The sequence below is a fragment of the Anabrus simplex genome, chromosome 2 (genome assembly GCF_040414725.1).
Source record: "Anabrus simplex isolate iqAnaSimp1 chromosome 2, ASM4041472v1, whole genome shotgun sequence".
Classification (NCBI taxonomy): Eukaryota; Metazoa; Arthropoda; class Insecta; order Orthoptera; family Tettigoniidae; genus Anabrus; species Anabrus simplex.
The window spans coordinates 640,938,213-641,082,391 of NC_090266.1; the positions used below are offsets into that span (position 1 = coordinate 640,938,213).

The 144,179-nt window shown below is 39.4% G+C and overlaps 1 protein-coding gene across 1 annotated transcript; it reads right to left on the bottom strand.

Annotated features, from left to right (window-relative positions):
- Window positions 1-24,494: 24,494 nt before the first annotated feature.
- Window positions 24,495-71,274, bottom strand: LOC136862984 (DNA polymerase epsilon subunit 3). Its single transcript, XM_067139289.2, has 2 exons — window positions 70,922-71,274; window positions 24,495-24,779 (listed from the first exon to the last, which is right to left on the bottom strand). The coding sequence occupies exons 1-2, from the start codon at window positions 71,181-71,183 to the stop codon at window positions 24,631-24,633; spliced, it is 411 nt and encodes a 136-aa protein (XP_066995390.1). The 5' UTR covers window positions 71,184-71,274; the 3' UTR covers window positions 24,495-24,630.
- Between the last annotated feature and the right edge of the window lie 72,905 nt (window positions 71,275-144,179).

Genomic DNA, 144,179 nt, shown 5'->3' on the forward strand with positions numbered 1-144,179 from the left:
CACTCCACCGGACACATAATAGAGCGCTGATTTACCGGCAAATTTACACGGGTTATCCAAGAGGTTTCGTCTGTGAAAGAATCCACGACGGCCCCCTGTCCTCGGGGTTCCGGTACGTCACACCACATGTCCAGCGATCCCAAAGCGAAAACAAATATCATAACCAAGGCTAGCGGAAATGTTCGCATGAGTTGCCACGCGAGGCGGCCGCGCGACAGCGGTTTCGTAAATAATCAGTGGACCCACAGATATAACATTCACTAGAAGGAACTGGCTTTCGTAACATAGGGGTACTAGCAACATGGGCTGGCAGAGTCCCTCTCTCCATACGTAAAGCGTCCGCATGGCGAACCCCTTCAGATGAGACGACAAATTCGACGAAGGTGTGAGGGTGAGCCACGAAACACAAACAAGAACGATAGATGGGTGAAATCCCCTCGACAATCGTAGCAACGATCTGCTCCTCCGAATAATCCAGAGCTAACACCGCATAAAATCTGAGATAAATGCAGACGATTCCTCCGTACGTTGTACCCTAAGATGAAATGGCGTATGGTTTTTAGTGCCGGGAGTGTCCGAGGACATGTTCGGCTTGCCAGGTGCAGGCCTTTCAATTTGACTCCCATAGGCGATCTGCACGTTGTGATGAAGATGAAATGGTTATGAAGACGATGGCCGTAGGGACGGCTGTTCTTTTGCCAGCGAAATTAACCAATGATGGCTAAAATTCCCGACTCCACCGGGAATCGAACCCGGGACATCTGTGGCCAAAGGCCAGCACGCTAACCATTTAGACATGGAGCCGGACAAAACTTCTGAACAAAAGAATTGAGAGCCCTAGCTGGAATATAATTGGTCATTAGGTATGCGTGAAACTGCTGAAGGGACATTTGTTCGGCAATAGCGCTGACAATTTGAGAAAGAACCCCATCCGTATACGGGTATATAATATGTAAAACGTTTTCATGCGGTAACCAGAAGACTGATGCATGATCTTGAAATTCAACGAAAAATCGAAGGACACCGCGTCACTAGCCGAATGGAGAGAATACCGGGGAGCTCCCTTTTACATAAAGGTCAGAGGATGCGGAATGCTAGAAAAGGCAGACACATAACACGGTAAAATGGGCCGTAGAGATGGCTGTTCTTTAAGCGCAACATTTTCCATAGGTTTACTTAACTCCTCTCCACGTTAAATTTTTTTGTTATTTGCTTTACGTAGCACCGACACAGATACGTCTTATGTCGACGATGGGATAGGAAAGGTCTAGGAATGGGAAGGAAGTGGCCGTAGCCTTAATTAAGGTACAGCCCCAGCATTTGCCTGGTGTGAAAATGGGAAACCACGGAAAACCATCTTCAGGGCTGCGGACAGTGGGGTTCGAACCCACTATCTCCCGATTACTGGAAAGTGGACGCACTTAAATGACTGTAGCTATCGAGTTCGGTACACGTTAAATAGAACTGGAAGGAAACGACATAGGTTTAATCACCAAATTAGAAAGCCATATGTCAATTTTCTCTAAGAGATTAAGCGCTTTAATCTCCAATCCCTTAACCTGGCTTGTTAATTTCTCGCCTAACTTTAAAGACAAAAGGTCTCCAATACGATGCACATAGTGGGTCAAGCGACCTTGAACTCTTCGAAGCTGATGTGAGGCCACATCACTCTCTAAAAATCAATTACCGAAGAAATATTAGAAAGATTCGTATCAATCAGGGCAGCAGTACTCCCGATTTCGTCGCCAGAACATTGAAGGACAGACATAGCCCTATCTAACCTTGACCTTAATAACGCTTCATCACCCTTCACAGTACCTCTGGATTCCACACTGCGAATATTTAGCTCGTATAGTAACTCCTCCTTTCGGAGCGCCATCGGGTAGCAAACGTCACGAGTAGACATTTTAAGGAATTCCAAAACTCAAGAAATTCCCCAACAAAGAAACTTCCGGACTCCACCCGTATAGAAGGTTACTGACACAAGTATAAGCAAGACCAGCCCCATTTAACCTCTTATTTTTCAGCATTTAAGGACACTTTTATTCTCCGTCCCGCGTAGTAGGGAAAATAATAGTAATCCACCAGCGGTAAAAACTTATATAACCACATTTCAGCAGAGCAGTAGTGTACATACAGTGTATTTAGTTAGTACTGTATCTTGCCTGATATATTCGTGTGTATCTATTAGAGCATAGTACTAATAATAATCTAAGCATTTAGCATTGTTGGTATCTTTGAGTACAGTAGTTCTTGCAAATTTCGAAGTAACAATTTTCATTTCTGTTTAGTAGTGGCATACGTTAGGCTACCGGTATTGTAATTAGGATACGTCTAAACGTAGTTTAAAATTATTGTAGTGGACTGTACAGTAGTATATAAGTAATATCTTATTAGAATTTAGCGTGCTTAATTTATTGTAAAATATTTGTGTAGTACCGGTATAGAAGAGGTATCCGTAGAAACTCTCTTACTAATATACTGTTATTGCAATTACGATAGGCTTAATTGCAATTTAGAATTGGGTAATTCTTGTGAATTGCTTACGGTATTCAGTAATTAACAGCAGTTTTATTCCTGTTAGGGTATTGTAGGATAAAAATAGAGTAAGACTAAGTAGTATTGTAGTGTAGTCGTTTATTACGATATTATCGTGTGATCTTTGAGTACTATCCCAGACAATATATCCCTCCGTTCATTTTTTTGCACATAAGTTATTTCATTTTCCCCTTAAAGAATGGCTAAGGAGTGCAAGTGCAGGAACTGCGGGTGTGGCGAGGCATTGAGGGAGTTGTTGGAGAGTTTGAGGGAGATAATTAGGATTCTCACAGAAGACAGGAAGGAAGATAGGCCTCCCTCAAACAATGTATAGGTTACAGTAGATGTACAAAAAGGAGATGGAAAGGGGGGAGTGTTAGAAGACAGGTGGTCTACTGTTCTAAGGGGAAGGAGATTGCAGGCTAATGGCCCTATACAGGATCAGAATTCAGGACAGGTGTCTGTGCGAAATCGGTACGAGTCACTCCAGGTAGAACAACAGGGAACTGTTGCTGAGATGTGTGGAAGTAGGAGGAAGGGAAATGTAGAGTAGAGGACAGGAAAAGACAGGTGCAACAGGGTAATGGGTTGGAGAAAAGGGAGGACGAAGTAGCTTGTGCAGCTGTCAGGAAAGATAGGGCTGACCAGGAGGAGATGGGATCAAATGAGGTGGGTAGGATTGAGGCTCTGGTCATGGGGGATTCCATCGTTAGACATGTGGGGAAAGTGTGTGGAGGAAAGGGAACCAGGGTAGTGTTATCCAGGAATTAGGTTGAGGCAAATGTTGAGGAAAGTAGGAGAGGGAGGAGGGGAAAGTTGTAGTGATTCACTTTGGTACCAACAACGTAAGGCAAGCTGATATAAGTACCAACATAGTTGGAGATGTGTGGGATCTGGTAATTGCAGCACGGGTTAAGTTTAAGGAAGCGGAGATTGTTATCAGTGGTATACTATGTAGGAGGGATACTGACTGGAGGGTGATTGGGGATTTAAATGGGTCTACGGAGTGGGTCTGTGGGAAACTGGGAGTGAAAATTCTAGATCCTAATGGGTGGGTACGAGATAGGGTACATATAAGTCAGGAAATTTGTTTGGAAGGGTTATAGGGGAAACGGGGTGGCCAAGGGAGCGGAGATAAGGGAACAGGGAACTGGAAATCAAGTAGGGATGACATGAAAATGTTAATGCTCAACTGTAGAAGTATTGTAAAGAAAGGAATATAATTAAGTAATTTAATAGATATACACTTACCAGATAGGGCAATAGGAGTTGAATCATGGCTGAGAAATGATGTAATGGATGCATACATTTTCTCACGGAACTGCAGGGTGGGAATATTCATTCTGGTAAAAGAAGAATGTGTAAGCTACGAAAAAGTTACATATAAAAACATGAAATTTTAGGGGTATGGCTCATTTCTAAAGATAACAGGCAACTTGATATCTTTGTAGTGTAGACCGGGAAAGGGAAGCGCTGACACGGATTCAGAATTATTTGATAAGATAATCAGCTATGTGAGAAACGACATGGAAAGGAATGTGATTGTAGCGGGAGATCTGAATTTACCAGGTGTCAATTGGGAAGGAAATGCGAACGAAAGGAAGCATGACTAATACGGGAAAACAGCTGATTCAGAAAGTGATGGAACCAACTAGAGGGAAAATATCCTGGATGTGGTGCTGGTAAAACCAGATGAGCTCTATAGAGAAACCGAAGTAATAGATGGTATTAGTGATCACGAAGCTGTTTTGTAGTAATTAAAATAAATGTGAAACATAAGGAAGATATTACAATTAGGACTATTAGGCAGTACCATATGGCTGATAAAACAGGCATGAGAACTAAGATCGGTGGAGAGCGGTACATAAAAATGTAAACACTCTGGGATGGTTTTAAAGCAATTGTTGAGGAGTATGAAAATAGGTTTGTACTTTTCAAGGTGGTAAGGAATGTTAAAGATCCACTATATTATAACAGAAGTAGAGACTAAGGAGGAGGTGCAGGTTGGAAAGAAATAAGAGTTAAAAATGGCTGTGGAAGGAGAAATTGAAGGAAATTACTAGGAAATGAATCTAGCAAAGAAGTCAGCTAAGGATAACATAATGGCAAGCATAATTGGCAGTCATACAAATTTTAGTGAAAAATGGAAGGGCATGTATAAATATTATAAGACAAACAGGTTCCAAAGCCATTCCAGGAATAATTAACGAACAAGGGAAGCGTGGCAGTATGTAGAGATTGTTGGTTACAAGGATAATGTCCAGATAGAGGAGACTAATGCTAAAGAAGTATTAAAATTTACATATGAAGACAATGCCATTTACAACAAGATACAAACGCTGAAAAGGAGCAAAGCAGTTGGAACTGATAATATTTCAGGGATACTCAAGACAATGGATTGGGATATAGTACCATAACTTAAGTACTTATTTTATTATTGTTTCCTTGAAGGAGCTATACCAAATGAATGGAGAGTTGCTATAGTACCCCTATGTATAAAGGAAAGGGTAATAGACATAAAGCTGAAAATTACTGTTTGACATGCGTTGCATGTAATCTTTGGGAAGGCATTCTTTCTGACTGTATTAGACATGTTTGGAAAATTAATAACTTGTTCGATAGAAGACACTCCGGTTTTAGGAAAGGTTATTCCATTTCAGCTCAACTTGTAGGATTCCAGCAATATATAGCAGATATCTTGGATTCAGGTCAAATGGACTGTATCGCGATTAACAAGTCTAAAGCATAGGGTGGATCATGGGATACTGGCAAAAATGAGCGCAATTGGACTAGACAAATTAGTGACTGAATGGGTTGCTATATTTCTAGAAAACAGATCTCAGAAAATTAGAGTAGGCGAAGCTTTATCTGACCCCGTAATAATTAAGAAGGGGATTCCTCAAGGCAGTATTACTGGACCTTTATGTTTTCTTATATATGTACCGGGCGGTACACCCCCGCGCCGTTAATTCAAACTTTGCGCCAGTTGGAACTCTCCTACTGGAGGAAGCCGGAACTTTAACTACAGTGCTTATTTTCAAGTTTCTCAGAAGATGTCCCTACTTGTAAATTTCGAAGTTTCTGAACTGGGTCGTTTTCGATGTATTTTTGTTTTGCCTGTAGTAAGAAGTGTGAACATTCTCTTCTTGAGGACACTACTGAAGAACTACAATGGTGCACCCTAGTGCGAAATGAAATAACTGTGTTTTTGGAGAAATTTTGAATTCATAAGTTTGTTCTTTGTTAAATTTCTTTCAGTCATTGTTTAAGTTGGCAATATTAACCCTTTCTTTCTGCCAGTTTTGAAACTGGCCAATCATAATTTTCTGTAATTAATTTTCCACCAATAAGGTGTTTCTTCCTCATCTAGTGTAGGGGTTTTCGTCGTTAACCAATAACATTTTTGTGGGAGGGTGTTCTCATTCCTGAAACGCCTCGAACTTTGCACGAGGGTATATAAACTGCTGATTTTTGGGTCTCCGGGCCACTTCAGTAACAGCTATCAGTGTGTAAATTACGTAGCAGGGGGCGGGAAGCGCCTCTTTCTTCGGGCAGCAGTTCAACCACAAGGTAATGGCCTTTTAATAACTTCTTTTCTTGCTAGCTCAGCAGTTTAACTCTCGGGGCAGGTCCGAAGCCTTTTCCATGTAACTTTCCTTTAAAATGTAAAGACACTCCGTATCAATTCTTTCTGTTTTAACTACAAATTGGGATAGAGAGTGCTTAACCCTCTCGAGCTCCCACTCATATTGCTTCGAGGTGAACTTATGTTCTCAACCGTTTCTTCTAGCGTAATGTAAATTGTCTTCTCATATAAGTCACCTCTTTAGTATGGGATTAGCCCTTGCATTAACGGCCTAGTGCCAAGTAGGTTTTAAACAAAATGTATTAGGAGTGCAGCTTCGCATCCTCTCTAATTGGTATTGTCGAGGCCATGTAATATTTCTGTTTCTTCACTTAATAGGCCTCAGTAGGTTGGGTATCTTTTTACCCCTGTGTCTGTCCGTGGAGGACAGCTGGAAAGTCGAGTTTGGTGTGGCCTTTGATAGGCTTAAATTTTAGGAGCGGATTGCTCTTTTGAAATTGATTTTGGGTGCCTCGAGGAGACTTTATTTTGTAATGGGGAGCAAGTGCTCCTGAACCTGATTGGGGTCTTCTGCCCCTTTGTCGAATCTTGTTTTTGGGTAGTTGGGCTAATTGCTCAAGAATTGTGAGTCCGGGGCTCGAAGCTCAAATCCTGTGAATACTGTAATTGTACATTTGTTGCCTTGCTACTCTGCACCTGTCATTCTTGTTATTTCTTGATTTTGCTAAGAAAATATAACCTTGTTAAATTTTATCTTAACTTTAATTTCGTATTTTGAGACCTGTTCACCCCCGCACCTTCTTTCACCTCTGCAAATCCACGATACTCCGTAACAAGTGGTAGCAGAGCGTGGTTGAATGGGTCTCAATTTAGCCCCTTTTGACGGCTAAACATTGCTTTGATTCGAACTCTAACAATTTTCTCAGTTGCTGGAATTTTTTGATTTTCCCTTTTTCAAAATTGTTCTGTCATCATGTCCGGCCCACGCAAGGTTCTTCATGCTTTCTATTTGCGTAAAGAGGAATTAATTTATGAATTATCTCTCAGAAACGTTCAATCTGGAGGCACGGTTGCAGTCGACTCCAATAAGCTAAAAGATTCCCTTGATTTGCCTATTACCATCCCGATTTTGGGAGAAAAAGAGATTGACGACGCTCTCTCCACGATCAATAACAATACTACTGAGCTAGCATCTGTAGTTAGCTTTTTTGAAGTAAGTGATCCATCTCCTAATCAACTCAAGAGTACAGGCTATGTTGTACCACTTTTATAATAGGGTGTGTGATCTATTGTCTCTGAAGTTAAATGACCTTCAGGGTAAGGAAGCTAGTGCCCTTGCTGAAAACTTGTCCGAAATGTCTATTAAAGTTAGTCAGTTGTTATCTGGACCTGCCATCCCTAAAGTCGACCAACCTATGGTAGTAAATACTGTTAGTGGGGAGGACTCCTCGAAAGAGGAAGGAAGTAGTACTGAGGCGACTACACAACGTACATCTGCCCTAGTAGAAACTATGTCAGATCGTCGCAAGTCCATTCCTCCCTTTGTGTTAAATAATGCTCCTTCCGAATCTGCTTCTCCGCCACTTAGGCCCCTTCCTACTACGTCTCCGGGTTTCAGCAGTTTACCCCATCCATTAGCAATGTTGCTCAGAGGTATCTCTAAGTTTTCTGGTAACACTGCCAGTGAAGTTATTTCATTCTTAAGGTTTTTAGTTGAATTTCAGGATCATGCCCTTGTTTTTTCTTTCTCCATGTCAAATTTTGCAAATCATCTATCCCTATGCAATTGGTATTCTCTCAGACAAAATAGTAAGAGCCATTGCCGAGCAATCATCTATTGAAGACTTCCACGCCCACTTGCTAGCTAACTTCATCCCGGCTAGGGCAAGGTCCTCACTTATTCAGAAGTACTATTATCGTGTACAGCGGTTGGATGAAAACTTGGCAGATTTCATCCAAGATATTAAGTTCTATACTAGGGTGTTTGCTCTTCACTTCCCTGAAGATCAGATTGTACAGGCTATTGTGGAAGGGATTTCACCATCCTATAGGTCATATTTGTTTCGCGGCGTGCTCGCAAACCTTCTCTGAACTTGAAGCATTGGCCATCTCAGCGGAAGGAATTAGATACGCCGATTCCTTGCGTGTCGCGAAAGAACCCCCTCCTTCTTTTAGTAATCCTCGGCTTCCACCTCGCCGACCAGTCACACCCCGTAAATGTTATGCTTGTGGGTCGCCTGACCATCTTCGCAATAAGTGTCCATTGATCAAATCTAGTAGGGCAAATAATGGAGCTGGTTCATCACAAGGCTGTTTTAAATGTGGGGCTTTCTCACATATCGCCAAGAATTGCCCAAATTTGAATAGCACCCCCTCCTGCTCAACTTCTGGTGCAACTTCCACCAATGTCACTAATAGTAAGTGACTAGCGGCTTCGGCTGAGTCGACTAATCCATCTTCCCGAGGCTCAGCCCCTGGTAAGCAGGTCGAAAATTCAGGGAAAATTCAGTCTTCTAATTTATCTTTTGAATGCCCCAAAGAATGTCGTAGGATTGCGGCGGATACCCCCGCACCTGTGCCTTTTCTCAAAATTGAGTTAAATAATGAGTCTATAACAGCTCTATTAGATTCAGGCAGTGTTTGTTCTATTATTTCGGCTGAATGGTATTCAAAATTGAAATCTGTTTGTAAACTTCCTGACTATTGTTTGTCTGCGGTCCAATATGTTTCGGCTAATTCATCTCCATTAGAAATTCTAGGTTCTTTAAATGTCAAAATTCGTATTTTTAAATTTACGTGGAAAGTTAAATTGTTTGTGGCCAAGCACTTGTCTTGCCCCATAATATTGGGAGCTGACTTCATTTCTCACACTGGCCTTGTGCTCGATCTTCAGAGTAGGTCGTGCACTTTCAAATTTGCGTCTAATTGTAAAATCCCATTATTGAAATGTAATTCTGCATTATGTTCATCTATTTCGCCTACCCAGGATGAGATGTTATTAGACCTTAGACATCTACCTGAGGAGCTTGCTTGTTGTATTAAGGGGCCTAACATCGAAGGTCATCGGCCCAACCTGAGGAGCGGGCTGATAGTATTCGCAAGTTGTGTCAGTCGTTTCCAGAGGTGTTCTCTGATACTCTTGGCGTTACTGACCTGATCGAATACAAAATTGAGGTCACGGATTCGATTCCTGTCCGTTTTCCACCTTATAGGCTATCTCCACCTAAAATGAAGGCATTGAAAGAAATCATTGATCAAATGTTAAAGGATGGTATTATTAGGCCCTCTAAGTCGGCGTTTTCTTCACCTATCTTTCTAGTCGCGAAACCCCAAGGCGGCTTCAGGCCTGTCATTGATTATATGGCTCTCAATCGGAAGGTGGTGTTACAATCTGTGCCCCTTCCTGACCTTCATTCTTGTTTTTCATGGTTTCGTAAAGCTAAATTCTTTACCATCTTGGACCTGAATCAGGCCTATAATCAAATTCCCCTAGCCGAAGAGTCTAAACACCTTACAGCGGTTGCCACGGATTGGAATTTGTATGAATACAACCGCGTGCCTTTCGGGCTCCCCACGGGAGCAGCTGACTGCTAGATAGGGTCTTCTCCGACATGAAATTTGAGTACTTGTATCACTATCTTGATGATGTATTTTCCGTGACTTCCGAAGAACATCTAGATCATCTGCGAGAAGTTCTCAATCGCCTTCGTAAGGCTGGGTTAACTGTGAAGTTGTCCAAGGTTGCCTTCCATGTCATTCCTAGGGCGTATTGTGTCGCCCGATGGTGTTGCAGTCGATCATTCTAGAACACAGGCCATCCGTGATTTTAAACCTCCCAAGGACATCAAAGGGATCGCCAGGGACATTGGTATGGTGAATTTCTTCAGGAAATTTATTCCAAATTTCGCTAATAGAGCGGCGCCCTTGAACTTACTCCGTAGGAAAGGCGTCAAATTCGAGTGGGGGCCTTCGCAACAAGCCACTTTTGAAGACCAGAAATTAGGTCTCTGTAATGCCCCTGTCTTTGCTATGCCAAATTTCTCGAAGAAATTCATCGTCCAAACCGACGCATCGTCGTCGGCGGTAGGTACAGTCCTTCTTCAGGAGACTGAACTAGGGAGGCGACCCATCGCCTATGCATCTAGGACTCTATCGGCTCAAGAAGCCAAGTATTCCATCTATGAGCTCGAAGGTTTGGCAGTCTTATTTGCCTTAGAAAAGTCCCGTCTCTATCTGGAACATGTCAAATTCGACCTGGAGACGGATAATCAAGCTTTAAGCTGGGTCTTAGGTAGGCCGCGTCGTACTGGTCGTATAGCCCGCTGGGCCATCCGAATTTCTGCCTTCCAATTTGACGTTAGGCATATCAGAGGTACTGAAAATGTTGTCGCAGACGGATTCAGCCGTATGTTTTCCAATGACATCGCGACCCATGAATCGCTCGATAGTTCATCACCTCCCGAGTCCATACTATCTGAGGTTAATGCCATCTTAACAGATGCTCCCATGCCCTTTAGGGATATCGAGGAATACCAACGTGAAGATCCGACGCTGGCTCCGATAATCGAAACCCTTTCTTCTGGGGAACACATCGTCCCTCATGTACTGAGGAATGGTGTTTTATGTTGCCCTTCGAGGCATGATAAGATGATGAAAGTTGTCGTTCCAGCTGTTCTCGTACCTATGACCTTTAAGTACTATCATGAGACCCCATTAGGGGGGCATCTAGGCATCTTTAAAACTCGTGAAAAGTTCATCTGGAAAGGTATGGACGGTGAAATCCGTGAACTAGTAAAGGCTTGTAAATCCTGTTTGCTTAGTAAACCCACCATGTCCACCAAGGTAGGCCTTTTGTCTTCTCATCAGGCCTCGCGCCCAATGGAACGCCTGTATATTGATTATGTAGGACCCTTCCCCCAGTCAAAGGGAAATGCTAACAAGTTCATCTTTGTATGTGTAGATGGTTTTACAAGATTTTCTTGGTTATTTCCGAATAAGCTGGCTACCGCTCAGTCCACCATTACTTGTCTAAATTCAATCTCTGCTTCGTTTGGTCCGTGTCGATATACTGTGTCTGATAATGCTAAGGCTTTCACATCTAATCTATTTCGTAAATTCTGTTTCGACCTGTCCATCTCTCATGTGACAACTTCAGCTTATTACCCTCAACCATCTCTGGCTGAACGGGTTAATCCTAATCTCAGGTCGGCACTTATTGCCTATCATCATAAAGATCATTCTAGGTGGGACACGTCCCTGCATTGGTTAGCCTTTGCTTCGAACTCGGCGGTTCATGAATCTCATAAGTTTACTCCAGCTTCTTTAATGTTCAAGTTTGTTCCCAACACGCCGCTCTCTAACCTCTGGTCTCTGAGTGACATTCTACCCGAGACAATAGATCCCGATAACATTAAAGATCTTTGGAAGAAGGCTAAAGCTAATCTGAAAGTGTCTCATGAAAAGGTTAGGGAAAGATATGATCGTGGACGGAGACCCACCAATTTGAAGGTAGGTGACCAGGTGATGGTCAAGAATTTTGTTCCCGTGGGCAAGCTTCCCCCAGATTTCATGGACCGTGTACTATTCTAGATTTCCTTACGCCGGTTACGTTCTTATTAAGTAATCCAACCACCGAGAGGATATTTAGGGTTCACCTGTCACAGGTGAAACCGGTGTAATTTCTGTGCTAACTTGCTTCATATAATCTTGAAAGAAATATGAAGGTTATTTTTTTTAGGGCTTTCACTTTTAAGGCCTTCTGCCCTTTCAATAATATTTTTTATATTTAGGCATTTATTGTAAACCATCCCCGATCAGTTAAACTGCTATCCTGTCCTTACCATGGCCATTACCACGCTCCCGTCTCCTGCTAACATAACACACAGTGGCTTGTATATGAAATGAATATCTCCACGCCGCTGGCCCCTCAACCTCTCCACAAAGTCTGTGCCCTAAAAAGAAAGATGATGGTCCAACAAAATTCTTCCGCCGAGCTTTAAAGTTTCAGTGCCCCCGCAGCAGCGCGGCGCCGTACCGCCACTGAGGTGGGGTATGGGCCCGCTCCTCTTCAGTGAGGCCAACTTGTGTACGGCGAGCCAGAGCCCTCCTCTCAGCCAAGGCTGATGTGCGGCGCACAACCTGCAACTTGCCCGCGACCTGCATGTTCGCCGCGGGCGCGGCGTGCTTCAACTCCACGGCTCCTCTCATAGTGCGGGCGAGCGGTATCTCAGGGTACTTGAGGGGTCCGAGCGGCCTCCTCTGAACTCAAGCAGCGGCGGCTGGTCTGGCCGTCAAACTTATCAACGTTTAAAGTACTTATTCAGCTATATGGACATTCCTGTTCAACAATTACTACCTTTTTTAATCTTACTGCAATATCTGGTGGACTTACAAAATTTTTCTTCACTTTCAAGTATTAAACGTTTTTCCTTCTGAATTCAACTTCTACAAGCATAAAGACATTACTTCAAAAGTTACTACAAGAATTTTGAAACTGGATCCAATCGTTTTAAGAAAATTTGTTGGTAAATACTTCTGCAATTAATTTTTAATTCAACAGTATAACTTGGACCTTGTTTTAAAACAAAGTATGTTCTTCGGTGTTACCCCTTGGAGGGACTTTTTTTTTGGGGGGGGGGAGGTCTGTACCGGGCGGTACACCCCCGCGCCGTTAATTCAAACTTTGCGCCAGTTGGAACTCTCCTACTGGAGGAAGCCGGTACTTTAACTACAGTGCTTATTTTCAAGTTTCTCAGAAGAGAAAATTGTAAATTTCGAAGTTTCTGAACTGGGTCGTTTTCGATGTATTTTTGTTTTGCCTGTAGTAAGAAGTGTGAACATTCTCTTCTAGAGGACACTACTGAAGAACTACAATGGTGCACCCTAGTGCGAAGTGAAATAACTGTTCTTGGAGAAATTTTGAATTCATAAGTTTGTTCTTTGTTAAATTTCTTTCAGTCATTGTTTAAGTTGGCAATATTAACCCTTTCTTTCTGCCAGTTTTGAAACTGGCCTATCATAATTTTCTGTAATTAATTTTCCACCAATAAGGTGTTTCTTCCTCATCTAGTGTAGGGGTTTTCGTCGTTAACCAATAACATTTTTGTGGGAGGGTGTTCTCATTCCTGAAACGCCTCGAACTTTGCACGAGGGTATATAAACTGCTGATTTTTGGGTCTCCGGGCCACTTCAGTAACAGCTATCAGTGTGTAAATTACGTAGCAGGGGGCGGGAAGCGCCTCTTTCTTCGGGCAGCAGTTCAACCACAAGGTAATGGCCTTTTAATAACTTCTTTTCTTGCTAGCTCAGCAGTTTAACTCTCGGGGCAGGTCCGAAGCCTTTTCCATGTAACTTTCCTTTAAAATGTAAAGACACTCGGTATCAATTCTTTCTGTTTTAACTACAAATTGGGATAGAGAGTGCTTAAGCCTCTCGAGCTCCCACTCATATTGCTTCGAGGTGAATTTATGTTCTCAACCGTTTCTTCTAGCGTAATGTAAATTGTCTTCTCATATAAGTCACCTCTTTAGTATGGGATTAGCCCTTGCATTAACGGCCTAGTGCCAAGTAGGTTTTAAACAAAATGTATTAGGAGTGCAGCTTCGCCTCCTCTCTAATTGGTATTGTCGAGGCATGTAATATTTCTGTTTCTTCACTTAATAGGCCTCAGTAGGTTGTGTATCTTTTACCCCTGCGTCTATGTCCCTGGAGGACAGCTGGAAAGTCGAGTTTGGTGTGGCCTTTGATAGGCTTAAACTTTGAGACCGGATTGCTCTTTTGAAATTGATTTTGGGTGCCTCGAGGAGGCTTTATTTTGTAATGGGGAGCAAGTGCTCCTGAACCTGATTGGGGTCTTCTGCCCCTTTGTCGAATCTTGTTTTTGGGTAAAGTTGCTCAAGAATTGTGAGTCCGGGGCTCGAAGCCTGTGAATACTGTAATTGTACATTTGTTGCCTTGCTACTCTGTACCTGTCATTCTTGTTATTTCTTGATTTTGCTAAGAAAATATAACCTTGTTAAATTTTATCTTAAATTTAATTTCATATTTTGAGACCTGTTCACCCCCGCACCTTCTTTCACCTCTGCAAATCCACGATACTCCGTAACAATATATATGTGATATAAGTAAACAAGAGGAATCAGAGGCGAGGCTTTTTGCGGATGACATTCCGTATAGAGTGATAAATAAGTTACAAAATTGTGAGCAACTACAACGTGACATCGATAATGTGAGATGGACAGCAGGCAATGGTATGTTTTAAACGGGGTTAAAAGTCAGGTTGTGAGTTTCATTAATAGGAAAAGTACTCTGTTTAAATTACTGCGTTGACGGGGTAAGTTCCTTTTGGGTATCACTGTATCTAGGTGTTAATATAAGGAAAGATCTTCACTGGGGTAATCACATAAATGGGATTTTAAATAAAAGATAGAGATCCCTGCACATGGATATGTGGGTGTTTAGGGGTTGTAGAAAGGATGTAAAAGAGATGGCATATATGTCTCTGGTAAGACCCCAACTAGAGTATGGTTCCAATGTATGGGACCCTCACTAGGATTACCTGATTCAAGAACTGGAAAAAATCCAATGAAAAGCAGCTCGATTTGTTCTGGACGATTTCCGGCAAAAGAGTAGTGTTACAAAAATATTGCAAAGTTTGGGCTGGGAAGAATTGAGAGAAAGGCGACCTGGTCGACTAAGTGGTATGTTCCGAGCTGTCAGCGGAGGGATGGCGTGGAATGACATTAGTAGATGAATAAGTTTGAGTATCGTCCTTAAAAGTAGCAAAGATCACAATACGAAGAAGTTGGAATTCGAGAGGACAAATTGGGTCAAATATTCATTCATACGGATGGGAGTTAGGGACTGGAATAACTTACCAAGGGAGATGTTCAAAAAATTTCAAATGTCTTTGCAGTCATTTAAGAAAACGCTAGGAAAACAACAGATAGGGAATCTGCCACCTGGGCGACTGCCCTAAATGCAGATCAGTATTGACTGATTGATTTAACCACGCTCTGCTACCAGATTTTGTACTGGGTTTATACCCAGTAGCTTTTATGGGAAGAAGCGGTGGGCCGAGGGAACATTTAAGTTTGCCAGATCACAATTTATTACATAGAAGGAAACCATTGCATTACTTCAATACACAATTTTTCAAACAGCACAGAAACATCCCATTTAAAACGAAAAAACAATTCACTAAAATAGTATAAACACGTGTACCTAGCCCAATTTACTATTTAACATGTTATACACTGGTCACGAGGCCTAGCCCTAAAAGCATGACATCGCGTTCTCACAAACACCAAACTGTAGGGTCTCTTGGTATCCCAGATTTCCGGGATAGTACCAGATATTTCTGGGTCACGCCAGAATAAGCTTAAACACATTAATGCGGTGCAAATGCTTATGCCTCCAAAGAAATTCATTACAACTAGAAATATGAATACCGCACTATTCGTCCGATTTACTAAAACATTCTGGTATTCACATACTCAGTAACTATACTTATTTACACGGATCCTTAAATCGTTTTCGTATATTAAGAAAAGTGATAGACCGATTATACTACCCTGTGCAATTCCCTTTCAAAATTTCTCTTCCTGTGATACATTATTTACTACTATAACTTCTGAAACCTTGAATTTAGAAATGCTTTTATTCAACATATAACCCTTATATCCGATCCTATTCCCCTCCACTTTCTTTAAAAAATTTCTATATTCCACTCTGTCAAAGGCTATGGAAAGGTCTTATCGCTATGCAATCTAACTGGCCTCCTGAATCTAACTGATCTGATAAGTCCAGCTGAAATCCCACCAGTTGTGCCTCACAAGAAAATTTCTAATTCCATACTGGCCCCTCATGAACCAATTTTTATCACATACCCCTCTGATGTACTTTGCTATTAAACTCTCCAGTATTTTACAAACTACACTGGTCAGGCTGATTCGTCTGTAGTTCTCAGGTTTCCTTTCCTTTATAAATTGGTATTATTTTAGATTCCTTCCATTCCTTTGGTATTAAACTATATTTATGACAGTCAAAAAGAAAATTTTAAATAAGTTACTATATACCACACCATAATCATTAATACGTTCGCAGTAATTTGATCTCTCCCTGCTGCAGCAGTTGGACTTCTCTGAAAATATCCTCATTTGTGGATGAGAAGCTTCGTGTTTCCTTATGTCTCTCTCCCTCTCTATCTTCTGGTTTTGGTTTCCTGCTCGTGACAATCTTCTACTGAATCTCTGAAGCGGTGGGCCGAGGGAACATTTGGTGCATACTAAATAGATTTGCTTTCTCAATATCTGTTAAAGAGTTTACTCGCTTCTCCCACCACTGTGAGAATTTGGATTCCTAATATATGAATACAGCTTTTTCCATTTCCCTTTACGGTCATTAGCGTCTTGAAGTATGCCGTTCATATAATTCTCTTTAGCTTTATTTTTCACTACATTAATTTCTCTCATTAGCTGTTTTCTAGTTTCTCTACTCTCCCTACCCTTTTATTTTCCTGTTTGCTATTCTACATTTTCTCATTTCCCTCGTATATTAAGCAGGGTCTGAGGTCATTTTACCCTTCCTTAACAAGTACAAATCTCTTGTCTCCTTTCCAAATAATTCTGTTAAATTTTGCCCAACGAGTATCCCTCACTTATCCAACAAATGAGTTGTGATTTAAGGTAAGTCCCAAATTCATCAACTTTAGTTCATCTGCACAATTTCTTGTCTTCTTGTGACACTCTTATCAAGCCTTTTTGGTACCAGTCCTAAAACCATTATTACAGCCTTATGGTCACCTATTCTGTCAATTACCTCAGTTTTATCAACAATTTCCTATGGTTTAACCAGGAATACATCTAGCAAGTTATTGAGACAAGTTGGTTCTCGTAGTACTTGTGTAAATCTTCCCTCCCAAATTAACTTATTTGCCAGTTTCTGTTCATGGGCTTCACTTGCAGCTCCATTCCATTCAAATTCAGGCAAGTTTAGATCTCCCCCAATTATTACCATATCATTATTGTTTTTATGAGTATAATCTATTATTTTCTCAAATATTTCCATGTCTCTTTCCTCCTTCATATTGTCACAAAGTAATTTTACCCCTAAAATTCCATCCCTTTCATCAGTAAACCATTCATGTGAGTAATAAGTTCCTTCACCAGAATAAACACCCCCCTCCCATTTTACCTCCTCGGTCTCTACGATAGTCTGTATACCCTTCTGGAAATACTTCTCTATTACCTACCCCTCCTCTCAACCACGATTCCACCCCTATCACCACATCAGTCCCGTAAGATTCCCTCAATGTACCAAATTTTAATTGTTAATTTACTACACTCCGACAGCTTACCAAGAGAAATCTCTGACCCCCTTCCTCTCTAAAACTAAACTGTTGCAATTGGGTAACTTGAAATTCCTTACTTTACTGAGTTTCATTTTCTAGTTGAATGGAAGGTAAAAAGGAAAGCCACCTTGTTCCACTGAAACCAAGTGGAAAACTCATTCTCAACAAAATTACAAAATTCAATCAAGGAGACCTCACGTAACAAATAGGAAAAGTCTTCTCAGTTCTAATTACTGCATTGGTGGTGTGAAAGTTCCTTTTGGGGATCATTGTATGTACCTAGGTGTTAATATAAGGGAAGATCTACATTGAGGTAATCACATAAATATGATTGTAAATAAAGGGTACAGATTTCTGTACATGGTTAAGAGGATATTTAGGGGCTGTATTAAGGATGTAAAAGAGAGGGCATATAAGTCTCTGGTAAGACCCCAACTAGAGTATGGTTCCAGTGTACGGGAACATCACCATGATTACTTGATTCAAGAACTGGAAAAAATCCAAAGAAAAGCAGCTCGATTTGTTCTGGGTGATTTCCGTCAAAAGAGCAGTGTTACAAGGGCTGGGAATACTTGGGAGAATGGAGACAATGCGCTCGACCCCACGGTATGCACTAGCCATGTGTCTTGATGGGTGTGCTATTTACCAACTGATGAGCCCAACTTGCACACTGGGGCGAAACGCTGGCAACCAGGAGCGAGTTAGCTGGAAAATTTATAATGTCCAATAACGGACCAACACGATTAGTATTACAAGTGGTATGTTCCGAGCTGTCAGTGGAGTGATGGCGTGGAGTGACATCAGTAGGCGAATAAGTTTGAGCGGTGTCTTTAAAAGTAGGAAAGATCACAACATGAAGATAATGTTGGAATTCAAGAGGACAAATTGGGGCAAATATTCGTTTACAAGAAGGGGAGTTAGGGATTGGAACAACTTACCACGGGAGATGTTCAATAAATTTCCAGTTTCTTTGCAATCATTTAAGAAAATGCTAGGAAAACAACAGATAGGGAATCTGCCACCTGGGCGATTTCCCTAAATGCAGATCAATAGTGATTGATTGATTAATGTGAAAATACGAGTGGATTATCTGCACTACACTTTCAACACAAACTGGAAGACAGTCCACAGCAGTTTGTACAGCAGTGTTGACAATGTGAGTACTGCAACTTACACCAACAATCGATTTCTCAAGAGACTTCTGCATGATAGAATGAACACTTTTAGAACCTTTCCGCGATGAGCCATCACAGTTAGTATTAGTGATGTCTGCACTTAAGTCCAACTACATTACTTTCAGGATGAAAATCTTTTAGAGTTTTCAGGAAAAACGAGGAAATAGTGTCAGTAGTTTCCACTACCTGTTCTTCAAAATCAATTTTAAAAAATCATATTCCCCTCATAAATAAATAGTGAACAAGGGGAAAATTTGGTGGATTTGTGATTTGAGGAGTCTGTGTGCACCGAGACATGGTTCACATTTTCCAAGTCTTTTTCCACTTCAGATATGGCAAATAGACTTATCACATTAGTAACAATAGCTTCACACATTGTCTTAGCACACGAATATTTTGGTTCGAAACACTTCTGAAGCAGTTTAGATGTGCAGTCGTCAAGCGAAATTGTTGGTTATACTCCAATATACGAGTAATACTGCCAATTTCTGTTCAGTTGACCCCAGTTCAGCTCCTCGAAAGAAAGTAGTGAGAAATGCGGCTGGACACAGCAGCATCGTCAGCAAGATTGTGCTTCTGTCAATACTTCCTCCCTCACTACCAAACTCTCACACCACATACATACTGAATGACTGTCGTTTGCTGCTGCTTATATGGATTGGGGCGTTTAGGACACTTTACCAATGATGTAGCATTCCTTACATACTGCTAGATGGATGACTCCAGTGAATAGACTCAAGTGAATACCTGACATTCCGTACGGCAAGGAGCCCGCACATTAGATATCGTAATTAAGTTTGCCTTGTTTATATCTGTTATGTACCTTGATTTACTTTTAAAGGATGGTTATATGGAAAGGACAGCCGATTCAAAAAATGACAGAACCAACTAAGGGGAAGAATATATTGGACGTGGTGCTGGTAAAACCAGATGAGCTCTATAGAGAAACTGAAGTAATAGATGGTATTAGTGATCACAAGCAGTTTTTGTTGTAGTTAGAAATAAATGTGATAGAAAGGAAGGTCTTAAAAGTAGGTCTGTTAGGCAGTACCATATGGCTGATAAAGCCGGCATGAGGGAGTTTTTAAAAACTATGATCGGTGGAAAACTACAAATAAAAATGTAAACAGACTCTGGGATGAGTTTAGAGCAATTGTTGAGGAATGTGAAAACAGGTTTGCAATTTTAACACGTTGGGTGCCACGTGCCGCCATATGGCGTCACGGTGGTCTTCAAATTTGAGATGGCGTGACGCCATATGGCGGCACACCGTTCTTGAAATCAGAGTTGGCGTGACGCCACATGGCGGCACAGTTGAGTTTCAGGCGATCCACCATAGATAATCACCTGTGACATCAATGAGCGTAAAATTGGTGCTACGTGAAAGGGCGAACTTCAGGTTCTATTCCACCTATGTATTTTTACTCTATGCTACCATGTGGCGCCACAGTATTCTTCCGAAGCCACTGACTGGCCAGTGGTCATTGTCACAGGTGAAAGCGCGCCAGGCATTGTTTATTCCTCGTTTACGTACGTATTATCACTCACTTTATATAGATTGTGCAAAAATATAAAAAATGGAAGATATTGGTAATAATCTTACGAGGGAACACATACATGTGTTACACTCGGATTCGGTTGAAATTAGGTAAGAATGTTCGTGGGAGGCAGTAGAATGCTAAGGTGAAAACTGCATGTACCCAGTGCAAGTTTAAACGACAAAATTGAACAAATAAAGTCATAAAATTAGAAGTGCCGCGGGAGTATCGGGGTATGGCGGAGAGGTAGGGAGGAACGTAGCAGCGGACATGAACCAACCGGGCTGCATCAAGCTGCGCTAGCAGCCAGGTAGCGTATAGTTAGCGCGTTCCCCTTAACTTCCCGATCAGATGTGCAAAACGTAAATATGAAAATAGCACATGAAACAAGTGTACAATGGACGATGTTAGAACAACGATGCCAGTAAGGTTTGAAAAATTACAACGAGTAACAAGAACTCGGGCGTGCCGAGACGCATATTTTCATTGTTTAGAGTTATCAGAAAACTGTTCACAACAATATGTAATGTAATATAAGTACTTGTTTTGCATTTTACTAGGTTTTAATAAATATTGAGTTAATTTGAATTAGCAAATAAATATCCCGTATTTGAAATTCGTATTGCACATTCCATGACCAAAAATTCTGTGACGCCATATGGCGTCACGCTATATTTTATCTTTCCTAAAAATTGATGTGACACCATATGGCGTCACACATGACCATGGTACGGTGAGATAAAATTAACTTAGTACATCATATAAATACATCCCAAGATTATATAAACAGACTACAACGCGTACAATTGCTTTGGCACCAGCGGAATGCAATTCAAAAACATGCCTGGCACCAGTGGAATAGTGTGCTACAATTGGCTCGGCACTCAACGTGTTAAAGGTGGTAAGGAATGCTGAAGAGCCACTTTATTATAACAAAGAAATAAAGAGACTAACGTGGTGGTACAGATTGTAAAGAAACAGAGTTAGAAATAGCTGTGGAAGTAAGGAGAAATTGGATGGTGTTATGCATCACTTGACCAAGCGCCAAAAGTAGATTTTGAGATATTGACACAAACGCAAAATCCTTTGTATTAATTCATATTTCCTTTTAAATATGAGGTATTATATACCAAAATGAAGATAAGAACATAAATTTTCTTCATGTATTCAATTGAGGGATATTTGAAGAATATCGTCGTAATCTGAGAAAATGGTGCTTGGTCACTTGATGCTTTATTGCGCTTATATTAATTTTTGTTTTGCATCACTTGACCAACATATAATATTGTCATTTAGCATTAGATTTGACTTTTAAAAATTCAGTGCAGTGTAAAATATGGTACCTGTTAACTGATTGTATTGCTTATTTAATTACAGGATTGAATTATACATATTAGCATACAACATGACATAGAAAAATCATGAATTTTAGAATATACAGTAATACAGATATTACACTGCTACCGAGCTCGATAGCTGCAGTCGCTTAAGTGCGGCCAGTATCCAGTATTCGGGAGATAGTAGGTTCGAACCCTACTGTCAGCAGCCCTGAAAATGGTTCTCCGTGGTTTCCCATTTTCACACCAGGCAAATACTGGGGCTGTACCTTAATTAAGGCCACGGCCGCTTCCTTCCCACTCCTGCCCTTTCCTGTCTCATCGTCGCCATAAGACGTATCTCTGTCTGTGCGACGTCAAGCACTAGCAAAAAAAAAAAAAATACACTGCCAGATCATAATATTAAGGCATCATAAACACACAGTTTCTCGAAGTGTAATATAATGAAGGATTTTAAGAATTTTCAAGTTCAAAATCCATATTTCCACAATCAAACCCATCTATATCATCGTCTATTCTAGGATCACAAAACAAGACCTTATAGAAAGGCTTAGCATCATTGGAAATTAGCTCCATGAGAGTGTGCAGGTCGTTCAGTTTTGCTTTTGAAACTGTTTTTGCATTGGGCCATAACAGAGTGAGCAGACAATGTAGAGCTGATCCATTTTCATTCTGAAGCCACGACCAACAGTAGATTTCTTCAACTTCAACAGTACGTTCTGCATCAAAGTGCATTTTGAAGAAAATGCTAAAAGGTTTACCTTTCTTCAACTGTATTTCTCTCACATGCAGCCAGTTTACCTTCTCACTGTGTGCCTGCTTCCTGTTTAAAATGTGCTTCTCCAGATGAAGTGTACTATGAAACTGTACTATGAAAATCCGGTCCGGTCATTCTGTCCACAACAAGCAGGTTCTTCTTTCGGCACACCTTCATTACATTTATGTAGGCAGTGCTGAAATTTGAAAGCACGTTCTACATCTCCAAAGTCGCTGTCATTAGAGAGGAAGCTATGGCCTGGAAATAAAAATATTTGTGTAATCTTTTCAATGGTAGGACGTTGTTCCAAAACTGTTTTCAGAAGTAGAACAATCTTAATATTACGATTCTGGCCTCCGCAAAATTCTGACCACAATATGACTTCTTTGGCATTGTGCATGTTTTCCATGAGATGCTTGTACAAGCAGGATCCAATCTCCTGAGCCCCTCGTCCTGCTTTTCCTTCCAACAAGACATAACAATGATCTTTATTATCTTTCCCACTATGAATCCTTAACCACAACTGGGCTTGTAGAAAACCACATCTGTGGGAATACGGGACAATGGCAGTGTTTTTTCAAGGCCAAAACGAAACCTTTCCATTTTTTCATCCAACTTTGATTTTTCCATATCGGAGGATTTTAGGTTCCGGGCGTATGCTGCAGGGAAGAAAACCTGTGTGGGAATCTTCTACGTGGGAACTGACATTTAGCATCACACGACGAAGCGACTGCATTTGATGCGTAATTCAGACTCAGAAATGGTGGTTGGTCACTTGATGCAAAACTTCAATTTAATGATTGAGAGGTTGGCGTTTGGTCAAAATTCATTTTCCGCGAAACCATATTGAGAATTAAAGTCTGAAAAATAATCTATGTAAAGTTTACACCTTTAGCTACCAGATGGTGCAATAATCTAAAAAATCCAATTTGGTGCTTGGTCAATTGATGCGTAACACCATCCAATTGAAGGAACTTACTAGGAAATTGAATCTAGCAAAGAAGTCAGCTAAGGATAACAAAATGGCAAGCATAATTGGCAGTCAAACAAATTTTAGTGAAAAATGGAAGGGTATGTATAGGTGCTTTAAAGGCAGAAACAGATTCCAAGAAGGACATTCCAGGAATTGTTAATGAACAAGGGGAGTGTGTATGTGAGGATCTTCAAAAGACAGAAGTACTCAGTCAGCAGTATGTAAAGATTGTTGGTTACAAGGATAATGTCCAGGTAGAGGAAGAGACTAAGGCCAAAGAAGTAATAAAATTTACGTATGATAACAATGACATTTACAATATACAAAAGTTGAAAACTAGAAAAGCGGCTCGAATTGATAACATTTCTGGGGATATACTAATGACAATGGGTTGGGATATAGTACAATATCTGAAGTACTTATTTGATTATTGTTTGCATGAAGAACCTATACCAAATGAATGGAGATTCTATAATTGCCCCTGTGCACAAAGTAAAGGTTGATGGACATAAAGCTGAAAATTACAGGCCAGTCAGTTTGACATGCATTGCATGTAAGCTCTGGGAAAGCATTATTTCTGATTATATTAGACATGTTTGCAAAATTAATTACTGGTTTGATAGAAGGCAGTTTGTGTTTAGGAAAGGTTTTTTCACTGAAGCTCTACTTGTAGGATTCCAGCAAGGTATAGCAGATATCGTAGATTCAGGAGGTCAATTGGACTGTATCGCCTAAATGCAGATCAGTAGCGAATGATTGATTGAGGTTGGACTCAGATCCATCTGTGTCGGTGCAACATAAAGCAAATTGTAAAACAAGTCATTTTGAGGCTGTTCCAGATTAAGTTTTAAGGTATAGCATAGTACTTGCATACTTATAACACTCTAAGAGAACCTCATCGGGATCTACTTGCACGATTAAGCAATTACAAAAAAAACAAACAAATACAGACCTTGTCAGTTATATCACTAAGCCAGCAAATTCCTCTTACCCTCAGAATTTACAGAATATATTCCACAAGATTCCTTTTGATTACACATCTTTTACGTTTAAAGTGAAACATGATAGTAATTAGGTCAATGAATAAAAGTAGGAAAATATGTACAACGAAATAAATTAAACTTACCACCAACAGCAAGCAAGTTGTTCACCTCGTCTTAACCAAAAGACGAGCTTCTAGAGCTGGCAAAAGATTGAAAAGGTAGTATTCTATTGGCATTATATTACAAAATGCAACAGATTAGTAGTTAATAACTTACTTCAAATAAAGACAATCTTTTATAATATGCAAACAGCCAGTGTCCACACTCATTATCATTTGAAAATTATGTACAATAATTCATTTTTACTTCATTTCTTACTAAACAATAGAAAGTTTACACATTCTCTCTTTCAATATCTTCACCACTGCTATCTTCATCAGAAGTTTCCATATCTTCACAGCTGACACCACTACGGCCAGTTTCATCTAGAAGCATCTTTTCCTTCCTCAATGGAGATTCTTCTTTAAGGAATGTCTTGTATCCTATGAGAGGAAAATGAAAATTATGAAGATATTGTGTTACTGCACCACACAAACACACTAAATATAAACATTTGTATCTTAAGTGTACCTGGACAGAGTAACATGGTATCGGTAATCAAATAGCAAAATTTTCCTCAGTCAAATGAAACATGTTAACCGTGAAGTCTGCAATGGTGTGTGATTCAGATCAATTGGGTCCAGAATTAGGAAGAAACTGGCCATGGCCTGAGAATTAGATACCATCCTCACAACCAACATTTACTGGAAGTTGAAGTGAGAAACCATGGAGAACCACTTCTGGGATGTCAGAGAATGGGAACTTACCATTCATATCTCACATGTAATGAATACATCATTCATACAGAAATTGTCCCCACAAAATGGAAAGTTGCCATAACATGACCTATAGAAAAGAATAATAATACAACCAATCCTCAAGACTTTCACCCAAAGTGCATACTTCCTTTTATTAGAAAAATATTAGGAAAAGTTTTACATAGCCAGATCAGAGAATACTTCAAGAGAAACAAAAGTACCCAGTAAATATCAATAAAGATTTACAGTAGATCTAACCACACCACCACCATAGCATTACTAAAAGCTACAAAATGATACTTAAATAGAAATGGGCAATGGAGAGATGACCATCCTTCAGTAAACCGTTGACTGTGAATAGGGATATGCTATTAGCTAAGCTTGAAGTACTCAGATTTTCCTCACACACATAGACGTGGCTTCACTTATGTCTAGTAAGGCAGCAGCAGTATGTATCAGTAGACATGGATATATCACTCTGGCAATAGACTGAAGTAGGTACTCTTTTCACTGTATCTAAATAACTTACCTGAACACATACAATGTTATGAACACAATTTCCACTCAAACATACAGCTACTGTACATATACAAACATCAGAGATATTAAACTAGGCACTACAAATGTAAATGAAGGTGTGAAAAAAATATGAGACTGGACTATGAAAATTCCCCAACAAGTCAAGCCGTTCTAATAACAAGCAATTAAATATAATTCAAAAGTAATCCATTCCAAATCGAAAAGTGTTAAAATTCCTCCGGTCATCTACCACAAAACATCAACAGCATTAAAGAAAACTGTAAGAAACATTGGCCTTATTATTGATAAGCATCTAATCTATGCAGAGCTCACTGTATTGTTATATGCAGTAGCTTCTAAGTGTATATCAATAGAGTAACATGGCAATCAAATAGCAAAAATTTCCTCAGCCAAATGAAACATGTTAGTTGTGGAGTCTGTAATAATGATAATGCTATTTGCTTTACGTCCCACTAACTACTCTTTTACGGTTTTCAGAGACACCGAGGTGCCGAAATTTAGTCCCGCAGGAGATCTTTTACGTGCCAGTAAATCTACAGACATGAGGCTGGCGTATTTGAGCACCTTCAAATACCACCGGACTGAGCCAGGAGCGAACCTGCCACGTTGGGGTCAGAAGGCCAGCACCTCAACCGTCTGAGCCACTCAGCCCGACTGTGGAGTCTGTACCGGTGTGTGATTCATATCAATTGGGTCTAGATTAGGAAGACACTGGCCATGGCCTGGAAATTAGATACCATCCTCACAACAAACATTCATTGGAATTTGAAGTGAGAAAACGAAATGAAGGCCCAAAACAACATGAAAAACTGGACTACAAAAATGTTCAGCAGCAAGAGAAGTGGTGTTGATTATTATTATTATTATCATCAAATATATGAGATACATTTAAAACACAACCACAAAAACATACAATGTAAACACACATACAAGGGCGAATCAAAAAGTAAGTTACACTAGCTCGCCGCAAGAGCACGCTGTGTGTCGTGACCATGGCCAAAGCAGAGCACGCTACAGTAACTGCTGATACGTCCGCTAGGACTGTTGGTGTGGTATCCAGTCGTGTTGTGCGTACAGAGCGGGATAGGCTCATTGGCGCGTCAACTAGATATTCACTCTAAATTGGAGGTGTGTGCAACGATCAGATTTCTATGGGCTAAATGGCTTAATTGCATGGACATTAATCGTGAAATCACTGCTGTATATGGTGAGCATGCAATTTCTCGCCTAGGTATTGTAAAGTGGTGTAAACAATTTGATGCCGGACGAATATCGCGAAGGCAGGCCCACAACGTCCAGTACTGTTGCAAATGTTGACCGTGTGGATGGGATCATTAGAGAGAATCGGTGCGTAACACTGAAGGAAATTACCAGCAAGCATGCTAAACATTTCATATGGCAGTGTGCTCTCCATTGCTCACCAGCTGCTTGGATTTCGTAAACTGTGTCAAAGAAGGGTCCCATGTCCGCTCACCAATGTTCACAAGGGACAACGTCACTGGCATTTTTGCAACGGTAAATGGTGACAGTATTTTTTGACATGGAGGGTGTGGTGCAAGTGGAATTTATGCTGAAAGGCATGACAATCAACTCTGCTTCATATTGTCAAACGCTGAACCAGTTGCGTAAGGCAATTAAAGAAAAACTATGGGAAAATTGAGCGCCGGTGTGATTTTGTTACACGATAATGTAACACCTCTCACGGCCTGCCAAACATCTGAACTGCTGCAGTGATTCAAGTGGGAGGTATGGCAACATCCTCTATACAGTCCAGGCTTAGAGCCATATGATTATCGTGTGTTTGGTAAGCTGAAAAAGGATCAAAATCTAAAGAATTACCATAGCACTATGAGAGCAAATCATCCTCCAATCCCTTCATACAAGATTCCTTTACTTCTGCCCATACAAATCCAATGTTTTCAATTGCGTTCTTTATGGTAAAGTTCTTCCAAAATTGTGTGACACTAGTTTCATCTCCAGCTGTTTCTTCAACTAGTTGCATGAATGTTCTGCAGAGAGAGCTCTTGAAGGTTGCAATAACACCTTGATCCATGGGTTGAATCAGGGATGTTGTGTTCAGTGGCAGAAACAAAACACTCATGTTCTCATCAGCATCTGCAATACTTGGCAGATGCCCATGTGCATTATCCAAAAGAAGCAGGATTTTGAAGGGCACATTTATTTTCTTACTATAAGCTAGTAGCTCATGACAGTTCATTGGAGAAGTAGGACTCAAACACAGCTCCTGTTATCCAAGCTTTCTTGTCTGAGCACCGAACAACTGGCAATTCTTGCTTAGAGTAGCCCATGAGTGCTCATGGGTTCTTGGAGTGATAAACCAGATGCATTTTCTCCTAACAACAAAGTTGGAGGCTTTAAAGCTGGGGGCCCTCTTTTCTCGTATTGACAGAAATGTTCTGCTTGGCATATGTTTCCAAAGCAAGCCCAGCTCATCCAGACTGAAAACTTGCTGCGGCAAATATCCATGCTCCACAATCATTGATTGTAATTGTGTAAGAAAATTTTCAGCAGCAACACCACCTGCTCTTGCAGCCTCCCCTGTTAAGTTAAGGTTATGGAATCCATGTCGTCCCTTGAAATGTTCAAACCAACCAGCACTTGCAGCAAAACACTGCAATTCAGGGTCTGGATAGGATGCTTTCAGTTCTTTAAAGAGAGTTCTTGCTTTAGCCTGAATAACCATGGTGGATATCAGAGAGAGTTTAGTTTGATGTTCTATCCATTGGGCCAACATTCGTTCCATTTTCTCCACAATTGGTGCCCTTATTTGTCATCTTGGATGACATTATGGTTGCACTTTTTCAGCTTTAATATTTTCTGCTTGACTTCTTATGGTTCTCAGGGTTGATCCTGAGATTCCTGTAGATCTGACAATGTCTACAGTGTGCCCATTGCGTTCATATTGGTTTATAACTTCCAGCTCTTCGTCAAGTGTTACAGATTTCCTTTGCTTTTGAAAGCATTTTGACCACCTTTTCTTTTCTCCATAATGGTTTTAGAAACAACAGAACACAGCTTGATAACTCAATGCTCTCCTTGATACTGACCACATGCCGCCAGTCAACATTGAGAGAACACAACACTGCAACTCAGTGCTCTTTTTGAGATCGACTACATGCTGTCTTGCAGCGCCGCAAACTCGGTCATGAAATCATCCACAGGGTGATTGTGAATCTACAACCTAACTTGTTTATTTTATATAATTAAGGATATTTTTAAAATCACATTATAGTGAAAACACAAAGTGAGAACGCGTATAACTAGGGATGACTGTAAAAGTGTTGGGAGTATGTATGGGAAGAATATGAGAATGTCAATCAATCAATCAATCAATCAATCAATCAATCAATCAATCAATCAATCAATCAATCAATCAAATGCATATAGGGTCATCGCCCAGGTGGCATATTCCCTACCAATTGCTTTTTTTACAAAGCTATTTGTTCAGGGCATCGACCTATGAAGATCTTTCGCCTCTACTTGCACCATTCGTGACGAACCTGCATGTGTTATGTAAATGGCGGAATTGTAAAGTACTGAATGTGAGGAAAGGAACGTTAAGGATGACACAAACACCCAGTCCCCAGGCCAGGGATATTAATCATTTATAATTAAAAAACCCTGACCCAGCAGGGAATCAAACCCAGGACCACCAGGTGACAGGCGGACACATTCCCCCCTACACCGCGGGGCCGGACTACCAATTGCTTACCTAGCCTTTTCTTAAATGGTTCTAAAGAACTTGGAAATTTATTGAACATTTCCCCTGCTAAATTATTCCAATCCCTTACTCCACATCCTATAAATGAATATTTGTCCCAGTTTTTCCTCTTGAATTCCAACTTTATCTTCATATCATGATCTTTCCTACTCATAGAAGCTCCACTCAAGCTTAATTGTCTGCTGTCATTCCATGCCATCTCTCCACTAACAGCTCAGAACAAACTACAGTACTTGAAACTAAGAAACAATGTTAGAGTTTGGTCCACCCAATCAATACACGCCACCTTAAAAGTGAGCTATTTAATTAAAAACATATACAAAATATTTAGGGACATGTTTTGTCTCTGAGACTTCATCAGCCATAAAATCACGTGGTAGATTACAAAACTCAAATAAGAAACTGAAAAAAATGTAAAAAATAGAAGAACCCAATGTCTTTTTAAGGTCTGTTTGGTAAACTATTGAGAAAACATAGAACAAATATACATATATTTAAAGAGGTAACTTAAAACTTCTTGCAAACAATCTTTCAGCCAAGTTAAATATGAATGATTTTACTTAAATGTTGCAAGCATTGTTAGAATCTGGTAGTTTCAGTGTGTTGACTGGGGGTATCAAAATTCTGGCCTCTGAAATGGATTGGTACTAAATCCATGTCAGAACAATTAAAAGCTTTGACTTGAATATTCTTTCAAAATTTAGCTAATTTGGTAGAAGAAATCTGAAGCCTTATGAGACCGCCTGTCGTATGGCAAAGACCAGTCGCTGCATGACCACCATATTCGGGGCTTAAATTCTATGAATAATCCTTTTTGAAAAAGACGAGGCCTGGAAAGAAAGAAATATAAAAATTAATGGGTTTAAAACCCTTAGATAACTAAGAAAAGAGATTCCGTCACAAATGTATGGCGTAAAAGCTTACCGTAAATGACACTCCCTATAGCTGCTTTAGAATGAGCCTCGCTTTGACTTGCTTCTTGCCACGCTACTGCATGTGTTGTAATTGTGTTTTCTTTTACCCGGCGGAACAAGGCTAGTAGAGGTAGGGGGGTGGGGGATCAGTGCTATTGGTAGGGGAAGGGGAAATAGCTCGGCCTGTAGTAGGAGCGGGAGGGCGGGAAGTTTGAATTAGAGGAGGTGACTTCCAATTATTAACTCTTCGTGAGGATAGAAGCGATGGTATTTGTTCATATAATAGATTTTTGTTCTCTTGTACCTCATTTAAATGTTTGTTTGCGTTAATACTCTGGTCCAAACTTATATAAATATTTTTGTAATTGCTCATCAGATTCCCTTTGCTTACTTTCTTTAAAATGGTTAAGTCTTTATTTATGTTAGTATATTGGTGACCAGTGGCCTCCACGGTATGCACTAGCCAGCGTATTGGTAGGTGTGCTAGGTACCAACTGATGAGCCCACCCTAGCACACGAGGGCGAAACGCTGGCAACCAAGAATGAGCTAGCTGGAAAATTTATAATGTCCAATAATGGACCATTTAAATTGGTATTATAAATTTGCTCATTCAGGACAAATATTTCAGATTCCCTATGGGAATCAACATCTATATCATCTGATGGCCAAGCAGGCATCAATTTTTAGTTATGAGACAAAGTCTCTTAGTGCATTGGCACTGCCGGTGGCTCCAGTTAGCCTACGCAGTGGCCTCCACGGTATGCACTAGCCAGCGTATTGGTAGGTGTGCTAGGTACCAACTGATGAGCCCACCCTAGCACACGAGGGCGAAACGCTGGCAACCAAGAATGAGCTAGCTGGAAAATTTATAATGTCCAATAACGGACCATTTAAATTGGTATTATAAATTTGCTCATTCAGGACAAATATTTCAGATTCCCTATGGGAATCAACATCTATATCATCTGATGGCCAAGCAGGCATCAATTTTTAGTGATGAGACAAAGTCTCTTAGTGCATTGGCACTGCCGGTGGCTCCAGTTAGCCTACGCAGTGGCCTCCACGGTATGCACTAGCCAGCGTATTGGTAGGTGTGCTAGGTACCAACTGATGAGCCCACCCTAGCACACGAGGGCGAAACGCTGGCAACCAAGAATGAGCTAGCTGGAAAATTTATAATGTCCAATAACGGACCATTTAAATTGGTATTATAAATTTGCTCATTCAGGACAAATATTTCAGATTCCCTATGGGAATCAACATCTATATCATCTGATGGCCAAGCAGGCATCAATTTTTAGTGATGAGACAAAGTCTCTTAGTGCATTGGCACTGCCGGTGGCTCCAGTTAGCCTACGCAGTGGCCTCCACGGTATGCACTAGCCAGCGTATTGGTAGGTGTGCTAGGTACCAACTGATGAGCCCACCCTAGCACACGAGGGCGAAACGCTGGCAACCAAGAATGAGCTAGCTGGAAAATTTATAATGTCCAATAACGGACCATTTAAATTGGTATTATAAATTTGCTCATTCAGGACAAATATTTCAGATTCCCTATGGGAATCAACATCTATATCACATGGTGTTCTTCAGCCAACTGTTCAATGTGTCTACAACCAGTGGTGTAGTACATGTGGCCACAACACGACGTGAGAATAGTGTAATTAATCTCATTTAAGACACCTCATGATTATTTTATAACTCAATGAGTAATGTATTGTATTGAGTAGGGGGTTGTTAATAAAAGTGAGAATAGTGGTCGGAAAAAGATTCCGAGTGAGAAGGACCGGAGATGCTTTTCACGGCTTGTGAATCAAAATCGCTTCCAAACCTGACAGAAATTGCTGCAGTCAGTGAATGAAGGTCCATCCCAACCTGCTAGCGAGAGAACAGCATGCAATGAACATTTGGAGTCTTATCTCGCAAAAGGCCACTGCTCACACAGGCACATATAGCTGCACGTCTTCAATGGGACAGAAATCATCGAACGTGGACAATAACTGACTGGCAGAACGTAATGTGGTCTGACAAATCACGGTTTTGCCTGTATTCCAATGACGCACATCGAGTGCACCAAAGGCCAAATAAGCACCATTGTCCTGGATGTGTGCAAGGTCAGGTTTAAGCCGGAGGTGGGTCTGTGATGTTTTAAGGCCACGGCCGCTTCCTTCCCATTCCTAGGCGTTTCCTGTCCCATCGTCGCCATAAGACCTATCTGTGTCGGTGTGACGTAAACCAAGTAACAAAAAGTATGCTAGTGATACCGGTACTCTGATTTTTCAAGATGACAACAGCAAAGTTCATCGGGCTGGACGCATATGTGACTGGTTTCATGAACACTCCCCCACCATACTACATCTTGATTGGTCTACAAAATCACTTGACTTGAACCCCATTGAAAATCTGTGGGACATGTTGGAACAGGGGGTAAAATGCTGACATCAGCATCCTTGCAATTTCGTGGAATTGCGCGATCAAATCCTCAGCGAGTGACTTAAGCTGGACGCAGAGTACCTGCACAACTTTGTGGACTCGCTTCCTAACTGAATCCAGGCGGTTATTAAGTCCAGAGGCGGAGTTACACTGTATTAAATGATGCTCTTAATGATTTCTAGAAAGGTGACTAATTTTTTGTCCCGTGATGCTTACTTTTTGAATGGCTTGTCAATGGAACAACCCATTTGGATGTTTCATGACTGGTGAATACCCTCACTAATTGTTTGATTATGGATTAAATAGGCCTATAATTTTAGCAGTAGGGTGTGCCTGCCCTTCTTTTGGTACGTGTTTGTTTTTTCCTACACAACAAGCTCCTAAAAAGTGGATCAGCCGTATATCTCAAGATCATAGGCAGCATTGTTATAGGATGCAGAAAGTTCTCACATGAAAACACCAGTCGATGGCTTTTGGGGATATAAAATAGAAAATGGCTGCAGGTCGCAACTAAACTAACAACAAACCAAGAGCTGCTGTGAAAGCTGTGCAAATTACAGAATTACAAACTAAAGGCAAGAAAGGAGAGGTAATGTAAATTCATGCCATTGTTCTGAGGGGGGTGCAGCTCCTTTCAGGCACACTCCAAATGGAGGTGAACTGCATGTGCCTCTAATCCCGGGTTGCTTGCTTGCTTCTGAGAATGGCAGGTAATAGTGATCCACTGCACAGGTGGATTATGTGGTGAGGTAGAAAGACACTAGTAAAATGAAGAGGACCAAATTGGTTCCAACACTGCTTAATCTGCAAACAGGGAAATGATGGTGAATATGAATGAGATTTATCAAATATTGAAGCATGATTTATGAAAGACCTGTCTTCCTTTTTAATCACTGAGGAAAGTACTGCAATGTATAACTACCAACCATGAGGTTTTGAAAGTTGGCAACAGTGTTTGGCTGTATGGAACGTAAACACTGTTAGGCCATGTGCTAACGTTTTAGGTATTAATGTAGTTGATTCCAATGAGTAATAAAATCAAATTGTATCTCTTTCTTCATCTTTTACAAAATTAATAAGACCTGCTTAAAGCTGGTAGAGGTAAGTACTTATCTGTTGTTGCTTATATAACCTTTGCCTGGAAGTTACTTTTGCCATATAGGTATCAAATACAACTTATTTAAAATATTTCAGATGCCTAGAAAGTGTTGTGTGCTTGGATGCAAGCCAAGTTATGACAGCACTGTAAAATTAAATGGCATTTTGTCCACATTTTCCTTCCCTAAAGAAGAGATAAGAAAGCAGGCATGGATTCGTGCCATTTCACAAAATGACTGGCATCCCACCACTTTGCTGAAAAGAACATAATAGCTTATGAAAACTGAAAAGAACCTGATGGAATTCACAAAACTTGCTGTAAGTTTTCTCCAAGATGAGGGAAGAAGCTGTGCCACATTAATTTGCCAAATTTGCCTTCCTATCCAACCTGCAATACACCAGCTGAGAGAAAAGATCGCGATTCATGAAGAGAAGGTATCCATAGAAGAGAGCAACAACACATCCTGGATAATCAAAAACAAAATTTAATGAGTGATTCTGACGACCTTCTGAATCTGGCAGTGTAAGATAGAAAGTGAATGTTTGTGGTTTTTATCTTCTAAATGTTGATTTACTTGAACAGCATGTTACACCCAGGCTCAGTGTTGTTTGCAATATTTTGATTAATAGAAATATGGATGTGAAACTCTTGTTGAAAAATAATGAAATCTTGGAGAATGGTTTAAGGAATATATCTTTAGGAGATCTGAAAGTAAGAAAATATTCTCAGTGTGAAAAGTTATTTCATAAGTACCATAACAAAAGCACCCAGTTAGTTGAAGTACCTACATTAAGTAACTGCTAGGAAACTGCTCTGGAAAAAGCAGTTCAATTAGCTGAATATGATAACTTTTCAAGCATAAAAACACTGAAACTTGCATGTGATCAGGTGAAATTAATGAGGAGTCCCAAGAAACAATGCTCCTCTATTACTTGGATTTTTTCCTTTTTAAGGTTTTCATTTTCATTGTCCTGCTATAATATGTTAAGGGATTATCTGGTACTACGACGCAAATGGTATGTGCAAATTTCATCCCATTTAAGTGTTGCGTGCCACTCAATCATTATTTACTGCATGCCATTGGAGACCTCCCCGTGAAAGACAAATGTGTGTGCTTACTGATACCACACAGCCAGTAGCTCGGTTTTCCATAATCTTGATTGACAGTCTCACCTTCACTGGGCATCACAGGCACCAATCGCTTCACACTGCAGCTCCAATTCAAACAAGTCTGAATATATGAACTTTGACTATAACAACGCACGACTGCCGTCCACTTGGCTCGACTTCTTGCAAGTCCGATAACTCACACAATAAAAAACATGACTGCTTACCAGAGAGGTTCGGGGGTGGGCGCTTCCAGAGGGTTGGTAGTCCCATGAGCGCTTAAAAATACCATGCCCTCATTCCTTTCTTTAGAGCAATTATGTAATTAGAAGCAGGCTCAACAGCAAAAAACAATCACAATAACAGATTTCATCTTTGGGGCCAAGTGGATGTTATTTACTTTAAATCTGTTCCCTACAGCAAATACAGATAACTGAGGTGCCTAGAAGCAGAGTCAGCAATCTCCACTTTGGAAAATTTTACAGCAGAAGCAAAAAAACTTTCAGAGGTGTTCATGGAATGAAAATTAGATCAATAACTACTTGGTTACGTGAATTGACATCAGAAAAGCAATTGTACATAATATTTTTATTGTAAAGCAACTGTGAGGCAAGATAATAAAGCTTTCAATTTGGAGATTGCTGTTTTTGCTTCTCATATGTGGTTTTTGCTGACTTTGCACCTGAGATGGGGAAGAAAGTCAGGTTTCTAGTAGAGCTCTGAATTTATTTGAAGGCTTAAATATAAATGTGGATTACAACAGATTATTACAGCTGCAATGAAGTGTATTCTGGAATAGTATTTCACAAAATCAACACTCCCAGTTTTTGAGTCTGTTTTTTGGAACTACATGAAAATAAAAAAGTTATCTTCTATACACATAATTCTGGAGACTCTTCCATTAGTTCACATGCACAGTTATTATATTCTGCCTCGTTAGGCAAATCAGATGGATTGCCATTGTCAATTAGAGGCTTGTAAAAATCCAATTTTTCATTCTGATGCCAGTTCTCACTAAAGTGAATTTCAAGGAGACGTTTGACATCAGCTATTTTCTTAGGATTGATAAGGTTTTGTTGCTGTGGTTGGAAGAGTTTCAGAACCATTTGAGCAATATGGGTGCCCTTTCTTGTTATATATTTAAAGGAGCCTATGTCCAGCATGTACAAGTTCTCACTTCTCACAAGTATATTACGTTTGCTGTTGGTAGGTCTCTTCAGTATGTATCTCTTGCAGCGAGAAAATTTGAAATGCCAAGCATTTAGAGGCTTCAGTATCTTCTCTGCTTCAGATTTCCAATAAAATATTTCGCAGTCGTGTGTGCCAACTTCACTATTTTTTTAATGTTTTGAAATTATTTCAATGTACTCCTCAGGGTTTTCTATTACCTTTTTTTTTTTTTTAAATATCTTCTGAACACATCCCAAAGAGTCTGTCAGGTGGGATAAAAGAGTGGCCTCGAATTAGAAAATACACCTCAACCCCGTGGACATTTGAGGGTGTTTGGAGTAGCCAATTTACAACCATAGCGAGCCGAGTTGTGTTTTTATTCTGCCCTCCACAGCCGTCAGCAAATAAACCGATCTTCTTAATTCCTTCCAGGTTCAGGTTCTTCAGAGAATGGAATGGACAGGAAGCAATTTCATTAGATCCCTTTTTATGAACATTCTCTGTCTATACATAACGACTGCAGCTGCGAGGGTTGAGTTTGTCATCAGAGGAACCAACAACAACTAAGAAGTTTTAGAGATAGATCTGCCAGCGGTAGTATGTTTCTTGGCGAGGAATTTGAGGGAAAGGTAGGATCTTCTGGCAGTCAAATGATAGGGTTAGGTTAGAGTATCTTCAGGTTTCTCTTTTAAGAGAGAATAAAAGGCCTTTGCTTGCTTTCTATGAATCTGTCTCTGTGCTTCAGTCTGAAGTTTTATGTCTGGGTCTTTCTCTAGCTTAATCTTTTTCCTGAATTCGATGCATGCAGAGCACATATCAACTCTGGGACTTCCAAACCCAATAATTAATCGAGTATTAAATATGTACCGAAAATAACTCTTTCACCTGTAACTCCAAATTAGTCTGTCCATTGTACATCCGGTGAAGTAAAGTAATATTCAACTGAGATGGCAAATATTTTTCTCCCTCTAGGTGAATGATTATAGTGAGGTTCACTGCAGGTCAGGGATGATACAAATTCATCACAGCCTCTTTTTTTTGCTGGAAATTTCTGAGAGCAGTGATCTCCTCCCCGTTTTTCAGTTGGAACATTTCTGGTGTGAAAAAACTGTTTGGTTACAAATTCGACTCTAGCTCGCGTTACCTGGATAATTCCCAGAAAGGCCTTCTGGCATACAGGTACTACATCATTAGAGTCATTTTTCCTCACAAAGTACTTTGTTTGGAAAGATTTTCCTCTGTAAGTACCTGTTACTGACCTCTTTCTGGCTATGGATGCCACTTTACAATACTGTAACAGAAAGGTATCTTTATTTACGTAGAACAGCTTATGGAAGTCTAAGCACTGCTTCAGGGACAAGGTTGAATATCAAAAGCTTTTTGTAGCATGTCCACATTTAGGAGGTAGGTAGTAACTTCGTAGAAGTGTTTTGTTTCAAGATGTCAGTTTATTAGTGCGTGTGTGTAGGATATGTGTAAATAAAACAGTGTACACAATTGACAGCATTTTGTGTGCATCTTCGTGGCTACATCACAGTCAATCACAGTTGGATTCGGGATCAGAGCTTGGGTCCGTGGTGGTGTCAGTGTGACACTCAGTGAGTTGGGGTTCGGTGGTTGGGCTGAGGGTGACAGAGGTATTTGCTGTCGCTAGTGTCTCAGCAAGTTCTGAATGGGGAGCTGTTGTTGTGGTGTTGGAGTGTCAAGCGAGTAGCTGGACTGAAGACTGCATACGGAACGGAAGACGCATACTACCTGAGAGTACTGTGTGCTCGTGTATTTCTGCGAGTCAGCAAGGAAACCCGCTATCATGATTGTGAGGATAAATGAGTATTGTTTTGCTGTTTAATACTATTGAACTGTTTAGTTGTTCGCTGCATGTGACTCTGAATTACTGGACTGTCTGTGGAGTCGAATCAACAAACAGTCTTGTGTCGAGTGGCCCGTAGCCCCGTGTTCAGATCCAGCTGTCTACACAGAGCTGCTGTATGAGGTGACAGGACTTGGGGAAGTGAAAGTAAGGATTGAGCGTCCACAGGTAGAGCAACGGGCTGGACCCCTGCTGCTCCATAAGGAAGAGCACTTTGTAAATAGACAGCAATTAGTAAGTGTAGCCATTCATAGCTGATTACAACTGTGTGTGTATGTGTATGTGCGTATTTATTGGATCTTCCTGAAATAAATTAGATGAATGAAACAGATGAAGTTTTATTGGTAACAGCAGGGGAGATTTCTCCGAGCATGCTACGCTTGCTGCGCAAGCGCAATATTTTTCTAAAGCAGGCGAGTTAAAAAAATTACAATATGTACCGTATCTGTAATAGATCTGCATTATACAAATCGCATGTTGCATATATCTTGGCGAGTCCAGCGAGGCTTGCTCGTGTCTTAGGAGCTTCAGCGGAGCTGTCGACACAGCGAGAAATTTATGCGCGCGCAGGTTTTTTCATTCCAAGGCCGGTTGCAAGCCGTCACGTTTGTAATGTGTAGTTGGAAGCTCTGGTCTGAGAGCTACAGATCTAGTGTGTTCTGTCAGTGAGTAGTGTACTGTAAGTTCCTGATCATCTATTCTGAATGATTTGACGTGCTGCAATGGGTTCCGAACCATGCATTATTGACAGCTTGTTATCAAATCCATTTTATCGAAGGACTATCGAAGAGAAAACAGACGATATTAAGAATGGCAGGCCCTGTCCGGCACTGCCAGATTTAAAGTCACAGAACAGGGAGAAAAATAGAGAATATGTACGTTCGTTCTCTGTATCTCAATATAATAATACGCACTGGTTGACAGGGTCCAAGAAAGTGAATAGACTGTTTTGCTGGCCGTGTTTACTATTTTCTGCTGATAACGGTGTATTTTGTAAAAGTGGCTTTGACAATTTGAACACCTTGACACTGTCCATTACAAGACAGAGAAATCTGCAAACCATATGAAGTGTTTTTTGCAGTTAAATAGCTTTGGGCGTACAAGGATCGACCACCAGCTGGATGAACAGAAACGCATCAGTGACCAACTTCGTAATAAAAAGGTAAAGAAAAGTCGTGAGATAGGTACTTAAACGACTGATCGATGCAGTGTGTTTTTTTAGCAAAACAGGAACTACCATTTCGCGGACATGACGAGTCTGCAACTTCCGTAAACAGAGGGAATTACATCGAACTTCTACAAATTATAAGTGAATAAGATCCTCTTCTGGCAGCTCATCTGAAAGACTCCACCATTTTTAGAGGGACGTCGTCTACAATCCAAAATGATTTAATAGCAGAAATAAGTTCAGTAATTGTGAGAAGAATAAGGGAGGAGCTTAAACAAGCAACTTTTGTGGCAATAATATTGGACGAAACGTCCGACATTATTAATAAGTCACAACTCTCTACTTTACTCCATTTTGTAGATGGAAGTGGTGAAATTCAAGAGAGGTTTCTTGGTTTAGTAAATATCGCACTGCTGGTGTCCTCTTAAATCATGTTCGTGCTATTTTACAAGAGTTCAGTTGTGAGGAAAAGATTGTGGCTCAAACATATCGTCGCTCGACTGGTAAAAGGTTGTATCCCACAATACTCTTCCTATCCATTATTCTCCTTAAGACTGGTCACGCCTCCCAGCCACACAGGGATACGCAGTCCATCAGAACAATGTCTGTTGTGTTCGTTTTCCTATGTCGATGATTAAACGAAAATGAACCTTACATGCATTGTACACTAGGAGTGCGTAAATACGTAATGCAAACGTTCATTTGTACAGTACGGTACTATAAGGTTCATTTTCCTTTACACATGGGCATAGGAAAATGAACACAACAAAATTTGTTCTGATGGACTGCATATCCATACGTGGCTGGGAGGCGTGACCAGTCTTAAGGAGAATAATTGATAGGAAGTGCTTTGTGGAATACAACCTTTTACCGGTCGAGCGACGATATGACGGTGCTGCTGTCTTAGCCGGTCATGTGAATGGGCTTAATAAACTAACTTCAAGACCAGTATCCATATGCGACATTTGTGCATTGTTATAGCCACCTATTGAATTTAACACTACAGCAGTCTGCTTCAAAGTTCAAAGAATGTACAATTTTCTTCCAAACAATGTCAGGACTTGCTGCTTTTTTTTTTTTTTCAAAGTCTACAAAGAGAACAGCTGCTCTTCGAGATTTTGTTCAGAAGAAGTTGCCAACAGTAGAACCAACGAGATGGAATTTTGCTTCACATCTTATTAATACTGTGAAGGAATATTATGACACGCTGGTGAAATTTTTTCAACATGTACAGGATACTTCAGATGACTGGGATGAAGACACTACATTGAAAGCACAAGGATTTTCGTTCTTCTTACTTAAGTTCAACACTAGATCTCTGCTGGCAGTGTTCTCCAAGATTTTTTCATTCTCCGATTCTGTGTTCAATATTTTACAAACAAAAAGTCTGGATATTCAGTACTGTGGCAAGAAGGTTGAGGAGCTATTTTTAAATATCGAGTCTATGAGAGATGAAGATTTTGATAGTTTGTATGGACATGTCGATACTGAAATTGATGTTTATCGAGGGCAGCCGTGCTCTAAAAATCGAAGAATTAGTGATGAACTAGAAAAATCAAAATACAAACGTCTATTCAAAGAAATTATTGACAATGTATTTGTTCAAATAGGAGAGCGTTTTAAATGCATAAAGAAATTTGTGTTCTTCTCACTGTTGGATTGTGATTTGTTTGAGAAGCACAGAAATAGGTTTCCAGACAGTGATGTTACTGCCCTAGAAAATACCTATGGGTCATTTTTCGACATTGTTCGCTTAAAAACCGAATAAAGTGTGATCTATTCATCTTCTGACTTTAAAGAGAAAAGTGTTTCAGACTTAATGCACTTTATGCATACTAATAAATTGTACATGGGTATGCCAGAAATGTTCAAGCTCATCAAACTTGTATCAACAATTCCTGCTACTACATCCTCTGCAGAACGTTCTTTTTTCAACACTGAGACGCATTAATACATATTGCAGATCGACTCAAGGTCAGGAGAGGCTATCATCATTAGCTATGTTGTCGATTGAAAAAGGATTGCTTGCAAAAATTAGATTACAGCCCTCTTTCTATGATGAAGTTATTGATGGTTTTGTAAAGAGAAGCCGCAGAGTAAAGTTTGTTCTCAAGTAGGAAGATCTAATAAATAGTTGCAATTTTTCTGTGTACATAGTTTGATGTTTACTTGTTTAAGTTATATAATCACCGGCTTGTCATGATTTGTTATTAATTATAAAATGTGTCTGATTGTTATTCTTTTGGCCATTCTTGAAGGTGTGACGTAACCAGTTTGAATGCATGTTCATGTAACCGATGATTAAAATGTTCATGTGAGTTAGCGATTATTGGGTTTATAAATGTTATTCATTCATAAATATGCATGTTCCACCCCACCAACTTTCACAAATGGAAGAGCAAGCCTGACTTTCATGACCAGAATTCGCCCCTGGGTAACAGTGTTTACAGTGCTTGAAATTTTAGCCTTGCTACTTGTATCAACATGTATTCATGAAATATTGTATTCTATGCATACTGACACTACATTATTCACAGCCTTCGTGTATATTTATACTAGCTGATGTACCCGTGCTTTGCTATGGAATTCTACATTGTATACAGCATTCTAGGTTAGGTAGTGTACACGTTGTGAGCAAGATAGTATTAAATTGCATAGCTCTTAACGTTACCCTAGAAACGCGATGGGTAAGTCACCAAATGTCTTTTCTCATATGAAGACGGGGTTAGGGAATTGCCATTGTAATACTTCGCCAATTTGTCTACCGCAAGTCACAATCAGGTTGGAGAGTTTTCATTACAATTGCAGACACACTCTCCACCTGCCTTTTTAGATCCTCAGAAACTCTCGTAATGATTTTCTCAACTGAAATGAACATAGGTCATTACAATGACGTCAGTAGGAATGGCATGATTAAAAGCAATGCTTTCATATGAAATAATCAAATGAAAAATCACACCACTTTTAACGAACAGTACTATGCTGCCAATCTAACAGACCAAAGTTCCAGAGCTGGAATGACCAGGTTGGCGACAGGAATGATCCGTGAACACTCTTCATTTTTTATCGGTGGGGGGTGTGAATAGTGGAAAGTCCCACGGAAAAAAAATGTCCGTTAATTTATCTGTTTTGTAGGAGTATCCAATGAGTAGGAAAATCTCAATTCACTACAATGGCGGGGGAAAAAAACTATCTGACTTTGAGGCAAATTTTTCCTCCAAGCCAGAGGAGAAACCCCATCTTCGCTGCTAATTTGGAATAAAATGAATGTAGATTTAATAAAAGTGACGAGAAAGAAGCTTTTCAGGGTTGAATTTTGAGTTATTTAGTGAATTGTGGTGCTATAATTTGGAATAGCCCTAAATTGTAATTCTAGACCAGTTCAAACTACTACTACTACTACTAAGAGAGTATCTGCCTGAAGTGTGCACACTGTTCATTCAAAACAGCGCATCAGAGTAGGGATGGAATAGCTGGAATACTATGATGAACTAGTGTGTTACGTACCAACCGATTCAGAAAATGTATGAACCTGAGGAATGGCATGCTAAAGAAGAAAGTTATCCAACTCCCCAGCTATTTTCCGCCAATATTCAGTCAGGCTGTTATACTTGGTACGCAGCAGTATTCCCATCTATCGGGGTTGAATGTCAGCATAAGAGACAAAGAACATCACAACAAACAATGGTCAATGTAATGTTATTGTTGATCAATGTTATGCGCTTTCGATATTGTAGGCCTTCACGTTTAATTTTCTTGCAACTCTGAAATACAACTCTTATCGTATTCGGCACGATAAAATTGAATAAAACATAAGTGATCGTAAATTGTATTCTCTATAACTTTTGTTATGTACTTCTTTTCGATAGGACAAATAACACACGTATTTAAAAATTAAATTTTAAATGCCTTCCCTTAAGCTATACCATTTCATCCAAGGTGAATAAAACTGTTTACAGGTTAAACTGTAGTTTCTTATTTCCTGACTCTATATGCCGATTTTCATTAAATTCTGTTTACCCATTTTCTCGCGGCTCGGCATTGATATGGACTTAGCAACAAAAATACAAATTCATGAATATCTGTGTTATCATAGCCAGTACAGTAAAAATGTACAAGACATAAATGATTGAAAGTTTAATTCTATATAACTTTAGTTGTTTAGTATTTATCGATACGACCACTAATAAAATAAATATTTGAGAATTAAATATTAGGCCTTCCCCTAAACTACCATTTCACTAAGCACGAATAAAATGATTTATAGCCTACATTGTAGGGGCTCATCCCCCGACTTTACATACCGATTTTCATTAAATGCTCTTCAGCCATTTTCTCGTGATTCGTGTACATACAGACAGAAATTACGGAAAAGTGAAAAGTATATTTCCTTGTTACTGTGGACATGACAGATACAGAAATACCATTCTTTTCAATTTCGGGACAATGTAAAGACAAAACTCTCATTTTATATACATAGATTGCTAGAAATTTTGGCCATGCTACATGTATCAAACTGTAGAAATAATCAATCTTCTTCAACAAACACTGTCTAAGAACATATTTGCATAATTCCACTAGAAATACAAGGGATGAATATCTGCAGTACGTAAAATATGATTTTTTTAAAAAGTTTACAGAATGGTTTGTCTGCGGGAGGAGCTTGAATTAGAGTACAATGTTTGTGAGGTATGTAGTAACTTTGTTTGCCTGTCTGCTTATACCACATCCACTGCAGAATGCTTCAGAATTCCTTCCCCCCCCCCAGCTCCTGCCAGATCGGGGTGTTGGTGGCACTTCCTCACTCCTCTTCAATAACTGTATTCCAGTCCAGTCTTCTTTTTCTTGCACTGTTCTTGACAGAGTCCATCCATCCTGCTCTGGGCTTCCCTCTTGCCCCTTTTCCTTCTATCTTGTTCTGGTATCCTTCCCTCCTCCATCCTCATAACATGTCCAGACCACCTCAATTTATTCTTCTCCATCCTATCACTCAGTTTTTCTACTCCTATCTCTTTTCTGACCAACATTTCTTACTCTGTCTCTACCATTCTCCTCACTGGCCAGAATTTCACTCTCATTTCTTGCTGTCAAAGTCCAAGCATCTGATGCATACATTCATATAGGGGTGTAGTGCATCTTGTACATTATCTCTTTACATTTTGTAGGTATCTCTCTGTTCCACACCAGGTTCCTTACATTCTGGCTGAACGTACTTCCTGCTTGTACCCTTCTGCTGATCTCCTTATCCAACCCTGCATCTTGCATTATTTCACTTCCCAAATATTTGAAGTATTATTTTGTCGCCTGATACTAATGATTCCTTTTCCTTCTCTTTCTCCTCCTGTCATCACCATTATTTTGCTCTTCTCCACACTGATTTTCACATCATACTTCTCAACATTGTCATTTAAAGCCTCTAGTTGGATTTGCACTTCTGCATTGTTCACTCCCCAGATCACTATGTCATCTGCAAACAACAATATTTTCATATCCCCTTCATATCTTGCCTTTGTTTCCTTTAGAATTTCATCCATAACCATTATAAACATAAGACAATACACTTCACTCTCTTAGTCCAGTTTGGTTTCTAAACCAATCTGTTCACCCTAATAGAGTCAGGACACAACTGAAACAATTCTTATACATTGCTTTCAATAGTGTCCTTGATTGCTTTCCACATCCTTTCCTTTCCAGAGTTTCCTGGACATTTTCTCTATGGACACTATTGTATGCCTTCCCTATATCAGGAATACCATCACTAGATCTTTTTCAATATTCCCACGGTTTTATCATCAGTAATCTCATGGTAAATACAGGGTCTATCATAGACTTGCCCTGTCGAAATCCATATGGATCTTCTCAATTTCTTTCCACCCTTCAGGATTATGCATGCGTAATGTGTAAGAAGCCATTTAAAGTACATCACTGCACTGGAGTTGTACATGTCACATCACTTAACCTTCACAACGCATTCTGCATGCGTAATGTGTAAAAATCAATTCTATGAACACTCCACTGCAACTGTACACATCAGTATTCTGCAGCCGCAGGACATATGCATGTGTAACGTGTAAGAAACAATTGTATCACTGCACAGCAACTTCAGATAGTACGCAAGCGTAAGTTGTAGGAAAACTATTCTACGAACAAGAAGCAAACATTTTCACACTAGAAAACATAGTAATGTACATCAGCAAAGTTATTCATGATTAAATACTACCTGAGCTACAAACATTGTATTTTCAACTTCATTTTTTTTTCATTTTTGAAATAGGACCTACCAAGAACCAGCAGAAAAAAATATGTGTACTTATATCTCAAACTTCCTGTATAATATGGTGATTATCAAATACCAGAACTTGTAAATAAATATACCGTATTCAACACAATGATAATCACCACTAATCTATATTTTGGGCAGTCGCCAGGTGGCAGATTCCCCATCTGTTGTTAACCTAGTCTTTCCTGAAATAATTGCAAAGAATTTGGAAATTTATTGATCATCTCCCGTGGTAAATTATTCCAATCCCTAACTCCCCTTCTTATAAAGAAATATTTGCCCCAGTTTGTCCTCTTGATTTCCAAGTCTATCTTTATATTGAGATCTTTCCTACTTCTAGAAACACCACTCAAAATTATCTGTCTACTAATGCCATGCCATGCCATCTCTCCCCTTGACAGCAAGGAACATACTATGTAGTCGAGCAGCTCGTCTCCTTTCTCCCAATTTTGCAACATTTCTGTAACATTTTTGTCAGAAATCACCCAGAACAAATTGAGTTGCTTTTCTTTGGATTTTTTCCAGTTCTTAAATCAAGTAATCCTGGTGCGGGTCCCATAAATTGGAACCATACTCTAATTGGGGTCATACCAGAGACTTACATGTACTCTCTTTTACATCCTTACTACAACCCCTAGGTACCCTCATAACTGTGTGCAGAAATATGTACCCTTTATTTAAAATCCTGTTTATGATTACTTACAGTGATCGCCATAAGGAACTTTCACACCATCAATGCAGTACTAAAAACTTAGAGGAAGTTTTCCTATTAGTGAAACTCTCAACCTGACTTTTCACCCCTAATCTCCGGTTCCAGTCTTTTTACTCATATTTATATATATAAGAAAACAAAGTTCCAGTAATACTGCCTTGACGAATCTTAATGATTACAGGATTGAATAATGCTTCACCTATTCTAATTCTCTGAGTTCTATTTTCTAGAAATACAGCCACCCATTGAGCCACTCTTTATCTGGTCCAATTGCACTCATTTTTGCCAGTAGTCTCCCATGACCTACCCTATCAAATGCCTTAGATGGGTCAATCGTGATTCAGTCCATTTGACCTGAATCCAGGATATCTGCTATTTCACGATTCAAGTGGAAAAAAAGCAATATGGTATGTAAGTAATCTTAATAGTGTGAATTCAATATCAATGCTGTCTTCATCACCTTGGGTGTAGTTCATTCTTCCATTAATTAAAACAATGTATTTTTTATTATGTTAATTGGTGTGTTTCAGACATAGCAGTAGTAGTAAACATAATTTAAGTATAGCTAAATTGCATTTGTATAACCAGTCTCCCCTTGACAAATTTCTGCATATGCCACTGCGCTCATGCCATGAATATAATTAAGTTCAATAGAAGTGACTTCTTGATAGAAAGGAAGGAGAATATCAAAATGTAAACCAACTATAAGTATCAGGACAATATAGCAGTTCATTATATACATGGTTATTTAAAATGATTGTTGGGATTTCGTGATTTTGTTTTGCTATTTTGCTTTACGTCGCACTGACACAGATATGTCTTACGGCGATGATGGGAGAGGAAAGGCCTAGGAATTGGAAGGAAGCGGCCGTGGCCTTAATTAAGGTACAGCCCCGGCATTTGCCTGGTGTGAAAATGGGAAACCATGGAAAACCATCTTCAGGGCCACCGATAGCGGGGCTCGAACCCACTATCTGCCGATTACTGGATACTGCAAGTAACCAGCTTCATTTTCCGTATCAAAATCTAATCACAGAGAGTCACAATAATTAAAAATCTTCCACCTTTTTTATACTTTTTATTTGCCTTTTAGCAAATTTTTATTTGTAAACAGTACATGTTTCGTTCTCACTTGGGAACATCTTCAGCTGTTGTTAAAGCTTAGGTGAATAGCTAAGTTTTTAAACACGTTATTTGAAAGTACATTGATTCTCTTAAAAACTACTAAAATACCAATAAATTAAATGATATTAAAACAATGTGGGGGTTAATGGGTTAATGAAATGAGACTGGATGATTACATAGTTGGTCAGCTTAAAAACTATATCTATTCATGGGAATAGTTGTTAAAAGTTTCACTTTGTTACATTAAAAATGTCTGTCTTCCGGTTAAAAGGTTTTAAAAATGATTGGCTTCATGACACTGTTCAAATTGTTGAATGTTTTTTCTCTTTCACTCCTTTACTAGACGTAAAGCAGCATCAAACGTCCCTCCAGGGTCACAGTAGAATTGGAGTCTAACAACAGCAAGAAATTGAGACGAAGCTCCCTTCCCAAAAATTGACCAGCAATCAGCTTCAAAGTTCCGCATTAGACTCAATTTAGGGCACTTTAAGCAAGCTCATAATAAATAACAGCTTACCTGGAAGGAGTGAAAGAGAAAAAACATTCAACAACAATTTGAACAGTGTCATGAAGTCAATCATTTTTAAAACCTTTTAACCAGAGACAAACAAGACATTTTTAATGTAACAAAGTGAAACTTTTAACAACTATTCCAATGAATAGATATAGTTTTTAAGCTGACCAACTATGTAATCATCCAGTCTCATTTCATTAACCCATTAACCCCCACATTGTTTTAATATCATTGAATTTATTGGTATTCTAGTAGTTTTTAAGAGAATCAATGTACTTGCAAATAACGTGTTTAAAAACTTAGCGATTCACCTAAGCTTTAACAACAGCTGAAGATGTTCCCAAGAGAGAATGAAACATGTACTGTTTACAAATAAAAATTTGCTAAAAGGCAAATAAAAAGTATAAAAAAGGTGGAAGATTTTTAATTATTGTAACTCTCTGTACTGGATACTGGCCGCACTTAAGCGACTGCAGCTATCGAGCTCGGTGATTTTGTTTTAGAAACAATGGAAAACATACTATTATCGTTGCTGCAATGGTTAAACAAACTTAAGTTTTGTTCTACATCAACTATAGTGAGATCAGTTCCCATCAATGGCAGCTACAGCAGTTTATGATTACTTACAGTGATCCCCATAAGGAACTTTCACAGCATCAATGCAGTAATTAAAACTGAGAGGAAGTCATAGATTACAAAGCTACAGCAGTGTTCACAAAATGGTAGTCAGTGGTAAGGAGAAAGAGCTTTGTACTATTGAATATCATCAATATCGGTCCATTACCATAGTCCAGCGCCATTTTCGAACAAAATACAGGAAGGACCCTACCTCTGGCAACTGTATTCGCTCATGGTACACTCAATTTGTGGACAAAGGTTGTCTGTATAAATGGAAAAGGAGTGGGCGTCCCGCTGTGTCAGAAGCGGGAGTGAATCAGATCAGAAGCGTTTATCTCCGTAGCCCTAAGAAATAGACTACAAGAGGTAGCAGGGAACTGAATGTACCTCAAACCACATTATGACATGTTACGAAGGTGCGTGAAGATAAAGCCATATCACTTACAGTTGCGTCAAGCTTTAACAGGTAATGACAAAGTCCTACGTTCGAATGTTTGCATCGCAACTGCAAGAATACACAAAATGTTCAAATTTGGAGAGCAACAAACTCCCATTGTTATGTGGAACATGTACATAACTCCACAAAGGTGAATGTATTCTATGCTACTTCAAAGAAAAAGGTCTATGGCCCATTCTTCAATGAACAGACAGTGTCACAGCTGACTTACCTGGAAATGCTTACAGAATGGCTGTTACCCCAGCTGAGTGACGACAGGGTCGATTACATGCTGCAACAGGATGGTTCAACACCTCATTTCCACACTGTCAGACAATTTTTAAACAAATAATTATCACAACGATGGATTGGGTGCGGAACGGATCGTGATCAATGTTCTTACTCTAGCCACCACATTCACAAGATTTAACACCATGTGATTTCTTCCTGTGAGGATATGTTAAAGATCAAGCGTTTGTCCCTCCTCTACCAGTGAATATTCTGGAAATGAAGCAGCGCATCTGAGCCGCCTTCTTAAACATCACCGCTGACATTTTGGGGCGTCTGTGGGAAGAGATGGACTATTGAGTAGATGCGTGTAGTGAGAAAAGGCGCACATATTGAGCATTTTTAATGTATGTAAAAAAAAAAACATTAAAAAACCCTTTATGATTTACAGTACACAATAAGCAAGATTCGTATTCCTATGTCAATTGCACTGTGTATTATAATTTTTGAAACTCCGACAATCATCTGGAATAACCCTGTATAAGAAGAATATTCATGCTTGTACGAGGACGGTTTGAAAAGTTCTCGGAATCACCGCTAGATGTCAGTGCTAGAGCAACGAGGTTCCAGCGCAATAATCACACATCCTTTGTGAGTGAACACGTGGCGCATCAGTGCTCTAGCTGCAGGAGTGTGGTAGTGACGACTCTTTGTTGTTCCCGCGTAGTGATTTGTGACAATGGAAAAAACTGAGGTTCGAGCAGTGATTAAATACTTTGTAAAGAAAGGTATGAAAGCAAAGGAAATTCATGCCGACTTTCAACTGTTGCCAAGCGGACCTGCGAGTTTAAATTTGGTCAGGAGAGCTTGGATGATGATCCGCGTAGTGGACGGCCAAAAAGTGTTACGACCCCAGAATTTATTGCAAAACTGCATAAAATGTTCATGGAGGATCGTCGACTGAAAGTGCGGGAGTTTGCTGAAGCTGTAGAGATGTCTTCTGAACGGGTGTATTATATTTTAACCGAAGAATTGGGTATGAAAAAATTATCTGCAAGATGGGTGCCGCAGCTCTTGACATTGGACAATAAACACACCAGATTGGAAATGTCCGAACAAAGTCTGGCCCGTTTTCAGTGCAACCAACAAGATTTTTTGCGCCGGTTTGTGACTACAGATGAAACTTGGGTCCACTACTATATCCCAGAGACAAAACAGCAGTCAAAGCAGTGGAAACATGCTGATTCACCACCACCAAAGAAAGCAAATGCAGTGCGTTCGGCCAGAAAGGTCATGGCCCCAGTTTTCTGGGATGCAAAAGGCATTCTGCTGATAGATTATCTTCCTACTGGTCAAACAATTATGGGGCAATACTATGAAAACCTCCTAGACCAACTACAGGAAAAGATACGCGAAACAAGGCCTGGTTTGGCAAGGAAAACGGTCATCTTTCATCAGGACAACGCTCCGCCGCACACAAGTGTTATTGCCATGGCAAAACTTCATGAACTGGGGTACGAATTGTTGCCACATCCACCTTATTCACCTGATTTGGCACCCTCAGACTTTCATCTATTCCCCAAGCTGAATATGTTCCTCGGTGGATGGAGATTTTCTACTAGGGAAGAACTGACCGCCGAATTGGAGAGATATTTTGCAGGCCTGGAAGAATCTCATTTTCGAGATGGGATCAAGGCATTGGAACATCGCTGGACCAAATGCATTAGTCTACAGGGAGACTGTGTTGAAAAATAAAAGCAGTTCCACCGAGGTAAGATACTTAATTCTAGTACATTCCGAGAACTTTTCAAACCACCTACATATTTACCTTTTCCAGTCCTATAGCACATCGCCTCTCTACCTGAAAGGAGAGTATGGAGTTCAAGAGTACCTGCCTCTCACTTGCATGTTCTGCAAATTAACTCTCTCCTTTTCAACCCCTGCCATGTTGCCTATTTATAAACAGAATAAAATAATTGCGCGGTCTTACACAGAATTTTCCGCTCTTTCTGATTGTCAAGTCATAAATACATGATGATGCTTGTTGTTTAAAGGGGCCTAACATCTAGGTCATCAGCCCCTAATGGAATGAAATGAGACGAAAAGTAATGCCAATTTAAAAGTCCACAACCATCCAGACCAAAATTCAAAACATGATAATGAAGAAGACATGGATGAATATGAATTTAAGACAATCAGTGGATCTGACCCGCAATGCCCCACCTTCCACGAAACTATCTCAAAACAATAGTATTAGTGACCAAGGGACTGCTTCTAAAGCACATTCTTTAAACGATGATACTTGATGTCTAAAGGGAGTCCAAAATCCAGGTCAACGATCCCTCATAATGCTACTTATCACTAGTAAAGTAGAACCATGGTATTTGTCATGTTGCGGTACTAATCAAAAGTAGCATAGATTCGCGGTGTTCCACACATTATGGTACTACTCACAAGTATCGTACGTCGCACAGGTAACTCAGACCTATGGTGTTTCTGACATAATGGTGCCACTCATAGGCAATGCAAACCAATGGTGTTCCTCACACAGGTGTACTAATCATGGGCGCCGGTATTCCCGTGGTGTTCCCCACATAGTGGGTACTAATCACAGACAACGCAGACCCACAGTGTCGCTCAGGTACTATAAACCCACAGTGAACCCACACTCTGCTGCTACTAATCACAAACCGGTTGTACCTAACATAGTGGTACTACTCGCAAGTAAAGGCGACCCATGGTATTCGCCACGTCATGGTACTAATCACAAGTAGTTTCATGGTTCTAATACAATCATCCCTTGGTGGCCCCTTTTAGTTGCCTCTTACGACAGGCAGGGGGCAGTGTGGGTGTATTCTTCATCTGCGTCCCCACCCAAAGGGGGAAATCATAAATAATTAATACAAGACCTAATTTTCATAATTACATAAGGGGAGACTGCAAATTTGGCAGTACCTTTAATTTGCACTATTTTATGTTTTAATTAATTCCAACTAATCCAAGTCAGTTTTGTAAAGTTCAAGTGTGCACCAACAAAGTGCAGCATCTCTGAAATATTGCGGATTTTTGCTGAGCGTACCGAGCGCTATCAGCGGCTGTATGGGGAAGCATTAGTTGTTCGCAGTTGAATGTTCACTGAAAGCAAGTGGTGGTTGTAATACTGGGGTTGATTTTTAAAATTTAGATTTACTAGCAACCTATTGAAAGTTATTTATACACCATTTTGAAGATTAATTATCTGTATACAAGGTAAGATCAAAATGTTCTGCATAAATTATGTTTAAAAGGAATAAGTGCTTAATGTAAGTGTGATTTTTTTTAAAGGCATGATGCACTTTTTGCTGGTGTGTTCATTCGCCATGATTCCAAATTGTCATTTCCTGCCACTTATGGGCCACAATGCGTACTATAAGGGTATGTTACATTGGCTGTTGTAATCGCAGCCAAGGTAAAAGGCTTCCTCAAAGGAAATTGAAGAAAACCAACGAGGGAAGACTTCTTCCCAATATTTGAGGTGTGCTACATGGAGACTATGTCCATGGGGAACATCTGCAATGGCCTCCGAACCACAAGGATTCATCCTTTCAACAGGGATGCCCTTTCAGAGGACATTTACCATTCTGGAGCAGTGTATGGCACGGACGGTACGCAACAGTCAGGAGACAAAATGAAATTGCCACCGCGGTTTCCAAGTGAACGCCGAAGACGTAATGCACGGAGGGAGAGCTCGGATGGTTAACAGTTTTGCTTCTTCAACTTCAAGTATAGGCCTAAATGATGATGTGGAAATAACTGAGAATCAGAAGAAGACCAGCCCAAGTGGCAGATGCAACGCTGACACAACATGAAGCACATTGCCAAATAAAGATGTCTGCAAAACATGTGATCAGTCAGTCGAGGAGGATTGTGATGGTGAATCCTGGATTCATATTACAAGATGTCTGGATTGGTATCATGAGTTTTGCCAAGGACTGGATCAGTACTGACAGAATATCAAATGCAATGAGTGCAGGGAGAAATGACTAAACATAAATTACAGAATATCTGAATAACAACACTATTGCCAAATTTAACAAGTACTATTGCCAAATTATCCTAGAGACTTGCCAATTTACACAAGTGTGTTATAATTAATTGCAATTCATCTATGAGACATTTCTTAATTTTAGCTGTTGTTTTAAAATGTAGATTCTTAAGAGAAAATGTCCTGAGTGTAAATACCCAATGTATAAGATTACGGAAATATAATTTGTTGTTATTAAGCCAGCCCAATTGTTAAAAATATTGCCAAATTTGCCGAGTCTACCCTATTTTGGTGTGAATCTATATTTCTACAGATAAATACCTTAACATGGGATAGACAAAGACACCAATGATCCAAACAGATAAAGATTTTTTTTAAATTGCCAGATGTTGATAGAAAATACTTTCTTACCCCAGACAATAATTGACGTAAGAAGGAAGCTATAATTTTAAAAATTAAATACTTAAAAATCCTCAAATGGTAACACAGGAAAGTTAGGCAGGAGTAATCTATTTTGTTAACTGTACGCTGATGACCAAGTGAGAAGAAATGTTTCAAGTTTATAAATGCCCGAAATAGTTTTCAACTAAACCAGAGCTCACTATCAGATAACATTCATAAGTTATTGCACTTCTGCCCAGCACAGCATTTCGATGCACCAGCAACAGGTTCAGATTCGGTTGACCGTGGACCATCCATGGACAGAGATGAATTTACAAATAAGGAATAACACCACTACCTGCAGATAGTGGACAGGCCTAACAGTATATAAAGTATTTTAACCATTACTTTCCTATATTATTTTACAGAAAATCTTTTTTATTATAACATATTATTAAAAGAAAAATTTAAAATTTATTACAATGTGTGCATTTAAATCATCCTTTGAACTTTGCCGTATCATACCTAAATAATTGTACTGTTGTTTGATCTGTAGGGCATGAGGTACAATTGTACGCAACAAACAAATATATTGCCGGGCTGAGTGGCTCAGATGGTGGAGGCCCTGACTCTTTGACCACAACTTGGCAGGTTCGATCCTGGCTCAGTCCAGTGGTATTTGAATGAGCTCAAATACGTCAGCCTCGTGTCGGGAGATTTACTGGCATGTAAAAGAACTCCTGTGAGACTAAATTCCGGCACCTCAGCATCTCCGAAAACCGTAAAAATTTAGTTAGTGGGACGTTAAGCCAATAACATTATTATTATTATTATTATTATTATTATTATTAAACAAATATATTGGGAAATTTGAGGTTTTTTACTAAAAACATGCCTCTTGCATCATGTGCCTGGCCTTGCACAACTTGGTATGTGCAGTAGACGTGGCATCAGCATGGCCAGTTTAACGTGTACTGTCTTTTAAGGGCGAGACACACCATAGAAAAATATGTACTCAAGCTGTACGCACTCATTGTTGACATGTTGGTAATAGAGTACAGATGTGCTACCTTGTACAGCAGCACAGCTGACAGAATTGAGTCACATAATTAAGAATAATAATTATTATGTTATTGGTTTTACATCCCAGTAACTTCTTTTTATGGTTTTCAGAGATCCCGAGGGGCCGGAATTTTGTTCTGCAGCTTTCGTATGTGCCAGTAAATCTTATCTACCAACACGAGGCTGTTGTATATCAGCACCTCTGAATACCTAAGGACTGAGACAGAATCAAACGCACCGTGTAGGTGTAAGAAAGGTAGTCCTCAACCGTCTGAGCCACTCAGCCCAGAGCACATAATCATAGTCATGCAAATAATTCAATGCTTCCTGATACAAATGTCTCTTTATTCTACACTGATTTGCACAAAGAAGAAGAGCAACTACTAGCATAGGACCAGGCAGCATCTAGCTGTGCGAGAAGCACCTCAAACTGAAGTCTACACCTGCAACATCTCCCTTGTGACTTATCACTACGAAGCATACACATACCAGGAAATGCAAGTGTTTAAATTTGAACTGGTTGTCAGTGAAATCTGAAGAATAAACAACAGACTTGCACTCAAAAGGTGCTCATATAACAAGAGGCACTAAACGTGTATAAATTAAGCTAAACAATAAAATTCAGGAAATGGCCACAAAAAGTTAAAATAGATTAGTTACACAACTTTGCAACGGAACGTTATACCGTATTTACGTGAATAATCCCTGCATGTTTCTAAAAAAAAATCTGAGGCACAAAATTGGGGTGCATGTTTTATTTGCATCAATGTTGGCAACACTCTCCTGGCTCACCTAGTTTTCGATACTGGGTGCACAGTTACGCTTTTTGTATCTGCAGATGGAGGAAAACCACCCCCATATGTCATATTTAAACGGAAAACAATTCAGACTCTTCATTTAAAACTGCCTTTATATTTTTTTTAAAAAATAGCATTTTACACAGAAAATTAAATTCAAAATTTCTCCGTGTCACGATAGAATGTGTCTTCATAACGTGCAGGGGTAGTAGTCCAATGGTTTGGTCACTAACCGGACTTAACGATTCAGACCAATCTATCCAACATAGAATACTCTGCTATTGCCATACTAAATGCTTTATTGTAGTCCAGTGGTTTTGTCACTAACCACACCTAACCGATCCAGACCAATGGCTTGGTCCGTAGCCAGACCAAGTTTGAAATCCACGTATATTTTTAACAGTTTTCCATTGAACTTGTTGAATATATTTTTAATATTGAAGCTATGTACATTTTAACGTTAATTTCCATTGAATTTGTTGAGTGTTTATCTCGGATTTTTATGTATCACTGTTAATAAAAGATTTGGTTATGTTCTCTGAATAGAAAAGTAATGAAGCACAACATTGGCATATAATCCACTCCTCTTAATTATCACTGGGGGGCCATGTTAGGTTTTATCTCCCCGTCTGATAAACATACCATAGTCTTCACTCCATGTCTACTCTGGAAAAATGCAGAAATTGAACCCAGGCCTTAGGCTCATAATCTGGGATAATGCAGGGTGTATCATCACATTTCCAGTCCAATTAACAAATATTCCATCTGTGCTTTTGTCTGTTCATTGGTCAAATTTTTTAAAAAGTTGCTATTTTTGTGACAGTCATGACCATTTAAGATCGTACTTTAGGGGAAGGTCCAAGATATCTCCATTGATACTGGTCCTATCGACGGCAAAAGTTCAGCTACTGCAACAATTTTTCAGCGCATATATCTAGGCATGATTGCACTGGCATTTGTTTACTCTAGCTGACTTCTCGCGATGATTGTCGACCGTGTTTTATCTCGGATTTTTATGTATCACTGTTTTTGTCGTATGCCTTTCTTCTTTGATATTTTGCTGATGATGACCTCTAAGCCAGGTCAAAACATGTCCAAGGTATTTTAAACAACTATGTAACTCTTAAACAAACCATTTAATAAATGGCAGAAATGTAATGAATAGGTGGACCTAATATAATTGAATTCTTTTAAAATTACGTCTCAGATATTCAAAGTCAATACAGATCCAGAATGAAGTTCATTACTTGTAATCAACTGTCTGAGCCACTCAGCCCAGCATTTGCCAATTATTCAACCAGTCATACTAGTAGCAGCGCTACTTTTAAATTTACGAAGTAGCAGATTGGTTTGGACTGTGATGGAGGAAAAATTATTGGACTATGATGAAGCAAACGGGGTTTGGGGGCATAAGGTTAGGGCCGTGAAGCAGCCGTTAGGCCTCTAGCATTTCATACGGTGATAGTAGGTATTGACAAAGCCATTGGTCTGGATTGGTTAGGTCCGGCTAGGGACCAAGCCATTGGTCTGGATCGGTTAGGTGTGGTTAGTGACAAAACCACTGGACTACAATAAAGCATTTAGTATGGCAATAGCAGAGTATTCTATGTTGGATAGATTGGTCTGGATCGGTTAGGTCGAGTTAGTGACAAAACCATTGGACTATGATCAAACAAAGGGGCTCTGGGGGCGTAAGCCCCCAGGTCAGGGCCATGAAGCGGCTGTTAGGCCTCCAGCATTTCATATGGAGATAACAGCTAGAAACAAAGCCAATTGGTTTGGATTGTTAGGTCCGACTAGTGACAAAACCATTGAACTACAATAAAGCATTTAGTACGGCGATAGCAGAGTATTCTATGTTGGCTGGATTGCATTTAGTTGTGTTGTTATTGTGTGTGGGTTGGTAACGGAATTCATTTTACTTGATTGCTGGGAGTAACATCCTATCTGTCTCAGCCAATGGAAATGCTGCTGTGTAGTTAAGTGATGAACAATGGTGCGGGATAAATTGTATTAGTTTATAAAAGTAAAATGTACTTCTGGGGAATGGTGGATGGGTCCCCTAATGTCGCAGTGAACACATCTCTCCTCTTCAAGGTATTTTTCATAAGATTTTAAATCCCTTATGATGCTATAAAACTTATGTTGCACATACTGTATTTCTACCCTATCAATAAATGATATTTAACACAAGTTGTAAAAAATACCATTTGAAATGTATCATATGTTCTCACCATATAAGAAATAATAACAGAGATACTCACAATTATTACCCTTTTCACAAATTCACAAGTATCTCCAGATGCACTAGTTCTATCCAGGTAACGTGCATAACAATTGCCAATCTGTTATAACAGATACACTTTTTTTTTCTTTGCCAGAGGTTTAATGTTGCACTAACAAATGTAAGGTTTTTTGTAACAGAAGGATGGTTAACGGCTAGGAGTAGGAAGGCAGTGGCTGTGGCGTGATGTGAAAATAAAAAACCATCTTCAGGGTTTCCAACAATGGGATTCAAACCCACAATCTCCCGAACGCAAGCTCACACCTACACAACTCGAACTGTGTAGCCAGGTCACTGGGTTGATACATTTTTACTCCAAGAGCTACAATAATGGAGATATTCAGGAATTTACATTTTTACTGCCTAGTCCATTCAATGTTGAGCATCGCCAAAGGGCCTTGCTGGCTGCTTGTTGTTTAAAGAGGCCTAACATCTAGGTCATCAGGCCAATCACCGATGGGGAAATACTGTTCACCTGTTATAGAAAATGTACTAACTGGCGATGGTGACTGTATTTTTATAAGCTGCAAGACTGTGTAGTAACCACCCCCTACTGATCAGGAAGATAAAGATTACTACTGTATCAGAATAAGAAAAACACATGAAGAAGCACTCGCCCAAGAAATGAGGGAGGGGGGAAAAGGAATCAAAGAAGGAAGGGTTATCAACTCTAGCAGGAAATTTAGTTTGTGAGTAAACAAGGTCAGTGGAAAGCAAAGGGAAACTACTACTGATATTTTTCCCTTGACAACCTCATGGCTTTGCTCATTTTTAAATGCTTCTGGAGTTTCATTCAGGAGGGGTATGGGGGCAGGAGTGAGAGAAGCCGCCATATCAACTAATCCATGGTATTAGAAAGACTGGAGCATGGAATGTTTGTGGACTCCTACAGCTGGGAAAACTAGCAATCGTAGAGAATGAAATAAGCGCTCATGATCTAGATATTCTTGGGTTAAAGGGAAAGGAAATGGCCATTTTGTGAGTCATGGAAATAACATAAGTGTATTTTTCTGGAAGTGGTGATGAAAGTCAAAATGGCGTTGCTATGAATTATAAACATATCAGGGATTGGATCATTCCCATTAAAATATATTCTTCTCCTTGTAAGCCTAACATTATTCAGGTTTATGTTCCTACTGCTGCAGCAACTGATGATGAAATCGTAGAACTTTATGATCAACTGGAACACGTTATAATTCAGACCAACTTCAATGCCAAGATTGGGGACACGACAAATGATAAACATAGGCGACTACTTGTTGGACTCTATAGCCTAGCCTAGGGGAGAGGAATGAATGAAGAGAGCTCCTACTGGAGTTCTGCATCGGAAACTATACCCCATTCCATCATCACCCAAGACGTTTCTACACACGGATCTCGTCTGGAGAAAGGTTCCAAAATCAAACTGACTTCCCATTAGTGCAACGACGCAGGAAGATATCTGTCTTTGATTGGAAGACAATTCCTGGAGCTGACCGCGGAACAGATCATAATCTATATCGGTATAACAATAAGGACCAGGCTGAAATTTCTACAGTAAGGGCTGGGGCAAAGAAGCTAAGACTTACTAACGAGAAATCTCTTCAAGAATTCTGTAAAAACATAAGATCCAAACCTAAAGATTTAACAATGAATGAAGAAGCAGCATCTGAGATGCGGAATGGAATCAAGGACGTTGTGTCAACATCTCAGACTGCCCAGAGACCACCAAGTGAAAAACATCCCTGGATATCGCTAACCACCCAAAAATTAATTGAAGTGAAGTAATCTGCAATGCATACTATCCGGGATGAAGAAAGATACAGGAGTCTGTGTACGGAAATACAGAAAAACTGCAGAATGTATATGCCACAGTTCATTAACACATTCTGTGAGGAAATAGCACAATATCGATTCAGACTCGAGAACTCTCCAGAAAACTTTCAAGCTTTACTAGCAAAAGTGAGCACAGCATATGGACTGAACAATAACCTTAGTAAATCCAAAATCTGTGGCTTGGTTCTAAAAGGGCCAATGTCATTTTTTATTGAAATTGAGATACTGACTGATACAAACTTGTTTTATCCTGGCTTGCAACATGTTAAAAGGGCCAATGTCTCTAAATACTAAACGAACAGTTCATGTTTAATTAAATAAGCCCTTGCCAATAATGTTAGATTACCAATAAAGATTAGAGACCTGGCAATTTTTAAAGAATACGATAGAAAAAAATAGTGTTTAATAAGGTGACTTCCACAAAGAAAGTATAAAGTTATTTAAAGTTAGTTGTTGAAAAAAATAATTGGGAAACTATAAGCAAAACTTCAAATGCTCATAGCTCAAAAACAGGTTTTTTGACATTGGCCCTTTTAGAACCAAGCCCTAGAAATAATAACTGATTGAGGATGATAGATCCAGATGTAAATTAAGGAGACTGGAAGCAGTACACTATATTGTCTGTCTTGGATCAACTATCTGCTACATAGGATGCAGAAATGAAGAGGATCAACTCAGGAAGAGTTGCCGTGAAGAAACTTGCCAAGATCTGGAAGAACAGAGCAATAAAAAACAACACTAAGGAAGAATAAGTTTTGAGATGGAAACAGTACTGTGAAGAGCTGTACACAGAGGATATTAACACCCTATAAGATCAAAGTCCAACACAACATTCCACATGTCTTCTTACAGAGTGAAATTGAGAATGCTATCAAACATCTAATGAATCACAAGTCCCCAGGTGTTGATGAAATAACCAGAGAGATGTTAAAAGAGGTGGGTGAGGAAGGTACTGATGTGCTCCACACATTGCATAACAAACAGAGTATGGCACATAGGAGAGTGGCCAGAGGATTAGACAAGCTCCCTCCTAATCATACTGCACTAGAAGAGCTCAATCAGAAACGGTTCTATCATATCACAGCACTCATATCCCATGCCAGTGACGTCATGTATATCATAAATCAGCATCTTAATCCTTACATATTACTTACATATGTGCAGAAAAGCAGGTTTCATGGAAGGCAAAGGAAGATGGGAACAAATTTGCACCATCAGACAAATAGAGAAATGTAGTCTTTTGTGTTCCTGTTCTCATTAGCTTCCTCAACTACATAAATGCTTTCGATAATGTTAACTGGAAAATGTTGTGGCAAGTACTTGCAGAATGCAGTGTCCCAGCACATTTATTGGAACTACTACTTGTGCTATATAGAAATCACACTGCCACTGTCAAAACAAGTGCTAGTGACTCAAAATTCTTCAGAGTATCTAAGGGTGTTAGACCTCAACAGGAGGTATCTCTATCGGTGGCAAAATTATTAATACAGACCTGCCAACTTACAAAAGTCAAAAACCAGGAGAATTCTTTTTTGCTGCATATTCCGTCATCTTACTACACATCATTGTCGACGTAACTTGGAAGACTATTGAACACATTATATCAAATAGGTTATAAAGATAATAGCGGAAACTCTCTCGAAAGTGCATAGCTTTCCGACGAGAGAGCGCCACTAGCACTATCTAGCGCCTTGCAGTGTAAAAACAAACAGCTGTCGACTGCTCCTTGTGGTTGCTATGACATAATACCTGAACCAGAGATTTTGAAATTTCACCTGTACACAAAAATGAATTGGTTTTAAGTTTTAAAGGAATTACAGAATAGCCTTTCAAGTACAAAATGTTTGATCTGGGGTTATATGATTTTATTAGTCACGAAATAAGGTATGAAATGTAACATCCATTTTAGGCCTACAGCTAGACCAAAACTACTGGATTTTTCATGTGATAGCCTACTGTCTACAATTTTCACATATGTCATGAAGAGTGACAACTACATACATTCAAAAATAACTTAGCCTACTGTACACATGCTATTTTTCACAAATTAAAGCTTAGCCATGACAAATTTCTGTAACAATTTGCATAAAACTACAGGCCAAGCAACAGTATGTACTGACAACCATGTGCATACCATAATTATATATATATATTATGTACATCCAAATGCACTTGAACATGAAATTACATATGCGTTACTTTCTGTAATTTGGCATTTTCTTTCCCTGCTGAGATGTGTAGGAACCATTTGTTTTATTTACAAAAGCTTTATTGAGGACTGCAAAGTATTTATGGGCCAACAAGGAATAACAATTGTCACACATACCTTCTACACTAACATATTCATTCATTAAGGTCTTCACTAACTTGTCTTTGACACCTTGAGTGCTTTCACACATGAATTTATTTACATTATTCTGAAAAACTCTGGACATTTCAGAACACAGCACGTGAGAACATTCATTGGGGAAAATCATGTTACATGATTCATATTTCTTCACTAATATGAGGAAGTTTTCAGGGTCATGGGAATTAAGTGACATCAAAACATTTTTACACTCATTGCCCAACCAATAACATAATTGTCTGCTTTTGCCTGTGTAGTTTGCACATTACTGTTGATGATCTCATTTTCTTCATTACAATTAGGTCTCTCTCATTCACAGTGTAACTTATTTTCAAATAATTGTATTTGGTTAGGAATACTGAAGTGGCAACAGTCTCACAACTGCTATCTTGTGATGGGGACAGTAAGTTATTTATCATAATAGTTCTAATGCTCATAGAAATTTAGATGCATCTGGAGTGACATTATTGCCCCTTGGTTCGTACCCCACTGTTGGCAGCCCTGAAAATGGTTTTCCGTGGTTTCCCATTTTCACACCAGGCAAATGCTGGGGCTGTACCTTAATTAAGGCCATGGTCGCTTCCTCCCAACTCCTCGCCCTTCCCTGTCCCATCATCGCCATAAGACCTATCTGTGTCGGTGCGACGTAAAGCAACAACAAAAAAAATAATTTAAAAAATATATATATATTGCCCCCTTACCCCTGACAATGGCAAATGTATTTTCCAGACAATCTTGTGTCAGTCTTCTAGAGAAGAGAAATTGAAAATCAAATCGTTCCTTCAATTCTGACCACAAAAGCTTAAAAGCAGTGATTTAATCTATCCAAACTTGAATACATATTTGGTTCAGTTCACTATTAGCACCCCATTACAAGATATTGGAATCACTCCGTATTGACGGTTTTCACTTTACAAAGGTGAAAAATTGAGTGTATACATAATATATTCCATCATTAGATGGAGTAATCAAATTCAAACATGTTTCGGCTCGTTTGAGCCATCTTCAGTGAAAAATGGGGGGTGTTTGAAATTATTAACATAATACAAGCTAAAACATGCCAAAAAATCATAATGAAGGAACAAATGAAAAAAACAAAAGAGAGCCCAGACAGAAACAAAATTAGCACAATATACAATATTTACATCATAATGTGGAGCAAATAACAACTCGCTGCGATAAAATTCAGTGAAACAGGGGTTAATACAAAACATAACTGAAACTAAAAACTGTGTTAACCTATGAAGAAAAGAAATGAAAACAAATGATACAGATGGAAATTAACAATAAGTGCACATAGTGAGGTTGCGGACCTCTTAGTTTACAAAATATTGGTTTTGTAACGATACAAAACAGGATGAAATCGCTAAGAGGTCCACAACCTCACTATGTGCACTTATTGTTCATTTCCATCTGTATCATTTGTTTTCATTTCTTTTCTTCATAGGTTTACACAGTTTTTAGTTTCAATTATGTTTTGTATTAACCCCTGTTTCACTGAATTTTATCGCAGCGAGTTGTTTTTTGCTCCACATGATGTAAATATTGTATATTGTGCTAATTTTGTTTCCGTCTAGGCTCTCTTTTGTTTTTTCATTATGTTTTTTGACAGTGTTTAGCTTGTATTATGTAAATTATTTCACCCCCCCCCCCCTTTTCACTGAAGATGGCTCAAACAAGCGAAACATGTTTGAATTTGATTATTCCGTCTAATGATGGAATATAATATTATGTACTGAATTAGGAGGATACACTCAATTTTTCACCTTTGTCAAGTATTAGCACCCCTGTATAACACAATAATCTGCCTTGGACATTTTGCAATTTCTACCAATTTTTCCAAATGATTAGAATTACTGCAAAAGGGGTTTTCTATACTGCTTAGGGCTACAACATTTTGAGGAATCGAAGATGTCAAATAGTATGTCACACATTTCAATGAAATCAGCTGTAATAGCCGCAGAGGGTGGTAGAGACTTAAATTGAACATGCACCTTTATGCCACAATCAACAGAATGACTCAAAGTCCGAACAGCTAAACACACTCTCATTGGTGAAAAGGGGGGGGAAATAAAAAACATTGTTTTGTTAATTTTGGAGCTAACCTGGACACAATGGTTGAATCTTTGTTATAAAATTCTTCAATATGAGACAAGCTACAAATTTTCCCTCCTACATTGAAATCATACTTTTTTAGATTGTTTCTCACTGATTTAATAAAGTGAGGGGCTTCATAGAAATAGTATATTTTTTTTCATAATTTATTTCAATATATGGTTTGTCTTAACTGACCCCCAGAATTTTCCTCATTTTAACATTGTTTGCCCCTTGATAACAACCTACAGTCTTGGGTACTAGTCTAGTGTCCCGAATTTTCACTAATGCATTAATGTACTGGTATCATTAATGCTCTGCCCTGACATAGTATCTCCAGTCAAATAATATCCTATAATTTGCTTGAAACTGAGGTACAGACCTTTAACCACTACGACCTTAGCCTGATTCATACCTGCCAACTTTTGAAAAGGGCTATCAGTAAAACTCACGCATGACAAAACATCTAACAATTTTCAACATACCCCGACTTGACAAGAATAATAATACTTCTGGGCTACAAAATACAATAATTCATGCTTTAAACAAGATACTTCAATGAAACCATATCTACTTACATCACAGGCCAATGATTTGTAGATGAACATAACAATCAAGAAGAAATAGCTGCAGAGGGTGGTTAAACAGCAGCAGGCATGGTGAATATTAGTTTGGAGCATACATGACAGGACTTCCTTGATAAATTAAGCAGATATGTGATAATTGAAAAAGGCTTTAAACAATAAAACTTGTTTAACATAACACAGCCAAGAAATAATATAACACACACTGCAAATCACATGCTAGTTTGACTTTAGTCATAGTTGTGACCTTTCTAGCTTCCTGCAAAAGGTCTTGAGAAAATGTTTTGTCATAAAAGAAACCAGAACTCCTGGTCTTCAAAATAGAAACAGACTCCAGAGATTCATTGGACATGCATGATCTGAACTCTGTTCCATTTATCTTCACAAGGCTGAAAACACGTTCACATTCTGCATTGCTATGGGGTATGGTGAGAATAGAGAGCATTACTCTAGAAACTCGGTTATACTTAAGAAGTTCATCGGCTCCACGAATTCTTGATATTTGTGCCCAACTGGAATCACTTGCAGCATCTTGATTTGCAGCTGAAGTGTCATCTACCTGAAGCGCTGTGAACTGCCTCTGAAGCTCATTCATCACCTCGTCTGTAGTTTCATTCTCTTCCTTGCATAACATGACAGGAAACTTTTCCAAGGAAGAACGAATGGAAGAAAACTGTGCAGCTGTGGAAATTTGTTGATGATTTAGTCACAGGCAGTACAAAAGCAGTTTCTCACTGATGAAAAAACAAGGGATTTATCTGTATCCTAGAAATCATTCACTATGTTCGAAGTCTGAATGCCAATAACTACTGTAACTCATCACTTAAAAGTTTCTTCCACCATGTGCAATATTAATATCACATCCACAGACCGTGCAAAAGGCAAATTTTTCTCCCTTTCTTGATTTTAGTAGGCATGGAAAATCAACAGAATATGGTTCTGCAAGTACTGTTCCTTATTGGATTTATTCATGATAATCTACAATAAGAATGTAGCGTACGAAAATATCCGAGAACAAATGTCTCGATATGTACTGAAAATGAACCTGGATCACTGAATGTCGCATAAAATTATAACATAAACACTCAAGGCAGTCAAACACTTCATTAAAACATGTCAAAGCACACAAAGTCTTAAACCACTAAATGAACACGACAACAACCCCGTAAACAAATAATAGGCACATGGTAAACAGCATACACACACTTGGAAAGAATGTAATTCTTCACCTTCTTCTTTATAATTTAATGGGCTTCGCTAATAGCGGTATACCCAGTCACTGGAATACAGGAGACTGCGAAGCACGAAGTTATAAAAACTCGAAACTCTTCATTAAAATATGTCATAACCTTAAAAGGCCAAAACTTTCGAGGAACGCAAATTTCATGAACAAAGTACATCAAAGAATATAGGTTAAATCACAACAAGCGAACAGAGCGGAACAAGGAATTTTCGGAGCAAAGACTGTCGACACCTTAGATTCACATGGAAGAACTGTTATGCCGGCTTTAAATTCTATTCCAATAACGACATAAACATCATACGGTTAAAAATACTGATCATATCAAAGAATGAGTTATCAACTATCGTGGACTTGCCTTCGACCAAGACTGAGCCTGCTTCGACCCACGCAAAAAATCAATTGTACTGAAGTGGACCAATTATCTAATGTTAACAATTCAAATATCTGTACGGGAAGTTGTAAAATGACACCGTCCGTCCGTAAAACCATAAAATGCTGCAATATCCATAAATTTCACAGATAAACCGTAAAAGTTGGCACGTATGCTAATTACATATAACTCTCTTTCAGTAACATTTAAGTCAGACAAGATTTCTGAACCTGTGTCTACAAACCCGGTAGAAATATAGTAATTGGGCCTCAAGGATTATTACATATAATATTACTTTAAATGCCGCTGTTCTCACCTTAAAATGATCGTGAAGAAGAGATGTGTTCAATACGCTTGCCAGGGACCAACCCACCTGCCCCTAGAAGTACATTTACTTTTATAACAAATTTATAACTAAAATACTGTTTTAGACGCCATACCCTATTGCTTACAACTGTGACTGGTTCATGTATGGAAGAGGATGACGTCATTGACACCTAGGATGAGGTAGAGATTTTGTTACGGTAAAACTTCCGCAAGCGGGCCGGGCATGGCGCGCCTCGCACTCCGCTCGCTGTACGCACGGAGGCTTGGCGGCGGGTGATGCTGTTACCAACTGTTGAGGAAAAGTGACGATACGTTACAACCACTAAATTAACTTTTTTCTTGCCGTGCGGGCAGTATGCGCCGCGGCGATAGTTAAGAGCCTCTCGAAGGGAGTGTGGCCCCCGAAGGGGGCCACTGTTCTCATGACAGAGCTTGGCTTGGATTTAAAAAGAGTTGAGAAAATGTGACGATATGATACAACCACTAAATTAACTTTTTTCTTGCCGTGCGGGCAGTATGCGCCGCGGCGATAGTTAAGAGCCTCTCGAAGGGAGTGTGGCCCCCGAAGGGGGCCACTGTTTTCATGACAGAGCTTGGCTTGGATTTAAAAAGAGTTGAGAAAATGTGACGATATGATACAACCACTAAATTAACTTTTTTCTTGCCGTGCGGGCAGTATGCGCCGCGGCGATAGTGAAGAGCCTCTCGAAGGGAGTGTGACTGTTCTCATGACAGAGCTTGGCCTGGATTTAAAATGATAGGTTACAGCTACTAAATTACATTTTTTTCTTGACGATCGAGTGTTTATATTTTGCGCGGTGTGGTGTCCCTGTGGCGACCGACCATGCGACCTCTAGCGGGGAAAAAGTTACATAGGCTTCTTCACAGCTGATCGGAGCTGGCCAATGGGAGTAAAGATAATGGTGGCAATTTCTTCCTTCATGCTGTATTACTTTCTGTTTTCCTATAAAAGAAAGAATAGTTTTCGGGGCGGGATGGTGGGATTATAGCAAGCGTAGAGGAAGGATCTCTCCTCTCAGGCACTCCAGGTATTGTAAAACGTTCCTTTTCAATCTTTGCTAATGATGACCAATGCCGGCCCGCTTGCGGAAGCGCCACCTTTGTTACCAACCATTCAGAAGGAAAAATTATGAATAAATGTCATTTATTAGTTTTTACTATATTGCACATCCAGAACAATCTCTGTCATGAGAACAGTGACCCCTTCGGGGCCACACTGCCTTCAAGAGGCTCTTTTCTATCGCCGTGGCGCATACTGTCCGCACGGCAAGAAAAAAGGTCCTTTAGTAGTTGTAAAATGCAAGAAATACTGTAGAATAGAAAGGGTCCCCAAGTCCCTAACAGTTGGCAGCATTGTCGTTCCTCTCGGCACTCCTTTCCAGCGCTACTAGTACGACTGTCAAACTTGCATGCGCCACCTAGTGGTGGCTCATGTTACTAATCCTTGAGGCCCCTTTACTATAATTTTGCCACAAATCCTTCGAACAAGTTGTTTTGAGCACTACAGGTCAACAAACACCCTAAGAGACATTTCATTGATTACCACAGATACGACTTTTCCTTGGGGTTTCATATTTTCACACTTAATTTGTAACAAATCAAGAACCATGCCCTTCATACCAAGCTTTACCTCTGAATTTTGTAGCCAACTTCTCAATGACCTAGTAGTATGTAAACAAAAGTATGTCTGCAAGAACCTGTATGATTTTGGAGAACAGAAATGCAGGGCCAAAGCAAAACTCTTATCTTTAAGCCTGGAGTTTTATAAAGCTATCTGCTATATCACTACAAAAATTATCTTCACAATCACTGATAATATTCTTTTCTGTAGTTTTACTTCTCAGTTTAGTATGATTTAAACTACTTAGCCTAGCTTCCAACACATAATTCTGTTTTTTTATATCTGGACACTGTGTTTTGCAATGCTCTGCACTTTTTTGCCATTTGTGAACACTTTGTGCACTCTTCCTTAACTTTGAAGGTGTCATAACTCGCCACTTCACTTTCACCACCCACTGTTGTTTCTGACTCCAGTTCCTCTGCACTCTTCCTTTTCTTTGGGCTTCTCCTGGGATTGTTTCCTCCGCAGATGGCAAAACTGAGGGGACAGATCCAGGCCAAAGTCTGAAAAGATCAATTAAAAATTAAAAAGTAATAAAGCTATCTTATATAAAGTCTACATAATCTCAAATCCTAATGTCCTAATGTGTTCAAAATACTTACCCCTGACTTAAGAAATTCTTGTTTTTAAAGTCTTCTGTACAAAATGATCTGAACATAAAACATAATTTTTGTTCAAATGTTCTGGTCCATCTCTTTTGGATATATAACATCCAAGTCTGCTTGTCTGCTCCGAATAACCCATTGCTTGCATCTAATACAATCAATTAGTACATCACTTTCTACTGCCGTAAAATCAAGTATTCATTCTATATAAACTGAGTTGTCTAAACATAAATCTAACTAAACATCTAAACTCTTCCTTACATTTCTTTATTTTTTGAAAATCTGTAGAAAGACTGACGCACATGGCCCTCTGTAAATATTGCAACCATATATAATGCAAATACTGCCTACTCCATCCATATTTTCTTTCAACAATTAAATATTATTAACATTTGTCACTAAATTACTTCACAGCTGTCGATGCCTAGTTTTACGTCTACACTGTGAGCCTCTAAAGTGAGCCACAGTCACCGTCACAAGTTTTCACGCCTACTTTCCACTATTATCTTTATAACCTATTTGATTATGCTAAATTATGTAATTACTCTTATTAATGAATTGATTTATCAACACCAAAATATTGCGTGTATTATATAAATACTGAAATACTGCATGTAGGCCCTACCTAAGCTTTAGAACACATGACTTTACTGTAACCATGACGAATATAAGAACAAGTGTGAGGACTCGTCGAGTTAAAGCGCCGCCAGGCAGCGCTAGAGTGGGTAGGCTCCACAGTACCGATCAGCTGGTCGTCGGAATGATGCCAGAGGAAAAGTATTACTCCATAACCGATAAGTATATAGGTCTACACTGTCTTTTAAAAAACAAGCCGAGATTACAATTAAAATACCACGGGCACGGTAGAATGGAAAAAAAAGTGATTTCAAAGAAACTGGAAATTTATTGAACAATTCCCTTCATAAATTATTCCAATCCTTAACTCCCTTCCTATAAACAAATATTTGCCCCAATATGTCCTCTTGAATTCCAACTTTATCTTCACATTGTGATTTTTCCTACTTTTAAAGACACCGCTCAAACTTCTTAGTACCAGGCGAGTTGGCCATGTGATTAGGGGCACGCGGCTGTGAGCTTGCATCCGGGAGATAGTGGGTTTGAATCCCACTGTCGGCAGCCCTGAAGATGGTATTCCATGGTTTCCCATTTTCACACCAGGCAAATGCTGGGCTGTAACTTAGTTCCAACTCCTAGGTCTTTCCTATCCCATCGTCGCCATAAGATATATCTGTGTTGGTGCGACGTAAAGCCACTAGCAAAAAGAAGCAAACTTCTTCATATACTCATGTCATTCCACGCCATCTCTCCACTGACAGCTCGGAACATACCACTTATGACATAGATGATTCCCATAGGAAACCTGAAATATTTGTCCCAAATGAGTAAATTTATAATACCATTTATAATACCGTGGCCTCCACAGTATGCACTAGCCATGCGTCTTGGTGGGTGTGCTATTTACCAACTGATGAGCCCAATTTAGCACACTGGGGCGAAACGCTGGAAAATTTATAATGTCCAATAACGGACCAACTACATTGGTATTACATACCGCTTAGTCAAGCAGCTGGTCTCCTTTCTTCCAAGTCTTCCCAGCCCAAACTATGCAACATTTTTGTAATGCTACTCTTTTGTCGGAATTCATCCAGAACAAATTGAGCTGCTTTTCTTTGGATTTTTCCAGTTCTTGAATCAAGTAATCCTGGCGAGGGTCCCATACACTGGAACCATACTCTAGTTGGGGCCTTACCTTTACATCCTTACTACAACCCCTAAACACCCTCATAACCATGTGCAGAGATGTGTACCCTTTATTTACAATACCATTTATGTGACTACCCTAATGAAAGATCTTTCTTTATATTAACACCTAGGTACTTACAATGATTCCCGTATGGAACTTTCACCCCAATCAAGGCAGTAATTAAAACGGACAGGACTTTTCCTAAACGATATATTACAATTAAATTCATTACGGGACAGTTCGTTGAGAACTTGGAAGCGTTATTCAAACACTGCAATTCCTGTCAAAACCATATTCGAAAAACTTCAATTTCCAGTTGAAGAGCGGAGGGAGAAGAGACAACCCTCCCGCGCTAAGTGGTCTCCGATGCTCCTTCAATCCAGAACATTTACGCACGCATCAAAAAATGCTAGAAAACAGCAGCTAACTAGATCACAGTCTATGCACACAAATACTACTGTACAGATATTAAATAACAAGCAGTAGACTGTTAAATGTAATTAGAACTCATAGAAAATAAGTGTGCTTACTTTCAAGCTCTTCTTCCAGATTCAAATCGCAAAGCTCGAGGCTCTTCACAGCAGCTATTATGTCCGCTCCACGCAGCCTTCTGCGATCACACTGGGTTGCTATCTCACTTGAGGACGACGTAAGGTGGTGCAGAAATAACGAAGCCGATGAAGCCAAGGCAGCTCTCGCCTCAGCTGTAATTTTTACTTTTTTCTCAATAGCTTCGTGCATCAGTCTAGTCACCACACTTTCCGGAAAAGAAGCTTCTTCATATTGAGCCATCACTTGCACTTAGTCTGTTCAGGAGTTAATACACTGCCTTCGTAATGTAGAAAGCGCGCCAAGTCCATCAGCTGATCAATTATAATACTGGGAGCTAAGTGAATGTACAAATTGTACTTGTGAATGTAATCCATAAGGATTGGGGACATTCTGTGGATAAAATTGTGACCGTTTAGAGACAGAAATTTATATTTAAATATATTGTATGTTTTTCTTTACATTTATCACATCAGGATTTACGTAAACAGCTGTTATTAAGATAATGCAGACCACAGTTTCGGTTAGGTATGGTATTATCACATGGCGAGTAATGTAAATTCAGAGGACGTAATACTTTCCGTGGAATTTATTCATTTAATTTAATTGTTGGAAATATAATGTCTTGAAACCTTAAACACAGTGTGTGAAATTTCGCAGTTGCCACAATACTAAGAACACGGCGAAAATACAACTATACAAGTAAATATACATTAATATTTTCATTTTCTTCGCATGAGGGCACGTTACCTTTATGAGAAACGGAAATCATAACCGAAAAAAAAAACCGTTACGAAGAATAAAGGAGTATGTTTCACTCATTTTCAGGAGCTGATGATGAATTCTGGTTTTGACTTTCTTGCTACACAGATTTAGAGCAAGGCGTTATATTGTTGATACAGAGCAAGCATAAAGGTGGACAGTAACTAACTGAACCAACCGTACATATAGTTATTTCTTGGGTGAGTAATGTTGAGTACCCGCTGCCTTTTCTCCCCAAAATCAATGCGAGTAAAAACCATTCCTCGGCAATTTCCGTGAATGTGAGAAGTAACTAATAGATTTTGCTGGTCAGTGAATTAATATTTGGGAAAACATGGGCTATTCCTAAAAAAAAGAAAAAAGGATACAAATATTTGTATGAAAGAAAGGGTCTCAAGAAAGTCTTCGAAAGATAGCGCCAGAAGTGTCAAGAAAAAAAGAACAACGAGAAAGCTACTGTATTTGTGGCCATCTAGAGGTATGGAAGTAAAGTTTATTATTGTACGTTTGTCGTCTCCATATTTGTATTAATGCATAATTATTATTTGTTGGACACAATGACGAGTAAAATACTCAAGCGTTGACCGTGTAGATCACAGTTTAAACCTACTTGTCCTAAAATTACATAGACCTGACTTACGACGCGATTTCAGTTGTTAGTGATCTCACCTGTAATATTAACACAACATTTGTGAATATTTCATAATTACAAGGTACAAACGCATCATGTCCTTGAATTACACCGGACGGAGAAAACCGTTCGCCTCTTAGTGTGACGTCATCCGAGCTACAATACAGCCTGTACATCACAAAGGCAGTGGTTAATTGAAATTTCCATTGCAGTCTTCTTCTTCCTTTTTCATTATAATTTAATGTGCTTCGCTGAATAGCGGTTTACCCAGTCACTGGCCCAATAATGAACACCAAATTATGGAGGAGACGAATACACAAGGATACAGTTAAGAATAGAGTATAATAAATCTACGGCGAAATACAACACACAGGAATTGCACAAGGTACAAGGCTTCACGCCAGAGTGATCCTTCTCGGCGATCTTCTACCACACGAACATGACCGGATCAACGTACAAGGGGAAATGTTTAAGAGGACACGGAACGAAAAAAATGAAAAATAACTTATTATTTTGAATTTTGTATCTGTGACCATTCCCCTTTCCAATGGTGTATCAATTTTGATAATCCTCCTGCTGGAAGTATTTTTAATTAATTCTTTTATAATATGATGCATAGGCTCCAGGCTCCCGCAAGGCAGATAATTTGACATTTAAGGCCGGTCTCCACTGATTAACATTTAACACCAACATGTTAAATTTAACATGTTACAATTGACATGTATATTGTGATTGCATCTTCCAACTGACTTTGCATGTTAACTCAGAATGTTGAGGTTAACACTTTTAACATGTTGGCGTGTTTTCCGCTCCACGTGGAAAACATGTCAAGTCAATTCGTTGTTCGTGAGATGTTGGCACAGCTTCGGCAACTTCTTTGCCGTTTCCATGTCAAAAGATAGCCAAACGACGCAAACGATGTGCTTCTCATGAAGTAGGTTTATAGTTACAACACTCCGCAACACTCATTCTCTTTCATTCTCTTTGTTACAAGCCAAATACAAATATAGTACCGGTACGCGCACGCGTGTCGTTCTCTCTGAACTATAGGCTACTAAAATTTATAGTCAGAAATGGAGTGGAGCAAGATTACTTTGGACTTAATTAATGGAGGCCTTGTTTGTGGGATGTCTCATCAAAGGAATGCAGAGATAAAGCGAAGAAAGCCGACAATTTCCAGGAACTCTAAATTATCTATAATTACTCTCGCGAGTGCATCGAAAAAAAAAACTAGCGTCCCTCCGCTCTCTGTACAGTCGAGTATTGTAACAAAATCAGAAAAGTCGGAAGTCGGGGGCGGGAGCGGACGAAGTTTATTCTTCAAAGAGGTTTGCTTTTGAAGCAATGAGCGGGATGAGAGGAGGAAATGTGTATAATAAAACTGCATTTCTAAATCATAACAAGAAGCAACAGTGGCAATAACAAAGGCAAAATCCTCTTCATCTGAGTCCATTGTCCTTGTTTGAAAATACTAGACACTACCTAATTTGTTACCGCAAATTGATATGATGAACTACCTATATACAAACAAAGAAAGACAAGTTAAACATGTTTATTAAGTGTGGACACAATGTTAAATGAAACAGTATTCAACAGTTAACATGTTGATGGTGTCACCAGTTAAAATGTAACACTTTTAACATTTAACATGTTGTTGTTAAATGTTAATCAGTGGAGACCGGCCTATTTGACATTTAGACTGATGGAAGAGCAGTATTTTTGATATATATGCCAATAGAGTGGTAGATTTAAGTAGATGAGGGAAATATATTGCTGTGGAATTTCACTGCTGGCAGCTTGTCATGGATTTGGTTGTTGACTGTCATTTGTTTGCTTTGTTTATGGTTGATATGATTACACGACATGTGTTTCTGTTTACTTCGGTGTTCATACTGTATTTTGATGATCCAGTATGCCTCGTGTTGATACTAGAGTGTTCAAAAAGCGTGTTCATTCGAAGAAGAAGGAGAAGAAGAAGACCAGAGTTGAAGAGAAATTTGTTGCTGACAGTTTAATAACCAGTCCTTCTACTAGTAATGTTCTGTGATATGTCATCAACTGATGACAAGCTTCAGCATGGACTGTGCCCACGGGGAGAAGACAGCTGATGTAAGTTCAACAGAGGAATAGAGACAGGAGAAACTTACAGTCATCCTCACAGTCTGCCATATGATATAATGGAGGAAATACAATATTTTCAGGTATCTGTCCTACATTAACCTCTTGAAGAAATGCTTCCATGGTCGCACACAATATACTATCGCACACAATGAATGTGCAAATAGCATTATATGGGGCCGTTTGCAAAAAGGTGTGTTTGTGTCAATAAGGATACTTCATTTTGGTGTATATGATGATGTGGCATCATTTAACCAGGGAAATAATCCCAAAATGTGAAGTGCTGCAAAGACTGGGGCTGGGCATTGGCTCTCATACCCGTGACGCCATGCTGCAACTCGACATGGAAAGACTGCGATATGCTGAAATGGCTGTTAAAAACTTGCACCAGTAGGCCAGACAAGTCAGAAGAGCTAGTAAGAGAAGCCTAGAAGATGAAATGGAAGAGGATAAAGATAATCGAAGATATGGAGCAGGCATGCACTAAAGCTGTGACTTTAAAGTCCATTTCCTGAAAGTAATTGTTTTTTAATACATAAGGAACATTTTCTCAGGTTGTGTGAGATACAGAGGATTCAAACTTTCAGAGTTACTTTCTAATGTTGTTGTGCACATGCTGAAAGAATTATTATTCTTGTAGGTCAGATATTAAGTATTTTATTAGAGTAAAAAGTGGCAAAAAATTGCAAAAATTTGTAACTTCCAAATAATAATTCAAAAATCAGAAAGTATTTCATATTACCCAAAACCAGTTATTTCAGTACCAAGCCAAGATAAGTAGGTACATGATGTGTAATTTTCAAATTGATAGCTGTAATAGGTTTTTAGAAGAATGTACCTTTGTGAAGCATGATTTAACATTGTAAGCATAGGGCGTTCCGTGTCCCCGTAAATGAAAATGTTGGTTTCGGGAAGGAAGTGAGATATAGCCACCACCGTACTAGGCGTGGGATGTATTAGCCACACTGATCTCTATACATGGATGGCTGGTAGCTTGGGTAGCAGTAAGCCGAATAGAAGATGGCTGGCGTAATAAGATGACAGCGAGCGCACGGTGCAGTAGACCACGAGGGGCGCGCCTGCTGTGCTTATGCTTAGATCAGTGACGCCAGGTCTCCTGATTGTAGTTCCACGGGTGTTCTGTGCTGTGTTATTGCAATACCCCACACATTTACAACGGAATTAAGATGAACTACATAAATGAAAAATCACTAGTTTAGATATATCACTCGCTAAATTGAAACCACGTTAGTAAAATGTTAGTAAAATATAAACAAACAAGGGCGCCATGCTTGTACTACTAAGATTAACACAAATACGAATTGCTAAATGTAAATAATAAAAAATACATAATTTATTTAAACTATCAAAGCATACATGTATTGCAGACATAAATTGAGTACTATTTGAAAGAGGTATGACATTCTCTCCGTCAGTTCAAATTACAATATTTCCTAACATAACGTAATTGTATCGATTACGTAGTAAACAAGTGACTGTCAGCATCTCGAAGTGTACTAGGACAAATATGCCGCGAAATACTTGAATATCCAGCGAAAAACACACAGTAAACTATCATTATGCCGTTACAGGAGAAGTGGGTGTAGTTCTGGGTATTTAAATGTCCTGAGGGCTCATATTAAATGGCTTCTACAAGCTTTAAACCAACCGGAATTACAAAAATAATAACAATTTCTGAAAGAGTAACAATAGTGCTATTTTTGTATGAATAAAAAACCGAGTTTTTGGCTCAAGATGCGAAACATTCAGTAATACCTCCCCTTAAGAATGCATAATTTTGTGACATGTATAAAATTTACAGCAATGTTTACAGAAACTGTTTTACACTCGTATTGTATTACCGATCGCTAATTGCATGTATTCAGTACCTAAATTAATATTTGTCGGCCGTTATTATACATGCATTTTTATTGCTCTCCCGGAGATTTACTGACCTCGGAATGACTTGTCGGTGTTCCCAATGTCCTTCTACTTTGAGTGAACATGTCCCTATATTTTTTAATTATTTCAATGCGCCATTAATTGCGATTTGAAATTTATTATATCATCATTGATTCCCCATAAGGAGAGCTCTAGGATGGGTACACCAACATGGCGGACCGCGCGCTCAACTTGGCGTACTTTTGCCTGCAGTGGAGAGCTGCCATCAGCGATCCATGTATAGAGATCAGTGATTAGCCAACGGGATAGTTGAGTGGGTAAGGCGAATTGTTGCCTAAAAAGCGGCTGCAACCATTTTATTCTACTAATTTCGAGCAGCGGACAATGAAACAAAATGTGGTTAATTTTACCGACCGAATTATGACATTTACAGAGGTTAGACTCGACCAATTTCAAACCATATAACTTATCAGGAGTGCACATGTGATTCAAACGCATACGAATAATATTAGTGATATGACGTCTAGAACAATAATGTTGTTTAAACCACGGAGAATTAGGTAGAACCGGAAGAAGCGTAAAAAGCTTCGACACGTTCAACTCAAGGGGTGACTCCAATCGTCTTACCATATTGTCAGATCGTGTCCCGACAACTGCTCCCAAAATCAGAAAAGGGTAATGCCAACTGGTATGCTACGCCCTGTCCTTTAGCCGTCACATTAACCATGGCATCAGCCTGTTCATTCCCTTTAGTATTAAAATGACCAGGAATCCAAAGTAGTATGACCATTATTCCTAAAAATCAGTACAGCCTAAGCCACTGATGAGCGCAGACGTGTTGAGTGTAGGGTCCCGGGAGGGCGAGAGGGGAGCGCAGGTGCTGAGTGCAGGAAATAAGTGAAGAGTTTACTGACAATGATTGGTGTGGAGCAATATGGGGCGATCATAGGAAGATGGCAGGGAAGAAAGAAGAAGTGAAACCAGGAGGGTGTAGAATGGAAATGGGAACGAAAGGAGAATTAATGCTGACAGCGGTGGTGATTATAGTATTGCTATGGATTGGGGGAGTCGAGCTGAACCCAGGTCCGACTTCCAGTGGAAATGTTAGTTGGGAAGACATAGAGGCAATCAGAGGTGGTTGTAGCAATCTGCCCCTCTCAGCAACTCAAAAACATGATACAAGAGTAAACGAGGAAGCTCGAAAAAATGAAGGGATGTTTCCGAGAAAGGGCAGAAGGCACAACATCTCAATTGAGGAAAAATGCCGAAGAAGTTGTAGTATTAAGGGATAAAATAGGACGACTAGAAGAGGAGATGCTGAAACTTAAATCAGAAGTGGAAGCCAGCACTCTAAATCACAGGAAGAAGTGCCTATTTATATATGGTGTGCCAGAGGAAAAAAGGGAGGACAAAGTACTCACAATTTATAAGTGGTGGACCTAAGTCAGGAGAAAATTAAAATTAACTTCAGCGAAGTGGACATAGACGATGTGCAGAGAGTGAAGAGAGTTAGAGGTAACCGGCCTATTAAGGTACAACTGTTTTCTACGTTGATGGCTGATATTTTGGTAGGAAATGCGGGTAATACGCAGAGGGAAAAATATGGATCAAGAGGGACGTGGGAAGTGAAGCGATCAGAAATGCAAAAATTCTCAAAAAACATGATAGGAGCTAAACACCAAGGATTGAGAGCAGTTATCAGAGGACAGGAGCTAGTAGTGTCAAACGGCACCTGGAGTAGAATCCGGTCTGTGAATAAATTGAATAAGGTAAAAAGAAGATAAAACAAGACAAAGTAACAGAGAGGAGTATAGTGATTAGTGGGGAAGATAGGCAAGTTATAGACAGTAATACTGGAGAAGACGGGGAAGGCAATAAGGTCAATACCAAAAGAAACAGTGAGCTGTGCGAAGAAAGACAGGGAGAGGTGCCAAGTGAAAATGTGATCATAAACAGTGATAAGGAAGGTGAAGTGGATAATGGGGCGGGAATAGGAAGGTCCAGGGATACAGATATGGTCACAGCTAGAGACAAGGGAAGTCAGCAGAGTGGAAACAGTGAAGAAACGGAGGCACAGAGGAGAAAGGAATGTTCAGAGGCAACCTGGAAGAGAGTAGAGCGGTACTGGAACGAAGAGAGGAGCAGGAGCTTAAGGGACATGTGGGGAATAAGAGGAAATGATGAGGGTATTGTTACACGAAGTAGAAACGCTAATAAAGTTAGCAAGAAGTAAGAGAATTGTGGCAGTAGGTAGGGTGACAACATAAGGAGTGAGAGTGGTATCTTTATGTTAGTTGTGTACGGTGTAGTTGGTTTGTAGTGCGTAAGTTGAAATTAGCAAATGGTATTTGGTAGTAGTGTGAGTGGTGAATTATTAGAGCAGATGCATTGGATACAGAAGTACGGTATTAGAGTAAATCGAGATGTTGATATTCATTGTAAAATTATTGGTGAAATGGGATTTGGAGTTGTGCTTGTATATGAAATGTCTGGTGTCTTGGTGTATTAATTGATAGTAAGCTAAGAGTGAATAAGTCATTTAATGGTAATTTAATGTAGAGTTGGGAGTGATGAAATTGGACTGTTAAGCTAAGTGTGGTATTAGGCAGATGTGGGTGGAGAAAATGTAGAGGTTAGTGTAAGTGAAATGCCTAGTGTCCTGTGTAGATAGTATAAGGAGAAATGATTAGGTATATGTGTTGGTTGGGCGGAGAAAAGTGTGAAAGTATTATGGAATTCAAGTGAATAAGACCGTATAGCAGTGGTTCAAGTTGAAATTAGCAAATGGTATTTGGTTATGTTAAGAAAATGGTGTTATATAGTGGTTGTTGTTTGGATGAAGACATTATTGGTGAAATGTTCTTTGGAGTTATATGTGAGAGCGAATATAGTAAGGGGTGGTGTGTGTATATTTGAGTTGCCTTGGGTTGTTAAGGGGTAATTGTATATGAAAGGCCTAGTGTCTTGAATGTGTATTAATTGTTAGTAAGCTAAGAGTGAAGAAGTCATTTAATGGTAATTGAATGTAGAGACGGGAGTGATGTATTTGGACTGTTACGGTAAATGTGGTATTATGTCACTATGTTTAGTGTTTGGAGGGTGAAGTTATTGGTGCAATGCTTCTGGTTAAAGAGAGGAGGTGAATAAGGTGGTAGTTGTTGTAGAGTGAACGTATTTGTGAAGTGCGACTTGGAGATATGTTTATAGTTATGTTGGTAGATGGTGATATAATTCTGTATAGTAAATTTTACCTTTGGGGGGATTTAGAGCAATGTTGTTTCACAGAGTATTAAGTTAAGGGATTGGAAACATTGGATGGCTTTCATATTCCGCAATTGACTACGAAGTGGAGCGCTATGTCTGTATAGTAAATTTAATCTTCAGTGCGGGGGTTGATATTGAGTAAGGTTGTTTCGCAGAGTATTTAGTCGAAGTGTTTGAAACGTTGGGCTGCTTTCTTATTGCGCAATCTATATATATATATAAAATAACTTGTCCTGACTGACTGACTGACTGATTCATCATCGCCGAGCCAAAACTACTAGACATAATGAAATGAAATTTTGGGGATACATTCATGTTAAGATATAGGTGCTTGCTAAGATACGATTTTTGGATACTCCATCGCTAAGGGGGTGAAAAGGGGGTGACATTTTAAAATGATTGTATCTGTATCTCAAAACTTTAATAGTTTACAGATGTAAAAATTAGTATTTAAATCGTCTTTAAAAGTAAGGAAACACGTATTTTTTTGTTTTCATAAAATCCCAATAGGAGGGGTGAAAACAGGGGAAAAACGGGTTGAATGCCTTTCAAGAGGATACTTATATCTCAGAAACTTAAGATATTACAGACCTGAAAATTGGTGCTTGAGATCTCTTTTAAAAAATAAAGAAATACGTATTTTTTGCTTTTGGAAAATCCAATTAATGGGGGGTGAAAAGGGGGTGAATTTTAAAAATGAATGTATCTATATCTCAAAACTTTTAAATATTATAGATGTAAAAATTGGTATTTAGAATCTCCCTCAGAAATAAGGATACACGTACTTTCTTGTTTTCGGAATATCCTTATACTGTAATAAGGGTGGAAAAGGGTGAAACATGGGTTGAATGCCTTTAATGAGGCAGAACCTGAAGATATTACAGACCTGAAAATTGGTATTTGGAATCTACTTTAAAATAAAGAAACAGATATTTTTTCGTTTTTGGAAAATCCAAATAAGGGGGGTGAATTTATAAAATGAGTGTATCTACATCTTAAAACCTGAAAAGTTTACAAATTAAAAATTGGTATTTAAAACCTCCTTTAAATATAAAGAAACATGTATTTTTTTGTTTTCTGAACATCCCAATAGGAGGGGTGTAAAAGGGTGAATAATGGGTTGAATGCCATTAATGAGGATACATAAATCTCAGAAACTGAAGATATTACAGAACTGAACATTTGTACTTGGGATCTCCTTTAAAAATAAAGTAACACGTATTTTTTTTGTTTTTGTAAAATTCAATTACTGGCGGTTAAACAGGAGTGACAAATTGGGGGTGAAATTTTTGAAAGACTATATCTACAGAATACCTGAGAAACGTAAAATGTTACAGACGTAAAAAGTGGTATTTGGAATCTCCTCTAAATGTAAAGAAACATAGGTGATTTGTTTTTGGAAACTCCATTTAAGGGGAACTAAAAACGGGGTGAAATTTTAAAATGAGAATTTCTACAGTATATCTCAAAACCTTAACATGTTACAGAAGTGAAAAATGGTACTTTTTATCTCTATTAAAAGTCAAGAAACGTGTATTTTCAGTTTTACGAAATACCACTTGGCTTGAGGGGGGGGGTAAAGTGACTGAAAATGGTGTTGAATTATTTTAATTAAGCTACTGATATCTCAAAAATGAAGATGTTACAGACGTGAAATTGGATATTTGGATTCTGCTTTAAAGTAAAGAAACACGTATTCTCGAAAAATCCAACGAAGGGGGGGGGTTAAAGATTTGAAAAATTAATTGACTTAATTGAATGAGAATACTTACGTCTAATAGACACTAAAGTTGTTACAGACGTGAAAATTGGTATTTGGATCTCCTTTAGAAACAAAGAAAAACGCGATGTTTGGGGGGCGGGTTTGAAAAGGAGTTGAATTCCTTTCATGAGGTCAAACAAATAAAAAACTGAGGAAGTTAGAGTCGTGATAACTGGTATTTAGAAGATCCTTTACTATTAAAGAAACAAGGTTTTTGCCGGAAAATTCAATTGGAGAGGGGGAAGGAGTGTGAAAGGAAGTGAAAAAGTGAATTATTTTTATGGGGATACTTATATCTCAAAACTGAAGGTAATAGACGTGAATATTGGTGTTTGGAATCTCCTTTAAACATAAGGAAACATGCCTTTCTGTTATTTTTGTGGGGAGGGGGTAAATAAACTTAACGGCGGTGGGGTGTAAAAGGAGGTGAGAATGGTTGATTTTACTGTTCATAATGTACGTATAAGGAGCCTCCATTGCTAAGATGGCAGCGCGCCTCGCTCTCACAGCTGGGGTATGTGGTTCAAATTCCGGTCACTCCATGAGACATTCGTGCTGGACAAAACGGAGGCGGGACAGGGTTTTCTCCGGATACTGCGATTTTCCCTGTCATCATTCATTCCAGTAACACGGTCCAATATCATTTCATTTCATTTGTCATTCATTATCCATTGCCCCAGAGGAGCGCGACAGGCTTCGGCAGCCGGCACAATTCCTATTGCCGCCGCCAGATGGGAATTTATTCATTCCATTCATGACCCTGTCGAATGACTGGAAACAGGCTGTAGATTTCCGATGTACTTATTCTGATCATAAACCGATCATTTCTTATCTTTCCTGGGTTCGTTTTCAAGAGCCATCTTTTTCTTCGGAGAACGTTCTTAGATTACAGTACATTCTCCTGGCATAAAAATAAAAATTTAAACACCTTTGAAATAAATGATAGGAATGAGATTGACCGTCAAATTGTTCACCTCTATAATAAGGTCAACAATGCACGGAATATGTCATTCGTATCACCAGAAATCCCGCACACTTGGCTACGGGCGACAATGGTGCTGGTCACATTGTTAACAATGACAGTGGCAGCAGATGTAATTTACCGCCAAGTAGCGGTCTTGCATAATAATATTATTAATAATAATAATAATAATAATAATAATAATAATAATAATAATAATAATAATAATAATAATAATAATGTTCTGGACCGTCGTCAAATGTGCAGACCGCGCTGGAAACGGGTCCTGGACGGGTAATGACTGAGAATGCAGTCCAGCCGCGAGTTCGGTACCGCCAAGGCACCTATGAGGACACCACGCCGGATCTCCTCAAGGATTTGATCCATATTAAAAATTCTTATAGGAAAAGATGGCAAAGATTTAGGGACCCAACTGACCGGGTGGAATACCTGGACCTAGCCCGGGAAGTACGAAATCGATTGCTGGAAAGAAAGATTGAAAAATGGGAGGAAACTTGCCGTGATCTATTAGAAAACGAGTCAGATCGCGAATTTTAGCGGATTCTCTCAGATAACCAGTCAGATCGCGAATTTCGGCGGATTATATATAAAACAATAAGCATTCAATTATAAATTTCAGTATAATACCGTAGCGAAGCACGGGTATCATGCTAGTTGAGTATAAAGTTGGAACTCTAAATAGTGCAGGGCTTGTGTGGTAATAGAGATAGGACAGCTCAGCAGATTGAGTAAGTGTGGTAGAGACATTAAGTAATTTCAATGGTACAGGACTGCCCTGTGTAAACAGAAAAGTCAGCGCACTCAGCAGAAAACGTGATCTTGCCGGGGTTCGCTAGTAGTGGAATTGTGTTGCCAGACTGGCTTACTCAGGCAAGCAAATCTGGGACATGGTTAATGTTGCGTAACCCGAGCGGGTGCGCAACTTTATTAAGTCAACTGGTCAACAGCATCAGTCGCTCATTGCCATTTTAATTTTTCTGCTATCAGTGGCGCGTTTCATTTAATTATTCCTAATTGATGTATATCAAAACAAATTTTTCGAAGATTTTGAATGTACCTATTTTTTCGGAAACTTGGAATGTTTAAAGCTTGGAGGACACTCAGGGAATCAGATGCAATGTAGCCAAAGGTGAGTTGGGAATACTTGACGCATAGTAAGCCTTGATGGATCGCAAAAGCCTTCGCCGTAATAATAGATGTCTCGGACGGCAGTGTATATTGCTTTGGAATGTGTGAATTATATGAAAAAACAGCAGCTCCTACACCTGGAGGGTTATTATGTTTGGACCCATCGGTATATAATATTTGGGAAAGGTAATGAACACCCTGTGACCTTGCAATTCGGACCTATTTATTAAAACGGATTCCAAATAATTGACCTATGGGTTGAGAACAACCGAATGAGGTAAGAATAATGTGGGGGACGTAGTAATTTGCTTGAAAGAGAAGAAGATAATTAGATGTTGACGGGGTACGTATGATAGAATTTCGGAGGGAAAAAGGGAATTATATTCCCGGGCAAGAGCTTGGTAGCGGCGTAGGGAAGTACTTCTTTCCTAATAGTATCGTCATAGTAAGGATAATTTTGGAAGGAGGGGGTGGAAGATAGTCGAGAGCGTCATGAGAATAAATTTGTAGGCGTTTTTTCTCCTCAAATACAAACTGTGACTATAAAGGTCAGTGAATAGTCCTGTACTATCAACATAGCTGAACAATGCACGACAGTGACCTTACTGACCTTCGAAATAGTCCCCTCCCATAACTATGCACTGCTTACATCTTCATTACATGTCCTGGAAACTTTGCAAGAAGGCTTCCTTTAGGATGGTGTCCAAAAGACTCGTCACGTTTCGTTGGATGTCAGGAATATCTTCAAATCTCTTTCCTTTCAAAGCGAGTTTGAGTCGTATGAAATGGAAGAAGCCTGGAGGATTGAGATCTGGCGAGTATGGGGGATGTTCAAGTTGCACCACCCACTTTTTGCCATGAACTGTTTGACGATATTGTGCCCGTCGTAGTCAGTCTGCGAACACGAGACACCCCAGGGGTGCTCAGTTCGGTGGCTGTAGGCTTATAAAATAAATGAATGTGGCAGGATTACCATAGGGTTCATCAAATAAGCACGTTCCAGGTATAGAACATATATGACACTTTTATTTAATTAAATGCAGTATTGGCCATCCTGAAATCTGTGATTATGATTATGATCGTTACGTTACGGAATTTAATATGGCTCTTGATGTAACAAACCTATGTGCAATCAAATGGGATGGTACACGACAGTTATTTCCCTGACATTCTAACAGAGTATTTACATTGTGAAAAATTTTTTTTCTCGTCTTTAAAGTTATTAAGTTATTGGTTTAAAGTTGAATTAAAATTTTCATTCAGAAAAATGAGGTCTGGGCCAAGCCTTCATCGACAATCTGGAAAAAATGCAGTAATTGTAAGAACGAGTATAATAAAGAAATATCCAAGATTCAAAAAGTTAACACTCATAGCAAAAAAATAAAATTTACAGTCGTTATCTAACAATTTTGTAATTATAAAATGAAAATTTGAATTTGCCTTGGTTTTCTCTAAGTTAATCCGAGACGTCGGATATACCTGTTCACGTCATCTCACATCTCTTTCCGTGAGAATTATACTGAACGTTAAGTATTTGACCAATAATTAAACAAAATAACGCCTCCTGGGCTTGCAAACGTAAGTAAATGGGGAGAATACCATCCATGTGGAGATCCTGTCCACTATCAATCGATAATATCAGTATCACATGTTTCAGAACAGAACACATAAAAAAAATAATCCTCTAAATACTAACAAATAACTACTCCTACAGCTAACTACGGAAATTGGCAAGAAGACTGTGAGTACCAAGAAGAAAATATTTACACTATGTACATGTCGACGAGTGTCGATCAACCGTATTACTCTCCTATTAACAAATTTATTGAGTTACAGCAAGATTGAGTTATCACATGAGAGCGTCAAATTGCATCAACGAATGAGCTGATATCGTCACGAATCAGATATTGTTTAGATATTTCGTCGAAGACCTGTTCTTTAGACCTAAGGCCTTCTCGAACATTCATCTGTACCTTGAGCTTGAAATGACTGGATTACTTGAGAAAAGTTGGGATATTCCCACGACTTAAAAAGTACATCAATTAACATGGACTTTCATTTTCTTCATCTGAAGACACCAATATTAGGCTACGCTGCATTTATCGCGAACAATCCATTAACATGTGAAAAGCTCAGTTTCACGAAGATTTGTGTCATGCACAATTATTCCATATACTCTACACGTACAGTGTACCACAATGACGACCCTAACTTGTCGCATCCTAATCTCAAATATGTGTAGTCATGAAATATCAGGACCTACCAACGTCCTACAAATACATAATATCCACTTAAAAGTGTCTCGATGATTAATTACTCCAACTAATTATCACATGCTCCCAATGCACATGTTCACATTAAATTCGTACATAGAATTCGGACTCAATATCCCGATGACACGTTGTCTCAGACACGAGGTACAAGTAGAAGTTCCATTACAAGGAAAATATAGAAAATGTGGACGAAATATCCTACCATTAAATCCATCAGACATAAATTAATTCATATTCGTGACGAAATTTACTCAATAAGCAAAGATGGTGTCGATAACACATGGATAACTCTATCAGAACCCTCACTGTCAAATTCATGGCCACATGGTCATTAAGTAATCACATGTGTCAGTTTTACGACGTATTCGAGCAAATAAACAACCATAAAAAGTGTCAAAATAGCTTACTAAGAAGAAAGAAAGAATAGAACAAAACTACATAGAACAGATATAAATGAGACGTAATCGACTTAACTTATAGAGAAATCTTCATGTCTGGAAGTCTGGGTTCTCAATCAGCCATGCCAGGATGAAAGAATCTGCATCCCGACGCCGCCAACGATGGTCAAAGGTTTAGAACTTCATGGTGAAGCACTGGTAATCCATGATGTGAGATTCCGTCCTCTTCTGGAAATATTCACGTCCACGTCTTCCGCGTCCACTCGTGAGAAAGCTGAAACTTACACAAAGTGTTTTAGCATAAACTCCAAACACACACGTAACTGTATTTTGGAAATGACACGTACTTAAGGGATTAATATCTGCACATTCGACGTCTGATCACAGCACTGTCCTAAATTGTATCCAATTATCAGAGGTGTAGAGCACAGGAGTGAAGCCAGTATTCACGACGTTCCACGCTGAGCGACTGAAGGTGATAGTCCAGGAACACGCCAGTGTGTGAGAATGAGTATTCGTATCACATGACTTAAATATCATGTCTGGTGCACATGCACGGAAGTAAAGTCAATTTAGACACTAAATTCTTCTACTGTACGAATCTACACTTCATCACCATTTCAGCCACAAGGTCGTGTAAATTATTTCAAAATTTCAGTTTTTTAATTGATATCCCCTACATGTGCTATTTTTTTATCCAGTTTATTTTAATTTAGCCCTTGAGCCTTCCGTAATTATGCACGTCGCCACCAAAGATATTACAAATATGTCATTCATATCGTTCCTCGCAATTACAGGTGACACGCGCTGGCCTCCTTCTTTCACTCGCCAACCTTCATTTTTTTTTATTCCGTTAGCCAGCTGGCCGCCCTCTGCACAAAAAAACTCGTTCTCGCCCTTGTCCAAGGTCGCGCGCACCCCATCTCGCCGACAAGCGAACACAAGCCGCACCAACACCTGTTCACTCATTTGTGGCCTCACGGTCACATCCACCTCTTACTGGGACAAAAATTTTTAAACAAGGTTAAAAATTTTTAGATCATGTTCATTCCTTAAAATGTGGTCCGTATGCTGTCTACTTCACTGTTTAATTTTCCATGGTATTTATAATTTTCAGGCATCTGTCAGTTGTCTGAACGGTAATCATTCTGCACGACACAAACTGGTATTTCTTCGACAGCCGACCTGGGTCTTTTCTTTTTTCTTTCTTCACTCTTCTGCTTTACGGTAGAGTCTTAGGTTCGAGGCATTGAATATAACTGTTCATAGGAGAGTAATAGTTTGATATCTTCACATTGGAGTCTTTCTTCTGGCACCCTGATTTTCAGGTTGATATTGTGGTGCTGAGGGATTTAATCTATCGTCATGAGGTGAATTCCGGTGTCGCTGGAACTGTGGGCTCTCGGCTCCCATCACATCTGGATCGGTGTCTTGATTATGAATGGCGTCCTTCCATTTCGAGCCTTTTTCAGTTTCCTTCCTTAATTCTTCAATGTACCTCATGCTTTCTCGATGACGGTTCTCCATTTCATCTCTGAAATTCCGGTAGTTGCGATCTGAATAATATCTAGGTCTATCATAGGGCCTATTCCGTCTGTAGTCCTGTGGTCGGTCCCGTATCCTGTAATTTCCCCTTCTTCGGACGTTCTTCGGATCTTCCATCCTGTCCTCTCTGGGTCTCGCTCTTCTCTCTTCCCATCGACGATCGTACACTCTGGGATGGTTTTTGTACTCTTTAGGTCCACTCTGATTTCCGTTTTCAGGCATTGGAGTCGAATTCCTGTTTTTCGGAGTGTCTATTACGTTGACCTGATAAGTATTGCTCCTTTGAGTTTTCGGTACTGTTGAGACATTCATGGTATGGTCGAGTTGTCTGAGGATAGCCTCAGCCTGCACCGCGGTCTGAACATTGGCAGCAATGAGTAAACGCTGTACTTCCACAGGAAACTGCTTTGTTATCGCCTGGACCAACTCATTTTCAGATGGTGGAGTGTCGAGGTCTTTCATTCGTCGTACTTGATTACAGAAGTAATTAGCGTACTGCGTCTGCCCATCTGTGGAATATTTTCGTGAATACAAATCCAACCGTAGTGCTTGTTGCAGATCCGCTCCCCAGTATCTCTGTAGGAATAAGCGCTTGAAACCTTCATAGTCTTCAAACGTATAACGGAAAGCATGGTACCAGTTGAGCGCGTCTCCCTCTAAAAATTTCTCCGCTGTTCGCAGATGTTTTTCAGTAGGGATCTTCTGTTCACGAAGATATTCATCAAGGTCCCTAATGAAATTTTTAGGTGTGACCCCGTTTAAGTTGTTGAATTTTCTAGGCCTGTCCTCGCTCATTCTGATAAAATTAATGATTTGAGGTACGCTTTGTGCCCGTTTAGTACTGAGATTTACTGTGGGTTGTTCAATGTGGGTAATATTCTGAGACGATTCAGCTACGGGCGATATTCCTTCTGTTACAGTAGATTTAGCCTGTACGACCTCTTCGACATTACTCTGTCGGTCCATTAATGATGTCACTAAGACCCTAGTGCTCCTATCCTGCAACTTCAAGCATCCTACTTCTTTTTCTAATTTTTGGAGGGCGTCCATATTTTCCTCCATCTTCTGTTTCCCGGACTTGACATCTCCGGCAAGATTAATAATTTGCTCGAGTATTTCCGACTTGTCTTTGTCAATCATGCTCTTGATATCATCGAACTGGAGTGAAATATCTTGTATCTCCATTTGGTTGACTGAGATACTGTCCTTTACGGAACGGAGATCATCGTCGACCTTCTCTTTTATTTTCTTTAAATCTTCTGTGACCTCTCCTCTAAGATTTTTCACTTGTTCTGACATCTCTTCTTGTGCCGTAGAAATCTCTACTTTATAACATCTATCTCCTTCCTCACGGATTCAGTGTTATTTCTTACTAGGACTACGTCACTCTGAAGAGCGGTGACCTTCCCGGTGATAACCTTATTATCCTCTTTAATCTGGCTTGTCAAAGTAACAACTTGTTCCAGGGTTTTTTTCTGATTTTCCCTGCACTCTAACACGATATTGTCAATCCGACAACTAGTTTCCTCCAGTTTTGCATATAGTTCGTCACGACCCTTTTTCGCCTCTTCCTGTGCCTTCCTATTCTCTTCCTGTATCGCAGCACCCATAATGTTCATTTTTTGACTTATTCGCTCATTACTATCTTCCTGTATTTTCCTACTCTCTTCCTGTGCTCTCCTACTCTCTTCCTGTGCTCTCCTACTCTCTTCCTGTATTTTTCTGAGTTCCTCTTTATTCTCGTCCTGTGCTCTCCTACTCTCTACCTGTATTTTTCTGAGTTCCTCTTTATTCTCGTCCTGTGCTCTCCTACTCTCTACTGTCAGAGTCTCTAATAACCTCCTAATCTCCTCGAGATCCATTCTATTATTCATAAAGTGACCTGTGTCAGCAAACGCCGAAATGCAGAAACTTTCCCCCCAGACATGTTGATTGTGATAAGGCAAATTCAAGTTTCATGAAGAAGATTCCTAACCCTCATTTTTCCATGTGAAACACATAATCTTAAGTAAAATACTCCGAAAATTCCGCGTACTCTGTTAGAATTCTACCTAACTGGGATGGCATTAAATCTGAAATGAACCTGCCGAACCTTGAATAATTAATAATTTGATCCAGTCAAATTAAACCACGTGGAGAAAAAATTAATCAAGTTCCACGATGGATTAAGCCACTTTTTAAGCCACAAATCGAGCCCCACGGAAGGGACTAGCCACTAAGATGTGCCCGTCGTAGTCAGTCTGCGAACACGAGACACCCCAGGGGTGCTCAGTTCGGTGGCTGTAGGCTTATAAAATAAATGAATGTGGCAGGATTACCATAGGGTTCATCAAATAAGCACGTTCCAGGTATAGAACATATATGACACTTTTATTTAATTAAATGCAGTAATGGCCATCCTGAAATCTGTGATTATGATTATGATCGTTACGTTACGGAATTTAATATGGCTCTTGATGTAACAAACCTATGTGCAATCAAATGGGATGGTACACGACAGTTATTTCCCTGACATTCTAACAGAGTATTTACATTGTGAAAAAAAATTTTTCTCGTCTTTAAAGTTATTAAGTTATTGGTTTAAAGTTGAATTAAAATTTTCATTCAGAAAAATGAGGTCTGGGCCAAGCCTTCATCGACAATCTGGAAAAAATGCAGTAATTGTAAGAACGAGTATAATAAAGAAATATCCAAGATTCAAAAAGTTAACACTCATAGCAAAAAAATAAAATTTACAGTCGTTATCTAACAATTTTGTAATTATAAAATGAAAATTTGAATTTGCCTTGGTTTTCTCTAAGTTAATCCGAGACGTCGGATATACCTGTTCACGTCATCTCACATCTCTTTCCGTGAGAATTATACTGAACGTTAAGTATTTGACCAATAATTAAACAAAATAACGCCTCCTGGGCTTGCAAACGTAAGTAAATGGGGAGAATACCATCCATGTGGAGATCCTGTCCACTATCAATCGATAATATCAGTATCACATGTTTCAGAACAGAACACATAAAAAAATAATCCTCTAAATACTAACAAATAACTACTCCTACAGCTAACTACGGAAATTGGCAAGAAGACTGTGAGTACCAAGAAGAAAATATTTACACTATGTACATGTCGACGAGTGTCGATCAACCGTATTACTCTCCTATTAACAAATTTATTGAGTTACAGCAAGATTGAGTTATCACATGAGAGCGTCAAATTGCATCAACGAATGAGCTGATATAGTCACGAATCAGATATTATTTAGATATTTCGTCGAAGACCTGTTCTTTAGACCTAAGGCCTTCTCGAACATTCATCTGTACCTTGAGCTTGAAATGACTGGATTACTTGAGAAAAGTTGGGATATTCCCACGACTTAAAAAGTACATCAATTAACATGGACTTTCATTTTCTTCATCTGAAGACACCAATATTAGGCTACGCTGCATTTATCGCGAACAATCCATTAACATGTGAAAAGCTCAGTTTCACGAAGATTTGTGTCATGCACAATTATTCCATATACTCTACACGTACAGTGTACCACAATGACGACCCTAACTTGTCGCATCCTAATCTCAAATATGTGTAGTCATGAAATATCAGGACCTACCAACGTCCTACAAATACATAATATCCACTTAAAAGTGTCTCGATGATTAATTACTCCAACTAATTATCACATGCTCCCAATGCACATGTTCACATTAAATTCGTACATAGAATTCGGACTCAATATCCCGATGACACGTTGTCTCAGACACGAGGTACAAGTAGAAGTTCCATTACAAGGAAAATATAGAAAATGTGGACGAAATATCCTACCATTAAATCCATCAGACATAAATTAATTCATATTCGTGACGAAATTTACTCAATAAGCAAAGATGGTTTCGGTAACACATGGATAACTCTATCAGAACCCTCACTGTCAAATTCATGGCCACATGGTCATTAAGTAATCACATGTGTCAGTTTTACGACGTATTCGAGCAAATAAACAACCATAAAAAGTGTCAAAATAGCTTACTAAGAAGAAAGAAAGAATAGAACAAAACTACATAGAACAGATATAAATGAGACGTAATCGACTTAACTTATAGAGAAATCTTCATGTCTGGAAGTCTGGGTTCTCAATCAGCCATGCCAGGATGAAAGAATCTGCATCCCGACGCCGCCAACGACGGTCAAAGGTTTAGAACTTCATGGTGAAGCACTGGTAATCCATGATGTGAGATTCCGTCCTCTTCTGGAAATATTCACGTCCACGTCTTCCGCGTCCACTCGTGAGAAAGCTGAAACTTACACAAAGTGTTTTAGCATAAACTCCAAACACACACGTAACTGTATTTTGGAAATGACACGTACTTAAGGGATTAATATCTGCACATTCGACGTCTGATCACAGCACCGTCCTAAATTGTATCCAATTATCAGAGGTGTAGAGCACAGGAGTGAAGCCAGTATTCACGACGTTCCACGCTGAGCGACTGAAGGTGATAGTCCAGGAACACGCCAGTGTGTGAGAATGAGTATTCGTATCACATGACTTAAATATCATGTCTGGTGCACATGCACGGAAGTAAAGTCAATTTAGACACTAAATTCTTCTACTGTACGAATCTACACTTCATCACCATTTCAGCCACAAGGTCGTGTAAATTATTTCAAAATTTCAGTTTTTTAATTGATATCCCCTACATGTGCTATTTTTTTTATCCAGTTTATTTTAATTTAGCCCTTGAGCCTTCCGTAATTATGCACGTCGCCACCAAAGATATTACAAATATGTCATTCATATCGTTCCTCGCAATTACAGGTGACACGCGCTGGCCTCCTTCTTTCACTCGCCAACCTTCATTTTTTTTATTTTTATTCCGTTAGCCAGCTGGCCGCCCTCTGCACAAAAAAACTCGTTCTCGCCCTTGTCCAAGGTCGCGCGCACCCCATCTCGCCGACAAGCGAACACAAGCCGCACCAACACCTGTTCACTCATTTGTGGCCTCACGGTCACAATATTGACTGTGTGTCGGCGAGCGTTGTCATAGACAAAACACCATGAACCTTGTTGTGCGTGCTGGGGTCGAACCCTGCGTAGACGTTTCATGAAACGGGTCAAAATTGCAATGTACCGTGCAGCATTCAACGCCGTTCCCTCAGGTAGAAATTCCTTGTGGATAATGCCTTGACCGGGCGAGTTGGCCGTGCGCGTAGAGGCGTGCGGCTGTGAGCTTGCATCCGGGAGATAGTAGGTTCGAATCCCACTATCGGCAGCCCTGAAAATGGTTTTCCGTGGTTTCCCATTTTCACACCAGGCGAATGCTGGGGCTGTACCTTAATTAAGGCCACGGCCGCTTCCTTCCAACTCCTAGGCCTTTCCTATCCCATCGTCGCCATAAGACCTATCTGTGTCGGTGCGACGTAAAGCCCCTAGCAAAAAAAAAAAGATAATGCCTTGGCTATCGGAAAAGCTAATGAGCATCGTTTTGTTGTGTGACTTTTCGGCTCTGACTTTTTTCCGACGAGGAAATCCCGGAGAACGCCATTCCATGCTTTGCCATTTCGTTTCAGGGTCGTACCTGTGACACAAGGTTTCATCCCCAGTGACAATACAGTTCAAGAAATTTGGTGTCGCATCTGCCGTTTCGGCAAAATCCTGTGAAGCCTCTAAACGTGCCTGCTTCTGATCCTCAGTCAAGTGATATGGCACAAGACGAGAACACGTTTTCCTCTCCCCTAACTTCTGGGTAACGATTTGTTGCACGGATTCACGGTTGATCTGCAGTTTATCCGCTATCATGCGCACAGTCAATCGCCGATCGTTAGTGATTAATGTCCTCACCTTCCCAATGTTTTCGTCACTGACGGCGGTCGCCGGTCTTCCGCTACGGGGGTTGTCAGAAAAAACTTCCGGCCTCCTCGAAAACGGGTGAACCACTCGCACACACACTTCAAGGACAGTGCTGGGTCTTCATAAATACGTACCTACCGGGCGAGGTGGCCGCGAGGTTAGGGTCGCGTAGTCGTTAGCTTGCATCCGGGAGATAGTGGGTTCGAACCCCACTGTCGGTAGCTCTGAAGATGGTTTTCCATGGTTTCCCATTTTCACTCCAGGCAAATACTAGGGCTGTACCTTATTTAAGGCACGGCTGCTCCCTTCCAACTTCTGGGCCTTTCCTATCCCATCGTCGCCATAAGACATATCTGTGTCTGTGCGACGTAAAGCAAATAGCAAAAAAATCACGTACCAGCATCATTTGCGTTTCTTTCGGTGTCTTGCCAAGCTTAAATCAAAACTGTACATTGACCTGTTGGTCGTTCGTCTCTCTCGTATTTAACATACTAACTAAAGACTAATGATTACAAGCCTTCGTTATACAGCTCGATATATGCACACCTGGCGGAATTCAGTTCAGAACCAACGCAATAAACACGCTCTGTGTCAAGCAGGTCTTACACGACACACACACACGATGCTCAACTGAACAACGTTGGGAGCGGGTGGTCAAAACCTACTGCTAAGCAGGTGCAGCGTTGTGTGTCGCCAGTGTTGCCGGATCGACCGTTCTGACTTCATTCACCGAACTTTATTGTCACAGGTTGTATGTCATTGTATGCAGCACATATAGCATAAATTGCTCCTTGTCCCTGGGTTGTTCTATCACTCTCTGTTCTCGGGGGTTTTCACCTTCTTTTTGCACTTAAATCACCCGAATTACTTCCTTCGACTTTACCCTTTCAGAGGATTCAACGGGTTCGAATTCTTAGATACTAAACAACGGGCTTTCCACTTTAACTTCAGTCTCTCTCGTATTTAACATACTAACTAAAGTCTTATGATTACAAGCCTTCGTTATACAGCTGGATGTGTGCACACCTTGCAGAATTTATTACTTATCAATCACACAATCTGCCTCTTCTTTGTCTGTTCTTACTTCGCCGATCGTCTCTGTCCTGGGTTTGAGACAGATCGTATGCACTCTAGAACTATTTTCCGTCATGTAATATTGGGTCCCATTTACAATTGCATAGTCTTCCTTGAAGTTTATTATGCTGTCTTTTAGTATATTCCTGCCAATAATCCCATCATTATTAAGGTATACATCCTCACCAACTATGTAAAAAGAAAGTTCGACTCTCCCACTGAAAGTCTTACTCTCCCTCTGAGTCTGATCTCTTCCGAATCTACACTCGTTAACTGTAAAACAGTCTGCCTGACAACCCTCGAATCAGGTGGCATATAACTGCCGTTTTTTGAGAGATAGTTCGCTTCCAGCATCCAACACAAATTGAAGTAAATTCTCCTGTCCCGGTACACCAATTTCTATTCTGCCCTCTAGAGTGTTTGGAATTTTACTATGGGGTATAGTTATCCTACACACTTCTCGAACACTCATACCCAACGAGAATCTTCCAAAAATCTCTAACCTCTAACCATCACGGTAATTTATAACACTTTCTTGTAATAAGTCTCTCCCTATTAGACCATCGACAAACAATCGAAACTCTTCTCCTCAATATAAAATTTGGGAGATGAGTCTCCTATTTTTTAAATAACACCCCATTAGTAAAAGGAGTTCGGTCAGTCACACTATGTAATTCTATCGTTGGTTTACGGTAGTTTATTTCTTCCCTTCGCACAGCCCTTTCTCGTATGTGCCTCACATCAGCCCCTGTATCCACAAGAAAACGATAGCACCTTTTTCGTCCTCTAACACAGATCTCAATGGAACCAGTCCGGTCATGTTCCCTTCGGGACTGCTCCAAATTACTTCGTAACCGAGTGCTCGAGGGACAACTCTCACTTTTACATCCATTATGCCTTTCATAGGCATTGCCATTATTCTGGGGTGGGGTACGTGACTTTCCTTTCACTTGAATAGCTTCACCTCTCCATGGGCCTTCTATTTCTTGGGACTCAATCTTCGGCCCTACCTGGTGGTCCCTCTGTCGTTTAACCCCTGGTCACAAGATTTTCTCCCTTTCTGCACTTTAGTGCGTTTAGATGCTTGAGAGAACGCCCCTTTCTCTTTCGAGTGGTTACCCTGTCTATTTCGAGAGACACTCACTGTCTTATTGAACCAGCAGTTACGCTGCAGGTGGCCCATGCAGCCAAAGGTAAAATATTATCTTTCACGTTTCGACCACTGCCATCTCCAGCATTCAGACTTTTGTGAGGCATTTTACTGCAATTATAGCAGCAAATTATAACACAAACTTTAACCTCGTGTAACCCGACTTTTCCCTTTTCTCGGTGTTTATTCCTACACTCTTTCTGCGTATTGCCTGCCCTACTGCTGTTTCTGCACATGGGAGGCTTCTTTTCTCGAACTTTCGTAGCCTTACAGTCTCGTGCTATATGCCCTTCCTTATCACGGTTATAACAGAGCAGTCTCACTTTAGCCCTTCCATAAAATATCTGATCACTGGACCTGTGCGCTGGTTGCGGCACCTGAGGTCTCGGCTTCGGTAGAATTCCGGACGATCCGGCCGGTCTTCTAGCTTGGCCTATCATCTGCTGCTTCGCCCTACTAGACGGTTTCTTCTTCACGCGCAATGTCTATAGCCTGCTCAAGGGTTTGTGCATTTCGGCTTTTAATTAAGCTCTGAATTCGTTCATCTCCCAAGCGCTGCACAAAACTGGTTTTCACGAGTTTTCGGATTAAACGTGCCTGATGTTCTTTGGCTACTGGCGTTTCCCCGTGTACTGCGGTGTTTCTTAATTCTGTTCCCATCTGATCTATTCTATGCGCCCTGTGGTGTGCTTTTCTCATACCCCTTGCCTAGCGGCAAAAACTTGACTAGCATAAAAATCTACGGTCCTTTTCTCACTATAGGATTCCTCTAAGGTGTATTTTGTCTCTTGCCAAGTACGTACGTTAAGTCGCACTAATAATTTACTACGGGCTTCCATAGTGATTTCAGTTAAAATCAATTTGTAGATTAAATCATTATTATTTGACCTAACCAGCTGCAAAGCAGTTTCTACATTCCCACAAAACTCGCGCAATCTTTCTGGTTGCGTTCCATCAAATTCTGTACCTAACAATTTAAGAGCCTCTGTTAGAGATAAATAAAGAACTTCATGCACTACTTCAGCATGCTCTTCAACATTACTGGGAGCTGGACTATTTAATCTAGTAGACCCTTCCATAATGAACTGTCCAACTCACTCTACCGTTGGCCACTGGGCTCTGGAACTGGGTCTGACTCCACTATCTGCTGCTCTGAATGTGCAATGCCAAAGAGTGACGCTGAAACTCTCCTTCCTTCTCCCACGCTAACAAAGCGTTTTTCGATTACAGTTTGTTGCTCTGAAACATAACCCAAAATAATCAAGAATCACCTTAAAAGAGCGGATCACCCCGTAATACAATTCGGTGATCGCAAATAAGGAACACAAAATATTGGTAAATGCAAACACACTCTCTCACAATATGACACCAGCGATTTTTAATATTTTCTCACAAATTAATTATGTAAATAGTACCCCACTTCTGCACACCACCAATTTTCAGTCCATCTGTCGTATCCTAAGGATTGGACAGGCTGGGAACGTGGGTTCGGATTTTTTCGGGAGCTTAGTTTAAGAAATAACAAGATAACCTTTACACACGCATGCACACACACACACACACACACACACACACACACACACACACACACACACACACACACACACACACACACCCTTCCCTTCACCTGTATTGAATAAATAGGCACGCATTATACATTTACAAATTGTACAATTGAGAAAACCTGAAAATCTTTGTACAGTTACACTTATAACTCTTCGTTAGATAGTCTCTCTCTCATAGTCCTTGACTATACAGTTCATTTACATAAGATCAGACCATACAGAACTTGGTAATTACTTACCTCTTGATTGAAGACTTCTTCTTCCATTTGCGTCTTCTTTTTTGACATCTTCCTTGCGCCCACGATACCGTAGTTACGTTAAGTGATGCGATGTTTAGTTCAGGTGGATGTGTAACTCCGGGACTCGAACACAACACCCTCAAACTCCGTCGTCGATCAGAATAGTCTATCTCCAAACAGGTCTGCGACTAAACGGTTATGTTTACTGATAGCATAGGCTCCCTATGATACTCGGCTTTCCTAACAAAGGGTTCGATGTTCGTATCGTTGCAACTCTAAGTCTTTGCACTAGCAACCTGCTAACTATGTTAAACACAGTGATTCCCTCATTGCCTCGCGCAACACTTCACAATTTCTACACCGTTTTGCCTAGCCAGATTCAACTGGTTCTGCAGCTCACTGCTACGTACTTAACCTACAATTTCTGTACTATTCCAGCTCACAGCCACACACACGTTTCTTGTAGGGAAGCTGGACAATTTCTCTCCCTTGTGGGCGTAAAGCCACACAAATGTTGTTCGCACGGACAGATTCTCCGCGATCTGTGGAAGTATAATTCCCTATACTTTATGTTCGACGTTTCTCGTAGATTTTCCCCTCTATTTCTGTAGAAGTAAGACATTTTTAAGTCTGATTGGTTCACAAATTCCTCCCACTAACTGATGGAGAGTGTCAAGGAATTCACTCGAACAATTCGTTTCTTACTGCGTCAACAATCTACGCGATATTTGCTTCTACTCGCTTCTAGAAACACGTACAGAACTTTCCTTTGCGTTTTCTGTTTTACCCTGACGCCGTGTAGCTAACTAGAACTTGTATGAAGTCTTATGCTTAGAATACGTTTAACCCTCTTCCACTTAATACAATTGAATCGTTACCCCAAATAAAGACCTTACCCACAAATAGAACACGGTTGAATGTTGAAGCGTAAGGCAAAACAGTACCTGCTGCATATCTGTACATAGAGTCGTAACTTCGGCAGCGACTATAGTCTATTAGTGCAGGAATTTGACAGGGTATATCAAATAGCAGTTCAACGGTTCCACCTATCACGTAATAACATCTTTAAATAATGCGATACTGTTGTGAATTTTGTTTAAAGGAAGGATTTCAACAGAATATACAGTAATTCACTGGCGAAATAGTTAACAGCCGTATTGTTATTGATTATTATCGCTCTTCGTATTCAAATATTGGCAGTCGTGAATAAAGTGCGTAGTGTAACAAGAAAATATAAATAAAAATCAGCTTATTCTTGTATTCTGATCATTAGTAGTTCTGAGTAGGTAGTTGAAGTATCTGTAATTTATATTTCACACCCTCGATCTTTCAGTATTTATGAGCGGTTATCTAATAATCAAGTACCTAAACCAATAATTGCAATTCATATCCCTGGCGTAGATTAGACATAAATACGTTTGAGAAATGATTTAAACAACTTCACATTTTCAGCATTTAAGGACACTTATTCTCCGCCGCGCGGAGTGGGAAAAATAACAGTAATCCAATATTCACATAACCACATTTCAGTCGAGAATTGTAGTGTAGATACGGTAGATTTATTAGATAGTACCTTACCTGTTACATTCGTGCCTATTTTTGTGCAAATGGCAGCTTTAATTTATATTACAGCATAGTAGGATTAAGTAGAACTAATATTAATCTGACTATGCGTTTAACTTTGTTGGTAATCCTTGAGTACCGGTAGTTCTTGTGAATTTCAACTTTATCATTAATTGGAATTTTCATTTCTGTTTGTGCTTATAATAACCTATTGTAATTAGGATATGTCAGAACGTAGTTTCAAAATTATTGTAGTGTATTATAGTAACTTATTAGAAATAGAGTGCTTATTCTATTATTTTGAGTACTCTTGCGAATTTCGAACTTTAATTGTAATTTATTTTTCTGTTTATGCTTAGTAATAACCTGTTGTAATTAGAATACGCATGAACGTAGTTTAAAATTATTGTAGTGTATTGCAGTATCTGAATATAGTTTGAACGCAGTTTAAAATTATTGTAGTGTATTATACCATCTTATTAGAAAACAGTATGTTTATTCTATTACTGTGGAATATTTGTGTAGTATAGTATCTGTGGTATCTGTAGTAACTCTCTTACAAGAATTCTGTTGTAGTAATCAGGGTAGATTTAACTGCAGTTTAGAAGGAGACAATTAGGATTCTCTCAGAGGAAGGAAAGTTGACCTCCCTCAAAAGAACGAGCAAGGTACAGTAGGTGTAAAAGTGGAATGGGAAGGGAATGGGGAAATTGTGGAAGACAGGTGGTCTAATGTTTTAAGGGGAGGGAGATTGAAGGCTAAGGCCTCCATTCAGGATCAGAATTCAGGACAAGTGCCTGTGAGAAATCGGTACGAGTCACTGCAGGTAGAAAATCCGAGGGGAGATTAGGAACAGGGATCTGTTACTTAAAAGTGTGGAAGTAGGAGAAAGGTAGGAAAGGGAAATATGGAGTACTGCGTAGGAAAATACAGATGGAACAGGGTCATGGGAGGGAGAAGATTGAAGAGGAACTAGCTTCTGCAGCTCTCGGGAAATATAGGAGGAGGGGATTAAATGAGGTGGGTATGGTTGAGGCTCTGGTCATGGGGGATTCCATTGTTAGATATGTCGGGAAAACGTGTGGAGGAAAGGGTACCAGGGTAGAGTGTTATCCAGGAATTAGGTTAAGGCAGATGTTGAGGAAAGTAGAAGAGAAGGAGGAGGGAAAGGAGAAGATGGTAGTGTTTCACGTTGGCACTAACAACGTAAGACCAGCAAGTATAAGTACCACCAGAGTTGGGGATGCGCGGGACCTGGTAAATGCAACACGGAGGATGTTTAAGGATGCGGAGATTGCTATCAGTGGAATACTGTGTAGATGGATACTGACTGGATGGTGACTGGTGATTTAAATGAGACTATGGAGTGGGTATGTGAGAAAAAGGGAGTGAGATTTCTAGATCCTAATGGTTAGGTAGGAGATAAGAATGTGCGCTCAGATGGCCTTCACTTAAACCGCAATGGTATATGTAAGTTGGGAAATTTGTTTAGGAGGGTTATAGGGAAGTACATTCAGGGAAACGGGGTGGCCTAGGGAGCGGTGATAAGGGAACATGGAACTGGAAATCAAGTAGGGTTTACATAAAATGTTAGCGCTCAACTGTAGAATTATTGTAAAGAAATGAACTTACTAGGAAATTGAATCTATCAAAGAAGTCAGCTAAGGATGAGATGATGGCAAGCAGGTGATGCCCCATCGCTCAACCGACAGCCAACTAACGTCCCTCCCGGGGCGAGCCTCGCTTTTATAGGCTTGGAGGCTCACGTGTACTGTAGCCAGCACATCCCGGGAGGGTGCATCAGCTGGATTATCAGCCGAGGCGATGGGACACCACGAGAGGAGAAGGCCCCTCTGTGCCACTTTATTTATAATATCAACATAAAGGTCTAGTGTAAACGGATTATCATGAAGGACAACGCCGCAGACCGATTGTAAGGTGTACCGGGCGACGGCGCTGTCCGTGTATACAATAACGTGATCAAGGAAATGGCTGTCAGGTTCTTGGAGAAGGTGGTGTACTCCGATGACGGCGGCTGCCATCTCAGCGACGTTGATTTCGTGGGTCGTTGAAATGCCTGTGCCCATGGCGTCCCGAGTAGGGGGCAGAATGCTGTGACTGACTGGTGGGTAGCGTCGGTGTAGGTCCGTGGTTGTTGACGTCCCGAAAATATCCGACGAGGTGTGGCTAGGAGAATGGGGGTGAGTAGCCGACGTGCCCAGAAGAATTCGTCTGCGAGAATATGTCGAGCCGGGAATACTGGCCATCACATGACCCACCTGAGCCATGAGAAGCAGCCGCCTGTTGGAACTGAGAGTGTGAGAAAGTATGCAAATCGCGTACAAGGAGGCGGGCGCGCTGCTGCGTGGCGTGGTGCGTGGTCACCTCCTGACTCGGTATATCGATGGTAACTCCAAAATAGGTGTGGATGGGTGTCGGGTGCAACACCGACATGGCGTAATTGATAGTAATGCCTAAGATGTGAGTCAGGCAGGTGTCGATGTGCTGCATGAGAGCAGAAGTCATATCGGGACTATGAATGAGCCAGTCGTCCAGATAGGCAATCATCTGGACGCCGAAGTCCTTGGACAGAAGCTGTTGCACGGGGGTGGCCCAGCGTTGCATGACGGATGGGGCCAGGCTATGCCCCATCGGCAAGCGAGTCAAGCGATAGCGCACACCTCGGCACAGAATCCAGTAAGGGTGGCGCGTATCTCTGACTATCGGAATCTGAAATAAATCTGACCGCAAGCCAAGCTTGCAGGCCAGATGATCCGGTTGTATCGATGTGAGAGCCTACGCTGGGCCTTGAAGAGAGAACGTCGGGTGAATTATGTGATGGGTCCAGGCGCTCAGGTCGTATATTACCCAAGCGAGCCCTGATTCCTTGGGAATGAGGAACAGAGGGAGGGCCGAATAACACCCACCCCGCTAGATGATGCCGGTGCGAAGGAGATTGTCGATCACCTCGTCCATCAAGACGGATGTCTTGGTCGGGCGGAAGATGGTCGGAGCCTCTGGTAGCTTAGGAACGTAAATCCCCCGGCTCAAGATGCGGGTGGTATAGTGGCCTCCAGGATTGCCGAGGTATGGAACTGCGGCGGCGGCAGGAACAGTAACTAAAACATAGACAAAATCCTGCTGGCGTTTCGCCGCCGGAGCTGGAGGGGCTCCCGGACGGTGATCTGGTGGTGGCCCCGGAGGCGGCCTGGGGCGCAGCCAAGGGCCCCTCCAGTCCGCTTGGCTGCCGTTGTCGTCGTCGTCGTCCTTCGGCTGGGATAACATGATGGCAAGCAAAATTGGCTGTCATACAAATTTTAGTGAAAAATGGAAGAGTATGTATAGATACTTTAAGGCAGAAACAGGTTCCAAGAAGGATATTCCAGGAATCATGAATTAACAAGGGGAGTGTGTATGCGAAGATCTTCAAAGGGCAGAAGTATTCAGTCATCAGTATGCAAAGATTGTTGGTTACAAGGATAATGTGCAGAAAGTGGAGGTGACTAATGCTAAAGAAGTATTAATATTTACATATGACAACACTGACATTTACAGTAAGCTACAAAAATTGAAAACTAGAAAAGCAGCTGGAATTGATAAGGTTTCGATGCATATAATAAAGACAATGAGTTGCGATATAGTACCATATCTGAAGTACTTGTTTGATTATTGCTTGCATGAAATAACTTTACCAAATGAATGGAGAGTTGCTATAGTAGCCCCTGTATATAAAGGAAAGGGCGATAGACATAAAGCTAAAAAATACACGCCTGTCAGTTTGATATGCTTTGCATGTAAGCTTTGGGAAAGCATTCTTTCTGATTATATAAGACATGTTTGCAAAATTAATAACTGGTTTATTAGAAGGGAGTTTGGGTTTAGGAAAGGTTATTCCAATGAAGTCCAACTTGCAGGACTCCAGCACGATATAGCAGATATCCTGGATTCAGGAGGTCAATTGGACTGTATCGCGATTGAACTGTCTAAGGCATTTGATAGGGTATATCATGGAAGACTACTGGCAAATTGAATGTAATTGGGCTTGACAAAAGGGTGACTGAATGGGTGGCTTTCTAGAAAATATAACTCAGTGGATTGGAGTAGGCGAAGCTTTATCTGTCCCTGTAATAATTAAGAGGGGAAATCCTGAAGGCTGTATTTGTAACTTTTTTTTGATGACTACTGATAAATGAATATAATAAATAAATAAAATATAAATATAATTACTCAAAAAATTAATGAGCATAATTAACCGAAATGTCCGTAGTATGGGCGCCAGAGTTCACCAGAATGGATCCCTCGAATTTAGATAAGAGCATGATAAACTTTATATCCCAGGGCGTGTACATAATGCTGCGTACTGGTACATCTGCTGCAGGCCTTACCTAACCTCCTGAAAACGACTAATTAGGTAGGAACTGCACCTAGGTTCATCAATAACACTGATTCTAAAATAGCTAACTATATTCTGAACAAATTCCGTGCATGAGCACCTCATCAACATACAACATTATACATATAATACACACATAAAATATTGCTGGAAGACTCCATATTTACAACAACAACAATAATGAAAACCGTGGGAAAACGAAAGCGAGAACTAAGCTACCATTTGTAGATGGTCCGATGAACAATGTACATGTATGAAGATAAATACCCTTCACTGTCTCTAGATCAATTCGAATTACCGATTCTCATAATCGGCAGTTATCACATCACACAGATACTGTACCTTGTACTACTGTGTTCACATATTTTAACACTTGTAAAGATATATACACACGTCTGTCGATCCTCAACATATAAATTTATGGAAAGTCTGAGATAGCTTTCACCAACATATAATGCTAGGCCGCCACAAGTGCTATAATACTTAATGCGCAAGCACTCTCCACAATCAGCCACTTTCCACAAACATAACACGACTACGCTCCACGAACGTTTGAAGTCCAGTCCATTGCAGCCATGTCAATCCAGTACCGTATCTCAGCACCACTTCCTTCCCGTACAGTCCGTCAGTTGTAGTTGTAGTTATCTTCCTTCTCGTTCCTATACAATCACCTTCACAATCACCCTTACAATGTTTCTCATACCATCTCTCATACAATCTCCTAATACAATCACCTGGTTGCCGCCGTATCATCAACCTTTATAGACATCAACATCCCCCTCCTCTCAGATGATACGTCTGGATTGGTGCTTGCCAGCCAATCATGAGTGATCTCAAATTAAGACCAAGCCCTGAACTACTTATTCCTCCCAAGACAATAACAAACTCTGGGGAGTTTTCATGAATCACCAAACTTTCCTGGTACAACAACAAGCTTATCTTATCAGGCTGGGATATATACACGAGTAATGGAATTTCCTGACACAAGTACATCATAACAGACACTGGGGTAGCCAGATGACTCATTCAAATTACCAGAGTTATTACAGCAATGTTTTCCCACTCGTGCAAAACAAATTACTCATACCTACATATGTGGATATCTTCCAGCTTACCAATATAAATGACAAAACATACAAATGAAATACTGATAATAATAATAATAATAATACTGATAATAATAATAATAATAATAATAATAAATCGAATACTGACAATAATATCTCTAACTTCTACATATAATTCGGGGGTGTGATATATGTACTATCACATAACGCCCCCTTGGTGAATCGATGATATCACATATTATGATTCACCATAAAACAGAACTTCATACATAACCTTATAATGACATAACTGAACACTTAATTTTCTGTAATAATGATATATACATTGCGTCTACTGCATTGTATTCGCACACACGAAATACAATTTGTCCAAACAATAATAATAATAATAATATGGCTATATACACACAACTCCGATTGTTTCATATACCATAGAACACAATCCCTTCTTGCTACTGTACACATACATTAAAATTGATAATATATACATCCAAGGTGCAGATCCTATCTCTTATATCTGCGAAGGCTATAGATATTAAATGTCCCAAAGACCTAGTCGTCAGAAGTTAGGAGCCTATAAGCACACTTGCCTATTCTACTGTCCACAGTATACGGACCCTGATATAAATGAAAAAACTATACATAAACTTAACATTGGCATCGATAAGCGAGGAATGCGTACCGTAATAAAACTAACTACTTCTAGAATCCACTCTATCTCACACACAAGCATTCATCCCATTGAGTCACACAAGAATTATACAAACTTTCATTCAGAACATTCATAAAAAGGAAATCCCAATTTCTGAAATGCGCGGGAATCTCACTACGTTTACTCTTCCACAAAACCATAATTAATGCAAGCAAACAGATCACATACTTTTTCACACATTCCACATCGATATCACACAACACGTCATTCAAATCATTCACACAAATCTCAGAATTAAATAAAACATTACACACACGCTTGGATAGACTTTCTTTCATCTCACGCACCCTTCCATACTTACACACGCTCACTCTATTACTGAAATTCTTACCATAATACACTTCGAAATTGCTGTCATTACTACTTAATGACCCAACAATTAATCCATCTTCACCACCTTCCATATCAGCTCCTACTTGCACCACTTTCATGCCAACAACACTGCTACTTTCGACTCTCTTATCAGAAGTTTCATTAATCTTAAAGTCACCATTTTCACACATAATGGTCCTAACTTTACTCTCCTCACTTACACTTAAATCAACAAAAACATCCTCATGATGTATACTCCGTGAACACTCTTCACTTACTAAACAACCTTCATCAACTTCACAAAAAACTTCACTTTCAATTTCAGAAACTTCCACAAGATTATCGATCGCAACACCGCTATTACCATCACCACTAGCACAAAGTAAGTCATCCGACACAGCTTTCTTACCTTCATCACGCCCCCTATTCTCAAAATCTCCCTGAACACAAAACACATGGTCATACAATAGTTCCTCTTTCACGTCTACCTCGTAACTTACCTGTTTCATCGCGTGAATAGGAATTTCGGTATCGGACTGCCTATCTGACCCAACTAAGAAGTCCGATTCCGGTTTAAATTACTTGACGTGGACTGTTCACTATTATCATGTCTCTGCACTTGATCTGGAGGTCTTTGATCCGTACGCCCCCTACTTTCTGATTCCCCTTGATTAGGTCTTCTGCCATAATATTCCTGGTGATTACCTCCTTGGTTAGAGTGTCTGTTTCCCCTTCCGGAATTACCACCCTGATTCCCGTGCCTAGAATGACTGAAATTCTGATTATTCCTATCTCCCGCTACCTGATTACCTTGTCTCCCATTATCCCCGTAATTTCTACCTTCACTTTGCCTAGTCCTCCCCTGCCCTTCCAAAGCATCAAACCTCTCTAACAGCTGCTCTAATTCCTTGATCGTAACAATATTCTGCATACATGCAGCTAATCCGACCTTCTCAGGAAAATGCCTCAACATCTGGCGGACTGTATCTCTCTCCGATGCTAGACCTTCAATATTCTGGCTGATCAGAACATGCGAGAAGAAATATTCCGTCATAGATACACCTTCCTGAGGTTTATACTTGCCAAATAGCACGCGATCTCTTTCCCTTCCCTGAATAGCTTCACTCCAAAATTTAGAACTAAATTTCTCCCTAAATTCCTCTAAACTCGAAATACCCTGTCTATAAACTTGAAACCAGGATCTCGCTTCTCCAACAAATGCAATATCCAACATCTCATCAACCATACTCCACTCGATCAAACCATCGTCAAGATTCTTGGAAAACCGTTTCTCCACCGTTTTCAAGAATTCCATCGGATTAAACTGCCGACCATTAAACTTGGGTAATTCAGAGTCCTTCGTACAAGATACGTACCTATTACATATGCTGCTACCTAATTGGATTTGACTGATCTCCTGCCTTAATTTCACATGACATGATTTAATTCCTTCTTCCACTACCATTCTGGCATTTCCTTCTACTGACTTGAGGTCATCTTTTACCGACTTAAGGTCTTTCTCCAATTTCTCATTCTTCTCATCTATACGCTTCGCTAAAACGTTCTGATTGGATTTAATTCTATCTATTTCTTCTACTTTATCTTCCACTATTTTTATTCTCTTATCACATTCCTTGCTGTTTTCAACAAATTCTTTTCTAACTACATTAAATCGGCATTCAATTTTCTCAGTCAATTCCAAGCATTGAGCTTCAACCTTATTATTGACTTCCTGAATTTCCCTGCTTTGATGGTCAAACTTCTGGTTCAATTCATCTATTCTACCATTCACAGCACTACTTAAACTATCAATTTTACTAGACAATTCAACACTCACTAAATTTAACTCCTTACTTTGATTCTCAATCTTACTGGACAATTCCGTACTAACTGAATTTAATTCACTATTAATACTGTATATTTCATTACTTAAAAAACTCAATTCACTCTTCAACTCTTTACTCTGACTATCAATCTTACTGGACAGTTCAACACTCACTGAATTTAATTCAACACTCTGATTATCGATTTTACTCGACAATTCAACATTATTATTATCGATTTTACTGGTAACAGCATTTAATTCAACACTCACTGAATTTAACTCTTTACTCTGGCTATCAATCTTACTGGACAATTCACCCTTCAACTCATTAAGTAGCGATTTAATCATACAGAGCATTGAAGACTCGCCTTGATTCCCTACATTCTGAGTTTGAGACGGGGTACTAGATTCCTCACATATCGTTGCCGATTGATCTTTCCTACTATCAGCCATTTCGCTACTCTCACTTAAATTAGATAAACTCAATGTGGTGGAATTCTTTTGACTTCTCCTATCCTGATTCATAGTACCCACAACTTTAACAACCTCTCTACTTCTCAATTTTATAATACTCGACTCACAACAACATTTCTTCATACTCCAAAATACACATGAAACATATAAAACACTTCACTGACATAGTTTGTAGAATTCCATCCACACCTGACAAGTGCACCTACGCTTATCAGCCTAACAGATGTACCAATCATTCAGCCCCACGTTGGGCGCCAATTGTAACTTTTTTTTGATGACTACTGATAAATGAATATAATAAATAAATAAAATATAAATATAATTACTCAAAAAATTAATGAGCATAATTAACCGAAATGTCCGTAGTATGGGCGCCAGAGTTCACCAGAATGGATCCCTCGAATTTAGATAAGAGCATGATAAACTTTATATCCCAGGGCGTGTACATAATGCTGCGTACTGGTACATCTGCTGCAGGCCTTACCTAACCTCCTGAAAACGACTAATTAGGTAGGAACTGCACCTAGGTTCATCAATAACACTGATTCTAAAATAGCTAACTATATTCTGAACAAATTCCGTGCATGAGCACCTCATCAACATACAACATTATACATATAATACACACATAAAATATTGCTGGAAGACTCCATATTTACAACAACAACAATAATGAAAACCGTGGGAAAACGAAAGCGAGAACTAAGCTACCATTTGTAGATGGTCCGATGAACAATGTACATGTATGAAGATAAATACCCTTCACTGTCTCTAGATCAATTCGAATTACCGATTCTCATAATCGGCAGTTATCACATCACACAGATACTGTACCTTGTACTACTGTGTTCACATATTTTAACACTTGTAAAGATATATACACACGTCTGTCGATCCTCAACATATAAATTTATGGAAAGTCTGAGATAGCTTTCACCAACATATAATGCTAGGCCGCCACAAGTGCTATAATACTTAATGCGCAAGCACTCTCCACAATCAGCCACTTTCCACAAACATAACACGACTACGCTCCACGAACGTTTGAAGTCCAGTCCATTGCAGCCATGTCAATCCAGTACCGTATCTCAGCACCACTTCCTTCCCGTACAGTCCGTCAGTTGTAGTTGTAGTTATCTTCCTTCTCGTTCCTATACAATCACCTTCACAATCACCCTTACAATGTTTCTCATACCATCTCTCATACAATCTCCTAATACAATCACCTGGTTGCCGCCGTATCATCAACCTTTATAGACATCAACATCCCCCTCCTCTCAGATGATACGTCTGGATTGGTGCTTGCCAGCCAATCATGAGTGATCTCAAATTAAGACCAAGCCCTGAACTACTTATTCCTCCCAAGACAATAACAAACTCTGGGGAGTTTTCATGAATCACCAAACTTTCCTGGTACAACAACAAGCTTATCTTATCAGGCTGGGATATATACACGAGTAATGGAATTTCCTGACACAAGTACATCATAACAGACACTGGGGTAGCCAGATGACTCATTCAAATTACCAGAGTTATTACAGCAATGTTTTCCCACTCGTGCAAAACAAATTACTCATACCTACATATGTGGATATCTTCCAGCTTACCAATATAAATGACAAAACATACAAATGAAATACTGATAATAATAATAATAATAATACTGATAATAATAATAATAATAATAATAATAATAAATCGAATACTGACAATAATATCTCTAACTTCTACATATAATTCGGGGGTGTGATATATGTACTATCACATATTATTGGACCATTATGTTTTCTTATATACATATCAATGATGTGTGTAAATAAGTGGAATCCGAGATAACGCTTTTTGCAGATGTTATGCTGTACAGAATAATGAATAAGTAACAAGATTGTGAGCAACTGCAAAATGACCTCGATAATGCCTTGAGATTGACAGTAGGCAATGGTATGATGATAAAAGGATTAAAAGTCCGGTTGTGAGTTTCACAAATAGGAAACGTCCTCTCAGATTTAATTACTGCTTTGTTGGGTGAAAGTCCCTTTTGGGGATTATTGCTAGTATGTAGGTGTTAATATAAGGACAGATCTTCATTGGGGTCATCACATAAATATGATGGATATGAGGGTATATAGGGGTTGTAGTAAGGATGTAAAGGGCAGGGCATGTAAGTCTCTGGTTAGACCCCAACTAGAGTATGGTTCCAGTGTATGGGTCCCTCCAGGGTTACTTGTTTCAAGAACAGGAAAAATCCAAAGGAAAGCAACTCGATTTGTTCTGGGTGATTTCCGACAAAGGAGTAGCGTTACAAAAATGTTGCAAAGTTTTGGCTGGGAGACTTGGGAGAAAGGAGGCGAGCTGCTCGACTAAGTGGTATGTTCCGAGCTGTCAGTGGAGAGATGGCGTGGAATGACATCAGTAGACGAATAAGTTTGAGTGATGTTTTTAAAAGTAGGAAATATCACAGTATGAAGATAAAGTTGGAATTCGAGAAGAAACATTGGGGCAAATATTCGTTTTTAGGAAGGGGAGTTGGGGATTGGAATAACTTACCAAGGGAGATGTTCAGTAAATTTCCAATTCCTCTGCAATCATTTAAGAAAACGCTAGGAAAACAACAGATAACGAATCTGCCACCTGGGCGACTGTCCTAAATGCAGATCAGTAGCGTGCCCATTGCATTTTCGGACGTGTTGCAAAATGGCGTCCAGAAAACTTATAGACTACTCAGACCAAGATAGTGTACAAGTAAGTCTTGACTAGTGAATACATTAGGAGGCCATGATTAACTTGGATCGTCTACCTTTAAAAGGCGGTGCGGAACAGAGCAATGTCAGGGGAATTGTTTCAAGAAAACAAGTAAAATAATATTATTTAAAAAGGATACTGGAAAAACTGAACTCGAGACGAGGGGAAGCAAATTGCGGTTGCTGTATCGAAGAAGAGAAATAGTCAAGATTACGGCGGAAGTTTTGAAGAATAACTGTTCTAAATTAAGAGAAGACGGCAAGATACTTGCTGAAGCACGGTAAAAAATATAGGGACAGCGTAATATACGAGAATTTATTCAAATACGTACGCTGATAGACCCGATGCGCAAGATTAGCAATAGATCGGAACTCATTCATTAGAAGTTGTGAAAGAAGAGAAGGATAGAAAAGAATCATTCCTTCAGTAAAAGAATTGAGGAAGGAATTGAATTTTCAGAAAACAAACAATTTAAAGTAGAATAATTTTCTGAGACGAGACTGAAGATCTTACGCAGATATAGAGAATCGGTTAACTAGAACGCAAGAGAAAACTAATAGAATATTTAAAAAATATTATTCTAAGAAATTCTTAAAATGAGCATTTACATGTCGACATTATTTGCTCATATTGGCAGCTATACAATGAAGAAGATGTCTTGCTAAACTCGAGATGGACCAACCTGGAAGGAGCTATGTTCCAACCAGCAGACCCTACCTAAAATGAGATGAGGAATCCAGCCGAACCTCAGACCATGGCCAAAGGACCAGCTATGTGGCGAGGAGGAGGAGAGCAACTGACAGCTGATATAATGGAAGACGGGCTAAGTGTTTACCATAATTATTATAATTCTTAATTTAGCTAGGCATATGCATTTGTATAAAGTATTCTAAGTGTGAGATATTTAAGAGTGCAAGTGATACAGTGAAGTGAAGTGTGTTACATGTAATCTGCTAATACTGTAATAAGTTACCATATAATTACATTGATATTTCGCGGAGTATGGATATGCATGAAATAAGTGAATTACCAGGGTAATTGAAAGTACGAGAAGGAAGAAGAACTATCGAACAGCTGAATATAAGGATCCGCGTATGTTAAATATTATCTACGGATCTCGTGAAACCATTCAATCAATGATTACTTGACAGGTGGATCGCATGAGAGGAAATTAAAAATATAGTCGAGTTATTTCTTGTAATGTTGTTAAATGCACGAACGAAATATTTATGGTTAAGCATCATAATATTGGAAGATAATTGATTTATTTAAGGGAGTATTTTACGTAAAGAAGAATAGTACTTCTCAGTAATTGCATTTATTATGGAAGAGGTTATGAATTATGACATATGGTATTGAGAAATATGAAATGGAATTGATTGAAGGTTTAATAGCTTTTTCATTCATTCCTTTATTTAAATTAAATCCAACGAGCCTGCAGGCTCATACATAGGAATTGTTCAGGACATTACATACTGGCCGGCACTTACACATCCAAATATAGTTTGTGTATATAAGATTATTAGTAAATGGTTGAGCACATTAACACGTACAATATGTAAAATATGTACATCATCAATATGAGGATTATAGGGAATTATTTCTGACTGTATTTACATTTACTTAACATGAAAGTTGCAAAGGTACAAGAATAGATTACAGAGTATTTTCATTTACATAACATAAGAGTTGCAGAAGTACTAGAATAGATTTCAGATTATTTACAATTACATAACATATAAGATGCAGATGTACAAGAAATGATTACAGAGTATTTACTGTACATATACATAACACAGAGTTGCAGAGGTACAAGAACAGATTACAGAGTATTTACATTTACATAACATAGAAGATACAGAGGTACAAGGATAGTTCGGGACAGTTTGGAATATTGTTTGTGAGAATGACTTAAATGACAATTGATATTTTGATTTAAACAGCACTTTACGTTTTCCAAAAATAATGCTTGACTTTTTGTTTGAATTTTGTCAAAGTTGGTGCTGTTTTTACCTCCACAGGGATGTTTTTAAGTAACTGGATCGCAGATAACTTCAAGCTGTTTATACCATATTTATAAGAGCGAACATTGTATAAGGCAAATTCATTTGCGTGCCTAGTACTATATGGATGGTTGTCAGAATTCAGAGTATATGTAGTGTTGTGGTGTATAAATTTATGTTTTATGTTATACATGAGTACAGCTGTAGTGAATACTGTACTCGTGCTTAGGGGTGGAATTTTAGCACTTAGGTACAGAGATTTTATTGGCGTTAAGTAGGGAAGGTTAAGTGTATTTCTAACAGCTCTATTTTGTACTACCATTAGCTCATTCAAGTCAGACTTCTTACAGCGCATCCAGATTACATTCAAATATTGTAGGTGACTATGAATTAAAGAGTAGTAGATCTGCTTTTTAGAAGATGTTGTGGGATACGATAACCAAGTTTCTTTAAAATTCCTGCAACAGGTGTGATCTTTTTAGTAATGTATTCACCATGGTCTGTTCAGTTCAAGTTCCTATCAATAACCAACCCAAGATATTTTACAGTACTACTTAGTTTGATATCAGTATTCTGCATATATATTTTACTGTGTGGGATTTCATTCTGACCTTGTTTTTTCATTATCATATAATTAGTCTTTTGCACATTAATTGTTAATTTATTTGCTTGAAACCAAAAGCACAGAGTATTGAGGTCTTACTGCATATATTTAACAATGAAGTCTATATTGCAACCAGTATATAACATGTTTGTGTCGTCGGCATATAGTGTGATACGTCCTTTCGTACGGCAAGTTGCAATGTCGTTGATGTAGACAAGAAAGAGTATCGGCCCTAATACCGACCCCTGTGGAACGCCATGGGTTACCGTAATTGCTGAGCTCCTACAGTTATTCAGTACTACATACTGTTTTCTATCAGACAGATAATTAACAAGCAACACTACGAATTCCTGCTCTCTCTAATTTAGCTAACAGTCATTCGTGGTCCACAGTATCAAAGGCCTTCTTTAGATCTATAAACAACCCAGCAGCAAAATTATTAAAATCTATTGACTCTTGCAGCAGATTTATGAGATCTACGGTTGCTATTTCAGTGTTAGAGTTCTCACGAAAGCCACATTGTGCATTGTAAAAGAAATTATTTTTGTTTAAAAAAGTGAGTAGTCTCCTTTTAAGAATAGTTTCTAATATTTTGGAGATTATGGAGAGAATGCAGATAGGCCTATTGTTACTAGGATTCCTCCCATACCCACCCTTGAAGACAGGAACTAGTTTAGCTACTTTTAGCTCACTAGGGGCCGGTTTCATCAACACATGTTAAATATATACTAACAAGTAGTTAGTTAATACGGAGTTAAAATTTTAACATCTTGCTAGGTTTCTTGCGTTTCATCAAACTTTTCTTTTGAAATGTTAACTAATCGACTGTTAATTCTCCCAATATTGCGAACTGGTGCGAATCAAGGAGGCAGTGGACGAACATGCCGTTTTACAGCGCGCTCCGATGCGCTTTTGTTTGCGTACAGCTGTAAAATATGGCGCGAGAAGTGAAACGGAATCGTAGTTCTAATTTTTCCTCCTTCGAAAAAGAGTTGTTAATTGAATTAGTTAGTAAATGTAGGCTATATAAGTTATTGAGTGCAAGCGCACGGATGGCTTGACGATAAAACAAAAGGACGAGGCGTGGGAGAAAGTCCGGGATGGTTTCAATGGTGTTAACAGATACTTTTTTAGCGGGTATGCACTGTCACCTAACAAAATCACTTCGTTATTTGTTCAACTTCAAACTGTGCTCCGATATGGGAGTTATTAAATATTGTATTGTCGTGTGCAGAACCAGACCACCTAGCAAGTATATCCCTGATTTGGAGGTTAGGCTCATTAATCACCTGAACATTAACAGAGAAATATCCCTTCCGATTACGATATATTTCGGCCCAATTGCCTCCAGGTGATTGGATTCTTTCATGTGTGTAATCTATTGCACCTAGGACAAACACTAGGAAAACGGCTTATTTCATAGAAGTCGCGGATAATTTGCTGACGCTCTTCTACTGAAGGGAATGTAATATTATATGCTTCCTCCTCATGGATGCTATTGCTGCAGACACTCGTCAAACAACTCTAGTAACAGTGGCTTTAGAAATTCCAGCATTGTCTCCGACCATTATGTGAAAATAACCAGTAGCAAAAAATCGTAATATTATCAGTACCTGCAACATTGGAGAAAGAGGTTATGTTTCTCTTCGTATGATATTCTAACCTCACTCGAATTTCGTCAACAACCTTAGCAACGACTATTTTCGATAACCTGTATTTATGAGGAAATTCCGCATCCGTCAAATTTTCAAAAGTCATTACGTCGCTGAATTCTTCTTCGATCAGGATTGTTTTGTAAAAGATATGAATTGAGCAATTCCGCATCGAAAGCGAGATTCACAGCAGCCATTTTGGAACAGGTTGCTAAATGCTAATGTTAGCCATTTAACATTGGAAATGGCTGATGTTAACTTTAATACGCAGTTTAACATTTGTTAATGTTAACAGTTGTTGATGAAACGCAAATTTTCTTAAATCGTATGTTAAAATGATTTAACACCTTGTTAAGTACTAACATGTGTTGATGAAACCGGGCCTAAGTAATATACCAGTTGCCAAGGATTCGTTAATGATCTCTGTTAGCATCCCGCTTAAATCATCCTGGAATTCTTTTAGAAAGTTGGCAGTTATACCATCCTGCCCATAGCTACTCTTGTTTTTTAGATATGATATTATAGATCTTACTTCTGTTTCATCAGTTGGATATAGGTAAAATGAGTTCAAGTAACTAGTAACCCCAAGTGTTTCAGTGCTCTGGGGAGGGATTGCTGAAGCCAGGGTTTTAACAATATTTGAAAAATAAACTTAATGATTCACACATTCCCTGACTGTCTGTAATTATCTTGTTATCTATTTCTAGAGAAATACAATTATCGCCTTTTGTTGTTTTTCTGTTATGTATGATTTCATTGATTTTTTTCCACGTTTCCTTTGGGCTCTTGTTATGAATTCTAAATATTTCAGAGTAATATTTGTTTTTAAGTTCCTTTTTAGATTTGTCACATTGTTTCTACACCTGCGATATTCCTGATTGTGATTGATGTTATTCTTTAGGGTGGGATTTTTAAGTTTCGCATGTAAAATGTCACGTCGTTTAATAAGGCTGAGAAGTTCAAAAGATATCCATGGCAAGCTATCAGTTCTTTGTGTTCGATGAATTTGTGCTTCATGTCTTTGTCTACCAAGCGGTAGTTGGTCAATAAAGGAATGAAATATTATGTTAATTTTACTAGTAGTGTTGTTTATTACTTTTGTGTTATGTTCAGTGATATTACTACTTTCAGGTCTATCATCTTTTCGGTCTACATTAGTTGCTTTCAGCCTTTTCAGTACAAGCGATTGTGATGGAGGTTTAGAATTTGGTCACTTATATAGCTACCCACATTTGATCAATAATCCAGAATAATTTATAGACACATGATCTATAAAGTGCTTGTGGTATCACATATTCGTGTTGGATATACATAATTGCATTGCTTAAAATCATAGCAAGAAAGCAGGTTCATGTATTTTCATTTTAGTTGGTCACTAGTTAAGATATCAATGTTCGTGTCCCCCCAAAAGGCATAAATTGTTAGTTGATTTACTTAGAAAATTTTCGAGGGATGATAGAAATGATGTGGCATTATTCCTATTTGGATTAAATCATGCAAATAAATCAATACTTTTATATTTACTACTACTAAATTTATCCCTATAAATTTCAACCCATATCAAGCTATGATCAAGTTCACATTCATTTTCACATTTACTTTCCAACAGTGCGAAATATAAATACCTAAGCCACCTCCAGCTTTGCCGTCTCAGAAAGAAGTTATAAAAATAATTTGTGTATGATAATGTGGGTTTCGGTGATTATAAGACGTACCGGTATATATATATTGATGGTATATGCTGAGATATTCATATGTTGGATCAATTAGACGATGCAAGCACAAGCACAATGTAAGGTATGAATGGAGGATATATATGTATAGTTGAGATTAGAGAATTATCGTAACGTCAAATACAGCTGTTATTATTAAAATATTTATGTCTTACGACGTATTCTCGTAACATATGTGAAGTGAAAGATGTGTTAAGAAGTGATGCAGATAAATAGCACCGAGATAACATAACGTAAATACTTATGGAATTACTTGCACATATGATATATTAAATATAAGCTTAGTGAGAGGATGCATATTGAGCCGCATAGCAGCAAATTAAGAATTATTTAGACAGAATAGTGAGGTAGATTATTTTATATTTTGAGTGTTTATTTATAATTCATGTATTAATTTTAAATGAGAAGCTAGTAAATTAGGAGCCGAGATTTAGAATAATAATTGAATGATTGATTTAATTCTCAAACATGATTATATGTGAGGATGTTTAAGTTCATGTAAGAAACAGTGAAATCAATCTATTATTTTATTTTATTAGCAAGCCAGCGCTGACTTAAATGTAAAATATTATGAATTATTATTGATTTTAATCGTCGATTACGAAAGTTCTTGATAATGTGAGTTCTCAATTTTTAAATTTATGGTTAATTTAATAAATATTACTCTTATTATTTTGTTATAATGTGAGTGATTATTTGTAGCAGTTGAGTGTATATAGACTTGGTTTCTAAGATGTTTCTCATATGATTTGCGTCGGAGTTAAGTGGTCAATGATAGATTTATTCTTGAACGCGATAGCATGGAGTCGTTCATCGATAATTGTCGCGAGCGGTCCCTACCTTTTTCTCTGAATTCACATTAATCCTAGCCAAGTAGAAAAATTAAATATTTTTCTTATGAGAAGAAATACCCTGAGATTACATCTGGCTGTCGAGAAATTTTAGCTGTGTCGTACCTTGACGGGGAAGGACACAGTAGTGATTGATTGTGATTGATTGTGATTGATAGTACCACATGCTCAAGGTTGTTATTTGCAATTTCAATATCATCATGAAGATCACTGTATGGATGGTCTGCTTTCATATGATGAAGCTTACTCTGTGCACTTTCCTTCTGCTGTTCTTCAGTGTTAGCTGATACAAGTTGGACATACAATTCATCACAATACGAACAAGTATCTGAACGCGGTGCTCCAAATCGTAATTTAAATTCACTGCGGATTATATCTCTGTATGTGCTACGTGAACAATTGACATCAGGATTTCTTTCTTTAAAAATATCATACAGGTTTTCTACACAAAGTTCTGAACTTAAATAAAGCCCCGGTGAGACAGACTTAGAGTAATGACTCTCTTGACCAGGTATGGAATTAATATGATCTCTTACAAGTTGCTTAACATTATAGGTCATCGCATGGGGACGATTATCAGAAATGTCAAGGGTGCTTTTAATTTTCATCTGAAATGTTCGCACTCAACGAGAAAAAATTTGGAATGAATCAAGTAGCGTTTTCTTACATACGTTGTTTGTTTTGCCATCCACACAAAGTTTGTACTCAAAGGTTGCTTATCTTCTTGATATGTCTTCCTCAGCTTCTCAAAGTTTTACATCCTCTAAGGTTAAACACCCTACTAAAAACCTGGACTGTTCATCATATGTTAGTTAGTAGAAGTTTCGAAACAACAGATTCTTCGTATTTGGCAAATCCTCTCCACGTTGGTATTGGCAGTGGCATACATTAACCTAAGAATTATATTTTTAAATTACTTTGATTTCTCAAATCATCATTCCTGTACACTGAATACAAGTTGAATTAAATACGGTTTACTGAAATACGTCACTTTACATTGCTTATGATTATGAACGTAGATATATATCTATGTAAACAACTTTCAGTAGACTTTAAGGTTAGATCACTATTCCACTCAACTGTTTTGATTATCATTTTCCTGGAACGAAACGTCCTTTCCTGCTCTTGTAGGGCTCTCAAGCATTCCTCAATGATTGATTTCTATTTTTCTTCCATTCAGATATGTTAATTCTACGTTTCAGACCATTGTTTAATTTTTTTTCAATACTGCTGCTAAGAACTTGCTTGTGTTGTTCCGCCATTTTCTTACAGATAGATCAGTGTTCGCCGGGATGCGAACATTGAAAATTAAATAACTCTGCTTTCAAAGGCATTTATGTTGTTTTACGTTCATGAAAACGTAAGTGCATTCAGACAGATCATGATTCCACAGAAAGCTCTACTTTCGATTTTTGTGGGTTAGATAATTATTCGGGGTAACCATTCAATTATCACTCGACATTTGAAACACTATAACTTCTCTCCACTGTTACATGATCGTAAAAACTCTAGATCAGTACTCAATATCCTTAGTCTAGGTGGTCGCGCAATCGAGACTCGCTCGAGTCCGTTCGCTCGGCACTGAGACTTGAAATGGGGCGCGTCACGACACGAGGTTGTGACATGTGATTGCCTTTGTACTGATGCATGGATTATTACAAGCTGCCTCAAGAACGGCCTCTTCTATTTCACCCGACTTAACGGGCCTATCGCGGACTGACGGCTACTTGGAAATCACACCTGTTGTCCTTAGGCGTCTTTAACATGGCGGAATGTCATAGCAGCCGGGTGTCGCCTGTCGGGATACCGTTCCTGGTACAGACGTAGTGCCTCGCAATGGTTTTGTCTTGCTTCCCCATAAATGAGGACAATCTCTCTGTGGAAAATATGCCGAATGACAGCAGAGATTACATTCAAGTCCTAACCAGCGGAGTATGCGCAGTACACAAGATATACAAAGAAAATGTGGGCCTTTATTTACGTATTCAAACATCATAAGGTGCAAAAATATTATAGCGATGCAGCATTCCAACCGCCGATGGCATATTCCCTCGATTATTAAGCTAACGCCTAACCACATCTGCTACGCTACACTGGCGTGAAGACGGTGGTGGTACGATGCTAGTAGAACACATACGCCGACCGTTTCGGTGTTTAGGACATTAATTACTGCACTGTTGCCTAGTTTTATGCGTTGATTCCCCATTTCGTTACATCCGGTCACCAGGAACGACACATTAACATAGTTATATTGCCAAAAGAACTCGCTACATGATTTCAAGGCGTCAAGTTTTGCGAGCAGGCAATATAACCTGTCGGTAGAGTTCAAAATCGTGTGCAAAATGTGCTCACTGGACATTAGTACCATACAGTACCCCTGCAGGGAAATTGCCACCTTATAACCATGTGGCACGTCAATTGAGTAGCATAAAGTACATTGGAAGGGACGGCTGGATCATACCGTATATATTAATTTCGTACATATCCTTCTGCCAACAGCCTCACACCTTGGGCCGGAAAGGTTCTTCTCGTTTTCTCTGCCTTGCCACTGTTGTATGATAACACGGTTACGCTGAATCGTTGCATCATTTCGGCTTGGGGTCCACAGTCCATCTCTCCAAATCAAATGCTGTCTCTTGACGTTTCAGATGGCCGTGTGCACGTACGGAATTACACGCAGTCACTTTAAGCTGTCAGCTTTCGTTGCATGGTAACAAACGGCAGGTCCAAACTTTACCGACACGGTTGGTATAGTGCAGGCCTTGTTTTACGTGTTCTTCGCTCATAAATTCACTTCGCTCATTGGATTTGTCACAGTTTTCTTGTTTTATGTTTCTGTTAGGCCTCTACGCTCACAAGTACCTTTAGAACAGTCACATTGCATAGCCCGCAGTCCAAACCTCAACACGGCTGACACGAGAGAAACCATTCCTGAATTGACCACAACTAAGTTCTGAGATTTCCACATCTACAATATTTCGATACTTGGGCGAACACGCTTTCACTGGGTATCTCCAATTCAGAGTTACTGTCGCCTTCCAGATATCAACTCTTTCCCTATTACACCCAAACGTTAATTCTCTCAATTCTCTGTTCATTGTAACTTTAACTACATTCAGCCTCTCCATTCGAAAATCACTAGTCCACAGCTAACCTAAACCATCTTTCTAATATGACCAAGTGAATGAATATAAGAGTGAGTGAGTGAGTGAGTGAGTGTGTGTGTGTATGTGTGTGTGTCTGTCTATTCGTTGTCCTTGACTGTTAGTACGTAACATTCAGTGAATCAACGCAAGTCAGTTACGAATGACATATAAGTGAGCAACTCAGGCGGTCCGTTCCAAAACTGGCTATGTGGAATTTTGTACATTTTTTAGGAAACGGAACAAGTCTGGTTTTGATTCCAGTTTAAATACAAGGAAGATTTGAATATTAAATACTTATTCTGTTCGTTTAGAAATATTTCAGAAAGATATCACACATAACTATTTTGTAATTATAAAGATATTTAGTGAATAATTATGCACATATCCTGTTTTGGGAAAACAGCATGGATATACGAAGCGGTGTGGACTGCGATCAACGCGACACCTTGCGGTGAAATTTTCTTGATATCTGCTGTGTAATGGCGGAAAAGGACGTGTTTTACAGCTGTTCTACTAGCTGTGTACTTACAAAACTCACCGTAATAAAGATGGGTAATCACATACTTCCTTCAATTTGTACAACAAAATTAATCTAAAGTATGCCTTAGCAAAGGAGTAACGGAGTCCCACTCCCTTTTGACAGACGAGGGACTACTTGGAAATAACTTGGCGAACGAAATAGAATTCTATGGGGAGCTATGAATATTAATGCAGCTTATGGAAGAAAAAATGTAGAACTGGCTGAGTCAGCAAAGAGTATGCATCTGGATATGCTAGGAGTACGTGATATTCGGGTAAGGGGAGATAACGAGGAAGAGATAGGAAATTATATAGTGTACTTGACGGGTCTTAGAATTGGAAGGGCAGAGGAAGGGGTAGGAATGTTTTATCAGGAATGCCATTGCACATAATATAGTTTCCGTTAGGCAGGTAAATGAGCGAATGATGTGGGTAGATTTGGCAGTTGGAGGAATTAGGGCGAGAATTGTCTCAGTGCATTCACCATGTGAGGGTGCAGATGAGGACGAAGTTGACAAGTTTTATGAGGCATTGAGTGACATCGTAGTCAGGGTCAACAGCTAAGATAGGATAGTGCTAATGGGCGATTTCAATGCGAGAGTTGGAAATAGAACTGAAGGATACGAAAGGGTGATTGGTAAATGTGGGGAAGGTATGGAAGCTAATGCGAATGGGAAGCGTTTGCTGGACTTCTGTGCTAGTATGGGTTTAGCAGTTACGAATACATTCTTCAAGCATTAGGCTATTACCGCTACACATTGGAGGGTAGGGGAATCAGATCCATAATAGACTATATCTTAACCGACTTCGAATTCAGGAAGTCTGTTAGTAATGTACGAGTTTTCTGGGGATTTCTTTTATAATTCAGACCACTGTCTGATCTGTAGTGAACTAAGTATACCCAGGCCTAGAACAGAGAAAGTGAAATCTGTCTGCAAACGAATAAGGGTAGAAACTCTACAGGACGAGGAAATTAGACAGATGTATGTGGATATGATTAGTGAGAAGTTTCGGACAGTAGGCAGTAAGCAGTTTCCGGATATAGAAAGATAATGGTTGGCATCAGGGATGCCTTAGTAGAAACAACAAGGGAATGCCTAGGAACAACCGTGTGTAGGGATGGGAAAAGCGAATATCTTGGTGGAATGATGAAGTGAGAGCAGCTTGTAAACGTAAAAAGAAGGCTTATCAGGAATGGCTCCAAACAAGGGTCAATGCGGACAGGGAATTGTAAGTGGATGAAAGAAACAGAGCAAAAAAATAGTTGTTGCATCCAAAAAGAAATCATGGGAAGAATTTGGTAATAACCTGGAAAAGCTATGTCAAGCAGCGGAGAAACCTTTCTGGACAGTAATATAGACTCTGAGGAAGGGAGGGAGGGAAAAAGTAAATGAACAGTGTTTTTAGGTCACTCAGGTGTAATAATAGATCCCAGGGAACCACTGGATAGGTGGAGGAAATATTTTGAAATCTTCTAAACGTAAAATTAAATCTTCCTGATGGTGTTGCTAGCTGCCAAGCTCATGGGGAGGAGGATAATAATATTGGTGAAATTACGCTTGAGCAAGTGGAATGGATGGTAAATAAACTCCTTTGTCATAAAGCAGCAGGAATAGTTGAAATTAGACCTGAAATGGTGAAGTGTATTGGGAGGGCAGGTATGAAATTGATTTAGAGGATAGTAAGATTAGCATCGAATGTTGTTAAGGTACCTTCAGATTTTACAAAAGCAGTAATTGTACCTAACTACACTAGTGTCCAAAAGTTAAGCATAATCACTAAACGAGGTCATACTACCTGATAGGAATGTCACACGGATTGCTGAACAAACGGAAGCTGACTCACACAACTTGTCCAGAAGAACTGTGTCAGAAATGTTCTGATAGCTAAGGTAAACCTTTGACAACAACTAACAAAACTTGGCAATGTCTTCCACAACAAAATATGCGGTTAATAGGATGTACGTTTACCCCTAACGGCCACACATGGTTGACAGTGACGTGGCATGCATGAATGTCTTTCCCAGTCAGAAATTCACCCACCAGAGTAGCGCGGCCCGGTCGGACATTATCGTCCATTAAGAGGAAGTCCGGACCAACCGCACATCTAAACAGTCGAAAATGTGGTCTAAATACCTCATCCCTGTATCTTATAACGTGCTCCAAATTTTTCAACTATTCTACCTGATTCTACGTCTGCTACGCTTGACATGCCGCTACTAACCTGTGTGTGTGTGTGCTCTCTTCGCCCGTCCAGTTTGTACTGTCCGTGCTGCTTACCCTCCCTCCTTTCTTCCCCTACCACCTCGCTGTGCAATGTGTAGCGTCTGCTCTCGTCCTTTCTGGACGTTTCCATCGGAGTATAAATAAGGCCTGCTCTGGGCTTGATCGGCGAGTTCGATGAAGACGACGACTTGTGTGGAGGGAGGACTTTATTTTACTTACGCTAGCGGCTGGTCCGTGTGCAATGTTTCTTTTTAAATGGTGCTTAATGTTCATGATCGAAGTTCAAGGACTGCTGGACGGGTGAGCGAACTTTGAATTTATATTCCCTTGCCATACTTAAATTTTCTTTTAATGCTGCACTTCCTGATTTCATCATGCCATATTGGCTAGTATGACTGTTCACGCTAAAAACATTGCCAGTCTGAGCTGTTAACAGTGGTGTTTTTTCTTGCAACTGCGTTACGATCTCTTTCCAAAATTTGACTTTCTACTACGTCAAGTGATTACTGTGATATGAACCATTGGATTCCAATAGACTTGCTGAACAAACGCAAGAATAGGACTAATTGTAATTAACGCCTAGCCTCTGTTTGTAATTTTGAATTTCATCAATGCTTGTAGGTTCTATTTTTCCTAATCCCTGTTGCCAGCCTTAGGTACTGTTATCTTTCACGTCCTTCCCTTTTTCCCCACGTTCCTCTCCCGGGTTTTATCTTTTCTTCTATTTTGCTATTGTACAGTGGCCTAATGCCTTTCAAAACTTTCTTAAAATTTTCGTATTAATGGGTAATAATCTGTTTACCGTTTTGTAGGATACTCCCAATGTAAACTATTGTAAAATTCATCTTGCTTCGAGTCTAACTGTTCTCTTTAAATTGAAATTACTGTTGTTAAATGGTCGTCCCATATTTTTTTTTTTTTTTTTTTGGAAATCAGAAGTATCTAATCTTTAAAATATTGTTGGATTCTTTATTATCTGTTTCACTTTCTTTGGCTTGTAAAAATCCTTCTTGGTGTTTCTGCTAATATATTATTGTTATGAAAAAACTGTTCCTTCTTTTTCCCTGATTTTTATCGCGCGCATTTCCATGTCCTTCAATTATTTGTACTTACCTCGGGTTCCTCTAAAAAAAATGGGCACAGTAAAATGCTTCCCTATGCGCTCTGCTGAAATCCTTCTCTTTGAAAATTGAAATCTGAGCACTTGTGCATATGTGGATTTTTCTGGAGAATTGGAAAAGCTTTTCGTGGTATGCCATCACTTGCATAGATTGGTGTTTGTTTATGATACTGCGTGAGTCGGATTTAGGTCCGAGTTCATGCCTTGGTTTTTGTTCGTATATTGACTTACCATTTCCACTCTGGTGTATTGCGAGAATATTCTGAGTGTACATACTTTTACGACACCATACCCATCCCCAATCAAAATACTTAACGTCACAATCTCCGAGCGTTAACAGTGTTCCTCGGACCAGCCATGAAGATGTGCAGGTCCATACGGCCATTCAACGTGATGCCGCCTACGCCTTGACGACACCACCATCATACAGGTCCCGTTCAACGACGTTCCCGTTGTTGTATCGGCTACCCGTTTTTCTTCGGATTAATGTGCCACGGGAATCGTTCTGCAAACTGAAACAGGATTCATCTGTGAAGCACATTCCTCCATTCATTAATGGTCCAGTTTCTATTTTGACGTCTCCACAGTAAACGGGCCTGTCTCTGTGCTGGAGTGCGCGGGACGCACACCGCTGGACGTCGGGCCAACAGCCCTGCTGTTCTGAGCTTCCGGTACACAGCTTGCCAGGAACGGCAACCCCTGAGACGGCTGCAAGGTCCGCCGACAATTGTCTTGCAGGTAGGAACGTTACGATATACCGAAGTAGTATGGGTAGGCGGGTTCTAAAAAACGGCGTCAGAATTTTTCTGCTAAGTCAGCACCTGAGGTCATTGACCCCGGCCAAGGGCAGTGACCCCATGACGTCATGACCACGTGACTGGCCACGTGTAATTGTTTGTAAGAAAGCCACGTGCTTTTGATAGCTGTCATCTTGACTGACACTAACCTCACTTTTTGGACAAGAGAACGCCGCTAACCTCACTGCTGCCACCTTGACAGATCTTAACCTCACTGCCGTCACCTTACTACTTAGAGGGCGCGGAATTTGAAATCCACGTGCTTTTGACAGCTGTCATCTTGACGGGCACTAACCGCGTGGGCACGGTATTTCTAAACAAGTGAACGCCGCTAACCTCACTGCTGCCATCTTAGCTACGTGGGGGTGCGGAATTTAAACCCACGTGCTTTTTACAGCTGTCATCGTGACGGGTTCTGACAACTTGGGCGCGGAATTTTGATCAAGTGAACGTCGCTAAACTTACTGCTGCCATCTTAACTGGTCCTAACCTCACTGCTGCCATACTAACCCACGTGGGCGCGGAATTTGAAAAAGTATCATCTGCTATCCTGATAGGTCCTAACCACGTGGGTGCGGATTTTGAACAAGTGAACGTGGATTACCTCACTGCTGCCATCTAGACACACCGTAACCTTACTGCTGCCATCTTAACGTCGTAGAGAGCGCGGCATTTAAAATCCACGTGCTTTTGACAGCTGTTATCTTGACAGGTCCTAACCACGTGGGCGCGCATTTTAAACAAGTGAACGAGGATAACCTCACAGCTACCGTCTTGACAAGGCCCAACTTCACTGCTGCCATCTTAACTACGTAGGAGGCGTGGAATTTAAGTAACTGACAAGATGACAACTGCCATCGAGAGAGGTCCTAACCACGTGCACTTGTTTGGCGCGAAATTTTAATAAGTGAAGAACCCTAGCTTCACTGTTGCTATTTTGATGGGACTTAGCCACATGCTTCCTTGTGTAGCGCGGAATTTTTTGAAAAAGGGAACGGTCCTGACCTTACTGCTGTTATCTTGACACAACTTAGCCACGTACAGGTGTGGAACGACTAGGAGGCTTAACGTCACAAGACCTAGTTTTACGGCTAGATGCCTTTCCCGACACTACATTAGAGGGCCCTAGTTTTCAGGCTAGCTGCCCTTATAGACATAACCCTTCCCCGACACCTTCTCTTAGTGTTATTATTTGACGGGTCATAGCCAGGGGCCTAACTACAGAGAAATACAGTTTTAAGTCTAGCTGCCCTTCTCGTCATCCCCCTTTCCCCCGACACCATTGTAGAGGGGAACTAACCTCAGAGGATTGAAGTTTTAAATCTAGCCTTCCCTGACACCATCTTGGCTGTCCTTCTCAACATCTCCGTTCCCCGGCACTATATTCCACCTCCTCCTGACGTTACGGATGTCAGGTCAATCCCTGCTCCTCCTTAAAGTGACGGTGGTCAGTGTAATCCCTCCTCCTCCTCCTCACAGTCGCCAAGGTTAGCTTAATCCCTCCTCCTGCTCCTCACGGTTACGGAGGTCAGCCTAATCCCTCCTCATCTTTACAGTTACGGAGAACAGCACAATCCTTCCTCCTCCTGACAGTTCTGTATCCGGCAGGGTGACGTTACCGAAGACAGCACAACCCCTCCGCCTCCTCCACAGAAATCGCATCGTTATGGTTATGCATGGTCGTTATCACGGTTACTCTCTAGTAAACTCATGACTTTACGATAGGTGTAAAGGGAATGCAATAAGTAGAACATTTTTAATTTAATAAAATATTTATTTACAAACTACTACTAGTTTTATTCTATTTCTACCTGTGATGTTACCGTCTACAACGGTAGGTACAACGAGTTCGTTAACTCGTTGTTGTAACTGATGTGCGTCTTCACTTTAAAGAGCTTTTACACAATAATACCTTCACGACCTAATTCTTCTTCTATTTCTTGAATCTCTCGTTCATACACTGTGTATCCGGCATCTTGATAAACTCTTAGGATTTGTAATCGTTCAACGAGTACTTAATGTCTTTACAGTATCTTACATCTGCATAGGGTAACAGAGTTTTGCTAATAAAATTGTAAATACGTGTAGACAGTTGACGCGTAGGAAATGGAAAACTTGTTTTGATGTAGTATGTGCTTCTGAAATGTTGTCAGTAAATAAAATATTAACACGGTTTGATTGGTACAGAAGCGGTAAAATCTTCTTCGTTTTCTTTATCTTCTACTACTATATCTTGCTTCTCTTCATGAGTTGTTTGCACAGCAGCAGAACGTGTAGTCGGATTAGAAAATAAAGTAGCATGAAGAAGCTCCGTTGGTAAAGAAATGTTGAGTTCTTCTTCTTCCTTACGCATCTTCTCTTCTTGCTTCTCCTTATCTGGTGGTGTGAGGATAGTAAACAGAACTTGTAGGCTGGGACGATGTTGTACCGTTTGTTTCACGCTTTCAATATTTTGTAAAATTTTTAAGGGAACACTGTAGTGAAATATCTAACTTCTATAATTTTCAATGAAATGTTACCATTTTTTCTGAGGTGTGACTCCTCAGATATAGTAATGCAACCAACTTTCATTATTGTACCTATACAACGTTTTGAGTACGATGTTTTTGCGTTCCTTTTACCAGCATCGTTAATAAGTCCCTTACATAATAATATTTTACCATTTGGCACCAAATTTTGCACAAATATGCTGTATAGTTATGCCAACAAACATCAGTATCACAGTTTGTTGTTTGTGAAATATATAGGCCTGTAGAAGGTTTAAAATTTTAATGTTTAAACTTTTTAAAAATATGAGTACACAACATTTGGTAGGTAAAAAATATTGAATCACCTTAAACAGTAAAATGCACACTGACATTTATGCACCAACTATATAACTACTAACGTGTAAAATTTCACCTTCATCAAACAAAAATTGCATGATAGCGAATTATTTTTCTGAAAGAAATCATGAAGATTTTGCTAAGCAATAAAATGCAAAATAAAAATCAATGCAACTTCACTCACTTTAGAACTGTTCTGCACAATACGTTATGCCCTTCACACTTCTTTCTTCTCTCCTCCAGTGGTATTTTCATCACCTTCTTATTTTTCCTTAGCTCTTTGCTTTCACCTGATCTCCTTTTCTTGCTTTGCTCTATGCGCCCTTGGCTTCGCTGGTGACTGATGTCCACAGCATAAGTTGGTACTAGCTTCCCTCTGATGGACTGAATGACTTCAAGTGTTCTAACACACCCCATATTGAACTCACTTACAGCACTTACAATACCAAGCTGAAGTTTAATCCTAGTAACAAATATTTTTTTGGACATTTGGACATATTTTTGAAAAAACACTGTGAAGGCTCTCATGTGGATTTTGTGTCTTTCCTTTTGTGCACCTTTGTAGCAGTGCTTCTGATTCAAGTCTCTGATATGTTGGCATTATTTTTAAAACTACGTCATACAGAATACCATATCTGCTACTAAATTCTTAGATTACATTTGAAATACAAATGAGAGAGACGCAAGAATGGGAAATCAGCAACTGGAGGAGCGTGGGAGAGTTAAATGCTAGTGCAGCGCCAATTAAAGGAGGCCCTGTGGGCTTTAAAGTGTCGTCACTTAAGAAATAAAAGCATTTTTGGAGAAACGCATATCATGGTATTTTTAGAGTTCTATACCTAATTTTGATGTTTTCCTCGAAATTCATAAAATTTCACTATAGTGTCCCCTTAAGCGTTCTACTGGTAGATTACTTAAACAAATGTGTTTATAATTTACATGTCGTGTGAGATTATCATGCCTGTTAAATGTTGCAGTACATTGTTTGCATGAAAACTTTCCGAAGTTATGCTTCACAGCTTTATGTCGTTAAAGATTGTCATGTCTTGAAAAAATAGCAATACAATGATCACACATAAACATAATAGATGTTTTACTATTACTGTGCTCACTTAAGCAGATATGATGTATAGTTTTACAGTGCAACCGACAATAACAACTGTCTATTGGTAGAACTGATTGTTATGTAAATATAAGTATCAACACATTTTCTTTTCTTATAGAACTACAAAGTCTATAGCGCGGAAGAGTAAACAGGGTAGAGATCTTCGGTGCCCGGCCGCTATCTTGGGTCTAATCCTCCTCCTCATCGTATGACCTAGTTATACGGATAGATACCCTCCTCCTTATCGTCTTACGGATAGATCCCCATCTCTCCTCCTCCTACTCATCTACTTTTATCGTCAGATTCCCCTTCCCTCCTCCTTATCAGGCCGAGTTTTACAGATAGACGTCCCTTCCCACCTCTTTATCTTGTTTAGTTTTACAGTGAAAAATACATGATGAATATTATTAATGATTTTTTGTATAATGCTCACACACTAGAGGTGCGCGTTTAATTTACGGCTCTTAACAGAACAAGAACAGTGACTAGAGAGCGATGTATTCGACATTCTCTCTGGTTGTATTCTGTGCGGTTAGAGGGCGTGCGGCTGTAAGCTTGCATCCCAGAGAGGTAGTGTGTTCGAACAAACGGGCTATCTTGTTCAACTCTAAAAGCAACATCAACTACAAGACGTGATCTCGAGAAAATGATGGGCTTACTTACAAGTATCCTTCTATCCGTCTAAAATCATCTTTATCTTCATTATCTTCATATTCTTCATCATCTTCTTCCTACAACTTGTGATGTCGCGGGTGCAAACTCTGTCTTAAATGTGAATCTTGCCATGTTTTCATCTCTCCTCCTCCTGCTCATCTACTTTTATCGTCAGATACCCCTTCCCTCCTCCTTACTAGGCTGAGTTTTACAGATAGACGTCCCACCTTCATTCTAAAACTAAACAAAATCAAGATGTGGGAAGAGACGTCTATCTGTAAATCACAATTTCGTGTCTCTGTGTTAGTTGGTAGTGTTACCTGCATATGGAGAGAAGAGTGTTGGAGCAAACAACACAAACAGCCAGCCCCGAGCCAAAGGAATTAATCAGACGAGATTAAAATCCCTGACCCGGCAAGGAATTGAACCCGGGAACCTTTGTACAGAAAGCCTCAGCGCTTTCCGTACAGTCAAGGAGACGGACTTGATAGAGTGTCGTATCAACTCCATTAATTCAAGAATTAGGAGAACGTTTAGCAAAGCAGATGCAAGGCCGCATCCTTGCCCTAGTAATTTAATTACCACTCTCTTTTCTTCCCATAGAGTACTCCGCGTGTGACCAGGTTAATGTTGTGAGTAAATAAAAATGACTATGTTCTCTTTTACACTCGCGAAGAATGGAATACCCCTATGACAACACAATTCATATAGGGATTAAATTCCGGCACTGCGACCGAGTCCGAGCCTAACACTCAATTACTAATCCACAGAGGCAGGAATAATAATAATAATAATAATAATAATAATAATAATAATAATAATAATAACAATAATAGCCGTGTCCTAAATTAATTAATATTCAGCGGCCGACGACAGTGAGATTTTAACCTATCTCCCGGAACGCTGACTAAGGGTTACCGACGGACAAAAGCATCAACAGCGTTATATGGCCTCACTCCATAAGTGCACAGTGAGAGGATTGGAATTTAATCAAGGTTTTTTTGGCTACTACAACCTCCCTTACCCTGCTAGGCTGTGAGGCTTAGACGCCGGCCTTCTATCGAAAATCCCTAGGCCTAACCGGGAATCGAACCCAGAGGTGTGGGGACCTTAGGCTGTAAACTAGTAGGCATAGCCTTAAGTTAGGTACTATCCTCGCATTTTCCTTCGCGCTCCCTAGGTAATAATTTCAACCCCTTATACGATACAGTTGGAGCAACTTTTTTAATCTGCTTAATTTTAAAAAACTTCGACTGTATGTTAGTAAATGTTACATAGTTAACAAGCTACAAGACTTTAATCCATGTTTTCTGTTATAGAACGCAGAGAGTCACGCGCGCGCAATCAGGCGGCAGGCACGGGCTAGCACTTAATAAGACAACACCCTCGCAAGTCTATCTCAATGCAGTGATTACATTTATCATATAAAATCACGAATAAATCCTCTTTTTATTTCACATGTAAGTATAAGGTAAGTAGGAAAAGTGAATATACAGAATTTAAAAAAATACAGAAAAGCTGTGAAAATGTGTGTGTGTAATTTTTCCGTTCATGTCTTCACTACGTTAGAAGACAGTATTACGTGCGTGTGCAATATAATGTGTTGATTATCTGTGTTTATTATTCATACCGTAAATAGGAGCAAATCCACCTCCATTACACAATACGATGTATAATTTTTTGCTTACGACTGTGCTTGAGTCAACACAGAAGAGGCATGCAAAGAAAAATCAATAAAGTAGTTTCCCGTTTTTTACTTCAAGATTCTGTGATTGAAATATTTTATTTATGCTCAGTGGCTATGTGATTGTGTAGTCGAATGAGATAGGCCCCTTATCTTTTTACAGGCAAACCTCCACAGCATTTGCATAGTAACATCGCTAATCATTTTACGGAGGAGACAAATCAATGTTGTTTGGCGGTGTGTCATACAGTCCTAGCATTTTGGCACCTCGGCATCCGCCGAAATCCGTAAAAGTAGTTAGTGGGATAACATAGATTATTATCATTATTATTATTATTATTATTATGACGGAACCATATTGTCGGGTGCTGAAACATACATTCCTAGCATTTGCTTGATATTTACTTTAGGCTAGTTTGTTCGGCAGGGTTCGATTCCTAGCCAGGTTACCGGAAGTAAAATTATACGCCCATCTTCTATTAGCATTAATAGTAGTGATGTTTGTTCTTGATGGTTCGTTCATAACTTCTATTTGCGTAGTGTGAAAATGTGAAACCACGGACGGAAGTAAAACTATACATCCGCCATCTATTAACATTAATGGTAGTGAGAATTGTTTTAAGAGAAAGTACAACTGTACTTCTCAGTTTCTTTATTCTTACAATGCGAAATTCAAGTATGGTTTAAAGTAAGTACTGTGATATGTGATTATTATTATTATTATTATTACTATTATTATTATTATTATTATTATTATTATTATTATGACGGAACCATATTGCCGGGTGCTCAATCATACATTCCTAGCATTTGCTTGATATTTACTTTAGGCTAGTTTTTCGGCAGGGTTCGATTTTTACTAACACAGTAAAATGCTTTTTTTTATTGTGTAAGCAACACAGAAGAGGCGTACAAAAGTAGTTTCCCGTTGTTTTTCTTCAAAGAGAGTTTAAGGTTCTGTGATTGAGAATTTTTAATTCAAACTCAGTGGCTTTGTAATTGTGTAGTCGAAAGAGAGATAGGTCCGTTATCTTTTACAGACAGACATACCTGCTCCCCAGTATTTCCATGGTAACATAGCTAATCATTTCTGCGTCTATTTCAATTTTCCCCTAGGGTTTATACCGTGGGGTTGGCGACTACAGTGCCATTTGCTGAGTCCATGATTTGCCTCTTCAAGCAACAATCACCACGACCACCGAATGCAAGCTCACAAAACGTTACTATAGAGTTCGATTCTAGTGATGTCAACATTACAGTAGACAATTAAATGTCTCTAGTGCTCAAATCTATAAGATCAAAATGTTACAATCAAACATTCAGTGTTCTAAATACAAAACACTGGTTGTAAGTGTCGACTAAAGGCGTCCAGGAGGTGCTCTGAACTATAGTGTTCCGGGGTATAGCGATAATATATATTCATAATAACTACTACGCTGCATTTGCGGAAATAGTATTCGTTTGACACATGTACACTAATTCGCTACAATCTAGATCGCATGCATGTCAAACAACATACTATTAATTAGTGCATCAATTGTAATTACTAAATTTATGATTTCCGTTTTTATCAGTAGTTTCTTATGACTATGTTCGATTTATAGCCAGGTCTGAGATTTTTTCTGGTATCCTCGAACGTTTCGGCCACGCGGTTAGGGATGTGTATCTGTAAGTTTTGCATTTAGTAAAATAATAAACATATCTTAATATTGTAAATTTCTATAGCATGATGTGATAATGTCATTGCAACGCACCTATACCGAGGGTAATTGGCAGCGCGGTTAGGGATGTGTAGCTGCAACCTTTGCACTTAGAGTAATAAACATACCTTTATACTGTAAAGTTATAGTAGCATTATGTGGTAATGTCATTGCAATGTACCTATACAGAGCGAATTGGCCACGTGGTTAGGGAAGTGTAGCTGTAGAGTAATAATAAACATATTTTTATTATGTAAAGTTCTAGTGGCATTATGTGTTAATGCCATTCCAACAAACCTATACCGAGCAAATTGGCCACGCGGTTAGGTTTGTGCAGCTGTAAGCTTTGCAGTTAGTTTAATAATAAACATATTGTTATAATGTAAAGTTCTGGTAGCAATGTGTTAATGCCGTTACAACACACCTATACCAAGCGAATTGGCTACGCGGTTTGGTATGTGTAGCTTATGCTTTGCATTTAGTGTAATAATAACCATACTTTTATACTTTAAAATTCTAGTAGCATTATGTGTCGATGCCATTGCAGCACATCAATGCCGAGCGAATTGGCCACGCGGTTAGGGACTTTTAGAAAATAGTTTAACAACACACCTCTATTCCTCTTCGTTTTCCTTTTAATTATATTTTTATATAAAAACTAGGTTATGATTATTTTACAAAAATCGTGCTACACATATAAAATCCATCACCTCCTCCTTATCGATCCTTCTACATTCAGCCACCGCTCCCTTCTCTTCTTTTGTCTGTTAAAAATAGAAAAAAGTTAAGTAAAATAATCAATGCACATGTCTGAACTGGAGGTGAAAAAGGACAAGAGGACAGCTCTACACTATGCTCATGACATAACAATTACGTAAGTATATCAGGTCTGAAAATTCAGAAAACTAGAGCACGAAGTCTTGATGAGAACTCTGTCTAAAGAAGAGCACATGGTCTGAGCACGTAGAGTTAAAGTAGACACTTCGTCTGTAAGATTAGCCTTGCTCTCGTTTTTCAAACAACACACCTGTTAAAAGCACTTGGAGTGAGGTTAGCTTTACTTTCTTTTTCAAAAATCGCCGCCACACATCTGTCAAAAGTATGTGGAATTAGGTTAAGATAAAAGGTGTAAGGTTGGTATCGTATAATTTTTTTCCAAATTCTCGTCTCTCACCATGGGTTGCCACGCGTTTTTGGTGGGGGTAAGGGAATGGAGGAGCGGAAAGGAACTGTTCACTCTACCGTACGTAAACTCCAGCTCAGGCACACCTCTGCGGAGGTTCGGGCCTGCCTTCGGGCAGAATACACCCTTACCTTAGCCCACCCCTGTCGAAAGCACGTGCAGTAAGGTTCCCTCCAAGTTTGTTTTGGGGAAAGGGAGATGTTGAGAAGGGCAGCTAGCCTTACACTATGATCCTTAGGCCTCCTCCAACATAGTAACGGGAAGGGGCACGTCGAGAAGTACAGCTAGGAGGAGGAGGAATTGAGCTGACCTCCGTGACGTCACGCTGTCGGATACAGAACTGTAAGAAGGAGGGATTGTGCTGACTTCCATGACGTCACGCTGTCGTATACAGAAACTGATAGGAGGAGGACGAAGCCATAAATCTATGGTCCTTAGGCCCCTTCAAGATAGTGTCAGGAAGGGCATCTTGCCGTAAACTACGACCCTGTGAGGTTATACACCTCCAAGATGCTGTCGAGAGGGGATCTGGCAAGATGGCATCGGTAACGGTGTCTAGCCGTAAAATTAAGTTAGGCCCCTCCAGTCGGCATAGCTAACTCCCGTCAAGATAACAGCCGTGAGGTTAGGGTTCGTTTGAAAATTCCGCGCCTGTACATAATTAAGTCCCGTCAACATGACAGCAGTAAGGATAGAATCGTTCTCTTTTTCAAAATTCCGCGCCATGTACCTGTTAAAATCATGTCATGTGTGTCATGTATGTCCCGTCAAGTTGCGCGTGCATCGACATTCGAAAAATGACGAGACGAGCTTGCATTCTCTTTTACCAGAGTGTGCAAAACTATCGTCAGTCGATGTGCACACATCGAAAATCGAAAAGAAATTCGAGATGAGTTTATATTATCTTTTGCCAGAGTGCGCAACTATCGTCAGTCGATGTGCATGCATCGGCAATCAAAAAGTTTTGAAATGAGTTTATATTTTCTTTTACCAGAGTGCGCAAAATCTTCAGTCGATGTGCATGCATTGACAATGGAAAAGTTTCGAGATGAGGTTATATTTTCTTTTACCAGAGTGCGCAACAATCACCTTAATATGCGCGCGCACTGCATGCTGATCATCGCATCCCCCCAACCGCTCAGCGATGGTATAAATACAACTGCTAGGCGTACTTTTACTCGGTCGCCTCGTGAGAGGCAACCGTGCTCTGGCACCTTATCCGGGGCAATATTGTTGTAGAGGACTCACCGCCAAGGCGGTGAACCTCTAGGGAGAGAGAGAGAGAGAGTCCCCTATTTTTGGTAAGCTGAGTTGGGAAAAGGGGACTGCCTCTCTACTCTCTCCCCCGAATTCAACAAAGCATAAACATTCTCTGAGGTTAGCCTTGCACTCCTGCGAGCCTCAGCTGTCATAAGCACGGCGATTCTAAATTCCCCCCCCCATGTGGTTAAGGTGGCAGCTGTGAGGTTAGCACCTGTCGTGACTGCCGCAGTGAGGTTAGCGACGTTCACTTGTTCAACAAGTGTACGTGGTTACGACCTGTCAAGATGGCTTTTAAAAGCACCTGGCTTTGTTTATAAACAATAGCACGTGGCCGGTCACGTGGTCATGATGTACAGGTTTCAATGACCATGTCAGTGTCAATGACCTCGGACGCTGACTCAGCAGAAAAACCGCTGACGCCATAGTTTAGACACCGCCTAGCCCTACTACTTACCGAAATATCGATATTTCATTCGATATCAATATTAAATAAATGTATCATTATGCCGATTTTACCAAAAGAATATATCGATATCCCTCGATATCAACTGATATATTTTGCAAAACAAATAAGAATTTTATATGAGAAAGTACGTTAAATTTGGGATCGCGGGAGTTCCTGGAAATACAAAATAATTAACATAATCAGTTAAAGCGATCAAAATTTAGTATTAAAATCATGATAAAATATAATCAAACACAAAATCAAGCACACTTACATTATGTTTTTATCCTGATTAAAATGTAGGTGTATTTTCCGCATGCAAAACAAGGACAAACAAAAACACTCAGAACTTCACTGTACTATTTAGGAAAATAATCCTAATTATTTAGGATATAACAATCAAAATATAGTATGAAAATCATGGTAAACTATAATTAAGTACAAAATGAGGCATAATGATGTTACGTTTCCATGCTGAATAAAATACATTAGAAGACTTTTGATACACAAAATATGAACCAACTAAAACACTTAGAACCATTCATTGTCTGGTAAACTACTTAGAAAAATAACCTTGTACAAGTATTCTGGGGAGAGACGATTTCGCAATGGAGTGATCGCAGCACCAGCTTTCGAGAACAGGAGTTCACACGCTACTGACGTAGCCATCTGAACGAGATGCTTACGAGCCTGTTTGTAGAGCCCTGAGAAGATGATTTTCTTATCTTCCCATTGCATTAGAGGATTACTGTTCAAGGAACATACAGGATTAAACAAGTAAACTGGCAGTTCATCACTCAACAACTGCGATATTTTTTGCCTTTTCGTACCGTGAGCTAATTATTTATGAGTATTTCAGCAGTCATAACCAGTGGTATTTGTTGTACCTTCTTCTGATTCACTTGAACGTGAGCCTGAAAAAGAAAAATTGTCTTCCTTTTTAGCAGCTCGATTTTTCGCAATGGCTTTGGTACTTGTAGCTGGATCTTGGAAATATATGTTTTTAATCTAGAATCCAAGATAGTGGAGATCGCAACAATGGACAAATGTTCAATTTGTCCGAATCGTTTTTAAGGTCCTTTTAGGAAAAAGTCTTTCACGGATTGCATAGCTGATATTTTAGTGGGAAAATCATTAATCTGTGATGATTCACAATTGACCATAGGAATGACCTTCGAAAGGGTCACGTACGGCTCCCCTGAAATTTCTCTCGTTACAAACACAAACGCTTTAAAGGGGATGGACGAGTTGTTTACATTTTTTAAATCTCCGATGACAACGGCATTTCAGGACTCAATGCATCACAAATTAAAACTTCAGCAATGGTTGTCCGAAGTTAAAAGTTCGCTCAACCATGTAGAACGTTGAGTTACATCCCGTTTTGACATCGAGTATTAATTTTCTCAGGTCACCTTCTGCCACGTCTGCCTATGTTGACGACTTGGTCTTAATGGCAGACTGTGCCGTAAGCCTGCAGTCTAATATCTTGGAACTTGAAAATTGGTGCAATTAGTATGGTATGAAAATTAGCCTCACAGGAGGATAATATAGCAAGTTAGATTGAATCAAGATGTAGTAAAGCTAATGCAGTGAGCTCGCAGTTGCGATCAACAGTGTTCTGTAAGAACGAAGTCAGCTCCCAGACGAAACTATCTTTACAACGGCCTGTTTTCAGACCAACTTTGCTTTACGGGAGCGAAAGCTGGGTGGACTCAGGATATCTTACTCATAAGTTAGAAGCAGCAGACATGAAATTAACGAGAATGATTGCTGGTACAAACAGGTGGGAACAATGGCAATAGGGTATTCGAAATGAGGAGTTGAAGACTATGGTAGGTAGAAACTCAATGGATGAAACTGTACGGAAAAACCGGCTTCGGTGTCGGGGTCAAGTGAGGCGAATGGAGGAGGATAGGTTAGTTAGGAGGATTATGGACACTGTTATGGAGGGTAAAAGAAGTAGAGGAGACCAAGACGACGACGGTTAGACTCAGTTTCTAACGATTTAAAGTTAAGAGGTGTAGAATTAAATGGGGCCACAGCACTAGTTGCTAATAGAGGATTGTGGCGACGTTTAGTAAATTCACATAAGCTTGCAGACTGAACGCTAAAAGGCATAACGGGCTGTAATCATAATGTATGGATGTTAAACATGCGTAATTCACTTCCTTCCTGTGTGTATTTGTTGGCGATAGCCCCCTTACGATGATTGAGTGCGGCATAGGGGCTAATAATAGTAATAATAATAATAATAATAATAATAATAATAATAATAATAATAATAATAATAATAATGATGATGATGTTTCTACAACATCTGGTTATAAGTTAAGTTATTGTTTTGGTGGTGTTAATAATTGATTAATAGTTGTCTCCGTCTCTTCTATTCTTTAAAAATAGGATGTCAAAATTACTGTTGAAATTAGGGCGGAAGAATTGGTAAGCTTGCATCAATTGATATAGGTGTTAGATTTATTGTCACAGAATATTATTGAATATATCTCAGAATTTGTGGTAAAGATGTAAGCCAATTCTCTATAATGTGAATTGTAAGGACGCTGTTTTATAAAAAGAAAATTCTTAGCCGGGCTGATTGGCTCAGACGGTTGAGATGGTGACCTTCTGACCCTATCTTAGCAGGTTCGATACTGGCTCAGTCCGGTGGTATTTGAATTTGCTCAAGTAACGTGGCCTCTTGTCGGTAGACTTACTGGCACGTAAAACAACTCCTGCCGACAACATTCCGGCAAATAGGAGTCTCCAAAAACCGTAAAAATAGTTAATGTGACGTAAAATAAGCAACATTAAACATTATTATGGGAAAATCCTTATCCATTCACTTCTTTCAAGAATCGAGGTAATCATATGTATGTTCCTGAAAAAGATGTTGTTCATGTGCACAAACCTACTGACATGTATTTCGGAGAGTATACATGTAATGATTTAAGCTCAGCCACGAAAAGGAACATACCTATTGAAGTCACAGCTCAGGTGTGTGTAACATATTTTTTCAGTATAAGCTAACATGCTTTACATTTAAACCCAAAGGACACAAACGTTTATCGCCTTAGTAGTGTAATTTCATCACTGTACCTTGGGATACGTGTAAGAACCTTCCTGGTGGCCATGATCATTAAGGCGATGAAGTCTAAGCGGTCTGACACCGTGGTTGCCGGTTCGAGTCCCGTTGGTTGAAAAAACTTTCACCGTCAGAATGTTGTCCTGCAGAGTAGGGGAGGTGGTTGTATACAACCTGGATTAAATTCCAAACCTTTCCGCACTGCTCATATGAATGGAGGGCATATTACGCTGTTGGTGGTTATTCTCTCGTCGGATGTGGACGTTAATTCTTGAGCACACGCCTTGGTGCTATTCGATAGGAGTAGGCTACATGCCGGTACGGGATTTCGCCCTCTCCCTTCCTACTATCATATTTCATGTAATTCACCTCATTAACTCCTCTCATGAGGTTGACGTCAGGAAGGGCAACCAATCAAAAAAACCACCATGACAGATTCTTCTCACTTCATAACCGATCCCGTAGAAAAGCGGGACAATTACTGGACGAACAAGCTTGAAAATACGTTGAATCATGCTGTATGAGAGTCGAGTGGAAACAGCTTTGACCAAAGGTCGGTCTGAAAGAGGTTGGTTTGTTTTTAAGCATTGGTAAATTGATATACCAACATTTCATTTTTTATAGTGGAATAAAGTAACTCGTAGGTCTAATTAATCAATGTTATTCTTATTACTGTAATGTGTTTTTAATTATTTTAATTATCTCTTGTACAATATTCCCGTTTCTAATACTACTTTACATGAATGCATCGGGGTAGTATAGTGGCGTAAAATGGCGGCGGGCACACGCTTCTGGCTTCAGAATCCTGCTGCTCATTGTCAGTCTAAATCTATATGGTTGTGGTCCCCACGGGCCCATGTCATCATTGTACATTTTATTCATGACTTAATTTCTTATATAAATTACGTGCAATTACATTGCACCCTAATAGTCAAAAGTGTTACGTACCGGTAAGGGGTCAGTATATAACAATTGTTTGTAATTGAAGTGTTATCTGAATCATTATGAATACTAAAATAATCAATAGGTATTATTGCATTATTAGTATTATGATAGTTAATAAATAATAGTGTCTGTATAATTATGATTACTGAAACTAAATTATCTATTGCTAGTTGTGGGGAGAAAAATTAAGTTCGTATTTTTGTTTTCATATTTCGAGCCATCAGCATAGAGTGTAATATGTTTTGTAGTATATTTAAAATGTTTTTAATTACTTCATGAAGGAACATTTGAATGTGAATGTACGAATGTACGTATTTTTCAGATATTGATCTTAATAGATTTTTTAAATAGTTGTGAGGAATATGTACGCCATTTTGAATTATGTCAGGTTTATATCCATTTACTATAGAATGAACTCAGAGAGTTTTGGGAGTTTTGCATCTTAATGTGTATACTTATTATGGAATTCATTATGAAGTTGTATTTTAGCTATATTGAAATGTTTGTAAGTATTAATTCTACTTAAAAAGCATATATTGCTGCTCCTAATTCCTATTGTGCCTCAAGTAGTGGGTCAGCAACCTCCACTAACAATGCATTTGTTGAGATGTCTTCCTTACCCCTGTAATTGTTCTTATGGCTTTATATTGAAGCTTATCTAATCTGTACTTTGGCTGTCATATCTAAGAAGTGACTACTAAATTCAGGCACGGATCACTCCTGACCACAGATGTAAGCCGCGTACAGGTTTAGAAACACCGTCCCGCAAAGCCAATTTGAGTTCGTCTGCGAAGCGATCTGATTGGATAACTTCAGTAGCTGATAACATGATAACGGCGTGAATTATCGAATTATTTCTTTCAAATTATTAGTCGGTATGACCAACACTCTAACGGTCATAAACTGGGTTCACATTTTTCCCACCAACCAATGTATTGTAACAGATCCCATTCTCGATTTCTCGTTCAGTACGTGTAGTTTTCTTTCTATTTTATTTCAAATACGTGCAATATGGTAATCCACTAAAGTTTGTTTTCTTATGAGTTCCTTAAATTTTTAACAGGCGTTTTAAGTTGTATATGTTTAATCCCCAAATTGAACAGGATATTTGTTGAAAATGCGTTTGTGTGTATAAATACTGCTGATCAATTTCTCAAAAGTATATGGCATGTTACTGTGTCATTCTCCAATTCTGTCATTAATGTGTATGTATATTATGAGCTCATCTCCATATTGTTTTATTCTAGAAGTTTTATTAATATTTTTTCTAACTCAGAAGTAATTAGGAAATACATAATTGGACTGAGTATATCTCCTTGAGGGAGACCTATATTTGTTATTCAGTTTTCCAGAGAGGGATGTATTGCCTTATTGTTAGTTTTTGACCAAAATATTTTTATTATAGATAAAAATGGAACTGGGTTCCCATTTTGGTAATTTAATGAGAAATAGCCCAATATTGACGTATTCTCCTTGAATATCAAAAATATTACTAATGCATGTTGCATTCTACGCTTTGTTATAATATACGGTACCTACAAGTAAGTTGTTAATAATATCTAAATCGCTTCTTCCCTTAATTAGGAAGCAGTTCTTAAAATTCTAGTGTCCACATAAGTCTATTTAATAGCGTTTTCTTGAAAAGAGTCTAACACATGCACTAATTCAGGGCGGCAGGAAATGTTCTCCACAGCGCCTACGTGCTGCTGCGCGTGGTGGCATCAGCAGTTAAGTTGGCAGCAGGGCTGCTGCCACTTGTATCGAAACAAAACAAACAACAAACAGTAAACTTTGTACTCACCACAGCAATTCATAAGAGATGCTGCAAGTGTTGTCCTTGAGTTCGAAGACAGACTTCAACGCGTCTACACATATTGTCGAAGATTTTCACTAAAGTTTCTTGCGTAATGGACTGCACATAATTAATGATATTCACTTTAAATTCATCAATTGTTTTCGAATTAGTTTCGTACACCTCAGATTTTGCCTCACCCCAAGGAAATAATCCGGTGGTGTTAATTCTGGAGACCGTGGTGGCCAGAAAAATTTAGTTATTATTCTATCCCAAAAAATTGACTTAAAGGTGAAGCAGCTGGCGAGAAATATGTGCTGTAGCATTGTCCTGTTGAAAGAAAGAACATTCAATTTCGTCTTCATTCAACTGAGCAATAAACTTGGAAATTACCTCCAAGCAGTAGAGATCAGAATTCACGGAACTGTCAAAGAAGATTGGCCCTATTACGCGTGCTCGTGATATGGCAACCCGTACGCCAATTTTCTGCGAAGCAATGGTGTGTGTCTTAGTGCTTTGGGATTGTCTGAAGAGCAAATACGTGAGATTTGAGAATTTACATAGCCGGATAAGTGAAACCATGCTTCATCCATAGAAAAAGTTGTATTTAAAACGTCAAGTCCATGTCGATTTACGAATCTTTGGAACCATTCGCCGTATAGTACTCTTTTTCCGTAATCAGTTTCTTGTAATTCATGAACCATGGTAACTTTAAGGGAACAACTGAAGCTTGTCCCTTACAGATTTACGCGCTGCCCACTTAGATATTCCTGTTTCTTGAGCTAATTTGCATGTTAATATACTCGGATTTCGCAGAATTATATCGGAAATTTCATCAAGTTCTTCGTCTGTCAAAAGCGTAGGTCTGTCTGTTCGCGGTGCATGGTGACATGCATTGTATGTATGCTTTGGGAAGGCATTCTTTCTGATTATATTAGACATGTTTGTGAAATTAATAACTGGTTCGATAGAAGGCAATTCGGTTTTAGGAAAGGTTATTCCACTGAAGCTCAACTTGTAGGATTCCAGCAAGATATAGCAGATATCTTGGATTCTGGAGGTCAAATGGACTGTATCGCGATTGACATGTCTAAAGCATTTGATAGGGTGGATCATGGGAGACTACTGGCAAAAATGAGTGCAATTGGACTAGACAAAAGAGTGACTGAATGGGTTGCTATATTTCTAGAAAATAGATCTCAGAGAGTTAGAGTAGGTGAAGCTTTGTCTGACCCTGTAATAGTTGAGAGGGGAGTTCCTCAGGGCAGTGTTATCGGACCTTTATGTTTTCTTATATATATAAATGATATGAGTAAAGGAGTGGAATCAGAGGTAAGGCTTTTTGCGGATGATGTTATTCTCTATAGAGTGATAAATAAGTTACAAGATTGTGAGCAACTGCAACGTGACCTCGAAAATGTTGTGAGATGGACAGCAGACAATGGTATGTTGATAAACGGGGCTAAAAGTCAGGTGGTGAGTTTCACAAATAGGAAAAGTCCTCTCAGTTTTAATTACTGCATTGATGGGGTGAAAGTTCCTTTTGGGGATCATTGTAAGTATCTAGGTGTTAATATAAGGAAAGATCTTCACTGGGGTAATCATATAAGTGGGATTGTAAATAAAGGGTACCGATCTCTGCACATGGTTATGAGGGTGTTCAGGGGTTGTAGTAAGGATGTAAAGGAGAGTGCATATAAGTCTCTGGTAAGACCCCAACTAGAGTATGGTTCCAGTGTATGGGACCCTCACCAGGATTACCTGATTCAAGAACTGGAAAAAATCCAAAGAAAAGCAGCTCGATTTGTTCTGGGTGATTTCCGACAAAAGAGTAGCGTTACAAAAATGTTGCAATGTTTGGGTTGGGAAGAATTGAGAGAAAGAAGAAGAGCTGCTCGACTAAGTGGTATGTTCCGAGCTGTCAGCGGAGAGATGGCGTGGAATGACATTAGTAGACGAATAGGTTTGAATGGCGTTTATAAAAGTAGGAAAGATCACAATATGAAGATAAAGTTGGAATTCAAGAGGACAAACTGGGGCAAATATTCATTTATAGGAAGGGGAGTTAGGGATTGGAATAACTTACCAAGGGAGATGTTCAATAAATTCCCAATTTCTTTGAAATCATTTTGGAAAGGGCTAGGAAAGCAACAGATAGGGAATCTGCCACCTGGGCGACTGCCCTAAA

Coding starts and splice junctions, on each gene's coding strand:
- LOC136862984 (XM_067139289.2), bottom strand. CDS start 71,183: ATGGCTCAATATGAAGAAGCTTCTTTTCCGGAAAGTGTGGTGACTAGA. Junction 24,780..70,921: donor TCTGGAAGAAGAGCTTGAAA/GTAAGCACACTT, acceptor TTCCTCTCATAG/GATACAAGACATTCCTTAAA.